Source organism: Xiphophorus couchianus, chromosome 23, assembly GCF_001444195.1.
Source record: "Xiphophorus couchianus chromosome 23, X_couchianus-1.0, whole genome shotgun sequence".
Lineage (NCBI taxonomy): Eukaryota > Metazoa > Chordata > Actinopteri > Cyprinodontiformes > Poeciliidae > Xiphophorus > Xiphophorus couchianus.
Window position 1 is genome coordinate 17,299,828 of NC_040250.1, and position 106,373 is coordinate 17,406,200.

Sequence of the window (106,373 nt, forward strand, 5' to 3'; positions counted from 1 at the left end):
TCGCTCCAAGTCGCTCATGGTGAGTTTTTTAACTTTTCTCCTGGCACCAAAATAATTTTGTTACAAATGAATAACGTGATAAAATGCTTAGATTACACGATTTCTCCATAAACTTTGATTGTATGGTATTTTAATTAAATTAGTATAATTTCATAGAAAAATATACACTTAATATAAAAACAGAAATGTTAGAAACTTGTAATATATGATTGACGTATGTGGAAGTGTTTCAGCTCAGGCTCAATAGCAAAATGTAAATTTGTTGATAGAAGTATAGAAATGTAACTGTTACTTTACAAAAACGCATAGATAATTTTTTCTATTTGTTTTTCGTTATTAAAAATTTAGCATAAAACTTTAAGTCAAAACAAAATGTTAAAGACAAGCCAAATAAACAATAACACTTCATATTTATTTGAGTTAGGACCCAGTTTTCAGATGGTAAATTTAGTTACCGTAATCATTTAGTTCATTTACTTGATTATTTTATTAAATCTTTGGAAAAATGTCTGAAAAATGTAATTATTATTATTAGCAGTAGTTTTTGGCAAACAATATCAAGTGAAACAAAAATTATCAATTTTACGGATCTCTGCAGCAAACAAAAGCTTGACAGAAACATTTTACCATGATCTCATGAATTGATGATCCTTGATATAAACTATTTACTCATCTTAATCTAATCATGAATGTAAAAAATTGGTAGGTTTGTCCTTTATGTATATTGGTAATGAGTTGAAGAGTCACTTTGTTAAACCAATGTGATTCTGTAATACAAAAACACACCCTGAATCTAAAAAACACACTGAACAAAAGTTTACAATTATTAATTTTCTCTTTAATACTTATAGTTGTGAAGGCATCACATTAAAATGTTATTTATTTTTGGCCTCTGTTTAAGAAAAATTGTGCTGATTGAAGTTATTGTTTTGTTTTTGTGTTTCAAACTCTGCTGTTTGATACGAAACACTTAAAGTCATAGTGAGGTGTGAGAAATGCACAGTGCTTTATATTTTAAATCTGTGAGTGGCTTAAGAATCCCTTCATTTCTGTGACCAAGATTAACAAAATCAATACACTACTTCTAATTCTTATTCTTGTTCTTGATTTTCCTTTAAACAGTGAAAACTTCTTGTGACGGCAGACAAAATGGAGCTCAGTGTTTTGGAGTTTTGGGAGGAGCAGTAGACGTTCAGCTGATGGACAACGTGTCAGAAATACCCAGATTCACTTGGGAAATGAATAACTCTAAGATACTATATGGGAGGAATAACAACGTTACTAGTAAAAAGGACGACAGAATTCTGTTTTTTCCCAGTAATGGATCAGTCAGGATCAATGACCTGAGAAAGACTGACAGTGATGAATATAAACTTGAAATGTTTGATGGAAATGGAAAAAGCACAGGATTTAAAACTCTGCAACTATTTGTTATAGGTAATCAAATATTTGTCTTTCAATTTTTTTTCAATGTTTTACTCTTTTAATTTTCATTTCACAACATAAATTAGAGACACATTTTACTTAAATAAAAATATCTTAGAACAGACTTAATTTTATATTCTGTACTTTCTCATTTTCAACCCAAATTTAAAAGGATAAATTTTCTCTAATTACTTTTCATGTGCTTCTCTCTCAGCTCCTGTGTCCTCTGTCCAGCTGGTCCCTGAGTGTTTATCTCAGGGACAGATGAAGGTGTCCTGTGTGTCTCAAGGTGACAGTCCTCATTACAGCTGGACTCTGGATGGACACAACCTGACAGACTGTGAGCTCTTCTCTAGAAATATTGAGACCAACATCATCGTTCTGAGACGAAACATCTCAGGACATCTGGTCTGCTCAGTCAGGAATCCAGTCAGTAATATCTCTAAAGGGATGAAATTAAGTGACTGTGGTGAGTGAGAAAAGATAAATAATTAGTTTTTTATTATGATCCATACATGATTTATAATTTTGTTTGCTTCTAGGCTTCATTTTCATTAACTGCACTTCCAATGGGACACAAATAGCTAAATGGGTGTATAAAGAAAATAACACTCTGTGTGTTGAACCAACAACAGTCCCTCCAAGAACTAAATATACTATTGTGGGTAAGAAGACACAGTCAAATACTTCTGCTAGAAGCCCTAGTGCCAATGATCAACCTTGGTACATTAGTAAGTGAAAATTAAACTTTGCTGTGGTAGATTCAATATAATCAATCCCTTTCTCCATTCCTGCCAATCAGCTTAAATCCCACATAGTATTGCTGACCTTAAAGACCCGTATTTGTCTTATTTTCTCATGTTTTCAAACAGGGCAGTTGCCTGTAATGGGTGGTGTATTAGCAGCACTCGTAATTGTCTTGATAGCCAGCATAGTCTTCGTCTGTGTTCACAAGGATAAGAAAAACACAAAAGGTAAATAACATAGCTTTCTCAATAACTAACTCAAAATGATACCTCATAAAGTCAGTAGGTTGACATTGTTTCTGTTCTTCCTACTTCTCTGCAGTGGAGAAGGAGAATGATGACCAGGAAATGACCTATGCTGACGTTAGGATTGTGAAAAAGCAGGGGAGAAGAGTGGACAAAAGTGAGGAGGCTGATGTGGAGTACGGCCAGGTCAAATTTTCAAAGAAACCAAGAACATCTCAGACTAATCCGACAATGGATGATACTGTGTATGCACAAGTACGAAGAGCCAGGTGATTTGTAATGTCTGACAGGCTTATTTTCACACACTTACAAAGACAACGATATGAAAGGCTGAGAGAGAGAGCGAGAGAGAGAGAGATGATTCCCCTCATCATGATGTGGGAAATGTAAAGTGAAAAAAGCTTTTATTGTATATAATTTCCTCCTGAAATTCAAGTTATGGCCCATTTATGGAGATTAATACAGCTGTTCCGCCTTCAGCTCAAACCATGGGCCATTCACTGCATGTCTATACATTCTCCCTATTCCTGTTTACTATGATGCTGAATAAAAGAAAATAGTGCCACAAAATTGTTTAAAATATCAAGTTTTACAGCCTAAGGTTTATTGTGCTACTTATTTTTTAGAAGTCCATTTATAAGTGCAGTTTTAACTTATTAAACGTGATTCTTGCTTCTTGATAACATAAAGTCAGCTTGGTGAGCAACACCAAATAGCACTGGAAAATATTTCTTTTAAATGTCTTTAATTTAAAAGTGTTCTTCCTAAATATTTATTGGACTTGAAAAGCTGAAATGCTGTTACAAAAAGCTGCATGTGATGTTTGTCAAATTAAAATATGTTTGATGAATATCAGTTTAGTGAGTGGAGTTTATACTTTCACCTGCTACTATAAAGCTGAAGTAATGCAACATATGCAATTATTTGTTGACATCAACCAAAATAATTACAAAAAACACTTCTGGATAAATTAATGATTAATATCATGTTTATAAATGATTTATTAATTGTTTTTAATCATAATTGATGTAAGCTAACCTCAGCTCAAATCAGTTGTGCATTTGCAGCTTGTTTGGGAGTTAGTTGATGTCAGCGTCAGAGAGTTTATCTCTGTGTGGCTCTAGAGCAGATAGAGAAACAAGAGAAACTTTATCTCTAGGGAGGTTTAAAGTAAACAAAAAAAAGTTTCCATGACACAAACATTCTAAGTTATCTCTAAGACAATTATAGTTTAAATTCTTGTATGGACTTAATGGTTTCTAGCTTTGGTCATATTGGGTGCACTGGGTTGTTCAAAATGTTCTTTTATGCACACTGGACCTCATAGGCAAATAAAGAATCACATTATATTTCAGCTATGTTGCCATGCACAGCAAACCAAACATAATTTATTTCATCTTATCAATTTAGTTTTGACTCCTGAACTTTTGTAATTTTCCCCATTTAGTTGTAATTTTCATGCAGTGAGATAAATGCAGTGGAAAACAGTCTTAAGCAAACACACACATGCACACACATAACAGAGGAACTGAAAATGTGGCGTTCTTTTAATATTCAGCCGTTTGAGGAAACAACATCTAACATCTTGTCAGATAACAGAGGGAAGGTTGCGTTTCAACGCCCTCAGGTTATCTTTTCTATATTTAGTCATGTGCCTGTGTGGTTTCCACCTTACCAAGTACCTATGTGAACAGAAGGCAAAGATTAAGTGTAGTAGCACTGACAGTCAGGCGCATAAATATTTGGAGAGACAAAGTTTTTTCATATTTAGTTTAGATAAATTACCACAAAGAACTTCAAATGAAAGTTCTTTGTGAGTCAAAGAGCATTTCTTACACAATCCCTTCATTTTAGGAGGTCAAAAGATATTGGACAACTTAAATAACTTAAAATAAAATGTCTACCTCTAATATTGTGTTGAAAATGTTTTGCTGCCAATGACACGTTGAAGTGCTGAATTTGTGGACATCAAGTTCCTCTGTTTTAATGCTCTCACAGGCGTTTACTTCAGCACCTTTCAGCTGCTGTTTCTTTGTGATTATTCTTGTTTGAAGTTTAGTCTTTAACAAGTGAAATGCAGGCTCAGTTGAGTTAAGATCAGGTGACTGACTTGGGAACTCAAGAGTATTCTACTCAAACTTCTGAGTTGCTTTGGATCATCTGGTTTTAAGCACACACTATATTTCTGAAATAAGAATTAATTCAGCTGCCTCTGTACTGGGTCACACCATCAATAAACACTATTGTTCCAGAAACACTCACAGTCATGCATGCCCAAATTTCCACAAATTTGCTCTTAACTGAAGAGTGACAGGAAGAAAGCTATTGTTGAACAAAATTCATGAAAATGTACTGGTTGTACTTTTCCTCACAGAGACACGGGGAAAATATCATCCAGTTAGATCAAAATTCAGCTGGTCTACATTCAAAATACTGCAGATGGAAAACAGCATCATGATGTGGGAAATGTGTTGCTTTAGCAGGGACATCGAAGTTGGTCAGAGATCACAGGAAGTTAGATTGAGCTAAATATGAGGCAATACATGAAGAAAATCTGTTAGGAGATCGAAAAGACATAAGCCTACTGAGACATAGCCATATGTGAGAATGGCCCAGACAAAGTCTAGACCTAAATCCAACTAAGGATCTGTGGTAAAACTTAAAAAGTTATGTTGACATTAGTTTTCATTCCAATCTGACTGAACTTGAGCTTTAATTACAAAGAACTTAGAAAACTTTCTATCCATGGCTGTTAAAAACAGACATTAAAGTGGCTGCATTGACTTTCAAACACAAACTGCAAGCACACACAACTAATTTCAGATTTCTATTTGCAGAAAAGTTTTATAAAGTCACCTTCCTCTTCACAAAAATCCCCTGCTTTATTTTGGTCTATATCACATAGAATTTAAATATGATACATTGAAGTATTATAAAACAGATTATCATTTTGAGTCCTTGAGGAAAAGAAAATATTCAACAAACTTTAATATACAATATTCATTTCTTAATATCATTTTTAGCAAATCTATGAACAAGCTGGAACTCAACCATATTCAAAGCTAATTTCTGAGATTATTGTTTTCTAAAACTATTATGAATGATACTAATATATGTGCTTATAACATTGAGCTTTTATTACATCTCAGAAAGTAAAAAAATAAATAATCAAAACAGGCAGGTATAAAAAGATTGTTCCACAGTTGTTGATTTTTAGTGATACTTTGATCTTTTGGTCAGATTTTACTTTAGAAGTTTGGCTTTCACTTTCTGTCTGTTTAATCAGCAACAGGATATGTTAAGTTTTATGGTTTGAGGTTAAAGGTTAACAATCATTCAGCTGACATACAGGGCCATAAAGTACATTTATGATCGAAGCCATTTGCATTCTCCTTAACTACAATCTAAGATCTCTTCATGCAGCTCAGTCAGTTCCTCTCTTTCCTCTTAAAACACAGAACCAGTTATTGGGGTTCTTTGAAAACAGCAAAATGTTAGACTTTCAAACAGCGACAATTAAACATTTAATTCCAATAAATGTCAAGAGATTATGATCGTCATGGCACGCTCATGTGATGTTGCCTTGCAATGCCAAAGTTAGCCCACTATAAAACAAAGTCCAGTGCCAATTTTTGGGCCTCAAGTAAGTCAGTTTTCCATTTGAAGATAAAAGTTAGTCTACAAATTGACCAAAGAAAGAAAAGGTTAACAAGATGTCATCTGATTAACTTCATGCTTGGTTTGGTGATAAATTTATATCATGGTGCCAGTATAACTTAACACTAAGCTTTGTACTAGACTTTATGCTGCATTATGCTGCTGGTACTTTTTTTTGCAAGTCTCAAACTTTATTTTACAGAAACGTCACATAAAAATGAGTCAAAGTCAAAGTCAGCTTCTGTGTTGTTCTACCATTTTGTTAGGACATAATAACTTATTTCTAGCCAACCGTATTAGCCTGGTCTATCCTAAAATGAAACATTTTGAGGTTAGTAATTTCAAACTTACAAAAAAGGTCCATATAGCATGCATGAAGGTAAGATTTGTATTTCCATAAATATAGCATGACTGTTGTCAGTGCATGACTCAACTTGACACTTGATCTTCCGCTTTTGCCACAACATAGACGACTCAAACTCAAGTGATACTTTCATGAAAGTATACTTTAATGCATTAGGTTTATTTGAGGCTTACGGCACATTATTTATTTTAAAAATTCAAATTTGTGGCACAGCTCAATGTCTGTGTTTAGAGCCACAATGACTGTCTGTCACATGGCATGTGGTTGAGCAGTCAGTCTGTCAGGATGTGGCTAAACTCTCATCTGAATTTCTCATTCCTTGAGCTAATGTTTTATACGCTACACCCTCGCTTCCTTAGAGCATTTGCTATGTTGGCTAAAAGGACTAAATATAAATGAATTATTAAATACAACAATTTTCACATCAATTCATCGCTGCTGTACTTCAAGCTAACATTATATGAAACTTAAAATGTTTGTTCACAGCTGCCGACTTTAACTTCTTTTTTCTTCTTTCTTTAAGTTCCCTTCTGCTCTGCTCTTTCGGTTTCCTATGAACCAAGCATTACTTCTCTAAAAGTCTAAGTTAGTTATTTTTGTACTTCAGTTGCATGCCCATGCATGCAAAAAAGCAGTAAGCAGTTTCCGTAAGTCTGATAAAAATTGACCACAAGGCACATTTTAATGCAGCATAAAGTTAACATTAGGCCAAGCTTAAACCAACTAACTTCATTATTTTTGTTCCTTCAAACAGAACATGTGAAAATGTTGTTTTAGTGCTTCTTGACTGAGAAGCACATACAGTGATGGAATGACATATTTTATAGTACAAAATTGCACTAATTTTGCTTTCTTGTCTCACTTAAATGTGTCAGATCACCAGCCAAAGATAACCAGATATATTAAAATGAGGAATACATTTGTCAAGGAAAAAAAAAAAGTTTTCAAATCATCAGAAAACCTATTGGTGGCAACAACTGTTACTGTAATACTTTCTTAAATGGTATGTAAATGTTGTGCAAGTTGTATGGGGGCATTCATAAAAAAAAAAATCACTTTTAAGTCAGCAGTTGTTAGATTTTTGTCTTAACAAAAACCTAACAACTTAAATTTATCCTCAGACACTTAATTATTTTTGAATTGTGGACTCTAATCTGATATAATGCAGTTTGGTCTACAGTGGCTAAGCTGTTGTTCCGTGTTTTTTTTTTTTTTTTGACAGTCTGGACGAGGCATTGTAGGCACTCACTGTGGTTTGATGGAGTCACAAAACTTTTAAAAAAAACTTTATACATGATACTACTTTCAGATATGATGAATGTCAATAACTTTATTTGTTTTAAATCTCCTCAGAGGTAAAACATATTGGGTCATGTTTCTCACATAAGGGCAGGCTGTTTTGCATAGTTTTTTTTTCCCCTTTACAAGTGAAAACATTATTTTAAAATAAATGAAATAAATGTTTATATTAACTCGTGTTCCCTTTGTCTGAATTAAAATGTGTTTGATTTTCCGGTAAGAAAAACAAATAAAAACCCAGCAGAAAATTGTAAGGGGGCAAATATTTTTTCACAGCATTTTAAAATTGACAATAGATAAGTGTTGATCTGACAATAGTCCATACTTGTACAAAATGTGAATGATTTTTAAGGTTTTACAGTGTAGCTTCACATTGTAAAAAATTTATTTGAGGCATCAGCGATATGAACGATTAATCACTCTGTGTTGAACTCATCAAAACAAAATACTATTTACATTCCAGACACGCTCGCTGTCTCAGATCAGGAATCCAGCTAGTACTCCTCTGTTTTTATGTCCGACAGCATGCTGGTGCTAGCGCCGGGGCTGGAGGTAACATGGGCCTCAGTGAGGGCACTGAGAACAGGTGGGGTGGGAGTCGTTGTGGAGGCTTGCTGGGAATGTTGCAGCTTCTTCCTGTTGATCTTTCTTTCTTTTGCACGTCTGTTTTGAAACCAGATCTTCACCTGATAAATGCAAACAGTAGAAGAAAACTTTACTTTATGTTGATAAAAATATCTCTTATAGAAGGCCGCAAATGCCATATGACAACACGTCCTGTTTTGCTTTCAGCTATGTTTCCACAATGCTATTTTGGTAGCATCACTTAGTCATCTCAAACTGTTACGCAGACAGTTTTCCATCGGTAATCATGTAAATTGTCACCTTACAAGCACCAACCTCGTCGTATTTTATTTGGATTTTTGGGACAGACCAACACAAAGTGGTGTATAATTGTCTAGTTTTATAAATGAATATCTCAGAAGTGTGGCAGCTGTGAGTCTGTTGACTAGGCCTGTCGCAATGAGCAATAAATTAATTAATCGCATGATGAATTAAAATAAGCTCAATAATTTCCATATGCATGATTTATCTTTTTTTTAAATTTTCTTTCTTTGTACCAAAATCTGGATGACCAAAGTCTTCAATCTGGTGCATTGTTCTCAACTAGCTCTTTTTTTGAAGGACAAGTTTGTTTACAGAGATTTGATAATTAATTCTATTTGTTGTTTCTATTGTTTTATTTATTTATTTTGATTATTTTAAATGTATTGTAGTTCCAGTTTTATATGTTCATTAGAATTTAAGCTGTACTGATCTTTGAAAATGTGTTCTTGCATTCTTATGCCATACCAATATATTGCTTGAAAATAGTTTCAAAACAATATTATCATATTAGAAGTAACGATCCAAGAGTAACTGTGACTATGTCATTCTAACACATAGTCTATGCCATCCAATTGTACCTCCGGATTGAAATTTAGGGTCGTTGTCCTGCTGAAAGGTGATCATCCATCCCAGTCCCAAGAGTTTGCAGCCTTTAAGATGTTCTTCCATTACTCCTTTATGTTTATTTTTCCATTAGATCCAGATTTGTTGACATTGTTGAAGAAAATCATCTCCACATCATGCTGTGTGGTCTGCACAGGATATTATCTTATCTGAACTTTTCAATGGTTTCATAACCTAACCTTTCTTTAAACTATATGGAAAAAAAGAAATAACTTATTTTTTGGATGGATGGATGGATTTCACTTTTGGGATTTGTTTCTAATTGAAAACTATTTACAGTATCGTTATCCTTTCACTTTAGGAATACACAGTACTCTTTGTTTCGCTGTCACATAAAATCCCAATAAAATACATTAACATCTGTCATGATGTGGCAAAATGTGGAGAAGTTCAAAGGATGTGAACACTTGTGTGAGTTTAACTCTGTGGTTAAAGCAGCTTACCCCACCCTGTTGACTTGTGGCTAAGTTTAGTAATGTTGAGTTTCCTAAGAATGACTTTGGGTTTTGCCAGTATTACACAAAGCTGTGGGTTCGGCTAAATAAATGAGCAGGCAGAAAGACACATTAATACGAGCTGCATTAAAAAGCAAGAGTGAGTTGTGCACTGTTATTGCTACTGATGCATTTGGCCGCAAAACACTCACAGTTTATGGGGATTTTCAAGCATTGGACATCTAAACATGGTTACAAATGTATCTGTATTCTAATGTACTCAGTTTTGTTGTGTTCTAGTTTCACATTTAACTGGAACAGAAAGAAAATACAAACAATTCAAAAATAAAGTTGCACCTTGTGTACTGTAATCTAGAATTACAATTTAATCTCCAACATTTAAATATTAGTGACAGCTACCTACCTATTTAAAAAACCTGAACATGGGGGCACTCTTGTCACTCTGTAGATTATTGCTTAATCATACTGTGCAAGAAATGAAGACTTGTGAAATAAGTCACAAGTTTTTGGGTGTTTTCACAGGCAGCCATTCATTCTGTCAAAATTTGAAACAGCTTCTTCTTTACTTGCACGACTAGAGATATTATTAGATAAGTTGTTAGGAATCCTGTCTGATATGTTTGTATCTTCCTGACAGGGCAAATTGATTGTTGCAAATCATGCATAATATTGTCATTTATTAGCAAATATCTTATTAATTGCACAAAAAAAAGCATGCTGCAAGAACTGTGTATACGGTTCTGTATCATTGTTGCCTTCAAAACTACAAATATACAAACTATTTTTGTACATTTTTGCAAAAATATTTACATACATATGTAGATCAATTTTTGTAGCCACGTTTACCACTTTGTTATAGATAATTTGGCACAGACAAGCTGAGATGACACAACTCTGTTACTATTAAAACTACAGTCTTAAAATACTGTATGTCTGAAAAAATATATAATTTAAAAGGCCTTTAATGACACCAAGTTGCAAAAACTGCCTAGATCTTAGTTTGTTCATTGTGTTTGGTTGTGATTTGCTGCTGTTTAATGTGTCACCTCCTTATCCGCACCTGTCTCTCGGAGAGTCCTAGAGCCATTGACAAGTCGGACTTCCTCCTCATGGTGATGTAGCGGGTGCTCTGAAACTCCTTCTCCAGCTCCAGCCGCTGGTGGTCTGTGTACACCACCCTGTACTTGTCCTTTGTCCGAGTCTTTCCAACTGAATAGCACAAAATTTTAGAAAAATATAGACACTGTTGAAAGCAAGAGAGATTAAAGTGAAAAGAAAAGTGTTTTAGTGATTTCTCAAAAATTACTTTTGATACTGTTTCTTGGTAGAGTTCTTTGGGATCCAGAGCTACTTTTTTTTGCAAGATCCTGCAAAGGTTTAGAGGGATATTCCTTACTGGGCTCCAAACTTACGTTAAGTATTCACTTGCATATTAAAATTATTTAACCAAAAACTGTTGTGCAACTGGACTTTTGTAAAAGTTTGCAAGAGAACACAAAGGTTTCCCGCATTTCTGTTGCTGCAAATATGGTTTGGTATTTAATTTTTCACACTTGTTCCATTCATCTGAACATCATGGTATTTGCATGATTCTCAAATGAACAAGAACCACTGAAAAAACAAGGATCTGTAAGAAATGGACAGACTTCTGTTATAACAGATTATATGTTTCTGGTCATGGATGCGTTGGCCACATGCTGCTGGTGAAGCTTCTTGCTGTTGGAGTCTTGCAGAAAAACTTTACAGAAACTTGCAAAAGTTTTGCATTGCCCCACTAAGGTGTTTCTCTTTCTACAACGTCCCTTGCAGGGTCATGAAGCTGTGTTAGCCATACTTGTAAAGCAACAGGAAACTATGTGTCAATGAGTCACACGTGGTGACAGAAGTGGCCAAACATGTCTGGAGCCAACTTTCAGGTCAGGCGCCACTTAAATCCTCATCAGTTCTATTAATCATGCTAATACTAACTAATGTAAAGACTCCTCTATGCGTCGCCGTGCTGCTTCTCCTTATCTCTGTGACTTCTGTTTGGATTGGTGTTTTCACAGGCAGCCATTCATTCACTCAAATGTTCACGTACTCAAGAGTTATTGATTAGAAAATTTTGAGCATGCGAGGGCATCGATTGAGGCAGATCCATGTACGCACCCACAAAGGGAGATAAAGGCAAAGTCTGAACGCTTGCTCGGTGGAAGTGTAGTTTGACTTCCTCTGCCATCCTGCGGGGTGATTTGTCAATGTGTTGGACACACCCAGTGGACAGAGAGGGTGGGGAGTGGTAGCTGTGCAGACTTCATGGCCCTTACTGTTAGCTTTGCACTGACACTTGAAAGCGTGCTGCCAGAAGGGACAGCCGAACAGTGTGATGAATGCATGTGTCCTCAGACTGACTTAACTCACAGTGGATAATGTTGCTGTCTGAGGAAATAAAAAGCATGCAGTTGCCTGTGCCCTCTGCTAAACTGTTGCTTCTTATGTTGCTGCACTGCGTAGTGACTGAAAAGTTTATCAAGATGATGCCTTTCCTGTTGTACTAATAGGCTGACATTTAAGGCGTCTGATAAGCTGCAAGATAACAGAACACATGTTTAAACTGCGTCAGATTGCGTGTATGTCAGAGAGAGAGGCAAGTGTTTCTTCAGAACGTGTTAATGTAGGAATATTAGACTATTAAAATAGAGATTGTTTCTCCTTTAATATCATGTTGAGAATGAATAAAGCTCTACCTGAAAAAGGCTGTCTGATGGGCTCAGGTGGTCTCCTCCTGGAGCTGAAGGGGTCCTGGGAGATGTAAGGGGTGAGAGACCCTCCTCCTCCAGCGGCTGAGGGGGCGATGTTGTATTCCGGGGAGATGTAGTTCGACTGCCCCGCGCTGGGGCTGGGGAAGCTGAATGGGTATTCCTCCCGTGGGGTGTAAACGGGGTTCCAGGTGGTCGTCGACGGGTCGGCGATCCCCGAAACGGCGTGGTGGTAGCCTGGAAAATCATAAGCAGGCGGAAGGTACTGGCTGTGCAGGGACAGCGTCTGAGCCGGGTGCCTCACCGGCTGGGAGTTGGGGTACATGCCGGAGTCCTCGCTCGACAGGAGGGGTCGGATCTCAGGTGAATCAGGCCTCCAGGCGCATGTTCGGCTGCTGTGTTTGTATCCAGCAGGCTTTAGTCCGGGGCTATAACTGAGCGGTGAGGATACACACCTTTATGGATTTACTGCCAAGGAGGTCAAAAGTATCGGAATGACGTCACGGTTTACCTGAGACTCACCTAAGTGTTCAGGCGACGCCAGGACAATGGTCATAACCTACCTGCCATGTCCCGTAAGATCCCTTAGATAAGGAGTATGTGAGGAAAAAACTCATGATTTTAACTGTGATTGTAAATCAAAGTGGATCAGATCAGGGTCAGGGGACGGAAAGCTTCATTTAATTCCTGTGCAGTTCACTTTCTTACACCCAAGGCCTTATTTTACACATTCAAACCAAGCATTTAAGAGGAATTATTGGAAATCTTTCCTTTTTCCTTATCCATCAAAATGTCCCCACAAATGAGTCATTCCATTTTTTCCTGGTTTTGTGAGGCGCTTTTAAAATCGGCACCCTTTTATTGAAAACACTTCACCCACACTGCATAATTACAGCTGACATGTTTATCAGAATATACACATACATCTTCTATGTCATCATGGCAAATTGGTTTAATCTAATTTATTCCTTTATTTTCTTTTGGTGCAACTGCACTCTTAAGGTTCCAAGACAGTTTCTAAATTAAGTTGCACTGTCTTGGAAAGGTAAAATTTAGGAGAAGTGAGGAAAAAAAGAGGAAGCCTGAAAATAAATTTGTCAGCACAGCATGTTGCAGACTGTTGAGGACATTTGTTACAAGGAATGGGAACGTTAAAAATGGTAGTTGTCAGGCCAGAGAGATCTTTGTAGGCAAATAAAACATAGATTTTATCGTTGTTATAGTTGTGTAACTATAAACTTCAAAAATATCTTTTCACATCACATAAAAGATGGCCAGCATTGGCTTGAATGTTATGTTTTTAGCAATGTTTAACTTTGCTTCCGGGTTCTTTCATTCAGCAGAGTAAGAAAGAAAAACCATATTTACAGATTGGTCCAAAAGGATTCACCCAGCAGGTAGATTTAGATTTAAGTGAATCCTTTAATTTTACAGACATGTTTCTACTGACTGAAAAAAGTATAAGAAGCTCTGCAATTCTAAGGAGCATTTGAGTGATGCTGATTATAATTTGTCTATTCATTACTGAAAAGAATATAAAAGAATTGACATGCCGTTTGTATCTTAAAACTGTCATGATGACACAGTCGTCCTCATGGACCCTCTGAATAACATTTATGTGTTTTCAGAGTGACAGATAAGGGGTTAAAATGTAAATAAATAATGATATTATCTTTATTGTTAATTCTTCTTTTACATTTTCCCTTCAGAATTTTATAAAATGTTGTGGTTTGTATTGTTGGATGACCAAATTTTTCAGGTGTGGAATGGTGCCATACTGAGGGACGTTTCATACTTGGATTGACAATCGAGATAAAGTAATTTTTGAATTACAGTGCTCCCTAGGAATGTGGTATGTGACTCCATTAAATCATATCTATCTGCAGGAGGCTCCTAATAGTTACTTTGGTTTATTAATGGAGGATCCCCTATGGAGGATCAGAACCAGAAAAAATGAAAGCAGGAAGTAATAAAAGGTTTTCAGTTCAAACTGCTAACATATGTGAGATGTCAGCATTCACTATCTCCTTAATCCATGAACATACTTTACCACATTACAAGACAAAGTCATCCACTACGGTTGAAATTGTTTATTTACAGTAATTAAAAGATCCACAATTGGTCTTTACCCAAAAGCAACCGCTGCTCTGAAATATCTGATTGTTTGTCCATAAATATGTTTTCTTTTCTTATCTTTCCATATTTGCACATTTATTACAGTAAAATACTGTGATTTAAAATATATATATATCATCACTACTGGAGAGAATTCAAAATGTGCAAAGATTAAATTATGGTATTTAGGGTGGATTCTACATACTATTGAATTTAATGGAATAAAATTATGCTAAAAATCTGTTTCCATTCAAATTAAAAGACTTAAGAGTCTTGATTTAGTAAAATACTTAAAAGACTTTACTTATTTACTTTTTTACTTTTTTAAAAGTAAAAAATTTGTCCTTTTTTACTTCTAGTAAGTAAAAAAGGACAAATTTTAATTAAAATTTGAATTTGTCATTCAATCCATGTCCTTCAAACTAGGCTATCTATAGGCCTCTTTGTCTCTATCCATTTCTGCCCTTATTTATAAATTCTTATTATTATATTTTTTCTGTCATTTTAATTACTTTATTATTATTTATTTATGTATTTTTTTGTTATATCTTGTCTATTTGTGTGGATGGGTGAGTCTATGTAGTGTTACTGTGTGTAGATACAGGAACTGGATCTCTGTTATCTGTCTCATGATTGGTATCTAAAAAAGACGGTGTGTTTAAGGGGGGTTTTAGAAACCAGCTTATGTTTCTTTTTCTCTGTTTACTATTTGTAATTACTATCTTTTCGTTGTCCTAATGACTAATCTGTGTCAAGCTGCTGAAATTCAATCAAGAAAGTTGGAATAAAAATATCCACCAGAGGGCAGCAAAAAGAAAGCAATAAATATCCAGGACCAGGTTGAGATGAATTATTTTTAGCAAGACCAAACAAACTTTTTTCATGCACTGCATATCACCTGCTGCTTTCTTTATATTTTTCTACATTCAGCTGCCATCATTCTACTCTGCAGAAAGCATTTCTTAATAGTTTATGCTTGGAGCCTACATACATTTGAATGTAGCAAACATTCATAAATGATTCATGGCATTTTCTTGGAGAAAACATTAATGTCCAATCTGTTAACAAGAACCGTTGTTATGTTAATGGAGGCGGTAATGCTGCTGACCCAAGCATTAAGTGCAATATAAACATCAAAAACATACCATCAAAAGCTGGAAATACATTAAAGGTTGGTGCCCAGAAAAACCAACTGTCCTGAAAATAGTTGAATGTGGTTTAACCTCTTAAAGAATACACTAAGGAATATGCTAATGCACACTGAGAAGTATATCAATTCTGACATTTTCTATCCTGAAACATCTGCTAAAATCGCAAGCTTTTAATATTCAGACTCCACCTAAATGGCTTCTGATGTTTCCTGTAAACGAAGAGCAGAGGTGGGTTGCAGGAACACTCTCTGCTTACTTAAATTAGTGTTTACTTCACGTTCATGGTCCATGTATAGAGGTTCTGTTTAAACAGTGTAGGTTGAGCATAGTTTTTCTCATTAAAGGTCACTGAGGGAGAACTAATGACAGACTTCTGTTCACTTCTGAGCTCACATGTGTGAGACAGAGATCTGCCGTCAGAGTCCTGGCTCTTAATTCTCCATAGTCTTCCTCTAAGTGGTGCTCTAACCCACAATCTGATTGAAACAATATTATGGACAGGGGTTTACAGTATGCAAACAGAGTAAGATATTTCAACACTCTGTCACAGTGGAATTAGTTTCTGGATTTCTGTTTGTTTTGTCAAACAGAGGTGGTTTCATCATGTATGTTACAACAAAGTTCCTAAAATACATTACATAAAAATTCAGGAAATTTGTGCTTGGTTGACTTTTTTTTTTCTTTGTTGTTATAACTTGTCTTGGTAATAAATCATATTCCATTGCAAACCTGTTTTTTTTTTTTACTTGATGTTAGATTTGTATCAAAAGTGCATTCATAGGTTAAATAGCAGCATTGAGTATGTGAGTTTCACCAATTAAAAACATCCATCCTTTCTGTCAATGCCAAATAGCTTTTGGCAGAGGGAACCTAATGCACACTACAGTTTTCAGATTTTTATTGGTAAACATTTTTGAAAACCATTTTTTCCTCTTCCTTCTATAATCCCAATTAAACGCAGTTCTCCATGTTGGCCATAAACTGAAATGCATGGTTATGTGACAAAAATGTGGAAATGTTTGAGTATAAATACTTTTCAAGGCCCTGTATGGAGTCTGACCAAGCATGTTTTCTGTTAACCATATGGCTGTAAAATACAGCATGAGATAAAATGTTGAGAAGAGCAGAGTGCAGGGAGAGGAAATACTTGCAATAACGACTTTGGACTAAGATTTATATTGTGTTTCTACTGCATGGGACACCTGCGAATACAATTAGTTTTTAGGCTCTAGTTTTAGTGCTACAGGCTTCGAACCCATTTTGACATTTGAAAACTTACAAGAAAGGTCTGATCATTTCAGATGTCTTAGAGTTAAAATTTGTGTAAAATGTCACATTTTCATTCCAGTATATGCTGATAACTTTAGAACCCTACACACGGAGACGCTGGGTGGCTCACTTAGTGGAGCGAACGGACCATGTGGCGAAGCCTGTGGTTCTCAATCCTGGTTCTCAGGGACCACTGCCCTGCATGTTTTAGGTGTTTCCCTTATGCTGCACACCTGACTTGAATAAGTGAGTGATTAACAAGCTTTTGCAGTACTAGAGGACATGCAAAAGAGATCATGCAGTCATTTGAATCAGGTGATCTACAACAGAGATAGTAGGGCAGTGAGGACGGGAACTGAGAAACACTGGGCTATGCTGTAGTCTTCTTCACAGTTTGATTCAAACAGACTGTCCAAAATAAGAAAAATGTAATGAGGGATGGGGAGATTATGTAAATGTAAATGTTACTCCCTCTTCAAAATCATACCTGGAGTGTTGCTTTAATTCTTTTATACATGTTTGAGAAATCATGGATTCTCACATGGTGGCCATTCGGGAGTGCTTAAACCCTGGCTCACACAAAAGTAACCCCCTATTTAATAATGAAGACTGTAAAATGAGCTTAATGACACAAAGGAAGAACAACAGGGAGAATGAATTCAGGTGGAGAGGTCTGTGTGGAGGCGGAGATGTGGACAGCAATGGTGGAGCAGAGGTGGATTTGTTGCAGGAACAGGTTTCATGGAGGGTGAGAAAGATGAGGTTGCCCAGCTATGGAAATTTGATCTAAAGGTTATTGTCTCGGAAGAAGGTAATGATGCGCGATAAAGAAGCACACTGAATAGTTTTGTCTTCATCACAAGCCTTAAATGACTGAAGCGTAGAAGAAGAAATAAGGTCAGTTCCGGTCCCACTGCGCCCTCCAGTGGAGACCTAGCGCTTCAGAAACGGAACAGAAACCGCAGAGAAGCAAACAGCAAGACTCCTGACAGAGAGTTTGGTTACAAAAGGGAGCATTAACTGAACTAAGTGCAGAATGTTAAAATGAAAGAAAAGCATCTTTAAAACTAAACATCTTCTTGGCCACAGATGTTTGTTCTGTTAGTAATAATATAAAACTAATGATTTAAATTTGGATACTTCAGTTAGAGAAGAAGATTTTGCAGATTACTGATAATAATCCTGCATACTGAAGCTGATTTATACATAGGTATTTTACTTGGAATTAAGCATTTTTAAACTACCATCCTGCTTATTTAACTAAGTAAAGAGTTGTTAAATAATGCATATCAGTTCTGCTAAAATAATTTCCCTGCTGGGATGAATAAAGTCATTCTTATTCTTCTAATGTCTAAACTAGAAGGACTGTAATGATCAGATTCCAGGAACTAGACACTAAAACTACAGTAAAACATTTACTAAATGTCAAGAAGCAAAATCTTAATTTTGTCACTCACATGCAGAAAGTGTTGTGTTTCATTTTTGTTTTCAGAATGTGTCCAGTTCTCATGTCTCATTTTCTGGTTTTAATTTCCATGTCATTGTTTGTTTACAATTTTTATCAGCATAAACTAAAATTGATGGGACTCCCGATGAAACAGTTTTCCATCCATCATTATCATCTATCTCCATCAGTCAGAGGATTTGTTACAGGTTCAGGCTTCAGCATGGGCACCTTGCAGCTCCTTCCTCCTTCCTCCCTTCATCCTGCCTGTTGCCTCTCAGAAACATCACCTAAACCTAAGTTTAACCAGATACCAAATAAACAGTAAACAGTCTTCGAGCTGATTTGTAGCATCAGATGGGCTGAGCAGTGAGAGGACACACCCTTTACCCAGTCAGATAGACTCAGCATTGTTTTGGCAGAATATTTGGAGGTCCAGCTTGTTACAGGCCGCACTCAGCACCACGGCCAAATATAGAGCAATAGATGAACCCTTTGTGTCTTCCCAACTGTACTCCATGGTAACTGCAGGCTAAAATTATATATAATAATGAAATTCAAATAAGTGACAGTTCTGCGTCCTGTTTGCAGGCTTCCTATAGATTTCTCATATGAAGATTCCACAATCAAACGCATTTTTTTGCAGCTCACTTTAAAATTGTAGATGCAAAATAAATAACGATGGATGGATGGATGGATGGATGAGCAATGACATCTTGAAATATAGGTGTTTTTTGCTAGACTTCTATCTTTTTTATCATACAGTTCGTCAAGTAGAAAATATGTGTTCCAAGCTGTAGCTCACCGGCTTTTTGTTTTAGTTATTTCAACTCTTACTTTATAATATCAAAGATATTCCAGAATTTGGCTGTAGCTCAGGGGCAGCTGTTTTAACAAGGTGTGTTAATTACACGAGTAAAATTAGATGGTGATCTGCCCTGTGTGGTGTTTCTCCCCTTCTATCAAATAACTGGAGTTCTCTAATTACATCTAACAGGGCTTTTAGATTTACCCTCACAATTAGAGGACAACATGTTACTGTCCAATTTAGCCCTGTTCCCTCCTCCCCTCACTCTGCCTGCTTGTTATAGGAAAGAAAGCCTTCATCAAGAGTGGGGTCCAAGCCCCCCCTGCCCTGGGAAAGGATGAAATTAGGAGGAGAGCCAATATTTAGGACGTGTTGTGAGCAAGAGAGGAGAGGATGAAAGAGTACGGAGAAAAAAACAAAAGAGTATGAGAGCAGAGCAAGGTGCTGAGATAGTTTATGTAATTAATGAAAGACAATTACTAAGACAAATAGTAAGAAGCTGAAATCAGGTTGTGTTTACTGGCTTCTACACCTCATCCTGGCTGTGTACTTATATAAACACTCTCCTGTTCCTGAGAAACTGACACAACTGTTTGTTTCCATGGTAGGGCACCGAGAGCTCTGCCAAATAACCTTTTTTTTTTCACTTCTTCTCTGCCCCAACCTCTCACTCTTCGTCCTCTTTCCTTTTCATTGTGTTTGTTGTTTTATGGCAGGGTTAGACGCAGTCCAGATCGGCCGTTGCCAGTAGAGACTGTCTCAGTTCACCTGCAGCAGGCTCGCCTCTCCATTCATAAACAAATCGCTCTGGCTCAGGGGACCTCCGAGCTGCTACCTAAGAACAACAAGCAGAACCTGATCTGTGTTTTTGAAGTTTTGTCTGCCTCTTCTTTCATTTTCGTAAAACTTGCCTCTGTTGCTTTTCTCTCTCTCCTCTCCTCCCACCTCTCCCTCTTCCTCTCTCGCTCTCTGCTCACTGAGGGCCGGACCACTAACTCCTCTGCTCTGCTCTCTGTGAGGCTGTCAGGGAGGGAGAGTGTGTCTTGCATGTCTCCAGTGGGAACCTTTTTCTCTTTTTTTCATACTTACACCACTCTTTCAAAGTGTTAGACTGTTTAGTGAGAGAGGAGAGAGAGAGAGAAAGAGAGAAAGACCCCCATGTTGCTGTGATTTGACTAAACAAACAGCCATTCTGAGAGCGGTACCTCCTCCCAACGGACTCCTGGGACAGCAGAGAGAAACCTCAGAACATCTGAGAGAACCGGACATTTGAAGCAGCGGACCCTGGAGGGACTACAGCTGGAGAACTCTTCTCTCAGGCTTTTTTTTTTCCTTTTTTTGGGAGGGGGGTCAGAGAGGGAAGACTCAACTGTGTCTGCAGGAGCGCTCTGAAGGTAAGATGTGTTTCTTATCGGTTGGTCAAGCCTGTATGGCAGATGTTGGCAGAACAAAGTTGTTCAGATGTGATTTCACAGATGTCTGACATGGAGAGAGCACACACCAGAGTTTCTTGACTTGAATCTAATCAGATTTAAAAGACCAAGGACAACTTCTTTACCCATTTTGTTGCGTGATACCTAATGTTTTTCTGTCTCTAATAGGGGGTGTCTGTTACCCGCATGCTTCAGTGTGTATACACAAGCATGAAAATATGAGCAACCTGTTCAAACATCAACATGTTGATGGGGTAGCATCTCAGCACACACACACACACACGCACACACACACACACACACACATCTCTTTGACAGGGTTTATCTTCTCGCTGAGAGAAAACGTTTGACAAGACACTCACAGACACACACATTGTGGGTTTTACAACCTGTTTGCATGCCCTCCACTTTGTGTTTCACTGCTAAAGAGCCTGTTTATACGACCCTCTTCAGTCACCCGAAGTGAACCAACAATCTTCCCACTAAACGCTGCTGAGAGAATCAATGTTCTCTGTATACCTCCTGGCTGTCCATCGAAATCAGACCCAGCATCCATCACTGTCTCCAGCATCCTCTTTAACTACAAATGCATTCCTTTCGCAGAGATGATACATACCGAGCTTTAATTGAACACAGCTTCACCCTTGCTTTAAGATCTCCTGTGAACCAATGAGCGGGCAATCTGTTGAACAATCTCATGGCATTTATCTGAGGAGAAGAGTTTTACTGCCAGGAATGAGTTCCCTTTGAGCATTTTCTGACTGAAAATACTTAGAAGTCTGATTTGTCCATTGATGTCAAGGCTAAAAATCTGTTGTGTGTCAGAACTTTAAAACTTTTCCAACTTCTCAATCAAATTCTTTATTGTTAGTTTAAATTTCAGCATGGTTAACCCACTATCAGAAGCATAATGAACTCTTTTAAGTGTCACCGTCACGGTTTTGTAGACATTTATTGTTTTAGCTCCCAGGGTTCTTTTTATTAAATACAAATGAATCCACGTTTCTTGTCTGAGAGACATCCTCTCAGTGCTGTGTCATCTCGATGTTACGAGGGTGATTCAGTGAGATTATTCAGAGATTCTAATGTGCTGCTGCTGTGTTAAAGTGAGCAGTTCTGTTGGAAATGCTGTTTCATGCTTTGAAAAAAAAGTTGCACAACAAACAGATTCAATAAAAACAAAATGATATTGTTTTGCAATTGGGTTGAGGCTGGATTCAAAAGTTTTTGAAAGGGTCGGGGAGTTAAAGGCATATCCATGCAAGAACTCCCTCAACAAACCTTACTGTACAAATATGTAAATATGACATCCTTTTAACCATTATTCATTTTTAGCTCTTGAATAAAAAGACAAAGACACTGCTTTCTGACATTTCTGCATGCTTTACAAACTATTTTTCATCCTTATAAATGTTTGGTTAATTGTGTGAAGTGAATTAATTAAATCGTTTGCCCAAAACTGTTCTGCCGACATATCGCCAACAAGGTGTAAGATGTAGGACTAAACCTGGGGTATTGACTTACCATTGATTCATGTCTAAATCAATACTGGATACTGGAACTGAGTCTGTAACTCAGTGGGGCATTATGGTGATGCTAGCTGTTTAACGGTCAAGACATGTGTTTCCTTCATGTCTTTTTCGTTTGAATGCCACGTGTTTTGCACCTGAACTTGTTGGTCTGATTAACAGGACATTCATCTTCTGGAAACAGATAATTGTCCTTTTTGAACTGAGTAGCTGTAATTAAGCATGTGATTTCAAAGAGCTTGTCCCACCTGTTATGTGAAGGAGTTTTTGATGTAGATTACAAACCATGTAGATGTCCCAGTCTGCTGTCCAAATCTGTTCTATAGAGAAATCTTTGGAAAACAGCATTTAAGTCGTGGATAAACCATTAGCAGTCAGAGACTGTAATGCCTGTTAGAACAACTTATTCCTCTGGCACATCTTTGTATCAGGTTTTTAAAAATGTTGTAAAGTTATACATCTCTCATGAAAAGCGGGGACTTTCCTTCCAGTGCGTCAAGTCAGTGGTATGCAGCACAGCTCCTCTGCTGGCCCTGATGCTGTACAGCACAGTCGGCCCCATTCCTCCCCTTGGCCTGGATCTAATCCTTAGTCATCAGCTGTTTCCTGGCTCTCCTGGCTTTCTGCATGCCATCCGCAATAAGAAAATGTGCTTCGCATTAGGACCATACAGAAAACATGTCCGCACTCTCTTAGGGCTCACATGTGTTCCGCAGTGTCGACATGTAAAGGTTTGAGCTCCACATAGAGTTTTTAAAACACATACTGATCCCATTCTGTCCTGCAGTGATTTATCCATCTCTCTGAGAGCCGAGCACACAGCTGCTGAACAGCCGGAGTATGAAAACCAAACCACTGTCGTGCTCTTCATATCTGGATGAAATACTGAGTTTGGACATCTTATCACATGCCGACTTATAGCTGACATCTTATCACATGCTTATCACTTCATTGATTGATGAGTGTACGTTTGCTGTGACTCAAAGCCTTGTGGTCAGTTGCACGACAGAGGCTATGATTCAACCTTCATATTTTTCAGCTGAGCAGTTGGTTCTCTGTAACCCTATCAAACGTTAAACTTGAATCACATAAGTGTAGTGAAGAGTGCTTTGGGTTGCAGCAATCTTGTACTGCCGCCTGTCCATCTGGCTTTTCCCCCTCCCCACCAACTCAGGGGGAGCTGACAGGCAGCTGCATTTCATCTACAGTCAGGAAGTTCAGCCAGACAAGCCTTTGAGGAAGCATTTATTTCACTGTATCTTCTTTTCCCTTCTTTTGCTATAACACTGTTGTTTTAGTAGAAATAGACACAAAATCCTTTGACCAAATGTTTACTTACAATGTATGAAATGAGGCATCATTTTCTCTTACTGCCTGACAAGAAATCATAAACATGTTTCCTGTTTTAGACATCACATATCTTTGGTGAATCCCAGAATTATAAGGAACATTTGTCCACAAATGTCAGATGGGATTGAATTAATCTGTTTTTGGAACTGCTGGCCTTTAAAGGCAACCTGCTGGTGACCCCTGGTTTATGGTCACTGTCCATGCAAAAGATCCATTTGTGTCTAAGCTTTAACGTTCTGCTTGATATCTTCAGATATTGCTTCAGAAGTTCCACATTTCTTCCTCAGAATGCCACCTGTCTTGTGCAGTGTAGCAGTTCTTCCTAGAGTGAGATGCCTACACAGCATGCAACTTCATGCAACATGAAACTACCATCCCATACTGGACAGTTGGGATGATATTCTTGGGCTTCATACTTGTTTTTTTGAGAATAATGTGCTCAAAAACTGAGATCTTTGTCCCTGAGAGCATTTTAAACTGTAACTTTTTAAAATCCAGTTTAGAATCACGGCTTCTTCCTTGGTGAGTGACATTTCAGCAGTTTTTAACAGGAATCAATACAGAAACAAATATCATACTCACTGTAAGGCACAACATTTTTAAGTTCTAAATGTTGTAACACATCATTACTAAAGGTAAAAAGATTAAATGTAGAAAGGTCTGTTAATAAAATGGAGTTAATATGCTACCTTAGATTGGGGAGAAGGACCACGCCTCAACTACTCCTTTAATTATGCAGCTGTCTATATAAACTTAATTCACCCCATGTTCCACGTCTGTTGTGTGCTTTTGAAACCTGCCCTCCCGCTCCCTTACGTCAGCATTCCACCTCCCTCTCTTCCATTTATCCCCTCCTTTTCCACTCATCCCCCTCTTTTTCCCCTCACCTTCACCCTCACCTTGTTCTCTGCTCCCATTAACTCCTCCTTCTTTCAGGCTCCATTTGGGGCAGCCCTAGCAAGGCATAGGAAAGGTCACTTCCTGAATATCTCCACACACTATGAGTCTGCTTCCAAGTTTCCATTCACATATCTCCTCTAATGACTCATCCCTTTCATGTATTCCTTAGGCCCTTCCTTCATTTTAACTTCATATCTTTGTGGTGTGGTCCTTGTTAGTGAAATAATTGTTTTAAATTATAATGAAAGTTGTGCCCTGCGACAGACTGGCGACCTGTCCAGGGTGTACCCCGCCTCTCGCCCGGAACGTAGCTGGAGATGGGCACCAGCAACCCTCCCGACCCCATTAGGGACAAGGGTGAACAGAAAATGGATGGATGGATGGATGGATGAAAGTTGGAATAATGTAACATATTTTCTTAGCATGAGTGACTGCTTTTAACTTTCAAATCTGGAGAACCTTTGATCATTCTACTTAAAAATAAAACATTGGTGTAGGTAGGGCCTCTTTTTTAGTAAAAATTCAGATTCACATGATGTTACATAGGTTAGTATGTGATGTGAGTACATGTGAGATGCCCCATAATAAATACCCATCTGTGACAGTCAGAGATGCACAAGACAGAAATCAGAAAAAGCAAAAGCAAGTTCTCTGAAGAAAACATCTGTTTCCTCTTATTGGTATTTGAGAAGAAACTAACAACTTTGTGTAGTTTTAACATCATGCAAACATCAAGTTTTTTCTAAATTCAGTGCATGAAGAACAAGACAGGAAGTATTGGTGTCCATCAGATTCTTTTCTTTCTCTGAAATCTTTTTGGGGATTTTCTGGCCAACAAAAACATATTGGAGTTAGTGATACAGAGCAATAGGGAAAGAGGACAAAGAAAAACAACCTAATGCTTTTATAAGACAAGCAGGTTCTGAACAGCATTAAACACAGATTGGGTTTTGTTGAGTTGTTTTACTTCCATACTTACTAAGAAATACAATAGAAAATCACAAACTTGAGATATTTTACCACAACATAAACAGAAATTATAACAATTACATGACCTATTTGAAATTTTCTTTTGCTTTTGAAACCAGCTCTCTCTTTTAAAGTATCTGAGTATGTAAGTGGAATTTAAAACCAGTTATTTCTAATTGTATTCAGCTGTTTCTGTTTCTTTGGTGGGTGTGGGTGCAGGGGGACTGCAAGTTGAGTAAGGGGACTTCACTTCTCATGAAGTTTAGGGGTCTTATTGTCTGGATATAATGAATAAAAAAACTAAACTCTGGGAAGAAGTTTGTACATTTTATGCCAAAAAATTCATACCCCGTGTGGTGTATAACATTTAATTTCTTACAATCACATTATTTAAATTGACCACTAAAGATACATTAATTCCACTCTAGTAGCAAACCCACATTTTAATGAATGAAAAAGAGGTAATTGAATTTATTTATTTTTTTAATCCCTTTATTCTTTCATTTAAGTTACTGAATGACTCAAATCTAGATCATTAAGCTGATATCTAAGAGCTACCACATCTGAAGATGCCATTCTGCAGCAGAAAGCCCTTAACATCCCCCCACTGCCACTACAAACAGCATTTACAACTCTGTTTGAAAGGGGAGCAAACCAAAATCAGCAGTTTCCTAAACATATGCTGCTTAGCCATGACTACAGAGTCACTTTGGCTTGTGAAATTGGACCTCACATGCTCTGTACCCAAACACTAAACCAAAAAGAAAATAGCATTATGAAAATGGAATAACAGTAGATTTTTTCCTTAAGTGCTGATAATGCAAACCTGACAGGGCCTCACTGCAGCGTCAGCCACTTAAGTTACAACATACAGGCAATTTTTGCGATGAACAGATCCTTTTAAAGTTCAATGTCCAGCTGTGTAACTTGGATCTAAATTGGGGTCAGTGCAACTCAGTCACAAATCTCCACCAACTATTTCCCGTCAGACTGATACTGTCAAAACAAACGAAGACCCCTTTTTGGCCTCATTCCTTCCCAAAAATATTTGAAACTTGGCAGAAAATGTCCCAAAGGGGCAGACTTTGGGGCACAGCTTGTGTATTTTGATTCTAAAATGATGGAAAAGCAACTACATACTGTACTCAGCAAAAGAAGAACAACTATGTTATTTTGGCTTGGATTGAACCCAAGGAGCGTTAACACCTGTGTCTTCATTTATTTTGGACTGGACTCTACAGTTAGTCAATATTTTGTTATTCTGGTTTCCCTTTTGTGTACGTTTTTCATGCATCATTACTATATTTGCATGTTTTCGACCACAGCAAGCAAATGTTTTTACCAGAAACACTACCTACCCAGCATCAGATTGTAGAAAAAACGTTGTTATCACCATACAGTTGGATGTGACTGTTGCTGCAGGCACATATCTCCCTGAGGCAACACTGGAGGCTAGAAATAAAGCTGACGCAAAAAAAGAACATTATATTTTTTATCCAAATGAAAATAAACCAATTTTAAACTGCGGCAATATATCAATGATCCAATCAGTGTCTGGTAAAATATTATGTTTTCTCATGTTGTACCCACAGTGTGTTTTACTGGCAGTTTTATGTGATAGACCAAAACAAAGTAGCACTTAACAGTGCAGTGGAAGGAAAATAACAGCTGGTTTTCAATATTTTTTCCAAATAAAACTGAAAAGTGTGGTGCGCATTTCGATTCAGCTCTCCTAACTAAATACTTTGTAGAACCATGTTTTGCTGCAGCAACAGCTGCAAGTGTTTTATTTTATGTCTGTATTCATTTAGCTCAAGCAACATGTACATCAATTTCTAATTCTTGCCACAGATTCTTAATTAGATTTAGGTCTGAGACTTTCAAAGTGCCGTTTTACAATATGAAAATACTTAAATGTAACCCCTTTTATTGCACCTCTGACTAATGTTTAGGATTGATGTCCTGCAGGAAGGTGAACCACATTTCCAAGTCTTTTTGGCTTCTGACAGCTTTTTTTTTTTTCAAGATTGTCTTGCATGTTTACCTCCATTCATCTCCCCGCCTATTTTGACCAGCTTCTCTGTCCCTTTTGAAGAAATGCATTCCCACAGCATGATGTTGCCACCACCATATTTCACCACAGAAGTGGCATGTGTGGAGTATTTTTTGTTTCCAACCACACATAACATTTTATGTGAGTTTTGTTCTCATCTGACCAAAGCCAGATGAGCTTTGGTCATCTGGCATGAAGTTGTTTGCTTGCTGTGACTTCTGCATGACTTTTGGCAATATCCAAAAAGTCATAGCTTTCTTTCAATGGCGACTTTTGTCTTGTCACTTTTCCATAAAGTCCACATTTGTGCAGCCCACCTAATTATTCACAATTGTGTTCATGTTTTTTTGTTGAAATTCCAGTATAATACCTCAAATGTTGTGGTTTAAATGTGACAAATATTCTACAGTTTGAGAAATATAAAAATATTAGCATGGGACTGTATGATGGGATCAATATTTCACAGTAAAGTTTTATCATTCACATGACACACAGATCCCCAAATCACTCCATGTTAATAAAGATGTTTGTGCAAAACCCAATGAGCATGTGATTCTCTATTATAACTTTATCACTATAGCATCTAGCCACGTCACTTTATCTATTTTTGGCATTTTGCAATGCAGGTGCCCTCATCGGGCTGAGAAGGTAGCAGCTTATTTCCTGAGATCAGCTCTCCTATGACAATGACTGAACTAGACTCGGCAGATGCTCACACAATGACCTCTGATGGCAAACTGGCAACAAAGAAACTGTAGGAAAATAAAGACTGCTTTAAATAACAAATCAAACTTGGGTGTGTGATCTGGTGTGAATACAAACCGTAGGTGCAGAATGCAAAATTATTCAGGAAGTTGAGTCAGTACTAGCTGAACATAAAACTGCACCAATAGAAGAGCTAGAAGGTGTCACAGTCCTGGGATGTTTGGGTTTTATCCGCGTTTGTATCTTGATTATTTCCTCATTATCTTTGGCAATTATGTTGCATTTAAGTGGTACTCGGAACTGGAAAATTCCGACTTCCCAGTTGGAAAAAAACAACTTTCAAAGTCACATTTCCCACTGGGAGACTGGGAGCAACTCCAACTACCAACAATTACGGCTCATAAGGCTGACTTTGTGTTTCAGTTTGGCCACTCTATTGAAAACGTGATTATTTTTGCAAGACACACAGCTAAGAGTGTCTCTGAAATTAGTGTTACATGTAGCGCCGTCAACTATCAACTAATCAAATTAAAAGTGGCGTTTGCTCATGGCAAATAAATTTTAAAATGATGTTTGTTAGAGATAACGCGAATACTGTATAAGGGTGTTGACATGTTGAAATTCTGATTTTTTAAAATTAAAAACGACTTGGTTGTGACGTCAAACCCAGCTCTGAGTTCTAACTGGAACATAGCATTATCTCATGTGTCTCTTCCCTTCTCTATAATTACTTCCACCTGTTGTTTTAGCCCTTTCTGTGAATGTACTCCTCACCTGTGTCATGATTCTTACATCAAACCCTGTTTCTAATCATGCTCTTTTGTGTGTTCCTAGTTCTCTGTACGTGTTTTTGGACTGCTTCATCACTTATTCTATTCTAATGTCTGCCTAATTGTCTGTTTCCCTTTGGGCCCTCCTCAAAATGACCATATCATGACCAAGAAATTACTGAAAAAAATAAACATCACTAAAACATCACACTGTTCCAACCTGTCTTACTTATCCCTGAACACAAATTGGGTTTACTAGACCACATTTTGTAAACTCTAAACTCTTGTATTCAATGAAAACAAACCTGTCATTCATATACACCATGTACAGTATTTGCAATCACCTCCACAATTATTTACACTCCTGTGAGGATATGTGCAACAGCCTTAAAATAAATTACATTTGTCTTATTTCCCTTACTGTGGTCCACTTTGCGGTATAAACCTAATGCTAAAACCCACTCAGGACAGTTTCACTTGTTGTAAACCTTTTAATTATTACTCTGATGGTAGATATGGGAGTGTTTAGATTGACCCCTACAGATACTGGACATTCACAAACCTTCTTTTAATGGCTACTTAAAATTGGTCTGTCCTTGACTTTATTTACGACAGGAAATCATGTCCACTAAAATTGTACTGTCCAAATATAAACAAAAACATTGCAAGTCAAGCTTGGTAGAGCATTTGATCAACCACAACCATCTCATTTAGAGACCAATCAACGTCATTATGTAAATGGCCTTTCACAGTTTTGTTGGGAAACAAAATATCTGGAAAAACAAATTGATTAATAAATTAATAGGCAGTTTAATCAATGTCAAAAGTAAAAAAAACTAGTACTCAGCATTTCTCCAGCTGAACTTTTCTCATTTTTTATTCTAACAATCTACCACTGCTGGAAAAAAAACAAACATTTAATTTGTGACTTTTTTTAGATACTTAATGCTAATAAATGGGATATTTCTTCATTGAAACAAAATATATAGCTGGTTTAATTGTGTGACTACTACTAAAATGTGTTATAAAAGGTTGGTTTCTTACAAGTTTGTGAAAAACGTTTTAGAAATTATTTTAAAAAATTAATAAATAAGAAATAAACATACCATGGAAAATGAATTAAGATGTGACACTCAAAAAGACGATGTTGTTTTAATATTCTTGCCTTTGATTAGTATCTTTAGGTGGGCAGAAGCCGGAGCTTGTATTAACGGCTTCAAATACTCAATATACAAATACATTGTGCTTTAATCGCCAGTTTTTTTCCACAAAATGAACTAAAGCAAATAACTTTTGTTTGGGAAAGGGACGTTCCATTGTTTTCTTTTAAATCTTTCAGCTGCTGCCTGAAAGGTTTTCTACTGCTTATATGGCACTTAATCTGACAGTTTGTTTGCAGCATAGTTTAGTTGTTCCCAGGCTAACACATTTTCAGTATTTATTGCAGTGCTGTTAATGTAAAGCTGTTTAAGTCCCGTTACACTTTGCAGACCCTGCAGCCTCTTGGGGTGGGAACAGTGCACTGCGGGTCTGCTGCTGAAGGACCAAAAGGTTTTCCTCTGGGGGGAGGATAGTCAGTCCAGGAGGAGAGATAAAAAAAGAGATTTGTTTTAACAAAGACTCTTGGTAATTTTTTTCCCACACAGCCGCTCGGCTCTCTCAAACTGTAGATACCCATGAATTAATTACAATGTTTTATCTTTATTAGATTTTATAGATGTATATCCCATGTATTTATACATGTAAATATGTCCAGATAGTATCAGTGTTTCTGATAAGGCAGTGTCAGATTCTGCAAGGTTTAATTGTTTTTCTTGGAAAGACATGACCCGCTAAATTGGAGATGTTTGTTTTGCAGATCTCAGCTTCCTGCTCACTTAAGCAGGGTAAACATTAGTGTCTGTGATCTCAGACTCTTTGTGCACTTTTTCTGCTGCCCCAATCTGCTCTGATTTTTTCTTTCCCATAAAGACTATTCCATATGTCTGCATGCTCTTTTTTCCACAGTCTGGTGGAGGGCACATTATTCCTTTTGTTGTTTCATTGGCTTGTCATGCTCTGTCATTTGTCGTTTCATGCATTTGATGGTACGCTTCACTTTGCTTTCTTTTGGTCTTCTTGTTTCTCCTGCCCTCTGATTGTGAGTCAAAATCTCTTCTGGTGCATTTTGTTATGTGAAGAAGTTTTGAGTTTCATCACTGTTGGTCTTCCACTCATTGTGGCGTCCTTATACTGTCTGTAAGTCTTTGGTTTGCGGTTTTGACGGATCACTGTGTCAGGGATGCATCACACCCACACAGGTCCTAGAAAATTCCCAGTGCCGGAAGTCAGATCCCTCCAGCTGCAGCCTGTGAGGAGTTTGCTTTTGCTTTTGTTATGGATCACACTGCCTCCCTCAACCCCACACCCCCTCTTCTTCCAAGTGCAAGCATTCCCCTCTTGGGATGCACTAATTCACACAATTGGCTGCAAATGCTCTTTGGACAAAGGTTCCCACCTTATCGAGCTCCGCTTTATCAGTGCCAGATGTTTAAGTAAAACATTGCAGCCTCACTATATATGTGTCTAATCCCAGGAGCAGGTTTAGCTGCATCCTGAGGCAGAGCGTGGGCCCTGGGCCTCCCGCTGAGGTCGACATCAGCGATCTTTTCTCGTTAGCTGGTGACTGGTGTAGAGAGTTTGTTTACGATAAACCGCCAAATTCCCAGCATCTGTGGGAAAATTCATGTGGAGGAATAGAAGTGTATCCCGTCTGGTGATTTCTGTGCCATCGCTGGAGTAAACACAGTTTGTTTTTCCTCAGACCTCCAAGATTACAGCGGGAACGTGGTGGCCCAATCCAAAGACCTAAATGACAACAATAAACATCTGGCTTGGAGACATGTTTTGCAGATACTTTACGAGATCTCATATTAAAATGATTTGACTTGACCCTGATTTATTTGTGGACACTGTGGACACTGTGGACATTCCTTACTGTAAATGACTCTGTTGTTGTGGCTCAGCCAGAAAGCATCCTTGAGGTTAAGAGATCAAACAGCTTTCAAGCATTTTTTTATAGAAGTCATGTCACGCTGCTTGACTTCTGTGCAGATTTTTCCCCCTGTTTATGTCATTAAGCTCCAAAATCTTTTTAAAATTGCTTCTCTGACTGGTTCTTTGAAAGTCTACAAAAGTCTGTACATTTAGGCTAAATATGGATTTTTTTTTCTCCACTATTTAATCTCAGATGCACAATACCTGGCTAAAGTACGAATTTTTCTTGAACATGTTCACATTTTGTCAAGCTGTAACCTCAATCTTCAATCAGTATTACATTAATTTTATTAAATAAACCCATGCAAAGCTGGTTGTCCAGTGATTGTGATACATGTTTCTAAATGATAAAACACAGCTTGCAGTGTGCTACAAACTCTGTAGGGGCCACAGCAAACAGGCCTTTTGCTCAACTCTGTTGAAAAACATTTGACCTCCATTCAAAACACTGTGCAAAAGAAAGCTAAAACTACACATCACCCTGAACGCACCATTCCCATGGTGGAAAGTGGTTGGGGTGTCATGCTGGGGAATGTGTTTCTTCACTAGGAACAAGGGAGCTGGTCAGAGTTGATGGGAAAATTGTTGGAGATAAAATCATTTAAATCCTCTGAGAAAGCACTGTTAAAGGCTCCAAAAAAGACTTAAGACTTTCACCTTCCAGCAGAATAACACCCCTAACCAAACAACCAGAGCTGCTGCGAACTGATTTAGATAAAAGCATAAAAGTTTCCTTCTACTATTAGGATCCTGGATCTTGGAGTGAAATCAAATCTAACCTAACCATGTTTCCATTTCAAGCTTAAAAAAGTGTGGGGGTTTCCTTTTTGTATTCTTACTAATCAGGCTAATTGTTGTTTGCAGTACAAGTTACTATGTTTCTTTGCATTTTGTCCCTTTAAATAATTTGGCAAGTGTCCTAAAGAAGGCTGTGTAAAACAGTCAATGTGAAAGATTTAATAAAAGCATTCAAATGTACAAAAGCCTCTTTACTACTGCAGAAACCTCTTTATTACATTAATTTTATTAAAATAATATAAAATATCTTATATACAGTATTGGATTTTTAATCCAGAGCTGGTGTGAAACCTCCAACTCTCTACTTGGAGTGCTGATTTCTGGAGGACTTTCTATCAAATTTTATCCAGTTGGTGGAAATGTGTTTTTTGTTTTTACTTATTTCTTTTAATGGTCTGATACAACAAATTGAAAAATGTTCAAACCTGGTCTTAGCTGAGACTGTTTATTCATCGTTTAGCTTTATTGTAAAAGGTTTGGTAACTTCTGGTTCAGATCAAATCATGCTCATGTGTCAGAATGGCCCAGTTAAAGTTCAGACATACATCCAGTTGTGAATCTGTGGCAAAATATTCATAATCAGAATTATGTGGTGCTTTGTGTTGCTCATAAAGTCACATCATAAAATAATTTTTTTAAATGTTGTGGATTGAATGAGACAAAATTAGAAAAGTCAATACTTTTGCACAGAACTGTACGAGCATGAACTCTAAAACTCAGACCATAAGAGTTTTGCTTATTTTGTCATTTTAAATATGATTTGTTATCCCTGACTATGCCAAGTAACACATGCCTTTGGCGTCACTTGGCTGTTGTCGTTCAAAGCCTTTGTCACTGACAGTGAGGTTAGGGGCTTTATTTTGAGCGCTGACGAATAGCTTCCTCACGGCACGGACACTCGCAGCTTGCTGCTGCTGGGCCCCCTGGGACAAAGTGACCCCTCCACTCTTGCCGTCATCACCAGTAGGGTCCCATGTGTATCGGTGGTCCTGGGAAAGTTTTAGATTAATGCTGTGGGAACATGAACTGTACACAGACATCAGTGACAAAAACAGAAAAAGGAGGGAAGGTCTCTGTGTGTGTGTATGTGTGCGTGTGTAGGTGTGTGTGTGTGTGCGTGTTTGCTGTAAGAGTACATCCATGTTGTAATCTAATGTATGTCCATATGCTGAGTATTTTTTGGTGCCAATGAGAATCTAGAAGTTTGTACATTTCTGCTCATTATCCATCCGCCTTTCCTTCACCTCATTTTATTAGAACCAGGAGGCGGGGGAGGAAATGGACCAGCCGTGTTTTTTGGAACTGCTCAAGAGCTTTGAGCTTTCTGCTTTGGGAACGGAAGTGCCAGAGGCTGTTAATTTAGGGAGACAAACTTGTATCTGGTTTGAGTAACAGACTGACTTTAGGCTTATTTCTGTGTGCCAAACTGTCAGGGAGATTTCAGCTGTTTTATACCTGAAAACATATCTATGAAAACCCCTGAAACACTTATCAATTAGACAGCTGAGTAAATGTCAAAACATGCTGTTTTTATATAACGAATAAAAATAGCACAAAATCTTAAAATAGAGGTAGTAAAATCTTTGTGTAACATAAAGCAAAAAAAAACAAAAAAACTAATTGAAAGATTTCACAATTTCTTTTCCCTCTTTCTCTTCCTCCTCCACCAACGCTCTTCCCAAGCCTCACTCTTCCGCCCCCTTTTTCTTTCCCACCCTCTTGCGTACAGGCCTGTGATCCATCCTTAACTGTTTCCAGACGTGTGCGTGCAGCCGGCCTTAACCCCCCTCCCAAACATAACAACAAACCACCCCTCCACACCCTCACCAGCTTTATCCTCTGGCCTTCTCAGCTGTGTGAAGTTACAAGGTCTTTAGCAGTAAAAATATCATTTCAGTTCATCTGGGATGCTGCTTTTGCATCAGTCTACAACATGATATCCCAAGCCAGTTCGCTTCTGTCGGATGCATATGTGAATGCCTTCATTTTCACTTTGGTTTACACCAAAACCAATTAATGGCTCAGCATGACCCCAGAATAACTTGGACATAGCATTGTTGCTATGTCCTATGTCCATATCTGCCTGCTGCAGATATGCACATACTGACCGGTTTGTGAGGGTGCAGAATGTTGGCGAACCAGGAACAAAAGGAGACGCACATTGTCGCTCTGTCCTGGTGCAGCGAGGCATCAAATACCTCCAGACTAGCTCAGGAGCCAAGAAAGAAAAAAACTTCGTGATGGATCACATGCTTTGTTTTATTTTGCCTTTAAGCTTTACAAGCGCAACAGAGTGTTCTCACAAACACTTGTCACTTAATTTGAGCTAGAGCAGCATATGTCAAGCCGCCATCATTTAAAAGTTGTTTTGTCACGCTTGTGAAGCTGTGTGTAATCATTAATGTAACCAAAACTGGGTTTTTTCTGTTACTTTGCTCAATTTGATGGATATTTGTTAAAGATTCTGATTACTTTCCAAAACAGGTCACTGCTCTTATGAAAACAATCAGCAACCTTAGATAAATCATGTTCTTTTTATTATTCAAGAATTAAGTGCAGGAGTTGATGTAGCCTTGGTAATCCCTCGTCTGAGAAATATAATATCTTCTTTGGAGTTGCCCAGCTTTGCTCTTTTACTTTGTACTTGCATAGCACATTATTAAATCCAGAGGATCCCAAAACACTTCACACTGCAATCAGTCATTCAGCAATTGTGGAACATGTACAATAACGTAATATAAATACACAAAAGCTTTTGGGGTAAAATGACTGTAAACATGTCAGGTGAACAGTTTGGACATCTAGAACATTTAGAACTTTTTCCACATGTTGTTCTTCTGTGATAAACAAACAGTAGAACAACAATTTTTTAAACAAAACTAAAATTTTACTATTACAACCAAGAGTTGAAAAGAGATGCAGTGATGGAAAAACGTGGATAAGATTACTATGTAAAGTCTTACATAATTTGTCTGAGGGTTGAAAAGCTGTCAAAAACATTTATCCCATCTAAGTTACATGGGATCACTAAATTCAGTTTTTAATTCCAACAAATGCAGAAAATCTGATCCACGCTCTTGTCTCAAGTCACCTTGTAAACAGTAAATGGTAATGCTTTCTTTACAACTCTCTCTCTCCCTATATATATTGAAAAAGACACTGTTGGAAGATTTCAGCTTATTCAAAACTGAGTAGTTAGGCTGCTTGACCAAACCAAAAAGAGAAGGCATCTGAGTCCAGTTTTAGTTGCTTTTTAACAACTGATACTATGGTGTTTTTCCAACATCATTTGCATTTTTAATGATACGCCAAAGCTTAGGAACCTTCTATTTATTCAAGTTATACAAGCTGTTCCATTAATTACTTAAAAAGTTTTTTTTTTTTTTTTTACCAAGAGTATTTTTGACTTATATTTTGTTAATTTTGTGCTTTATTTTTGCACATTTTAATACCATATACATTTATGGCTTTTCTCGTGTACAACACTTTGAGCGGCATGAATCATAAAGACTCACTTCATGATTGCACCATCTTTCTTTTTGCAGAATAGTGGGGTCACGAGGCAGCCACAATGAGGAGGCTGATAGCGTCTGTGCTCCACCTGATGGTCGCTTTAACGGGTTAGTGTTCAGTTTCACTTGACAAACAAGAAGTGAAAATGCATAAGAAGATTCTTCAGAAGTTTTTTCTTCCAGAAATGATAAATGAGATGTAAAAAACAGAAAATACTTATTGGTACTCTTTATAAAGTGTGAAAATATGCATTATTTATTCCAGCAACATAAACTTTCACTAAAATGTTGAAAAACACATCCTGCTTTCAGAGATAAATGTATTTTTTTTAACCAGCTCATCATTAATGCCCCATTTAATACCTGCAATCTTAATAGTTTTTTATATCGCTTCACAAGATAATAAAGAGGGATCTCTGCACATTCATCTTTGCACAGTTTATCTAGATCCTCCAAAGTCTTGAATTAGTTCATGTACTCTTGTCTCTCCAGACTATCCCTCAGATATTCTAGAATAAACAGGCCCGCAGATCCTCCACCATAGAAAACAGTGAACAAGATCATCTTTTTCACATCGGAAGGGTTAATATCAGTCTCATTTGATCATTTTGATTCTAGTAAGACAAACTCTATAGATATTATTGTGATGGCGGAACAGAAAATACATTTTCCAGCTAAAGAACAGGCAGCTGAGAGATGGGTGGCATTTAATTGTGGTTGTGAGGAATATTTTTTACCTCTTCTCCCAAACTCCTCACATGCTGGTAAGTTAAGTATGCATCCGTATCTAGCCTGGTTACAATGAGCAGAAGAATTAGGCCTTTTGGAAATACCATATACAGTATATACCTCAGAATAACAATAGCGAAAGATCCTGGAGAGTTTGATCAGTTTACAAAGCAAAACATTGACTTATACAATTTACTCAGTTACTCTTACTTTAAGGAAATTATTCAGTGTGCCAAAAAGTAGGGTGAAATTTGTTTATTAACCTATGACCTTTCCCCCAATTAATAAAGAACTGATAACACTTCAATTCTTCATGCAAAAGATAAATGATGCTTCTCTCACTTTGTATCCATCTGTGTTTGACACGTCGTCTTCATCCTCCCTCTCATCTGCTCCAGACCACTCACATCCTTCAACAGTCATAGATAGGACAGGATCTGACTTACATTGTTGATTTAACCTCTGAACTTCTTCTGCTATCTCTTTGACACCCCCCTCTTACATACTGACCTCATGTCTTGTTGCAAACTGCAGCTTTGGTGCATTTCTGCCCAGAAGTGCGCAGCCTGGAGATCACCCCTGATGACAAAGAGTTTGTCCTGGCTCAAGGCTCATCTCTCACCCTAATCTGCTCCGGCTCCAGCCACGCAAAGTGGGCGCTTAAGAGGGACGATTCAACTTACTACCTAAACCAGCTAGATGAGAACATGAAATCAAGATACAAAATCTTTGAACTCGATACTACGTCAGTTGCTCTGAACCTAACAAGTGTGAGTTGGGTGCATACTGGCGTGTATCAGTGCGTCGATGATATTTCTGACGAGATAAAGGAAGTGGCAGTGTTTGTCCCAGGTAGGGTGCGCCTCATTTCTCGTTAGCATGACCTCTTGCACTAACTCCGACTGTCAACTTACAAATCACCTCTCTCTTCAGATCCTGAAGTTTGGTTTGTAAAGAGCGCCCACGGCATGGTGACGAAGACCAGTGAAGAAAGCATCGTCCCTTGTGTGGCCACCAACCCAAACATCACTGTCATCCTGTATGAGTGGGACACCAACAGGCCCATCAAAGGGCATTATGTACCAAGTGAGGGGTACAGGGCGCAGCTGGAGGACAGAGCATATGTGTGCCATGGAGAGCTGAATGGGGAGGTCAAAGAGTCTCAGGAGTTTAACGTCATCAGTATTATAGGTTGGAGTGCAGCTCACAGCGCCACCCACTACCAGACACTCACTAACACTCGCATTTTTATTCAGTCCAAATCGAAAACTAAACTATTGAACTTAAAAGTCACAGAAGCAATGTGTTTTGTGTGTATTTGTTATGTTTTTTTAGGTAAAATTCTGTGTGGACAGTTTTACAAATCATTGATTGAAGATCATACCAACATTACAGCTGTTTTAATGATTTAAAAAAGCGCTGTCATTAATTATGTAGATGAATAGATCAGCTCTTGAAGGTCATTGTGTACTTTCTTTAAATAAGATTTTAAGAAACTAAACAGGAGCAGCCATATATCAAACACTGCCATAAATCATTAGATGAGAATATTGTGTTAAGATGCTCATTTTATCTGTTTTAATTTCTAATTATTAAAATTGTTTCACCAAATAATTTGGTGACTGAACCAATTTGCCATCATGCCTACTCTGCCCCGCAACCTCTCTTTCCGTCCTAGTGGCCGAAGACATCAACCCTTACATCAACAGTTCAAAGACGGTCCTGAAGCAGGGCGAGCCGCTGACTATAAACTGCACGGTGCACGGAGTGGAGCTGGTGGATTTTTCTTGGGATATTCCACACACTGCGGTGAGTAGGAGTGGAGCAGAACAAGCGCCTTTGTTCAAATCCCCCTTTGTGATTTCTCTCCGGCCTCATAACCAAGCCCAAATGGAAACAAGATGTAGCGACACACCTCAGTTTGGATTAAATATTGCTTTAAAAACATTCAATGTGTACTTGACCAAGTGATCATTTCTTCACACAACATTTTGTTGCTTGTTGGGAAACTCTATAGAGTTTTCAGTATTTGTTTCAGCTTTACCTAGCGAACCATTGTGTTTAAGGTTGAAGTGATTGTCTCATGCAGATGTGTGTTGTACAAGTCATCACCAACAGATTCCCTTTTGCTGTCATTGCTCACAAAAAAAACAACATATTTCAATCATATTTCTTTCTGGAAATGATTTTGCTGATTGTATTTGTACTTGAAAGTTAGATTCTCCAAGTTCTCAGTCAGAATGACAACAAATACCATTAGTGAATTCAGAATTCCTTAAAAAGTCAAAGATGTTTAATGAGCCCCGTGTTTAATGTCTAAAATGATTTCTGTGCATATTTCCAGTATAGAACATGATTGCTCAAAAGGCATTAGATGAGAGGAAATGAGAATGAAATGACAGTCTTGTTTTGTTTTGTTCCTCCCCTTTAAAGGTTGTTAAGGTTAAACCACAAACGTATTTCTCCCCGAAGATGCACTCCTGCCTGACCTTCCCTCGCACTACAGTGGAGAACAGCGGAAACTACGTGTGCCACGTCCAAGAAATGGTAGCGGGCGTCAAAGCTTCTTCAAGCGTCAACATCAACGTGCTTGGTTAGAAACACACACAAAATTCAAACAAACTGATCCTGAATAGATTATTATTGTGCCTCACTCACCACAAAAGGAATAGTTGTTATTATCAACACTGGGAGGTAAAGAGTAGAGATGACCTGTGTTTGAAAGAAGCAAAGAGCGTTTTTATTTATTTTTCATGGATTGGATCTGAAATAAACTTTTTGACAAAGTGGGCGATCCCGGAGCGATGCCCTATAAAACACACCTGCAAATCATAGCACACACCAGCTTTATATAGACTGTAGGTGGAAAAGTGTTTAACCAGGCATATAAAGTCACCTACTTACAACAGCAGATTGAAAGCCAGTAAAAACAAGGTTTCTCGTACTGCACAATTTATTCTAGACTTTGTCTCTTGACCATCACTGCATACGCTTGGGGTCTATGAATGCTTACTCCGTCTGCAGTGAGGCATAGAGTGTGTACAAAAGCTTTAAATAACTTGAACCTTCAGGTTCAATGGAGACAGAGGACCAGGACATATTTTAGTTTTAACGGAACACATTAATGGGAAAGAAGACCATGTCCTGACAGCAGCAGTTAGCAATGGACACCGATATTACCAGCTACTGTTTTTAGTAAAGAAACACAAACAGACCCAAATAGAAATAGACCCAACTTAACACAGCTAGCTCATTTGTTATTTTCTGTGGTTTTATTGCTCTGTTGGGATGAAAGACACCTCATAAGGAAGTCTGTTGCTGTCCCTATAGAGTTTTTCTGGTATGTAATACATTATAGTTAGGTGTCTCTGGCCAGAAACACATATACTTTAGCAGTACTTTAAGCCAAAAAATCCGAACAGAGCCAAAGGATTCAGCTGGTACACCTGGAATTTGATGAATACTAAAAACAGACTTGAGTGACTTTTGTCCATTATGACTCCTAATGAATATTTTCAGACTAGCTCTTGAAAAGTATGTATGTCCTTTGAATTTTACAAAAAACAATAGGGACACAAATATGTGGAATATTAATAAAATACATTTACGTTTCTAGTTGTAACATGACAAATAGTTTGACTAGTATGAATGATGAATAATTTAGTAGACAGATTGGCTTTAAAATCTTATTATTTCCATTTGCCCTGCTAACCAGAAAGGTTTGCACTATTATTATTTAAATATTTTTTCAGTAATACCTGTGAAGTATTTTTAACTTCTTTATACTTTGAGAGCCACTGACGCACACAAAGGACCAATATTAGCATGCAGAACTTTGCAAAAGTAAAGACTTGCAAATGAGTTCTTCTGAAAGGCAGCAATATGAGCTTTCTCCAAGGTGGACCTTGGTTCAAATCCCTGTGAAGGCTTTTTTGGGTGCAATTTGCATGTTATTTTAGGTATGAATAAAATTTGCATTTAGGTGTAAGTATCTGTATGCATAGTTATTTGCCTTATATTGATCCAGTGAACTGGTGACCTGCCATGAATATGCCTAGCAACCAATGGAGGTACTATTCCTCAGATGTTTATCATTCAGAAGATGAATTGACAAGCAAAATTTCTGATGGCTTTAATAGATTAAATTGATTTCTGCAGAATAATTCTGTTATTTAAGTTGTCATACTGTAGATCATTCACCCGCGGACCTGTTTTTCTATCAGAACACGGTTTTGTGGAGGTGAAACCTGCTCAGTGGCAAAACATTTCAGCCAAGCTTCAGGAGAACGTGGAGCTGAGAGTGGACATTGAGGCCTACCCTCCCCCTCAGGTTCGCTGGACCAAAGACGGGACCACCATCAGGGGAGACAAAGCTATCACAATCAGACAGGATCATGAAATAAGGTAGAACATCACCCTGAGTTTGCAGCTGTGCCATGTTCCTAGAAACACAAATTCAACAAAGCTGCAATATGAGGTGTTCAATATCCTGTTTGATTTAAGCAATCCACACATCTAGGTCCTGTCAGTCAGCACACAGTGAGACCTCCTCACTGAAATATAATACTCTCCAGAGGGAAGAACTTCATCTGTCAACACACAGGAACCATAAACACCAAATACCTGTCACAACTCCCTAATGCCTTTCAGACAAATGGCCCACAAGGAGCTGTGCTTTTCCCATTTTACACACTCTCAAATGAAGAAGTAATCTCAGTAATGTGTAAATCATATACTGCATTAAAGGATACAAAGCAACAATATTTTTTCTCCTCTCAATAATTAATGGAAAAATCTTTATTGGCAACACAATGAACAAACCTTTGCAGTTGTCTAAGTCTTTGAGGTTGAAAGGACTTCTTGCTATCAACCTAATCATTCGCTCCCTCTATGGATTCTCTTTCAGATTTAAGTCAGGATTCCTTGATTACTCTAAAATATTGATATTATTTTCAAAATACAAGTCTGGTTTCAACCTAAATTGTTAAATGTCAATGTAGTGGAGCTGGAATGCAAGCTTGGAGGCTGACATGAAGTCATGTAGTACAAATTCTCTCATACCTGCTATTCACTTTCAGTGCTATTAGTTACCAGTGAAGACCAGTGATGTGCTTTAAAATCCTCCATGTTCTGTTCATGCTTGTTTTGCCTCAGGTATGTGACCGTTCTCACACTGGTGAGGGTGAGGACTGAGCATAACGGCGTCTACACGGTCATCATTTCCAATGGAGACGACAGAAAGGAAATTATTTTTGACCTGGAAGTCCAAGGTGTGAAGATGCATTTGATACGTTTTTTTTTTTCTCACGAATAAAACCAACTATTTAAAAATTGTTTTAAAATAAGTTTTGCTGATACATAATGTCTGCTTCAATCTTTTCCGTGTAGTTCCTGCTCAGATTAAAGACCTGACCGACCACCATTTCCCAGGGATGAGAGACGTGGTGACCTGCGTCGCTGAAGGGTTTCCAGCTCCGATCATACAATGGTACAGCTGTGACGGCATGCTCAAGTGAGTCACTACACCTGTAATGCCACAGAACAAACACTAGAGGGCTGACCTTACACGGCTCACTTCAGAGCATCTGCTTTGATTTCAGCTCTTTGTTGATGCAGCTGGCGTGATTTCTGTGCTGTCCGGCTTTAGGTGTAGCAACAGGACAGCAGCATGGCAGCCGCTGAAGCCACAACCGGAGGTGGTGAGCATCCAAACCAATGTCAACAACAGCCGGGCGCGTAAAGTCAGCGTGGTGAGGAGCCAGGTGATCTTCCATAATCCTCAGCAGATCACAGTTCGCTGCGAGGCCTCCAACCAGCCCGGGGACGTCAGCACGAGGGACGTCAAACTTGTGTCCAGCAGTAGGTGTCCCTGGGAAATGTTATTTATTTATTTTAATTAAATTAACTAAATACATCGTAAAAAACTGAAATAAAACACAAGGCAATAGTAAATTACCAAAATGGCACCCTTGGTACCAACTTTTGTTAAAAGTTACCACTTTTTCTGCGCTGTCTCAAATGTTTCTGGTGCTTCTTTTTCTATTGCAGCGTGGTTCTCCAAGGTGGCAGTGCTGGCTGCTGTTCTGGCCTTAGTGGTCATTTTTATTTTGTCGATAATCATCCTCATCGCTGTATGGAGGAAGGTACGACATGCATGAATCCACTTATTCCAATCCAATTATTCCCAGTACACATTTCTCAAAGAGAATATAGTAAAGATTATAAAAGATATGTGAGATTTTCCTCCATCTTTGACTTTTCTCCCAGAAACCTCGCTATGAAATCAGATGGAAGGTGATAGAGTCTGTGAGCCAGGATGGACATGAGTACATTTATGTGGACCCCATCCATCTGCCCTATGACCTTGCCTGGGAGATGCCCAGAGAAAACCTGGTGCTGGGTGAGTCTTGCCTGCAGCGCTACATCTGCTTAAACACTGACGATGTACGGATGAATTAATTTTAATAATCATTAGACATGAGGGTACACCTCCGGTAAGTTGAGGTAATGCAAGGCATTATAACTGCAAGTGTCACAACATGAAAGTTAAATTGAGCTTTGTTTTTAAAGATGTTCAGCCTTGGTGGAGGTGTCATTTACACTTGGTGCCTTTTGAGAACTAAATGGGCTATTAAATGACTTTGTAAAGTAAACATATTTGTTTATTTTAAGGTTTCAGGCCTCATTAGCTTTCTTTATTCATTATCTTACCCAGAAAAGGGCTTGTGATATAAAAACTATATTAGTATCTAGGCACTCCAAACCTTTTTAGGCAGCAATTATCAGCTATTTTTTCAGCTTTTCTGAAAATATAAATAAAAAAATAAAATTTGTATGTCTTCAGAAAATAGTGGAGGGATTTTCTAAAATTTATTTTTTTTCTTATCTATAAAACAACAAAAAACAAAAGACTAATTGTTTTGTTAAAATGTTATGTACTCTTTTATGCATTTCAGACCCATTTCTAATGTAAAAAATAATCAAAATTATTATTTAAGATTGGATTAGATCCAAGTGAAGACAGCAAAAATGTAAAAACGCCTTTTAAATAATAACTTTGAACACCTACAAACTGTCATAGATTATTCATTTTATAATTGAACTAATTTATTAGAAACATCAATATAATTTAATGAAAGTGTAATATTCCTTCCCAATTTTATTGTTGATAGGTTTACTAAAAGGGGGTTTAAACAGATTTTTTTTGTTTGAAAAATCTGCTGTACTTATGTTTCCGTCTTCTGTGGTTGCAAAAAAAAATATTGCCATTCCCTTTTCTTGCTCTAAACAGACTGCTCTTATTCTTCCTGTAGCTCAAAGGAAGACAGACAGCTTAAACTGGAGGTGTCCCTCCAAGGCTTTAGTTTTGTTGGTGCTTTGGGTTGTCTGCATGCAGTCAGCTACAGCATACATAATGAAGCTTTTGAAACCTGTCTCACTGGCTTCAGTCCATCTTCACTCCTAAGCTGCTTTTTTAAAGTTTTCTTGTCGGATGCTTTCTCTAAAAGTTAGAAACCGCGCTGCTTAGCCGAAAACATCTGATCCCTTCTCAGTTAGACATCCACTTCCGATGAAAAGTCCTCTTTAATCGAACATAAACACTTTAAAATTCAATTTCCTTTAAAAATGAAAAGAGAGTTACTTGTCCTGAAATTATAATGAAGTGTTTTTTTTGTTCTTTTTTCCTTTTGGTCTGATGTGTGCTCCATTCACTCTGCGTCCCACTGAGCCCTTCTTTGTGTTTCAGGTTGCACGCTTGGATCAGGAGCATTTGGCAGGGTGGTCGAGGCAACTGCGTACGGTCTCACGCAATCCCACTCCAGCACAAAGGTGGCAGTGAAAATGCTGAAATGTAAGACACACAAAGTAAAAAAAACAAAAAAACAGTGCAGAACCATGTGCGTAGTTTGTGAGAGCAACAACAGGAGACCCCTGTGTGGCTGTCAGATAATGTGACACCAGCTCCATGTTCCTGTGAGCTCAGAGAGATCAGCAGGCCCGCTGAGCTTTAGTTTTGCTGCCAGACTCATTTAGGATTTAGCTCGCAGGTTTTTGAGGCTGTTTGGCAAAAACACAGCGACTACTGCTCTCTCTATGCTAGGTTCTCATATCTCACACTGTTCTACTTTTAAACATATTTTCGCTCCTGTTTCCTGTCTGCTCTCATTCAGCCACAGCCAGGAGGAGTGAGACTCAGGCCCTGATGTCCGAGCTGAAGATCATGAGTCACCTGGGACCTCACCTCAACATTGTTAACCTGCTCGGAGCCTGCACCAAACATGGTGACCTTTACTATGACAATAAAATAAATAAAATTATAACACTATATAAATAAACTAAAATTAAAATTAAATTATATAACACTGGTTGTTTTGTGAAGTCTATGTAGGTGTTTGATTATTCTTATTTGTAGAAAAATATAAAAACGATTATCATTTTGCTTCTGCTCAGAGTTGTGCTTTACTTTGTGTTGGTTCAAAATATTTAAGATGTATGTATTTTATTTTACTAAACACTGCATTACAAGAGCCTTTCTTTGTGTATTATGTCAACGCCTCTTTCTTTCTGCTTCTGCCTCTCAGGCCCTCTCTACCTGGTTACTGAGTACTGTCGCTATGGTGACCTAGTGGACTACCTGCATAGGAACAAGCACACCTTCCTGCAGTACTACGCTGAGAAGAACCAGGACAGCGGATGCATCATCTCCAGAGGAAGTACCCCTCTCAGCCAGAGAAAAGGGTGAGAGGAGCAGAGAAAATGCATTCAGAGCTGCACAGTCTCTACTTTATTATCCATAAAATTCTGTTGTTGCAAGTGATATAGCTCCAGATAGCTTGGGGACACCCCCTCTTATCTCGTGACTGGAATTGTTACAGATGTTACATGTGATGGGGTGGCTGCTAATTGTGTCACTTGACTGGTCTTCCCTTACCCCTCACACACACGTGTAATTTTTCCTTCCAGGTATGTGTCCTTCGGAAGTGAGAGCGATGGAGGATACATGGACATGAGCAAAGATGAGCCCTCCTTCTACGTGCCTATGCAGGAGCAGCTGGACACAATTAAATATGCAGACATCCAGCCGTCCCCGTATGAATCCCCCTACCAGCAGGACCTCTACCAGGAACAAGGTGTGACTGCAGCCTGTCCCGTAAATCATTTCATTAAATCTACTCTGGAGAGTAGTGGGGAAAATCTGTTTTCCAGTCACACAAAAGCATAACGAATTCTGGATTATGAGCACAAAGCAAAAAGAAAAATTTGATAAACAACTGTGACGGATATAAAGCAGAGTTATTCAGTAACCTCCGGTTGCTCGTCATAGTTGAGAAATTTCTTTATACATTAGACAATGCAGTTTATTTTGGACCAAGCGTACAAAGATTTAAACAATATAAGAAGCGCACGAGCGTCACATCACACAATCACAGCATCTCACTGAAGGTCAGCCATTATAACGCCTGAAACGAATCATCTCCTTTGGTCTCCCATTGATTGCTTCTCCCTGTTTCGTCCTTAAGGTGGGGGCAGACTGGATCTGGTGATCGGCGATTCTCCCACCCTCACCTACGACGATCTCCTAGGCTTCAGTTACCAGGTTGCAAAGGGAATGGACTTCCTGGCCTCAAAGAATGTAGGGTGTTAAACATAGTGTTTCAAATTAAATAGTACAAATAAGGTCTGAAACTTGATGTACTGACAGGTAAGGTTCTATTGACTCCCTGTGATGTTTCCACCACAGTGTGTCCATCGTGACCTGGCAGCCAGGAACGTATTGATCTGTGAGGGCAAGCTGGTGAAGATCTGTGACTTTGGCCTGGCCAGGGACATCATGCATGATTCCAACTACATCTCCAAAGGCAGCGTAAGAAGCAAATTAATCAGTTACAGTAAATTTTATTATTAGAGATCAGTTTTTTACTGGCCAAATGTTTTTTTTTTTAATTTAACACCTAATCTGCCAAGTCCCATTTTCTCACTAAGGATACACAGAGACTAATTTGTTGAAACATTTAGTGCTACAATATAACAAAAACTGACAAAAAAAAATATCCAACAGATTATGCTGATTTATAGTCTTAAAACATACAGAAGTTAATTTCTATTCATCATCTCATTTATGTGTATGTAATGTCTGTCAAAAACATTTCTTAACTAACAAGACATTTTTGCCTATCTTGTATTCCACTGCAAACCAAAACAACATTTTACTGTACTGAAACGTCATACAGTAAGCAGAAGGACTGTATAATACTGAGGAAAAACTACAAGCAAACTCTTCCTACCCCTGCTAATTTCATCATGTTTTAAAATGTTCTTTAATTTCTGAAAGCGTGTTTGTGTGCTTTTTCTTTTTTTTCTTTCTCATTTAGACATTCCTGCCCCTGAAGTGGATGGCACCGGAAAGCATTTTCCACAATTTGTACACCACCCTGAGCGACGTTTGGTCATATGGCATTCTTCTTTGGGAAATTTTCACTCTGGGTCAGTATGAATTTTGCATAACTATGCACACTCAGAATGTGCAAAGAAGAAAAGGATCTGTAACCATGTTTTTAGTTTTACCTGTCAGAGTTCTAGTCAGATCCAGAATTTTCCTGCTACATTAAACTGAGGCAAATCTCAAACCCTGCATCCGACTGTATGTACATAACTATCTGTCTGAAAACTCATATTGGGTCAAAATCTTATTAGTCACAGTCAAGCATTGAAATCAGCATTTCCTTGCTCAGGGTATTGTAGGTTTTGTTTAGTTTTCTTTCTTTTTTTTTTTTTTAACAATCTTTTGCTTGTTTGCTTGGTAAAAACATGCTCACAATCCGGCCTCTGTAAGTGCAAAAGAAAGATCCTCTGTTCTTTTATGTTTCAATATGGCTGCACTTTTGTGATCTGTTTTTTGTTGTCTTAAACGTTCCCTGCAGGAGGAACTCCTTACCCTGATTTGCCCATGAATGAAATCTTCTACAGTGCTTTGAAGAGAGGCTACAGGATGGCCAAGCCTGCTCACGCCTCTGACGAAGTGTGAGTTACGTTAACACTGTTCCTCCCAAAATTCCTCCTCTTCCTGACTTAAACCTTTTTTATGTTGCAGGTATGAGATCATGAAGAAGTGCTGGGATGAGAAATTTGAGAAGAGGCCCGAGTTTTCCCTCCTGGTGCACAATGTGGGAAACATGCTGATGGACAGCTATAAAAAGGTACATAATTTGTACTGGATTTTACTTCTTAAACTGTAGAGCAGGGCTGGTCAAGTCCAATCCTGAAGATCTACTATCCTGCAGCTTTTAGATGGATCCCTGCTGCTGCACACCTGCATTAAACAAATGGCTTATATTAGGTCTCTAAGAGCTAGGAAATGCTGATGAGGGAGTTCAGCCATTTGATTCAGGTGTGCTAGTGAATGGATGCATCCAAAAGTTGCAGGACGGTAGCTCTCGAGGGCTGGACTTAGGCACCCTGCTGTAAAGTCTTTATTAAAACATTCCATCAAATATTATCTGCAACTTAGTGGAGGGTAGCATTTAGTTCCATTTATCTGTTGCTAAGAGTTTTTCTATTCTTGTCTCAAGCTTTGATCAGGAACAAATATTTATGTGCATTCAGGAAATAACTATTTGATCTCATTCTCATTTTTGGTCAGCTATAAACAAATGAAAAGGCTCTCTTTTTATTGTAATGTGAAGAAAGAAAAATAACCACAAGTACAATGAAAATTGCACAAAGGTTAAAAATTGCCAGTCACTGAGTTAAATCCAATAATTTGATTTCTCTGCAAAATATGGCTTACCTTGCTAAAAGCGCTTTTCTTTCAAGGAGGTGCAGTGATATGCTTCCTGTAATTTGCTCACATCTAAGGACAGATTTAGATTGTATAGTATACATACAAGACAATATATAAAATATATACATGCAAATGATGGCTAAACCTTCTGGTGCGGGAAAAAATATACCAAAAGAAAGTTAAAACTGTTTTCTGCAAAGTCCTATCTTTGCAGTTCAATGTGATTTCAGACTGGGAATTCTGTAAAGGTGATTTTAATTATGATTTACCCACATTCTCCTTACTTTTTCATTCTTCTACTTCACTGCAGTGTCCAAACAATTTGTTTGAGCATTCACATCTCTGTCATGAAAAACTATACATTCAGCATGGTCATCAAGACCACTGGAATGCATAGCTTACAAGTGAGGCACTTGAAATATAATCTCCTGCCTAATACGGCTTTCAAACGGTTCCTTTCACACGACGATGATTGCGATTCGATATATTTTGCAGTTCTATTGCAGAACTTAACAAGATTTTACAACTGGTCATAAGATGTGACTCAGAGTGCAAATAGTACCTGCTGGTTTATTTTCTAAGCCAGTTGTTTTTATAAATTGCAGAAGAAGCAGGTAGACGAGGAAACACAACGCAGTGCCAGGCAGAAAACTAAAACCTGTGCAAACACTTTGCAGGTATAAGATGCATGTAAAGGAAATGAAAATCCATTTTTCTCTAAAGGAAGTCGGTTTGTTTAGTTTGTTTATCTGCAAACTAATAAATCCTATGAAGAGAATTAACTTTACATACCAGAGAATTAAACCACGATTAACACCTAATAGGAAGAAAACAAGGTTAACTAAAGAGAAACAGTCATGGACTGTGGAGTCATTTTGAGTGATGGAATCAAATGGATCTTATAATGGAGATTGCATGAAGAACATGAGCCTCTTTCCAATGTTTAAGTCATCTCTTTTTAACATCTTGTCTTGTCAACAGATTGTTTCAAGGAAAAGATGGACTCTAAATGACAGCCAGAAAACTGTTGGATTTCTGCATTTTTTTAATAGAAATAAAAAAAGACATTTCCATAATGAGACCTTGTCCTGTAAAGCTGTTCTGTTAACTCTTAGTGTGATAATGTATATTTTTTCACTAGTACCTCCAGATTGTTTAGCAGCATAACAGCATTCATAAACATGTGAAGGAAACTCATAAAATAAATCTGGCTGGAATGACTGGAAAGCATTAGTATTATTAAAAACCTCAATGTTGGCGAATGTTGAAGCTCCAGGTTTGCTTCTATATTCATAAGATAAATACATGAAAAATCTGAGGAGTGTTTTTCTGGATGCAAAATAACCCAAAATACTCAAATGCTAAATTAAACACCCCTTTTCACAAGAAAAATATTTAGGAGTCCCTAAGAAATGTAACTTGTGATAAACGGGTAACACTGTAAGAGTTACGTCATTTCAAAACGGCACCTGACATCAGATTGGTTTCCAAAAGACTCGAGTACCAACTTCATGTTGTATGTCTGTGTTTATGTGCGTAAACACACTGCACCAACCTCCTATTCATGCTACACTCCTCTGACTGACAATCTCTCCCCCCATTTTCAAACAGAGATACAACCAAGTGAATGAAAACTTCCTCAAGAGCGATCACCCTGCCGTGGCTCGCACCAAACCTCGGCTCTCCTCTCCATTTCCAATTGCCAACCCAGCCTTCGGCTCTCCCTCTCCAATCACTCAGTCCTTCCCGGGCCGCCACAGCCAGAGCCCGAGGCCTGGAGACGGCGGGCGAGAGGCAGACACACAGGAAGTCATCCCTTCATACAACGAGTACATCATTCCTCTCCCAGACCTAAAGCCTGACGACGTTTTCACTGAAGTGCCGTCGGAAAGCCCTGCGAGGTACGGACCCTCCTGCAGGAATCAAGCAGACTCAAAGAGAAATGACTGTGTGTTATGTTTTTTCCACCACACACCCACACATCCAGATGTTGAGCTCAGACAGTCGTTGTATTACGTAGGTGGATTTAGAGATGTGTTTTTATGGCTTATACAAACACGGAGCCAAGCAACGGCTTTATATGGCAAATTTTTAGCCACATGAATTTACAGTAGTTTGTAATTTCCCCTTTTAAATAGCTGTTTGTCATATTTCATTATGAATTTAAACAGGCAAACTTAAACAGAGATATTTAAACAAAGATGTAGGTCTGAATGTGTTTTCATTTTTTGATTATTTGAAATTTCTTTTGCTTATGAAAAAGCTCTTGAGGTCTGCCTTTAGTTCTGTGGTTTGGTTTCAGGTTGTTGGACCCCTCACGAAAATAAAACAGAAAAATGTTTGGTCAAGAGTCCCATTTATTTGAATATCTCCCAAATCACTTTGATCTGGCAGAATAAAGTAAAAGTTTAGACATAAAACATCCACATTATCTAAAAGGCTCAGCATATTATTATTATTATTAAAATTAACAAATATTTGTACTTGCTCCATAAGTAAAAATTATGTGCAAACACGACAACTATTTGTAACTAGAATTTGTGTTTACAGCATATAATATACATAAAGCTTACTGTTTAAAAGAGGAAGTAAAAAGATCGACCGAAGACAAGTTTCTGTTCTTATTGAGCTAAACTAAAATAATTATTGCAGTACAAACTGTATCTTTCTGTACAATTTAAATGAGTTTTTTTCTGCTCTCAGCTCTCTGGCTGTGGAGGAGAATGCTGACTCCACATCTCGGGACACGGCGGAAACTCTTCCGGAGGAAGACCGGGTGGAGAACACGAGTGAGAGGGACGCACTGCTGGGCTCCATGGGGACGCCTGAGGTAGAAGACAGTTTCCTGTAGCCCTGTGTGGGAAGGCCGAGGAAACCGAACCCCTTTCTGTAGACTCAGAAGAAACCCGACTAAAACTGAAATGTAGCAAAAACTGAGACTGAGAAACATTCTCTGTAGTTTCACTGAGCTCTCAAAAACTGCTTCCTCCTTTGAGAGTTTTTGTTTTCTATCTAAAGTTACAAATATGGTACAATGTTTCTCACTCTTCTGGGAGCTTGCCAGGAGAAGAATAAGGTCACATTCCTACACAATCAGTTTAACCAAAGTAGTGTTGATGTTTACTGTAGTTGCCAGTTCTGTCAGACACTTATAAAGCCTTAGGCGGTTCAGATTGTGCTTTATTATTTTAGTAACACTAACTGTTTGTCTTTTTGACTGACTTATCTGAGAGTATGTGACTTTTTTTTCTTTTTTTTTTTTTGGGAAGCGGGTTATATATATATATTTTTTAGCTTTCACAGAGAAAAGTAATGAGGACCAATCTAAAACAGAACATTGTCTCACAACAGTGATTAACACTAATTTGAAAACATGATATAGACACTTTATTATTAATTTACACTTTTATTTTTGCATTGTACTATTAGCAACCTTATTCGTGGTAGTATGTTTATAAAGTTTCATTTCAAGAATCAGAAATGCAGGTACGTTGGTGCACTGTTTGAAAATGATACGTTTCTATTATTCCTTTTAGTGGTATTCAGTGTATTTTTGTGCCTGAGTCTTTATTAACATCTGATGTTTTGTTTTTCATTGTTGTAGGCTTATGTCATAGTTTTTTTTATCGGGTTGCACTTTATTTAGAGAAAATGAGGATATTTGCATTAAAGTTACAGTACAGACCAAAAGTTTGGACACACTTTCTAATTGAATTCAATGAGAAGGTGTGTCCAAACTTTTGGTCTGTACTGTATGTTACTGAGTGAATGTTAGAAAGCTACAACATAGAGCCACATTAGACTGGGACTAATAGATTGATTCGAATCAAATCTAATATCTGTGAAAGCAGGGGAAACTCTCATACAGCATATCACTGCCTTAGCACAAGATGGCACACATGAGTGCCTTTTTATTGACTTTTTTTTCCCCCCATAGCTGTTACATAAAGGTTGCTTTAATGTACATTATATAAATTACTGTTAAAATGTCAAACTGATAAATCCTTTCAGTACATTTTCCACCTTTAATGTGAGAAATACTCCGAATCGATTATTTAACCAAAAAAAACAAGCAAATCCATTAATTGAAACAGATAAAAAGATTAAAATAAAAGTTTTAATAACCTGGTTGCACACATTTGTGCACACTTGGAAAATAAACTTCAGCACTCAGTCTCCATACATTTATTATAGCTTTTAGCTACTTTCAGTGTTCGTCAAAGAAGCAACAAATTGAGTATCACCATAAGAGCACCATGCCCACTGTGAAACATGGCGGTGGCAGCATTATGTGCTGGGGTTACAACTAATCTTATCTTAACTAACTTATTTTTAAGTTAGGTAAAATATTGAACAGTACTACGCACCAATAATTCAAGATAAATTTGGAATTTAATTGTTTTTAGCACGTGTCAGAATCTCAATAAGACTTGCTGTGCCAGAAGAAATTAAATATCTGGAATGATCTGTCGAGAGTTCAGAACTAAATTTAAGAGATTTTAGTTTGAAAGAGGGGAAATATTAAATTCGCAGTGTGTGATAATGGCAACAAAAGACTGTGTTGGAGTTAAATTAAAAGATGCTTGACCAAATTGATGCTTAATAGTGTGTACATCAATGCAACCAGGTTATCACTGATCTTTATTTTTTTATATTTTTCCTTCAATTTTAATTTGTTGGGATTTTTGGGTGAAATTAAGGAGAAATTGTCACATTAAAGGTGAGAAAAATGTATTTATCATGGTTACTTTATTGTGTCGTAAAAGCATCACATTTAGACTTTATGGGTAGACTTTATTTTATCCACTGTACCATGAAAGCCTAATGTGCACACATAAACATAATACTTTCTGTTGCTTTGGATGACTTTTGCTACATAGTGTATTTTATCTCAGTACTTAGCATATCCATTTAAAGAACACATCTTTATTTCTTGACAGTTTAAAAGCACACAATCACTATGTCACAAGCTATGGTACCAAAGCTCTTGTTAACTTTTACAAATGTATTTTTATATGTTTGTTTTTTTGTATGCTGTAAATGTGTCAATAAATCAATGATATCACTATATTTAAAAAAAAATTAATCTTCTTTTACTTATTTAGTAGTATATCTAGATAGCTCACAAATGTGAGACAAAATACTCAACAGAACAAATGTATTTTCACAGAAGAGTGAGGCTTTGATGTCTTTCTGATAGACCTTTAATTACATGAAGCTGCGTCTTTTCAGGACTGAAACCAGTCGAAACATGGATTTCATGTACTACATCATTTTATTTTGCATTGAAAGTACCCCTGGCTCTGTTTCTGTGCTCAGGTTCTACTCTTTCATGGAGAGTCATTGACAGACAGCTATATGGCCTCCATTAATTGGGTGTACACAATCAGTCAATGGCTCAATCGATTTTGGTCTTATATCTATCCATGCATTGTCTTTCACTTATCCAAGACTGGGTCACAGGGCAACGGATCCAGGAGGGAACCACATACTTCCGTCTTCCCACTGATGACTCCTGCTAATTATGGGGGATCCCAAGGCATTCCCAGGCTAGACGGGATACGTAGTTCCTAAGGTTAGATCTGGGTTTTCCCAGTGAAACATGCCCAGGTGCCACCCTGAATAGATGCCCCACACATCAACGTACTCCTTAGAGGTACTGTGGCTCTTCTTTGAGTTTCCCTCTGATAATAGAGATCCTCATACTATCTCTTGAGTCCAGCCACCCTCTTGAGGATGCTCATTTTAGCCACTTGCATCTGGAATCTCATCCTTTTGGTCATGATCCATGTCTCATGACCGTAAGACATGGATCTCTTTCGATCGAGAGCTTTATTTTGTAGCTCATCTGTTTCTTCACCACACAGTAGTAGCTGCATTACTTCAGACACAGTCCAATTTCCTCTGTCCATCTCACATCCTATAATCACTCGTGAACAACATACCAAAATACTTCAGCTCCTCTGCTTGAGGCAGAGACTGACCTTCAACCCAGAAGGATCAATCCAAGTTTTTCCAGCTAAGAAACATGGCCTCAGACTTAAAGGAGCTGACTCTCAACATGCTTAGCAGCAATCTGCTACAGGGTATGTTGGAGGTCATGGCCTGAAGAAGCCAACAGAACCACACCCATTATCTGTGAAAAGCAAAGATAACTTCCAGACACCCTCATCTCCAATTCTGAGCCTTGAAATTATTTCCATAAACAACACAAACAGAACTAGTGACAATAAGGGGCAGCACCAATGAATGCACTTGAATCAGGCTCCATTTTGTGCTGAGAATGCAGACATAGCTCTAGCTTTGAGCATACAAGGATTGGCTAACCCTTAAATGCCATCCAGATACCCCATATTCCCAAAGAACCTCTCATAAAATGTCTTAGGGCTCAAGGTTGTACCCTTTCTCCAGATCCTTAAAACACATGTAGACCAGAGAGGCAGACTCATATGACCCCCTCAGTAGTAGGCAATGGGGAGTCCAGGTGAACCACATTTGGAATCTTTTTTGCAGATCCAATTTCCAGTATCAAAACATTGTTGCCTGTCACAACCACAGCTACAGAACCTATTGATGGACACCAGCAATGATGGAAGGACTGAGGACTAAATAAACTTTTAGTCCTCAGGAGTCCTTGGGCACTCATGAAGCAATGGATAGTTATTTGATGGAGAGAAAGACCACAGTTTTCTGGTTGCTGAGGCAACACAGGTCTAAAAGGAATTTGGAAAGGCAACTGAGAAGGACTTTTAGTTGCCACTGAGCAAGACCTAGTACACGTTTGGATACTGGAGTTGGTACGAAGTGGGGGAATGCTGGTGATGGTTAAAATCCTCCCCAGGAAGGAAGCAGAAAGAGTACAAGTAGAAAGGGGCTGGAGGCTCTGGATGTCATGGCTGACTCACCTCTTCAGTACCGCATTATAGATTGTTTGGCATTCTTGGTTGTCTATTTGAGTTTATTGTTCGACAGTTCAGAATAGATTGGACTGAATATAATTTGTATAAATCCAACTATAAGATTAAATTGTGCTGGATATATTTGACTACAGTTTGGACTGAATTTGATTCAAGTTGAAAATAGCCTTCTGTAGATTCAACTTGCATTGAAATGGACGTTGTTGTGAATTAGCATCACGTAAATTTCATTGAATAGAATTTTCTACAGGATCATTTTCTAAATGTTTTAAGAGTCTGAAATCTGACCCAATCATATCTGCCCATTCACTACCAGGCAAAACAGCCTTGTATCCACTGTTTAGCACTGATACAGATGAAAAGTCCCACCTCTACAGCTGTCTTTACTGGGCCTCTCTCTATCAAATTTGAAATGCCTCATTAATTTGTCAAGCATGATAAGTTGAACCGCCTTCTCCTTGACACATGCACAGTTCCCTCCACCCTCCAGCCCTCACTCACTGATGTTTGCTGTGTGACTGTAAACAAGCAGAAAGGAGGAATAAGGGCACAGACAAAGGAAGAGGGAGGAAGGGACTCTTATGTCCGTGCTTGGATGCTGGGAACTTCCAAAACCCAGGGAACTTATTCCATCCCTCCTTCAAGCTGAAGACATCTAGAGGTGAGAATATTTCACATAAATTACCATTCAATAATGTCAAATTTAGCTTTTTCAATTTGCTAAGTTATAAAATGCTTTCTGAGTAACAAAGCTTCTCGGAGTGGTTAGAAAAGAGAAGTAAAAGAAGGGATGCAGTGATAATCTAACTTCCTAGACAGTTTTCTGAATTCTTCATCTTTCTCTTTGAATAAGTTAAATGTGGACTATTTAGCAGCCAGTGTCACTTTTTAACCAGCAGGTCTGGAGTTTGTCCATGATGCAATCCTATCTCACACTGTTGCTGGCGCTTGTGGCCTCTGCAGCTTCAGGTAAGACGGGACAAACGCTACTTTTTGCTGTCCTATTTCTGTTCCTGTCTGCTGAAGCTTTGGTGTGTATTCCACAATTTAAATTTGGCAATTTAAGTGGCACTGGTTTGATATTGCAGATTAATGCATGAAACTGTTATCCAGTTAGTCAAATCCAGATTGAACATGTTCATTTGCTCCACAACTTTATAAAATGCAAAATAATAGACTTTTCTATGAGAATCTTTTTTGCATTCGCTCGTGGTTTGTAGAAATTGTACACAATGCTGTGTCTAATGAGCAGAACAATTGACAAAAACATCATGAGTTGTTTGTGGGGCCATTCTTGACATTGTTTCTCTTTTTTTCCTGCTGCATTTCAACACAGCTTTGACTGGTATAAATGGTTATCACCCACCAGCTATTATTTTGCAGATTAAAGTATTTAAATTTGAACATGTGAAATCCTCTAATTTTGGTCTGATAGGGAGCTGAATGGATTAGCTTTGCTTGCTCTTGGATCACTTCATGAGATCTAATTGGGGTTATTTTCAGCTTGGATGAAAAGTTCACTCACTTAAACAAAAGGGATGGAGAGGCAGCTGTTTACAGACACGTAAAATAAGCACAGAACTGCTGATTGCCATGAAACAACATTTGAATCCCAGTTACTGTGAGAAATATTGTGGTGAATAGAGAAATGCTGAACTTGGAATCTCAGTTCTCCTTTGAGATTCATAACACAGCGTTCTAAAGGGAAACCTTTGTCACCATACTGAAAGCACGGACACTGAAAGAAAAATCCAGAATAGAAGTGACTTAGTCTTTCTAAAATGAGCCCTCTTTAGATTCATAATACTTGACTGTTGCTATCAACAAACTCCTTAATATTGAAGTGCAAGACATGCTTGTTCTTAAAGACAGAAATAATTAATTCAGCATGGTCTCTTCTAACACTTACTGGCTCACAATTCTCTAAATTTAGCTGTTAGGCTTTCATTTAATGTATGAATTCCTTAAATGTGCTTCTTGTGTTCTTTGCTTGTTGAAGACGTAGGCGTTTATACCAGGAACAGACCCTGAATCCATTCTATTTATTGGTTCCCAGACGATGTAAAACTGTGAATGAGCGAATGAGAATTTAGCAGAAAGGAGGTTAAATTCCAAGATAACTCTGTCTCATTGATCAGACGATGGAATGAACAAACTAAAAAAATGTTACTAAAGCTTGATTGAGTGATCTAAAGAAAAATATGTTATTTTGCTAAAACAGTGGAATGGAAGCCGATAATCAAAGTCAATTCCAAGGTGGTGACGGGCCCCGAGGTGGTGGTTAAGGCTGGGAGGCCTTTGGATCTGAGGTGTGAAGGCAACAGACCTGTAAACTGGCAACCCAGGCTGCCCAAACACAGGCGTTATGTATCCAGGGGCAACGGGAACGTCCGCATCTTCAAGGTGGAACGCTCCTCGGCAGAATTCACTGGAACGTACAAGTGCTTCTACACTGCTAATCCCAATTTCAATAATCTGACCTCCTCACTGCATGTGTATGTGAAAGGTGAGTGGGATCAGCTGAGAATTGTTGCATGATTGTGTTACAGTAGTTATTAAGGCTGATTACATGCATTTTGATCCCCATTTCAGACCTACAGCGAGTGTTTTGGACAAGCAGCACATCTCTGCGTGTGGTGATTAAGGAGGGTGAGAAGTTCCTACTGCCCTGCCTGCTGACAGACCCCTCAGCCACCGATCTGGGCCTCCGCATGGACAACGGCACCACTGTGCCACCCGGAATGAACTTCACTGTGGACAGGCATCGTGGCATCCTCATCCACAGCCTCCACCCGAGCTTCAACGCTGACTACGTCTGCACTGCCATGGTTAATGGGGCGGAACGGACCTCCAAGGCCTTTTCCATCAACGTCATTCAGAGTGAGATTACTTGGCCATGCAAAACTGATTGACTAAAACCTTCTAAATGCCAAGCACTAACAAATGTATTCTTCTTATTATTATTATTTTTTGCTGTAGAGCTTCGCTTCCCTCCATATGTCTTCTTGGAGACAGATGAATATGTACGGATAGTTGGGGAAGAAATTAAGATTCGCTGCACAACACACAATCCAAACTTCAACTACAACGTCACATGGAAATACATCACCAAATCGGTCAGTGGGAGGCGTCCTTGAAGTTTTGTCTGAAGCATTTATCTGGATTTTGGCTCAGATTTGTGTTTCTCATTTTAGAACCCAACAGTAGAAGAGACAGTTCGCTCAAATGGAGAAAATCGTCTAGACATCCAGAGCATCCTGACAATCTCTGCTGTGGACCATGCAGACACTGGAAACATCTCCTGCATTGGAACTAACGAAGCCGGAGTGAACAGTACAACTACATACCTGCTGGTTGTGGGTAAGAAACAAAACAGCTTCATCTCCTATGTTTCACCTTTATTATGCACAAAGTTGCTGATTTTCTGAACTTTCTTCAGATAAGCCCTACATCAGGCTGCTGCCCCAGCTATCACCAAAACTGACCCTCAAGGGTCTTTCTATTGTGGTGAAAGAGGGAGAAGACCTGGAGCTCAGCTTGCTCATTGAAGCCTACCCTCATATAACAGAGCATGGATGGCTGACTCCGACACCGCCCAACACATCTACACAGGAGCACAAGTTCATCCGATACAACAACAGGTGCAAAGCCTGGAGATAAAAGGAGCTTTGTCCAATTGCTAGATAGTACTGCAGAAGAGGAAATTGTACTGAAATGCTGTCAGTGCATTTTTGTGTAAATTTGACCAGGAACATGTAGGTCATCATGTCTCCACTCGGGTCAAAAAAACTTTTAAAGGGAAGAACAAAGTTCTGTTTTTAAAATGTGGACTTACGAAGGAGTGATACATAGGAACTGTCTGAATACAAACCGCAGAATTAGTCACTTCTTCTTACTCTAAAAGTGTTTCTGTTTTTCAGTTAAAATATCTTTTTATGTTGTTTTGTTTTTGTTCTGTGTTAGATACCTCGCAACTCTGCAGGTGAAGAGAATGAACATACAGGAGCAAGGACAATATACTTTCCATGCAAAGAGTGACTTGACCGATGCATCCATCTCATTTCAAGTCCAAATGTATCGTAAGTGACACAAATTAAAGTAAACTCTGTTTTTTTGTTTTTTTGATTGCAAAAATATGTCCTTGACTCCCTAACAGATCTTAAAGTCATTGAACCCTGCAAGTGACGCTGAATAATTTTGTTTTAAAAAGTACATTTAGGAGATCCTGCAAAGGTTTTAAAAATCAAAGGACTTGTGAGGTCCAATAAAAATGTCTAAAATTGCATAACAGCAGGCAACGGCAGCAATACCACTGGGAGGTGTAAACAGTGGAGCTGGCAGTGTGCAAAGACTATCTGCAAATGACAAGGAATATAAATCAATGTCATTGTATTTCTTGTCAGAATGATGTGGAGATCTCAGATAAGTTAAAATCCTACAAGAATTTGTGGAATATCACAAAATTATTGGAGGATCTTAAGAAAAATATCTAAGGATTTCCATCCATCCATCCATTTTCTAACACCCTTGTTCATAGTGGGGTCGGGAAGCTAAGGATTTGATTTTGCTAAATATTTTGTGAGATCTCACACTCGGGATCTTCCATCCTCCAAATGTCTATTCCCAATTTTCCTTTCAGGCCAGTCCATTACAGGAAAACATATAGACCTATGCATGTGCACACTCAGTCCAGAGGGCAGTTCAGAAAGACCAATTAACCTCACAGTCATGTTTGTTGATCATGGGATAAGACTGGTGTACTCTGAGAGAACTCATCCATGCACAGAGAGCACACTCAAAGGCAAGGCCAGGACTTGAACCCATGACACTTTGCTGCAAGGCAAAAGTGTCAACCAATGCACCATAGTGAAATGCCACGAACGTAACTCAAAAGCTTGGAAAACATTTATTACATCTCACTAAAGTAATTTAGGATCTAAGAAAACCCCTGCAAGAACTTTTAAATGTAACTTAGAATCTCACTAAACTACTTTGAATTTTTTATTGTCTCCACTATTCCTCTAAGGGTTCACTTTAAAGTCAATGTGTAAAACTGCAGTGTTTTTTTTTGTCTCTCCATTTAACTAATGCCAGAGAGACCTAATGCAGTGGTCAGATGGGAAAATATAACTACTTTGACTTGTACCTCGTTTGGCTATCCGGCTCCGAGGATCATCTGGTATCAGTGTCTGGGGATACGACCCACGTGAGTACAACCTGACAATAACTAATAAGTTGTCACTAAGTTTGTCCTAACATTATACATTGAGATTCTTCATGTTTCATTGTTTTCTCACTGTGGCTTAGGTGTAATGAAAATACATCAGGGTTGCAGCTGGCCATCCCTCTCCAGGCTCCCACAGTGGAAGTCCAGAGGGAAGAGTACGGAGCTGTGGAGGTGGAGAGTGTCCTCACGGTTGGACCGTCCAGCCAGAGGATGACGGTGGAGTGTGTAGCCTTCAACCTTGTTGGTGTGAGCAGAGACACACTTGCCATAGAAGTGTCTGGTGAGGATGTGACTTTTCTTCTAGATCTTACAGATTGCAATCACAGTTTCTCACTTTGTTTGTTTGTTCTCTAATCGGACAGACAAGCTCTTTACGACAACCCTGAGTGGAGCTGCAGGAATTCTAGCAATCCTCCTGGTGCTGTTGGCCATCCTGCTATACAAATACAAGCAGGTACATTGAAAGCTCCATATGGTGATTGGTTTTCATCCTGAATTATGGACTATGGGAAAGTTTACAGATTTAATTGAACTGAAGAGGTGTTTTCTGACTTTAATTTGCAGAAACCCCGCTACGAAATCCGTTGGAAGATCATAGAAGCAAGGGATGGCAACAATTACACTTTCATCGACCCCACACAGCTGCCATACAACGAGAAATGGGAGTTTCCAAGAGACAAGCTAAAACTAGGTTACCTAAGTGCCTATTTTTATTTGAACACATAATCATAAACGTTTATTTTTGATTAGATTTAACTCAATTCACTTGAAATAAGTGTATTGATAAATCAGCAAGTTAGAACAAATGTCTACATTGGGCCACTACAAAAAAGCAGCTCAACTGATTACATTGAGTCATTCACTTGAGTAAGCATATGGTGACAGTAGAGAGGAATGACTCCCTTTTAACAAGAACTTTCAGCAGAACCAGACTCAGAAAAAATAATCATCTGAAACACCCACATAACCTTTAGCAGTAGGATGGCTAAAAATAAAGATAGTTATTGGATCTTAATAAAAATGAATGATGTAGAACCATGAATAACACAGCAAGAAGGATTAGAAATGATCCGCCTGTGTGCTTTGTCGCTTAACAGGAAAGATTTTGGGTGCGGGTGCATTTGGAAAAGTTGTTGAAGCAACGGCTTACGGTCTGGGGAAGGAGGACAATGTCATGCGTGTGGCTGTGAAAATGTTAAAAGGTGAGATCTGCTTTATCAGAAACAGGATATTTTACTCCAAGTAAACCTCTATAAAGGTTAAATACCACAAAAAATTGTTTTTTATTTTATGGCCCGTACTGTTTGTCTGCAGCCAGCGCCCATTCAGATGAGAGGGAGGCTCTGATGTCTGAGCTGAAGATCCTAAGTCACCTGGGGCATCACAAACACATAGTCAATCTGCTTGGGGCCTGCACTTATGGAGGTCAGACGGCACAAACAAAATGCTTATGAAACTTTGTTGAATCCATGGAAAATCAAGTGTTACAAAGTAAATTGCATGAAAACCCTTTTAAACTGTGTTTCCTCTCCAGGACCAGTGCTTGTGATCACTGAGTACTGCAGCCTCGGTGACCTACTGAACTTCCTTCGCCAGAAAGCAGAAACTTTTGTAAACTTCGTCATGAATATTCCCGAGATCGACGAGAGCTCGAATGATTATAAAAACATTTGCATTCAGAAGCAGTTTGTCAGAAGGTTCGTCACCAAACACGGGACCTAATAGCATATAAAGAATTCAAAGAAAAACCCACTTATCCTGATAATTGATTCACAGTGACAGCGGGATCTCAAGCTTCGCCTCAAGCAGCTACTTGGAGATGAGACCCAGTCAGCTGCCAAATACAGAACAATCTCGAGGTACAAGCAGCTCCAGAGATTGGATCCAAACAATAGCATAAAGAGAACAACTCACTAAACATCACCTTTCTCTGATTCTCGTTCAGAATCGGACTGCGAGGAGACTGGTGACTGGCCACTGGACATTGACGACCTGCTGAGATTCTCCCTTCAAGTCGCGCAGGGCCTTGACTTTCTTGCTGCTAAAAATGTAAGAATATAGAAAATTTAGGAGACACTTCTGTAAAATATTAATAGGAGCAGCTTCGTTTCCCCTCCTGAACAGGGTCACAGACACTAGCGAAGGCGCTTCCACTGATGACAGTTCCACTTTAAAAGGAAGCCTGTGAAATTATTCACTGGGTGTTAAGAGTGGGAATTTCCCTCTTTGCATTTCTTATGTCCATTTACTGGTAATAGTTTGAAGCTTTTCATCGTACAATTGCTGCTATATTAAGGAACCACACTAAACTGATTGCTTTTTATGTTGCAAGACATTATAACAGGACACAAACTGTGTGGCTTTGTTTTTCTTCAGTGTATCCACAGAGACGTTGCTGCCAGGAACGTCCTCCTGACCAGCCGCAGAGAGGCAAAGATTTGTGACTTTGGCTTGGCCCGAGACATCATGAATGACTCCAACTATGTTGTGAAGGGCAACGTAAGTGCTAACTTTGACTAACCGTAACCCTACCTAATCTTGTCCCATGCAGTGAGTCTCACATTATGATAACGTTAAGCAAAAATGCAAAAGTCCGATGGTGCCACACCTTTCACCAAAATGCTCAAACAAAAATGTCTTTGCGTAATGTTGTCTAACACATTTATCCGGTTTTATTTTCATTTCAACACATTGAATCAAGAATGACTTTTGAGTACTTCCTGTCGGCATATTATACTTTATAGAGTTGATTTTGCAGTCCACAGCTTAGCAGACATACCAGTCTTGGCTAAATATTAGTTTTCACAAGATGACTGTTCATTTTTTATTTATTTATTTTTAAATACCTGATTTATTTCAGGACAGACAAAAACAATAGAAAGTAGTTTCATTCCAGGCAGCTTACCAGCAGTGTGAAGCAACTTGTAAAGAGTTCCTGAAAGACTTATAGTAAAAAAGTATCATATAAAATAACAGTAAATAGTAAATTTTATAAAATTTGAGTAAAAAAACAAGTACAATTAAGGTGACAACACTGAATTATGAATAAATGAGGCCAACCTTTCCTGGAAACATTAGTTGAGATGTACTAAACATTTATAAAAATGTCATTTATGATAACTAGCAGACTAAAGAAATTGCTGAAATAAGCTAATCTTAATTTTATCAAAGATCTTAGAGATATTTATTTAATATCTGGCTTTCCCAAAAGTTCTGTGGTGATCATTAATTAAAGTAGGATTAGCTCTTTTGAATAAGGTCCAGTAACTTACTATTTTTAGATTGGGTCAAAAAAAACTTCACTACAATTCTTGAGTTCCTAAATAAATTGTGCAAACTGAAATGTTAACAGATATTTTTAGCATTTAACATGTATTTAATTATATCACTAGACATTTATTATAACCCACAAGTGACTCAAAACCTTTTCTGTCTTACTAACATTAAATCAGACAAAACAGCTCCTGTGTGTTGGTGCTGTGTTGGTGCAGGAACCTTAGTTCTCGATCCGGCCATCACAGATTCGAGTCCTGGTCTGATGAGATTTGCCGCATGTCTTCTCCCCTCTCATTGCCCACTTCCTGTATGACCGCTCTCGAATAAAGGCCACTAGAGCTAATAAAGCCTTATAGAAGATCCCCTGTTAATGGTCACTCAGGATTACCAAATTATTTTTATTAAAAAAAAAAAAAAAATCTGAGATTTTTTTACTTTTATCCTCAGAAGTTACCATACATTTCCTTAGTGTTCAATAACTCTTTAAGTGTATGACTTGAGTCAAATGTTTTGCATGTTTGTTCACACGCTTCTTAAGATAGCTTTCTAGAAATTTGGCCCATTTTTTCTGACAGAACTGATGGAACAGAGTCAGATCTTTGACTTTGACTCCACGTGTTCATGTTTGTCATCATACACAAACATGTCTATGATGTCTGTTTTCAAGTTTCATCACATTTCATGTGTCTAAAAATTGAGGTGTTTGTTCCTGAGGACATTTATGAACTGTTTTCTAGTGTTCTGTGTGGCTTTTAGAATAATGCCTTCTTTATCACTGAGTGGGTTTTCAGCCCATGTGGATAATGACATTGGCTTTCGCCAGCATCTTCAAAGTGGCTTTTTATTTGTGGTTGATATTTACATTTCACTCCAAAACATGTTCATCTCTAGGACTCAGAACTTGTCTCCTTCCAGAATAGTATAAGGGCTATACATTCTCATGTTGTTTTAAAGTTTGCAAATTAATCTGAAACTTACAAAGTCACTACATTGTTACACCAATCTTTATAAACTGCTGAATTGGAAGAAAGTGACGCAATATCTCATTATTCTGGAATTTAGCAAATGAAAACAGCTGTATTTCTACATTATCTGAAATCAGACAAGTTTTGTCATGTCAGACAAAAAAAATGTGTTTGTGTCTTTACATATCTGTTTTCACTTGTAAGAGCCATTACTTTATTCATTCTGAGTTGTTTGATTTAACATATTGTTGTGTGTGTGTGAAGGCCCGCCTGCCTGTGAAGTGGATGGCCCCAGAGAGCATCTTTGACTGTGTCTACACTGTGCAGAGTGACGTCTGGTCCTACGGCATCCTCTTATGGGAGATCTTCTCTTTAGGTAGGAATAATCTCAGAGTTTACCTTGTATTCACCTTTCCAGTCATGATGCACCTGCAAACGCGGCAAACATTTTGGCTTTTCTTTCAGGCCAGAGTCCATATCCCAGCATGGCTGTGGACACCAGGTTCTACAAGATGGTGAAGCGCGGCTATCAGATGTCCCAGCCTGACTTTGCTCCACTAGAAATGTAAGCTCTTGCGCCTTGTCTGCAGGATTCTGCTTATAGAAACCGGCTCAGCCCCGCTTTTACAATTTCCAATGATAAAGCTCTGCTCAGCATTACCTCATTATCAGATGGGATTGAGTGGGGCATCAGGTGACTATCAGCAGGGTTTTTACAATTAACTCAGACATGATATTTGCCTCCCAGCACTCAGCTCATCGGTGCACGAGCAGTGATAATAGTATTTTGTTCCTGGCTTGCATGTAACTGATGAAATAACATGCAAGTGACTTTAAGATGATAAAATTAATATTGATGATTAATTCTAAGTCGAGTACACACAGACGAAGCAGCCAGCTGTGCAAATGTTTATCGCAGCCAAACAAAGAGGCTTTTTCTTTCCGTTCTGATGTCCTCGGGCCTTTCTCATATTTGAAATTACTGACACAGGAGATAGCCAGATGAAACACTTCCATTATGTCGGGTTTTACTTCACTCATTTTCAAATTCAGTGAGCTTAGACTGCAAAGTGAAGGAGTGAAAAACTAAAGGCTTTCTGCTCTGTGTCCCGGGGCTGGAGGGGCCGCAACATCTGTGTACACCAATTTAGCACCGTCGTCACACAAGTCGGAATCGCTGAGCTGTGGAAATGGAAGGGACTGAATCAGAGTAAGGGGCCTGATCATCTGTTGTCCTGTTGTGAGTCAGGCCTCGGTTCTGCCTGTTAGCCACATGATCGCAGTGCCAGGAAGCCGTGTAACTTGCTATTTCACAGCCTCAAAATGGGACTTGTGGGCCAGTGATTCTTATGAACAAGCCTCTCTTATTGAACTGCGTCACTACCTTCACTGGCCTCGCCGAGTGTTGCCTGAGTTGGTTTTATAGTTTAGCTTGTGCCACACTGAGACCCCTCTTTCTGTTCTGTTCCAGGTACGCCATCATGAAAATGTGCTGGAATCTGGAACCCACAAAGCGTCCAACCTTTAGCAAAATCAGACAAATGATAGAAAAGCTACTGGGGGGCCATCTCGAGGAGGAGCAGGTGAGTTAGTGTGATTCCAGGCAGGATTGATCAAATCTGTGAAACCATGTGACGCTCCAGACCAACCGTGTTTACTTTAACTTAATTTTCACAGAGGCAAAGGCGCTTGCTCTTTAGCCTAATTGATTACATTAGCGGTTCACAAATCTTTTTCATCAAGTATCACTTCACTATATACAAATGGTCCAAGTACCATCAAACTGTCATTTTAAACTAATAATATAACAGTAGTTAGACTGGGAATGTTCTTATTCATTTGTGCTATATGTTTGAAGAAAGTTTTGGAATTTTAAAAATGAAAAAAAGAACAAGGAGACCCAGAATCCCTAAAATGAAAGATAGTAGTTTGTTTCCTACCAACCCAAACCTCAAAAATTGCTGCTTGGCGTTTGAATTTCAGTGATACCTGGAGAAACAAGCAATTTATTTACATTCCGATCATTTGAGTCTCTCTAAATCTTTACATATGCACAATGTCCCCTTTACAAATTTCCTCTGTTTGTCCTTTAAAAAGAAACAAATCAATTAGGCTAAGGAGCAAACTTTTTCCTCTCTGTGAAAATGAAATTAAAGTAAACACATTTGGTCTGGAGCATCACATGGTTTTGTTTCCTTCACAGATTTTGCAACACTTGAACAATTCAATTCAACAACTAAAGTTTCTAGATAAAGTTTCAAATAAAATTTCAAAGATAAACAGAAAATACTAAATGTGTATTTAATGATGGTTTCATTCATTAAGAGCAAACAACCATCCAAACCAACCTTTGTGAAAATATAAGTTGTTAAATCATAAACTATCTATGCCCTGATCAGATCACTACTTTATCATTTATCTATTGTTTGGCAGCACACAGTAGGCTAATAATCTCAACAGGCACTGCATCCTTTTCTAAAGCTATAGGACTCCGAAACCTCTCCAATATGTCTTACTTAAACAATTAACAATGAAGCATGTGGTAAAACTATTTCCATAGCGATGTAAATCCCTGATAGCCTCTATGGCCACCATACACAATTAGTTATTAGATTTAAAAATGGATTATGTTTCTACATAGGTACAGTTGGTTTGGACAGTTTTCTTCCTTGAATAAGTACTATAATTTTGAAAATGTGTTTTGTATTTGCTCTGGTTATCTTTGATGTTTGAGATCAGTTTGATTGTCTGAACCCTTCAAATATCAAAGAAGTAAAATTGGAAGAAATCTGGCAGGTGCTCTTAAAATCTGCTCCACTGAAAGCATCTGCTGGAGGCACAGATCAATGTGCCTAAAGCGGTCATCTTTTAGGTTAGTTGGGTTTGTCCAGTTTGTCTCAGTACCACAAAAAGCAGATTAAGATCCACTGATTGTACTTTTGCATCATAGTTTGAGAACCAGAAGAGGAATTAAATTAGACTGGAGGATGTCACAATCTAAGAAAGGTCTCTGTCACAGACGAAACATGGAATCAGCAGAAGTATTTTAAATAAAATATGTTGCACCTATCAAACCATTAAATGCTTCCTTCCTCAGGTAATCTACCAGAATATGCAGCAGGAGGTCACAGAGGCTGATGCATATGACAAGCCTAAGTGCCATGATGGCCCCTGTGACCAGTCTTGTGACCACGAAGAAGAGGAGCAGCCTCTGATGAAGACAAACAACTATCAGTTTTGTTGAAAGAGTCCCAAACAATACATTTGTAAAGAAAATTATCACAGACCATTAAAAAAAATAATATAATGATAAAAAAATATATAAATTGCTGCAGCTCAAGGCTGAGTCTTTTTTTTTTTTGCGGCACTGCAGACTGTTACCCTCTCAGCTATTTTCTGCTCCGCTGTGCCTGTTCGCCAGACAGACGGCCGGCTGCAGCGAAGCATGTGACTCGCTTCTGTGCAGACCATGACTAGAAACTGCCAATTCTAACCTCGACTGCAGACACGAAGGGAGGAATCATGTCAACAAGCATCCAAGTTTCCAGAGCTGTTATTCTATTGAAAACATCGCCACTGGTGGACTGTTCATCAGTCTTTGTCTTACATAATATGTTTATTTTATCGGTTATCTGCTGTACATCGTCTTTATTACATTGTTTACTGTAGCAAGATGACAGTCTTGATTTTGTGGAGGTTGAAATCAGCAGGATCACTTCCTTTTATTGGTTTTATTGCCAGCACGTGCAATATGAGCTTGCGTGTACTGCATGTGCAATAATAACTGCAAACACTGGACTAAAACAGCTTGATTTATGATTTTCTCAAAGTTAGTCAATTTTTCTTCTCGCTCTTTAGGTAAAGGTGAAAAAATATGTCCTTTCCTAAGCTGTACGCGGCAAAGCAACTGAAATGACAAGGCAAAAGAAGGACCATGTTGTTTTCTCTGTGCCTCGGTCATGGCTTTTTCTTACGACACTTACAATGCTCGCCAGTGGTTAGTAACATGTGATTGTTCTGCTTCACTTTAATTAATTTAGCGGTGTTCAGCATAGTTTAGTAGCAGAGAGAATCTGTGGATCTATTCTGGGCCTTTCATGTCTGACAATGTGAACTTCTTGTTATCGTTTTTTTTATGTACATTTTGTACGTGACAACTGGATCTTGTCATTAGATGAATGTTTGGATAAAAAACGTTTCACTAATGTCTGTATGTAGCAGTCAGCCTACGCTGCCAACTGTGATGATTTTTAGAATGATTTATAAGCTATGTGAGCGATACAGACAGAAAATGTGTGCAATGTCAGGCATTTTGTACGTGTTTGCGTCTGAATGAGATGTTTCATACTGTATATATCTGAGACAAACTCAAGATATCTTTATTTTCACTAAAATGTTGTAGATTGTAGCACATCGGTATTTCAGTGTGTTTTTGTTTAAATCAGTGCAGATGCAGTTGTTGAAAAAAATCTTACCAATAAAAGTCCAGCTTCTACTTCAGTGTTGGTAAACCTCAGAAGAACTTTGCAGTTTGTGTTTTTGATTTCCTGTGCAAACAGAAACTGTGTGGCCTTTGTCTTCCTCTCTCCCCACTTCCTCTTTTCAGTTGGATTTGAGCCAATCTGAATTTCATCTGAAATGTTTCCCACAATAACACTGAATATTGCCAAACTCTGAAATTGTATTGATAGATGTATCTAAAAATCTAAATGATGTTCTAGGTTGTTTTTTTTTTTTTTTTACCATTTTCAGACTTTAAAGTACCAACCATTTGCTTATTTTGCTTTACCAGGGACTAACATTAACAAGTCACACATCATTTGCAGATTAATTTATTTTACTAAATGACTTATGACTTGTGTCCAAAACAAATATCTAAATAATTAAATTTTCCGTTTGCTGATGAGAGAAAAACAATTGACCTTGACTTCTATGTTGATTCTTGGTTGCACAGTTTCAAAATTGCACAAGTTAATCAATTCTAGTGAATACATATTTGAAGTTGTCAACCAGTTGCACGGAAGGACAATGCTTCCAGTCTTCCTGAAGTTGCTAGCTGTGTTGCTAATTTATCTCATAACAAGATATATATAGACACAAAGAGACCGAGAGAAATGCACCACGAGTCTGTAATTTTCTTCTTAAGTACACCTCGATCGTGAGGCAGAGAATGTAGAAAATAAAATCTGATAACATTGTATGATCTTTATCTAATAAATTAAATTTATTTAGTCACCAACCAACCAGAAAGGACTGTGGCTCTCACAAACCTGTCATGTTTAAGAATCCCTCCTAACCTTCCACTGATTACCTTTTATTAACCGCACCTGCTTGATGAGTTTTGATTGGGTACCGAACAATAGCCAGACAGATAGGTGAGAAGGCAACACTTGTTGCAATTATAAGAAACTGGAAGAAACTCAAGATGACTGACAATCTCCCTGGAAGTGGGACTTCATTTAAGATTTCATCTTATGGAACATCAACGCTCCTGAGAAAGCCTAGAACTACAAGGCAGGGCCTGGTCAGTGACCTGAAGATTTTTTGACATACAGGTGAACAAACATCAACAACCTTAGGCAGGTAAATGTATGTTTGCTCTGCTTTAATAAGCACCAAGCAGAAGATCTGAAAAAGTACACATAACTTTTGTTGTTTCTTAAAGGCCAATGGATTCATACATATTAAATCAATTCATACAGCAGCCCACATTAAATATATATTTTTCACAAAATAATATCATGCAAATTAAACACTACTCTCTGAGGTCCATTTTTACATTATAACCCCGTGGAAAAAAGCAGATACGCAATATAGCTATAAAAATCTGCTCACAAGGTTATAGAGAGGTAAGCCTGTAAAACACAAAGCAGAAATGTCTTGATATAAAAAAAGCTATAAATATGGCACATGAATAACGATGCAGAACAAGGTTTGCACTAGCTCAGTTTACATTCTTGTAGTCAGAAGGAGACCGATTAGTGGGACCACAGTATACTGTACCAACGTTTTTAAGTTATGGTTTCAAAGTTACGAATTTTCTCCATCATACAGTTTCTATAATTAAATGTCCTTTCACTGAGATGTCAGGGAAAAGACCAAAGAGTTTTCTCTGTTAACGATCAGCTGACTGAAAGAAAGCTACATCACTGTTCCTGCAATAAGTACAACAAATTCAGTTTATTATGAAATCATTTTTTAAAAACTGTCATGACATGGAAGATTAAGGACCATATACTGCGAAAAATGACAAATTTAGCATGTTTATATTTTCTGCTTGTATCAAAATAAATAATTGCTATGTCTATGCCTGCAAAACAACTGTGTAATATAAAATAAACTTTACATGTAATGACCAATATTACATGTAAATGCATTATTTTGGAAGCAGAAGAAATTGCTACTTTTATGTTTAAGACAAAAGCAGATCATGTTTTATATTTTTGTGTAAAGAAAAAGTGAAAGCAAAGCAGCTTTATCATATTATAGGAATCTATTATCAGTTGCTGTCAAAACGTGGGCCTGGGATTTGTCACCATATGAACTTATTCCATAAACATCTTGGCATGAAACCAAAACTACACTCATCATTTACAACTGACAATTTCATAAAAAGCATCAAAGCATCCATTTTTAAAGTCTTCAGCAGTATTATTATTTATGCTTGGAAAAAACATTGGAAAGCATTTCATATGCTTAAAAAACTTAATAAAACTCAATATATTAACAGTAATCTCTACAGTCTGTGACAGCTTTCACTTCTACAGATTTCAACTCACCCTTCAACATGTGACCAGCACCGTATCATATGTATTTTTTTATTCTGTCTCCTCCGTAATATAAATGTTATTTCTAGTCCTACACTGCTTCTGAAATCCTTGCCCCCAAGTCTCTTTTTATAGCATTATAAAGTCCAATCAAGATTTTATTTTTTAATTGCTTAGAACCATTAGTTGTTTCTCTCCTTCTTCCTCTGTCTGTGCATCTAATCTCGTACCTTCATCTTCGTCTGTGTTTATCTGTGCCACTCCGAGTCGGTATAGAGAGTCTCTGATGACCACCTCTCCAGGCTGACAAGCCTTCACAACCTGGTTGATCTGCTGGTTTACTATGTCTCTGCTGCTGAGGAAGTCTACAAGTCGGTTGTACAAGTAGTAATAAGCTGTGTTGTTGAAAATTATGGACTTTGTGTTCACATTGTCTTCTGGTTCTTTTAAACAGTCATTCTCTGGTATGTCGGTCTGCTCCTTTATACTTTCCTCTTTGTGATGCTCCTCTTTCTTTAAGTCCAGCTCTGTTAGCAGATTGATATACGGCTCCAGATCTCTGCAGCGGATCATGCAGTGGTGTTCCTGAGCGGGAGTGTCCCGCGCTGCTCCTGGAGGATAAACCAGCCAGCAAGAGGAGGATTTTGTGATGGGGTGAACCAGCTGGTTCTCTGCTACTAAGGAGAGGTCAGCGGTGTACGGCTGGTCCTGTAGCTCAGGGCACGTCACAAACTGAAACAGAAACTAAAGTTTGTCTGGGCAGAAACGTACTGAAAACATAAGAGTCACAGAATGCTATAAAAAAAAAAAAAAAAGTTTCATTTACTGGATTTATTCACTAGATTTAAATCAAATCTGCATCTAACTGAGCTGTGTATTCAATCAATACATAGATTATGCTTTTGTCTGTGTAGTTAGTGTAGAACATTAGTTAGTCTTTCTATCTTCTTTATTTGTATTCCTGTAAGTTTATTGACTTAATTGAATAAATGCCAATTGAATAAAGGCTTCTGAGCAGTAGACTTTCTGGAGACACTTACTTCTGGCTTTTCAAAGGGGTCAGAGAAGCAGCCCTGGTTTCTGCCCCACATCTGTGTTGCCAACTCTGGATACTGCAGATCAGTGCAAAGCGCCACTTGACGAGGACAGTCGCAAACGTAAACTGGAGGCCAGTAACGGGAGGAGAGGAGCAGATCGACGTGGTCTCGAGCCGTCTCTCCTCTCACCAAGTACTTAGAGGAACACACCACCTACAGGCGGGTTGAGCAAACAACATCTAGTGTTCTAAAACCATAACACACAACCAGAAATAATGTGAAAATCCTTATGCAATAATCAATACGTCAATTAATTGAATTGAATTAATTGAACTCTTTCTCCACTTTTAAATTGAATCAATAGCAAATTATTTCATCAAGGTCAGACTTTAAATGTAAAACCTATAAAGTTTAAATGTAAAACCTGTAAAGTTTTCACCGCTATGTCTGCATGTGAGCGAGTACACAACCATGACACAGTTGAAGAAAAGAGTTCTTACAACAACCTCTTTGGGAGTGATGATACACTAGTTTAGTTTATACACTAGATACTAAGAAGAGGAGATCAAGGAAATAACCTAAAAACAATGACTTTTTTCTTGCTATTAATGCCGATTTGTACCCGTTCTGTCCATAAAACAACTGTCCACACTGGAAAAAACAGCAGATGTCCTCTAACCATTGTTTCTTTAATACAAATGTTGCTATTTTTTGTTCTTCTACTCATGATCTCAAACTTTAGATTTATCTACTCTGAGTCTGGAAACACAAGGAGTATTACTGTCTTTGACAACTCCTCATGATGGTATTTTATGTGCACTAAAGGTGTTATTTCAAATATGGCAAATAATCTAAGAAATCTGCAACTTTTAGAAAAAGGTACCACAAAAATCTGTAATTTTAGGCCACAAAAATCACAAGAAACATAGCAAGTTCTGAATGGACTGATAGTTGGATGGAGGAACTAATGAAGCAGTTAATGTGTCATGGATGGATGGACACAATGATTATCCAGAAGTAGAAGATACTTCCAGACTGCTTATGGATCATGTGCATACAATGGATTGTATTGGAGGCTTAAAATGTCACACAGTTATGATGGCTGCAGTACGAATTGATTGATTTAATTTATGTCTGGGAACATGATAACATTTATGGGCTTGTTTTAATCAGAGCCATTTTGAGTTTCACTGAAACTAATTTAGTGGCTGAACAGCGAAGGGAAAAATACAACAACGATGGCAACTGAATTTATCATCTTAGCAGTCTATTGTCAGAACCTAAATTCACTCAAGCTGACCTGCCCTATTTAGCTCATCCCAACATGACATCCAGCATTTATTACAGAGAGGGGATTTGTAATAAAAATAAATAAATGGAAACAGAACAGAAGGTATAGGAGGGGCAGGGTACAAGTTGAACACAAAAATATGCAAAAAATGTACAAATAAGAGAACCAATGTTTCACCTTGTGGGGGCACACCTTGGACAGCTTGCCTGCAGTGAGATGGGGGGGTGGCTGTGGAGCCGTGGGAGGGCCACTGTGAACATGTGTGTACAGGTTGACCAGGGAGGCCAGAAGCTCGTTCTAGCAGTGAGACACAGAAAACATGACTTACTGAAACAAGAACACTCATTTTAAGAATAATTAAAGAGCCAAATTACAAATGAACATATGAAGAGGAGATTTAACCCAGACAACCTAAAGGCGCAGGTTTTGGGTGAAAGATATTTTTTATTTAGAGAGAAATTGATTGGTGTGCATTAAATGCAACAGTAAACGTTATAGTTTTTCTATTGTTTGAAATAATATTACTGTACTACTCTGATTTCACTGTGTATTATTGAAGGGTGTTAAAGTAAAGACACACTGAATATAAATGCATATATTTGTAAAATAATTGTTATTCTCCTTCTAATTCAGAAGTACTACATTGTTTTGGTCTATCAGATAAAATCCCGCTAAAAACTCTGAAGGAAAATATGAAACAGTTCAAAGGGTGTAAACGGTTTTGTTCAAACAGTACAGTAAACTCTGGTAAAAGGTTCTCTTTGTTGTGGCTCACTTGTTTCCTTCCCAGACAAACACACACCTTAGTGGAGCCAGGGGTGAGGCCCACCCCACAGCTATCCAGTATGGTTCTCAACTCATCCTCACTGTGATCTTCGACCCTGTCGAGTCTGAGCTGACCGTCATGGATGAGACGAACCAAAGCTGACGGATCTCCTGAAAACATCAGAAAATTTTCTGATAGCCAACAAACCAACCCACTGAAAGAAAGGTCCCATCAGCATAAACACATGATCCATTTTCTTAATCTATAAATAAAGCAAATAGCTATTGCGATATTAACACATTTGTTTATTTCTCAAGTCTGAGGCTGTTATAAGTGTAACCAACATAATTCAGCATGTGTGTGTACCTGCAGGCTGTTGTATTTGTGGCATTAGCTTGTCCTTCTCTGTGTTGATGACAGTGGGGCTCCTCATCAAAGGTGGTGCAAAAGGAGCAATAATGGAAGCATCCACCCGTGTGATGGGGATGTCTGCAGGGAAAGCCGCTTGCTCGATCGCTTCCCCCTCCATGGTCAGCCAGAAGTCATCCACATGAACTTCGTCTGAGACTGAACACTCCGGCCAGGTAAACTGCAGAGTAAAAAGGCGCATGATCTTCCTGAATCTGCTGAAAAATTATAGGTATGTTACAGATTACATAAACAGTCTGTCACCTCCACATTCTTCAGCTCCAGTACGTCGTTTCTGTGTCTTTGTGCAATCTCAACTTTTGGGGCAACACCACAAATGCCACAGATCATGTCGTTGTAATCCCGCACCGTCAGACACTCAAAGGCCCAGTAGCCGCTCAGGAAAAGCTCCTGAACTTGAGATGATTCCTCTGGAGTAAGACTATGGACTAATGTAAGAGCAAACACATCAAAAGGCTGATCAAAAAAAATCTACTGTTGAATAAATGCATGAAGAGGTAAACTGGAATTTACTTGGATGATTCTGGATTTGGTCAAACACAGATTGAGCAGCTAGAGATGGTGTCTGGCCCAGTTTGATGTTGGCTCTGATCTTCAGAAATAAGTCAAGACTTACAAGAAGTCGATTCCCAACGTTGAACAAACCTGAACAAACCAGTAAGCAAATTATTAGACAGAAATGATTAACTATTCTAACACAGTATTACAGGTTATGTTGGGTTCCTGTATGAACACAGCATGTGGCTCACTCTCCATGGATGCCATGAAATAGGAAACAAGCTAAATATGCTGAGATACAGAAAGAGAGACCTTCAGCTAATACAATATCCATTTAATCATGTGAGTTGAGAGAAACTCTGCAAGGCGAATTAAAAGCTCCTCTCAGGTTGTCCTGTTGGCAGGGATCCTCAGATAATGATTGAGTTTTGAAGGAATTTACGTAAGGTGCTTCTTAGAAACTCTAATTCATAAGAATGAGACAACTAGAATCACATTTCAGAGAAAAAAATAACTAAAAACAGAAACATCTGTTTCTTAGACATAAAAATTTTATTTTCTGTCAAACAACATAAAGAAGCATTGTTATTTATTATACACTGATCTGCTCCTAAAACTAAAAAAAAAAACAAAGCTGAAATGGGGATAATAGCTAAATGGAGAAGCTGCATAAGATTGCTAAAATTAGAAAAGGTAAATTAACATGCAAATCCTTTATTCTGTAATAATCACCAGACTATTAAACATGATAAAGATTTTAGTAACACACTCACTCTGAATGAACCTGAGAAAAAAATGATAGAAAAACTAATTATACTACGGTTATCCAGTTAGTTTGTGAAACAGATTATGTTGTGCTGTAGCGCCCTCTTGAGGCCAATTGGTAAAACAGTGTGAATGAGAAACATTCACCACTGGTCCAGAGTTTAACCCAGGTTAGCCCTATTCTAACAGCTGATTACACAAAAAGTACATTTTAAAACAGTTTTTTCCTCGAAATTAAAATAAATAATGCTCAGAATTATACAAATTTGCTTTACTGCAACAGCTGAGTGTTTGTGGTTACCTGGATGCAGATCTGCAAAGCTGTGCAGGGCCAAACATCGAAGGTTGGGACACACTTTGAGCTGCAGAGACGCCGTCTGCATCAGAGTCTCGGTGAGCAACCAGCAGTCCTCCTGCCCGGCAACAGTACTACAAGGTCCAATCATAACCATGTACACAAGTTTACATTAAATCTCAGAAATCAACATGAGGCAAGGTTGCAAAAATGATGAGGCAAAACGAGGGAAAAGTCATCATCTATGGCCTTACCCCCGCCCTCCTTTCAACAGATGGTAGCTACACAGGCCACAGTGTGTAGCTGCTGATTCATAAAACTGAGGCCACCCAGTCTCCAACAGTGTCTCAGTCTCAGCATCACTTCCTTCACCATTCTTAACCAAGACTATTTTAACATTGTTCAGCTCCTGGATGAGGCTCAATGTTTCCTGCAGCTCTGTGTCACTCTCAGGTATCTGCAGGGTGCTGCGGATTAGCTGCAAAGTGCTCTGGCGCTGGACGTCCCTCTGAGCAGGACTCAGGTCCTGATGGGGATCTAGCAAAGTCTCAGACTGAGGAAGGAAACAGAAAGTTAGTGAGAGGATTTCATGCACACAGCAGTCAGCATCATCAAACCGCGTTTGCATATAAATAATTTGATTAGTGCTGTGAAATTGGCTGATTTGCACTTGACCAAACCTGATTATTGATCGGTTACTCATAGACAGAACTCTTTGGTGTGGAAGTTGTTATTGAGGGAAAGAAGAGGCAACACCTTATAGCATCAAAATGTGATGAACAATAAAAAGGTCAATAACTAAGTCATAAAAAATGTAAAATGTGTGAAAGCCCTAAAGAGAAAAAATCAGTTATCCGTCATAGGTCTACTGAAGCAGTTGTCACTGAGCCGTCGTTGTGCTGAGCTCCATTTCAACTACACCTTACAAATAATCTGGATGTTGTGTTTCTCCTACCTTTGGAGGTTTGGTATTCTTTCTGGTCAGCTCGGTGCCACATTTTGGACACACAGCAGGTTTGTGGCGGTTCTTATACATGTAGTCACAGGCCGGGTTCTTACAGCGGCCTCTGCCTCGTGCTGTGGATAGCCCCAAATCCTGAAACACGCAAAAAAAATAAATCTGTCACACAAACAGAAAAGAAACCACAGAGAAACAAATTTTCCATAAAAAGCACAAGGTTTACTTACAAAACAGGAAACCGTGTGTCTGAAAGGCACTAGGGACAAAACATTCACACCTGTGTCAGGAGTGGAAGTCACATGTTTACTTCTGTCTGCTGAGACGGAGGAATCCTGCAGAAGGGGATGCAGTGAGTGAAGAAACTTGACCTCATCACTGTCACTCTGTGTTTTCAGAATTGATGGGTGTGTTTTCACCTGGATGGTTGTTGTTGTTGGGACGGTCTGGCCAAGCTGCTTTAAAGTGCTGGGTTTAAGACCTGACAGAATCTCTTGAGGCACTGTGGCTACAAGTACAACCACGTCAGATGAACACCTAATACATCTAGAAATTACATTTCTTCTTCATGCATTTCAAATGTGTTGTGAACACATTCACAGCACCAAGTGGTGAATGTACCTGCTGCTGTATGGTTGCTTTTAGAGACACCTTGAGGTTTTTCTTTCTCTGGTGTAACAGTTAAGATCTGAATCACAGTGCTGCCTGTGAATCAACCCAAACACAATCAAATATGTTGACCCAGTTAAGAACAGCTTATTACCTGACGTATATGCCACGGGAAGTTTGTCCAGTGTTACCTGGGTTACAGACGGCAGGAAGGATGGGTCTCACAGGCCTCTTCTGAACAACAGCACAGCTCTTCACTGGTTTCTGATGCGTGCTTTTAGTATTCGCTTTTGTTTGTTTACTTTAAAAGGAAAAAAATAAAGAGTGCAGTCAGATATTCATTAAAAAAAAAAACATGAAGGGCGTGCCGTGGTGGCATAGGGGTTAGCGCGACCCATATTTGGAGGCCTTGAGTCCTTGACGCGGCCGTCGCGGGTTCGACTCCCGGACCCGACGACATTTGCCGCATGTCTTCCCCCCTCTCCTTCCCCGTTTCCTGTCAGCCTACTATCATTTAAGGGACACTAGAGCCCACAAAAGACCCCTGGAGGGTTAAAAAAAAACAAACAAACATGAAAAGACCAATGGATTACACTGACAAAATTCTTCTAAGATAGAAAAAAACAATAGCTTTTTTTTCACTAAATTCCTTTAAACAACCAGAAATATGTAGATATTCAAGTTCAAATGAAACAACAATTTTCTAAAGATTTTGAACAACTAATAATAAAGATGTTTGAAGGTTCTATATGTATTCTAAATTATCCTAGGGTCAGCTTGTTTATATGTAATATGTAACATGGTCAACTTGATCCTGGACAAAGTTTTATGTCACCTCCTCTTTCCATTCTGCACCAGTAAAGAAACATGTACATAACCATGTCATTAAGCCACTGTGCATTTTTTCCTCTTTACAGTTAAATATCATTATGAATTATAGCCATAGAAAGTCACAGTTATGCCCAAATCTCATCTGTAATTTAATCAAATTCTAAGACTCTGCAATACACATTATTTTCCTTTATTTGAGTTCTGCTCTTATTATGAGAGACAATGACACCTGAGCCAATCAGAATAACTAGGCATTCTCCTAATAGTAGTCACATAACTGTATTTCTTTACAGATAACTGTGAACAGAATATTAAACATTTCCCTCACCTCTATCTTTCTTTCGCAACGTCTGTAATATTCTCCTCAAGTTTTGTGATTTCAGATGCAAGAATTTATATCAGTTTTGAGGACAGCAGAAATCCCAGAAATCATTTATTATAACTATTGTTATTTTGTAAGTCTAATTTTATAACTAAAAACACTACATTAAAAATCACAAAGATACCAAACTGTGGAAAAGTAAAATGACCAACACCTTGATAAGACACTTGACTATGACGTGTACCATATTTGAGGCAGAGGTGTGGTGCTGCTGCCCTCTGGTGGTGCTGCAGCTGATAGTGCAGGTTGTTTTCTGTTGCTCCGATGAGCTTGTCCTTCCTTGTTATCGCCACCAGACTTTGTTTCACTGGTGTCTGCAGAAACATGCAGTGCAGCCTGACAGCTTTCGTTACTCTTGTTGTCAGTTGTTAGCTTGGAAGCACCAGCTTTATCTTGTGTCCTTTTAGCCTAGAAGAAACACAAATGCAGTCAAAACCAACTGAGTCAACTGAATCAGAGCTGTAAAGAATACTTTCTATCAAATATTGCCTGCTAAAAGCAACTCAACCTTTACAGCAGGTATCCATTTTCCTCCCAAGTGGCTCCCACACTCAGGACAGGTAGGTGGTTTGTGTCGAGTGACGTAAACAAAAGAACAGCCAGGATTTAGACACCTCCCCCGACCTCTCCTTGTGTATGTCTTTACAGACTGCAGTAAAGAAGAAATAACTCACTTTTTTTTTCAAAATTTATTTTAGAATAAATTCTGCAAAAAAATAATATGCCTTTTTACCATTTTATATGAAGGTTTGGGAATCTGGTTTGATTTGGCCCCTACAGAAATCATCATGACTGGCTGCAGGGAACTAATGCCTGCCAAAGGATGAGGCTCCAGTTGATTCTTGAATGAAGGATAATTGGGAGAAACACTTACTGAAATAAACTGCTTTGCTGAAACATTTTATTTAAACATTAAATTCCTGTCATAAATCATTTACGCACAGATCTCACCTGGGAGGGCACAATGGTCACCATCTGCGTAGCTTCTCGTTGCACCATTTGCACTGCTACTCCACTGGCTTTTGTTTTCAGTGATACATCATTCAGCATCTCATCAACAGAACCCTGTGAGCCCTGGATGTCTGTGGAAGTCAGGGTTTTGGATGAAGACCATGGCGAAGTTCTTTGGGGAGTCACATAAGAAGGCACCACTGTTTCCTCTGCTGTATCACTGGGAACAGTGGGAGGTTCTGAAATTTCCATCTCAGTGGCCAAGTCAACAGGTGCTACCTTGGACTTGGGGACCCTGAGGGCGACCGAGCACAAGCTTCCTTCAGCTGAAAAATCAATCGATTCGATGCACACTTCTGACTGAGAGCCTACAGCTTGATAGTTGGAGGAGGCGCTGTTGGGCACCAGGAAGCAGTTGGCTCTGGGGAGAATTTTGCGGAAGCCCGGCAGGTGTTTACTGGAGCTTTGAGATGTCTGAGGAAAACAAAATTCACAAGTAAGGAAATTGTTAAAGGCTTCGGAAAGCACACCAGAGAAAAAGATGAGGAAAAATCAGTTTAGTCTCATTCATTCAGCCGGTAGCAAACTTAAGATATATATCAAGACAAAACTTGTGAATCTTGTGAATTTAGGGAAAGTGGCTATACTAAATACTTGACAAAACTTGACAAACCAGAAAGAACTACCTCAAAATACTCTCCCTAGTGTCTGCTTAATTCTAAGAACTTAATTCAAAGACAACTGGAATGTAGTGTCTCTTGGTTTGTCAAAAACTACAAAAGTTTTTCAAAGACTTTCAAGATATATTTCTAGAAGAAATATGAAAACAAAGAAATCTGCCCTTCTTTAAGGACTTGTGGAGGGAGACTAGGAGATTAGGGGATTGCTACATGATTTTCTTTAATAAAACAAATTATCAAGACATATTTTGTTCAAAGCCATCCTTAGAAGAAACCACAGAATATCTACTGGATATAGTTAAGGATTCTGGCTTGGGAGCTTGTATTCGGAACTATTTGTGACTTTATCAACAGTGACAAATAAAAAAGGGGGGGAAACAGTTCCAGGTAAAGGAAGATGAATGCACCGTCCTTTGTTGTTGGCAGCCTGATGCTGAAAACAACATGTTCTACTTCAGACTTCATAGTGTGTTTTTTGTCAGAAGTACATCTTACAATTGTGGTGGTTTCAAGTTGTGTTTTGTCTCACATAAAGCATTCAATGCAATCAATGTTCTTCTTAGGCCTCTAATGAGCCATCATTTGATCCAGGTGCATTAAACCAGGGAGAGAACTAAAACATGCAGGATGCCGGCCCTCGAGGACCGAGTTTGGACACCCCTGCATTAAGCCTTTCCATCAATGATGAAAACATTTCCAGCTTCTCTAGTGTTATTATTTAAATTTTATTGTGTTTCCTTGTGCACAACGGCAATAATCTGATTACCCATGCTATTTAGAATATTCTAAGAATGTGGAAACATTCATAGATAGTATAATACATATATAATGCTGGGGCTTTTGTGAAAACATCCACAGAGACATGTCTTTGTACCACAAGAGCATCTAAAAGTTTGTCAGATTAATGATTCAGTAAAATGGTGGATGGGTGATAACTCACAAAGACTGAACACTGATATTGAATCAAACGGTGGATAAAGAAAAAGTATAATTTAAAGTGGTTTTGACAATTACACAGCAGGTTATTGCAAATTATTCTTTCACATGTTGCCGTTCACATTAAAAGAAGACCCTCAATTTATGTGTATGTCTATAAATTCTCAGTCCTGAAAGTTCCACAAGACTAAATTAGTTTATGATCCACGACTTTGCTAATATGTCTAACTTACTGTGTCTATCCCCTCCTTTTCCAACTTGGCTCTCTCCAGATAGTAGCTCTTTTCAGCTACACTCAGTCTCCTCCAGCTCTCACTGATTCGTTTGTTGACTTCAGACTGAGGCAGATTTGGGGTTCCGAGTTGCATAACCTGGTGAACATCGAAGTAGTAGAGCAGGTAGGCAGATCTGGGACAGATGATAAATCACATATACAAATTAATACATCAAAAGAATTACTCCAGGTCCATAAAAAGACAGTTCAAGTTATCCACATTACATTACCGGGGCTTCTTGGGTCTTTCGTGACTGTTTTCATCAGTCTTGCCCCGCTTCTTTTTGGGGGACGTCATCTCCACTTGGCTGTACACATTTTCAACTTCTTCAGTTACTTTCACAACCTCTAACACCTCCACATTGTCCATGTCTTCCATGGATCAAGGACACTGCTAATAAAACGCATGGATTTAGTTTACCAAACCTTCAAATAGATGCTTTATTTGCAGGATGAGTGTGCAACTTTACCTCCCTCTACCGACAATTACAATTAACACTAGAATAATGAAACTACAGCTTAAATGCTTAAACATTCAGAATGCATGTTGGTCTGTTTATGCAACGTTACAGTGCATTTGCCACGCATTTGCTTGCAAAAAGGAAAGAAATGATGCAGAACAAATAAGCTCAGAATCATAATTGCGACGAAACACTGAACTTAGCTCTGCAGAAAAAAAGTATCGCCAACTAAACTACACTGAAAAAAACGTGCATGTGAAACTCACTGGTTTAATGGCGTGTGTTCATACTGCCTGCACGCCTAGTCAACTATCCAATGAAATGCCGTCTTGTTGAAGCCTTACCTACTATCTGCCGACCTTTAAGAAACTGTTCCAAGCATCTACTGGGAGAAGCCTGTCATTGCATAAATGGTGAGGAACACCTCTATGTTCATTTTTATGCTTTAGCAAAGATTTACCACGTATAAACGACTGCAAAAGCTAAATAGTCCTAGCTGACAAAACGACTGGCGAGAAGAAACATGGCGATTTGTTGCTATGGGCTTCGTCCAATCAGATTTCGCGATAGATATGTCCGATCCAATCACGTAAGACGTTTTTAACACGTGAAATTGACTCTTGCGTCCCGAATATCGTTGTCATTGCAGTCACATGGAGGCGCTGTTTCCAAAGACTAATTCAGTCGTAATTTCTGAGCCTGTGCAAAACATTATGACGTTTTTTAAAGCAAATCTTCTCATTACTACTATTAATTGTAATGTTAATCCTGCTTTAATTAATAGCTATATATATATATATAAAGCAGGATTAACTTTACTATTAATTACAATTAATAGTAATAATGAGAAGATTTGCTTTTGCTAAAGGAGTTTTTGCTAACAGAGCCTTTTTTTGGCAGTCTTTTTAAAAAAATTATTATTATTAATGAGCATCTTTGTTTACAAGTACAAAGAAAAGCAAAAAACAGAACACAATATATTATAAACTTTGCCAGGGGTGTAGCTTTCAACAGTAAATACATTGGTATGAAAAACAAAAAGAATAGAAAGAAGATATGACAAATTAAAAATATTCAGAGATCTACAAAATTCATATGTGTTTACAGCTTATTTGTTCATACTCTTGGAAATAGTGGATAAATAGAGTTTGATTTCCCTAACCAAAACTGTAAAAAAAAAAAACAAAGGGTGACGATGATGAAAATTTACATTTGTGAATATGAAATTTGCCAAATATAATTAGATTGATTGCCAGTCTTTTGTCTGCATTAGTATTCTTAGCATGAAAGCCAAAAACAATATGCTCATACCTCAGAGAACATTTAGTATCAATATTACAATTTATAAAGTTATTTCACTCTTTCCAAAATGTTCTTGTGATACGACAATTCCAGAATAAATGACTAATTGTTTCTGGATACTCTTTGCAGAACTTACCGTTGGGGTCTATTGTTTTAATACAGTATATTCCATTATGTATTGATTAATAGGATAAATTCAATGTAACAGTTTAAAAGAGACATTTTTAATTTTGTTGTTTATGAAAAGTTTCTGATGATGAGTCCACACCTTTTCCCACAGTGAATCAGGGACAGAATTCTTCCAATAGAAAACAGATGAAGGTACAGAAATAATATCTTGTTGAAACAGGGTACGAATAGTTCTGTTATTCTTACAAGTAGAAGGAAAACACGCTTTACCAACGGTGGTGTCATTTACATTTAACAAGGCCTTACATTCATCAACAACATTATTTCTAAAGAGTTCACAGCTGCCATATCCTGCTTTTATCCGTTCCTCTATTTTACCAATCTCCTGTCCAGCAGGTGGCGCTAATGCAACTTCTGCGTCTGTTCCAGAAGAAGTAGACTGACCGAAAAAATGGCGGATGACAAGGTGAGTGAGATGTGTCTGGCTTCTAAATTATAAATAATATTTTTGCTGCTCATGACAGCAATAGTTAGAGGAGCAAAAAAATATGGTGTCCCACAGAAAATGTTAGTTCTGTGTTACAATCATTTGGGAAGCTCTCAGCGAGGGGAGAGAAAGGAGCCGACCCTGAGAACATGCAAAAAAAACCTTCAGAGAAACTTATGTATGTATGTGATGATGACCCAAACTGCCGCTAGTGTGCTTTTACTGTACATCACGGTCTGTTAAAATCACATGCGTATTGTGGATTCAGTATGGTTTGTGTATGTTTCTTTTTAAAAAAAATATATCTCACATGAGCTGTGTTTATTTCAGGATCCTCTGAGACAGTTAAAGGATCTAACTCGGCTTAAAAATCAGCTGGAGGCGATTCAGAGGAGAGTGGAGACCGAGGTATCCGCAGAATTTCCCCAGGTGAGCTTTTATAGGTCGAGTGGGCACATGCCACTGAAATAGGGCATTTTCGTCCACTTTTACATATTCTTCTGTAAGATATATTTCTGAAACTTATCAGTGCCTCAAAAGATTAATTGCATATATTTCTAAACTAAGAGCGGCACAAACAGGCTGGAGATTCGTGATTGATTTCCGATCTCTAGTTTTGTTCAAACTGATCTAAACTGTTTTTGATTTCTTGTTAGTTGAGTAAAACAATTAAACAGTGTGTAAAACATTGCCATAGCCTGCCAGTTATTTATACTAGGTTCATAAGTGAACTACCTAACTTCTGCAAGACAAAGTTTTACAGGGACTGTTTTCTAGCTGTAGAAAATACAACTTACCTTGAAGCGACACTTTATGTACTTTTAAATCATCTCCCTGAAACTCAAAATAGTTTTAGTCATACAGTCTAAACGTTGATACTTTCTTTTCCTTACTATCAACTTCGACATCATTGTTTCTGATTTAGTTCTGTGCATGCACAGCTTTAAAATAGTTTGGATATTTGAGGTTCAGACTGTCCTGTCACTTGTTAGGCTGTGAATAATTATCTGATTCAAAGTTGATGTCCTAGTGCAGTGGTTCTCAAACTTTTTTCAGTGATGTACCCCCTTAAAAATATATTTTTAGTCAAGTACCCCCTGACACGGGCAAAACATTTTTGGAATTAAAAAGAGGTACAGTGCTGTAAAATCACTGTCTGATTTATTAAAGCCAAACAACCTATATCAGTGAACCTGACAAATACATCCATATTGCAAACATTGCATGGTTAAACAAAAAAGAAAAACAGAAGACGGTGACCACCAGGAAGGTATAAAACCAGTCAAACCGTTTTATTTTAAAGGATATTGAAACTAAATACTGAATATAAAATTCAGTGCATGAACACACATTTATATTTTATCGAACTTTTTACAAAATAATTTTTCCCAAGACTTATTATGAGGAGCCTACTGATTTTTTAAAGATATTTTGAAAAGCTTCACGTACCCCCTGCAGTACCTCCACGTACCCCCAGGGGTACACGTACCCCCATTTGAGAACCACTGTCCTAGTGTATCTCTAATAGAGTTGGGTAGCATAGCAAAATTTGTAATAGTAGCACTACAGCTCCTATGAAAAGTATTTACCTCTTAGAATGTTTTTCCTTTTTTATTGCTTTACTGCAAAATAGTCATAATCCACCAAATTTGGATTTGTTTTTGAAAGAAAAAAAAAACTTTTAATGTCAAAGTAAAATCAACTAAAGTTGTTGCCCTGTTTGACAAGCTGTTGGCCTGCCACCAGAGTCTTTTGATTAATACAAATTCACAGCAATATCCTTCTAGTACTGGTAAGGGAACCATTTACTGGTAACAACTTCACTGAAACTTACTGAAAAAAATCTGAGCTGCACCTTTTAATAACTACTCCATTCAGCTGGGACAACATTAACCCTTTCTTTAGCGTCTAAATTGAAGGTAATTTAAAGCAAATGAGCTGTATGATGGCAACTTAAAGCTGGCTTGAAAATATGACATTTTAAAACGTTTTGTACCATATCACTTTGGTAACTGGAACATGCTAACAAATTTTAATGACTGTCTTTGCGTCTTTTTTCCTTCTGTAGGGAAGCACGGTGTTTGGATCACCCTTCCTGAAGGGCTTTTTGGTCGGCTATGTGGTGGCAAAGCTTCGCTCCTCGGCCTTCCTGGGAGTGCTGCTGGGAACTGCCACTGGCATTTACGCAGCCCAGAGCTATCAGGTGCCTAACATTGAAAGGACCGTTAAAGATTACATGAGCACAATGAAAAAGGGACCAAAGTAAATTGGGCTGACGTTCACTAAATGAGGAAGTGCTCTTGGAGGTACTGGTCCACAGCAGACTGGAGTTGAACTTTTCTGAGTAAGGAGGATTATGGATGCATTCTTTTGACTGGAATTCCACTTGGGACCTAAAGAGAGAAACTTTATTCGTTTTTACTTTTGCTTTGGGTTCAGTTTAATCCTGCTTTAATTTCTACTGTCCACTGTTAACACATTGCACCTGCATGACGTTGTGCCTACAAGGTTTAGGGCTTAATTAAAGCAGCTATATTTATATTAAGGCCTTTGGATTTTAATATGGAAAACAGGCAGAAACTTTCCCCACCTCATGTACACCACAACTTTACTGGTCTGTTCAAAATAATCACAATTTAGTCTTAGAATGTGTTGGAAATAATAGTTAAAGAAAACTGATTGAATTGTTTTATTTTTTTTGCACTGAAGTTATCCTCTGTACTTGTTGAAGCTGGTGTTTGTTTTGTGTCATTTAGAATGATTGTAATTAAGAACGTGGGGTCTCAAACCCCGGTCAGGACTAAGAGACAGCGGGCGAACAGGATCAAGTGGGGCTTCCTGTTGGGCCTGATGGTGTTTATCTATGGTTCTCATGCGCCGCTTATCACTCTCACCAAAGTAGACGGTCAAGTCCCATTCAACGCCGCCTCCTGCGTCCTCATGATTGAGCTGGCCAAGCTGCTCATCTCCCTGCTGAGCCTCGTTTTCACAGGCTCCACATCGATACCGCGGTCTCCCCCACGTCTCATTGCCCCTTACGCGATCCCTGCTGTGCTGTACACCTTAAACAACAACCTGGTTGTCATCATGCAGGCCTACATGGACCCAAGCTCATTTCAAATACTCTCTAATCTGAAAATAGCTTCGACCGCTCTGCTGTACTCCGCCTGTCTGGGGAAGAGGCTGCGGTCTAAGCAGTGGTTCGCCCTGGGGCTCCTCATGGCTGCGGGGGGCTTCCACAGCTACAGCAGCCTGGATCTACAAGGCCCTGAGACGATTGATGTCGATGAAGGTCCCAGGCTACACATCACTGCTTGGGGACTTTTCCTTGTGCTGGTTTACGCCGGTGTGTCTGGGCTGGCAGCAGTTTACACAGAGAGGGTGCTGAAGAGCCAAAGGTTGCCCCTCAGCGTACAGAACCTCTACCTCTATATGTTTGGAGTGGCAATCAACGGGGTGTCCTCTCTCTCCTCCATAGGAAGTGACCAAGAGTTTCTGGAGGGCTACTCGGGGGTGGTGTGGGCTATCATCGCAGGACAGGCAGCAAATGGACTTCTGATGTCTGTGGTGCTCAAACACGGTAGCGGCATCACCAGACTGTTTGTCATTTCCTGCTCCATGCTGGTTAATGCAGTGCTATCCTGGGCCATCTTAGGCTTACAGCTCACTGCTTTGTTTCCTCTACCTTGTACTCTGATTGGCTTGGCAGCTTACCTTTATTACGGATAGCAGAGGGTTCATTGGAGACCTGCGTGTTTGGCTTCAGAGGAGCTTCAACAAAGGCTGCCAATTGTCCTTCACGTTTGAGATTATTTTACTGGTACTGTGCAATTTAAAAGTATCCATTTCTCTCGAACACATTTTATCAAGTGAGTGGAAAATGATGTAATGTTATTATACACATAAAATATGAAAGGTAGGACTTTTGTTGGGGCAGCTGCAGCTCTTTTGGGGTTATCAAGCAGTGCTACATCTAGAAACACTTTTACTCTTCTCTAGTTGAAACTCACTCAGATCAGAAGCAGAGCTTGCCACAAATTAGGTCTGGACATTGTTATACATAGGTTTGAGATTTTAGTCCAGCTGGGAACCTCCTCTTCAGTCTCAGGTATTGTAAAGCCTCTGACAGGCCTGGTATGTTATCTAATTCCATTTCATTTTCACAAAAACTCTTAACCATCATCCCTGCTCCTACTAAAGCATCACCAACAGTGTGGGTTACCATGAGGATCTTGTTTTAAAGCTGATGTGCAATCATGGTGTTTGGCAAATAATCTTATTTAACCAAAGCACCTTAAACATGTTTGCTCTCTCTCCCAAGTGGCTTATGTTATACTTCGTATAACTTTATTTCAACAATGACTCCTTCTGAAACTCTCTTGTAAAATGGCCTGATTTGCAAAGTGCATGACAAATCCTTTTAATAGGTTGTTGCACCTGAGCTATGGATCCCTATAGCTCCTCCAGAGTTACAATGGGATTCTAGACTGCTTTTCTGATCAAAGTTCTGCTCCATCAGACTTCCAAAACTTTAATCTTCACACCGAGGTTGGTCCATTGCTTAAAATCCTAACAAAATACAGACATTGAAGCTGATGTGTGAAAAAATGTGGAGCATCTTAAGGGATATAAGCACTTTTGCTGGGCATTGTCTGGTTTGTGTTTTATTTAGCCTTTATGTTATCTGCCTTCTAAAACTGAACTCCTTTAGTCCTTTACTTTATTTACTGCAGATGCAGACGTGTTATCACTTATACATTTGAGAAGTGTCTCAAAGAACAAGCTGGCAAAATGAATCAAATGTTGGGTTTTGTTTGCTACACAGTTACATTGTTGCAGAGACATGCTGCGAGGATCCATAATCATAAACCAAATCATCTTTAAAGCACAACATCAGGGATAAAATGTTACATGTTGCGTTTATGACCAATAAAGTTTCTGAATCATTTACCAACACGCGTTTTCAGTATGAGACTCATTGATGCTGGTTTATCAGGTCAGTCACAGGATCTCCTCGCACAGCAAGAGCGTCTTTAATCTCCCCCAGTGCTGCAGAGTCAGAAAAACATGAGAACACTGTGAAGAGTCTTTCCAGTTATGTGACCGGCTGCTGGGAAACACTGACCTTTTTGAAGTTCCTTGTTTTCAGCTTGCAGCTGCTGATTCTGAGCCGACAGGTAGATGGCATCCTGCACAGCTTCCAGCAGCACACTCCTATATCTTCCCTCTGAAATCTTCCTCTGCTCCTCACTAACTTGACGAAACGCCCTGAACACCTGCAGAGCAGGAATACTGATAACGAGCATGTTTGGGTGACGCCATTAAATGTGTGTTGGGTCAATTGGATTCTTGACTGTAAAACTATATCGTTACTAGGCACTACAAAAGCCTACAAACATTGGGGTTAGCTTATGCTTGTTTATTTTTTGGATTTGAATACAAATGATCTACTCAGCTATGACAGTAATAAACTATATTCACAATAAAGAGAAATGACAACCAGATATGCTTTGGTCAGCTCATAATGGGGCCTTCAACTGAATAAATACAGTACAGTAAGGGCAAAATTGCAAGAGTTTGAGCCTATTATAGACAATAACGGCTAAGATTAGGTTTAGTAACATGCACCCAAGATTCTCTTAAGTTAATGAGGAGACTAGTAGTAGTAGAAACCATAACATATTCACAATCAGTTTATCTTGATATGCATGTCTGAACTTTCTTAAAGAAAAGCCGTAAGAAAATAATTCAAAGGTAGAATTTACAAAATTCTAACTAAGAATTTAGTTAGAATCCTTTTTCCTCAGGATGCACCTCAGGATGCACATCCTGAGGAAAAAGAGTTCAATGTTACTCTGCATTGTAACAACTCGGTGTATTTCTTTCCCCTAAACTATGCACTCGCTGCTCTCTCAACCTAAGATGTTGTTTTTTGTGCTCTCTTTTTTTTTTTTTTTTTATGCAAATCTTTTTCCAAACCAAGAAACTATATTTTGCGTGGATTTAAAGCCAATTAATTCCCACCTGTAGGCTCTCTTCCCTCAAACAATGCAGCTCCGTTTGGTGTCTGTGATGCTGATCCTGAAGGTCGCTTTCTGCCTGCTGGCCCTCGGCACGAAGCGCCTCTATTTGCATCACCAGGACCTGCCTCTCTTTGCTCAGCACCAGCAGCTCCCTCTGAGGGCTTTCTGTCTGATGGAGCAATGAATAAAAACAGTGGTTAAAATGAAAAAAAAAAAAAAAGTTCAAGGAAATACCAGAGTTAATATGGAAGTGCAGCCATTTCTGCCCACCATAAATTCAGCCTTGCACTTATTCAAACTGACTCAGCACTCTCGGCTGAGATAGATCACAAACAGAATGTTAAACAACAGGGTATCTCATTATCTCACCGGCGGCTGCTCCTGCGCCAAGTCTCTCTCCATCTTCGCCACCTCCTCCTGAATTAATCTTGTGTGATCCTCCTTAAGTTGCCTCCTCCGCTCCTGCGCTTCATTGTATTCCAACTGAGACTAATCATTAAAATGGCAAAATTAACGTCTTAGTGTGTGTTGCCCACTAATCCAAGCATAAATCTTGTTTAGATGTTGAAAAGACTGGACTAAGCTTTGTAAATGTGTTGTCAAACCAGCGGTCGGGTACGTAAAGCTTTCTGCAAAGAGTTACCCTAGGAGGCAATAATTACAGCACTTTCTAAAAAATTCTCAGTGGATTTCTAACAAGATCCTGCTGAAGGGGGTTTTCACAAAGCTTTGAGGAGGGATATTACTTACAGGAGTGGCGAGGATGACATTTGGGAGGCTTAAGAGTTTCTCAAGTGGAGAAAATAGTGTTGGAAAGGAAATGAGTAAATGAAACAATGAAGATTTGCTCAGGGTTAATGTTTGAAGTTGAGCTCATAGGGATTTTCTCCCATCTCTCCCTTAATGCTCTTATCAAAGAATTAAGCTGTTTATGGGGAAACATATTAACTAAAATGTGAAAGTTTGGGGCATTAAGAACTATTTTCAGGAGAGGCCTCAGTCAGGTAGGGGCGAAGACACTCCTGGTAAAAGAAGAAAATAAGTAACCAGGCTAGAGTGACAGCCACAAAGTTATCTATGCCGTCACAGTGAAACAGTGTTGAGCATTGATCACTATAGGCGTCTTAAAACCAGACTAAACGATTTATGAGTCGATCTCACCTTTTTGAGTAGGACCCGAAAAAGATCCCTTCCTCTAAAATTAGGCTATGCGACAAAGTCGCATATGGAAGGTTTTCTTAATGATACACCATGTAAAAAGTTTGTCAGACCAGATTGAAAGAACCCTTACACCGGAAAAAGATCATTTTGTCAGAACTATACTGGTACTCCATTATGGTAAAGCTGATGATGTCATGCTGCGAGGTAGCCTACTCACAAGGACATCTGTTTTACTAAGACTCCAGGAAAATATGTCACCATTTTATGCTTCTTAATGTTAGTAATACCTGTAATATGTAGGTTTTAGTTTTTAAAGCTTGATGCTATATAGACTAGGCACAAACTCAGACAGAAAAGTTAGTGAGGTTGTAAATTCTTACAAATTATTGTGGCAAAAGTGCATACATTTTCTCAGCAGAAACCTTTGAGTAACAACAGCAAAAATGTGTTATATTTTTCTGAAAGAAATCAAGAATAGATCAAAAATAGTCATTGAAAATGTTGTGTTTAAGTGACCAAAACATTAATAATTGTAAATGGCAAATTTCTGGTTTTCCGTTCATGTTTCTAGCTTTAAAATAAATGGCTCAATCCATCTAAACTGGAAATAGAAATTGAGTACCTGAGCTTGATCAGTGGACAACATAAACAATGTAAAATTTGAGACAATGTACATTACTTGTTGACAGAATTGGGACTTTTCTGAAACATTCCCATTCTTCAGTGTTTCCTCTCTCAGAGCTTCCTTCAGCTGTTGGATTCTGGTTACCCTCTCCTGGACCTTTTCTGCGCTGCCTTTACCTTCTGGAAATACCAGAGACACACAAAATACTCAATCGCGAATATCTTTATCAATTATGCTGTGACATTTATCCTGTTACCTCTGATGTGTTCCTCCATTTCTTGTCTCAACTTTTCCTGCAGATATTTAGCTGTTTCTGTACTTCCTTTCTCTTTCATGAGACAAACTACAGAAAGTTGTTGGCTGCTGATTGATGATTTCTGTCACGTTAAAAAGCAAATGTTAACCTGCATAGTTTGAATTTAGCTACGTTATATTATGGCCGACAACCACCAGACCTTAACTTTGGCTTTTATTCTCTCTGACTCCTCTCTCCTCTTCTCCCACGACTGATGTTTCACTATCTATTTTCGAGATGGCAGAATAAATTTTTATTGCACTGAAATGCTGCTGTATTGAATGCTGTAGCTTTGATTTTGTTTTATTTACCTTCAGATTCTGAGTCAGCTGAGCTAACTTGTAAATGCTCTGTACCTCACTCTCCCCTAGCAGTACCACATTTTGTAGCTCCGTGATCCTTTCACGAAGCTCTTGCTCAATTGTCCTCGGATTCCAGCAAACAGAAGTGGGTTTAGTAACTAATCCCCTCACTTTCTGAGCCAAATGTAAAGCAGATTGAGTTTCATCATCAAGGAAACCTGAGAAGAAGTAATACCCAGAGTCAGATTTAATTCAACCACCTCCCACTTATATATTCCTTTCACTTACCTTGAGGGTTGATGCAGTAGATGAGAAATGTCCTGTTGGTTCCTGTAAGTGCATCTTTAAGCAATTCATGAAGGAGGCTGTCGCTGACTACAGGATCAGAGTTTAGTGTCTGGTCTAGGACCTTCAACAGCGGGATGACTCTGGAAAAAAAATGCTCATATTAGCAAATCTGATGTGAAAATAAGGAGCAGCAAGTTGGAATTTTTTGTTGCCAATTTGTCATCACCATGTTAATGACTGCACACAGAAATCCCTACCGCAGACAAATCGTTGTCCATTCAAACTTTGGCTGAAGAGAATACATCTTAGTTTTATTGTTCTTTGTATGTTTGAACAGAAATGTGTGTCAGTATTTCAAGTAAATATAGAACAGAGTAGATGGAGTTACAATTGTGTTTTGTCTTTATTCATGAGAAAGTATTCCTGCTCAGTGTTTTATTGCATTCAGTTGTGTTTTGTTCCTAAAGCAAGCCCTAGATATAGCTATTGAAACCATTCGTTTTGTCTATACTGTATTTATTTCTATATAAAGAGCTCCTGATCCAGTGTTTCTGTGCATTTACTGTTTATAGCCAATAAACAGCTTGTTTTCCTTTTGAAATACCCTTGAGCTTAGCAATGTCTCATTCCTCGATGCTGCTATTGACTGAATTTTTGCTACCTCAAATTCTGTGTGGTCTGTTTTTCTTTTACATAGAGACAGTTTTCTTGTTCAGGAATTTTTCTCTTCTAGTCAGAGACCAACTCTGTCATTAACTCCCCCTCTCTTTGTTTACCTTCCCCATAAAAATACTCTTGTTCCCACAAACCCTCAACATGGCAGATGGCTGCTTATTCTGAAGACTTTCATCCCTGTGCTGGTTATTTTGAAAATAAACATATGATGAAGTTTAAGAAGAGGTGTGATTGTCAGAGACGATGACATATTGTCGCTGCAGGAACATGACAGGCCTTATGGGAGAAACAAGCCAGGAGGGTTTTCTTACAAGAAAGCTCATGCTGTTAACACATTGTCTTGATTTATGTCACTTACTTCGTTGTCATTTTATGTAAATACACACTCTGCTCTTGGACAGATGGCAATGAGCCACTGAATATATATAATAAATCTAAGAAATCTTGGAGAAATTAATTCAGTAAGACTGAAAGCTGCAGTTTCAATCAAAAGGGTTATTAATTTTGGGGAGAACTCAAGCATAAAATTATGTACATGATTTTCAGTACATTATCTTCTTAGTTTAGACTAAATGTTTAATATATCTCAGATTAAATTTACAATAGAAATTATGGTAACACTTTATTAGACGGGTTGTGAATAAAAGGTGTATTAAAGGTGTAAATCATGACACCTTTAATACAAAGTTGACATTATTCAAAATGTCTTTGTTATGACAACTTGACATTAGCCAAGAAATCATGATCTGACATGAATTTGTTATAAAAGTATTACTGATTAAACTTTAAAAATTATATAGCTTTATGTTATTAAAGCTAAAGTTTAATTAGTAATACTTTTATAACAAATTCATGTCAGATCATGATTTCTTGGTTAATGTCAAGTTGTCATAACAAAGACATTTTAAATAATGTCAACTTTGTATTAAAAGTGTCATGATTTACTGAATGACACTTTATGACAACAGTCATAAATATTCATAAAGACTTACTCATGTTCATGGCATGTGTTATGTCATGTTTATGACAGGTGTTATGTCATGTTTATGACAGGTGTTATGACAGCCTTACTCATAACCCTTCAAATAAAGTGTTACCGAAATGATACATTATATAAGAGATGCAGTTTAGCAGCATAAATTGGATTGCAATGTAGAGATATTAAAGTACCAATTGCGGCAAATATTAGTGTGCCACATGTATTCTGGACAGGTTGTTACAGTTTGGTGAGCATTGGTAGGTAAATATTTGATCAGCCACTCAGACTCATGTAACTGATAGGCTGGGATTGTGTGTCACCGACCCTCTGAGGTTAGTCCTGCTGGCTCCTCCTGCCAGGCTGAACAGCTGCAGTTTGCTGCGGCAGACATCCGACTCTTCCTGCTCTGGATGGAGTTTCCACTCAGCTGTCACTGAGAACAGGGAACTGCATCTGAGGAAAACATGTGACACGGACAACAAGCACGTTTATTTATTCAGATGTCTTGGAGAGAAAGCAAGTTCGCTCACTGAGACTGTTTGACAATTCAGGAAATCAAGTAAATGCAAGATGCTTGGTTCTATCCTCTGTGTTTAAGTCTTTTGGAGCGCATTGATGAAATATGACCTACCGGCTGGAAACGCTTCCTCCGATGGTTTTCATTGTCTCCCTGCAGGCTTTAAAAACATCACAGGCTTCCTCTGCTGAACATACACACACCTCAGATAAACCTTCTACAACACTGAGAAACAAAACAGAGATAGATATGTGGTTTATGTGTCAGCCACACAGGCATTAGTTGTTTTTTTAAACTTGCATCCTTTTATATTCTTGGGCTTTATATATTTTGTAGATATGATTATTTAGGGAGCACTTTATTATTTCTTTGCCTCTATTTTGTTTAATAATCGGTAAAGGAATCTCTCACTTGTGCATTTGTACGTCTGATGTCAGATGTTAAACTACTTTAAGATTTGTTAAAGAGCAGAACATTTATATGTTAAAGCCTCAGATAAAAGGATTTTTAAAATCATGGTTGTACCCCAGTATATAGCGTAATTAAAAAAAATAAAATAAATAAATAGTGGTTGCTATTTATAGCAGCCACTAATTTGATAATGCTTTGCTTTCATCAGGCCAAAATTTCTTGCAATCTTTTAAAGTGGTGATGATCGATTTTTCTCCACACTTTCTGACTGTCTTTTTATTTTTTGCTTTTTCATGTCACCTGACCATGACTACATTGTGCAGTGGGTTCAAAAAGTGTCCCTTAATATAAAAAGATAAATCTGCCTGAGGCAGTGAGAAAGCTTTCCACAGTTTTAAGTCTGGGACAACAAATGCTCTACCAGATGCAGGTAAACGCATCTGGCACATTGACCTGAGACAAACAGTCCAAATAGGTACAGCAAGTCAGGCAGGTGAAAAGCAGCATAACTACTGAGAGAATGTAAAAGTGATTAAAAATTTTTTTAAAGCTATTTGTAAAAGGAATTCAAAATTAGAAAAATGTGTTCTTGTTTGCGAGAGGTGATTAAAGCATGCGTTAGCTTCTCAAGGTTGCCGTTTGACAATATAGTACTGATTTCTATAATCTGTTTAGACTGTGGAAAAAAACCTGGATTTTTCTGATTTTGTTCTTACAAAACTATTACACATGTGAATAAGGTTGTTGGCAAACTTCTGTTAATTATCGAAAAAAGCCACAATGGTCACTGAAAGAACTTGAAACTGACAAAAGAAATGATTAATGAAAATGTGATGCAATTTAACCAATGAAAATCGGACATTGATTTTGAAATGAGGGTTAACAGAATATAAACAGACCTGGACAAAATGATATAAGATTTTGTTATGCAACTATTTGAGTAAGGAACTGCAATCAAGCGATTCCTTTGATTATCAAACAGACTGCTGCACCTGCCACAGGTGCTTTGACTAATTCTTTGTGAACAAACTTCTCCACTTGTCTCAGGTTGGAAGGATGTCGCCACATTGTCTGGAGAACGGCTTAAAAAGGGTAGAATTTATTAAATTGGTTCTTTAATATATTTTTTTTATTAAAGAACTGTATCCTATGTTCAATAGGATTTAGATCAGGACTTATAGAATTCCAGTTCAGAATAGTTCGATGTTTTGCGCTTAACCATAATTGGGTGTATATCTTTACGATGAGAGTCAAGTTTCACATCTAAAAATGATTTTCTCATGTGGGAACAGGAAGTTAAGAGAGTTAAAAGGTGATCTTGTTGGCGTCTTTATGTCTACACAGCAAAACCTTTTTCTTATTCTCACTAGAATTTTGGACATTTTGTGCCATCCATCTCCTAAAATCAACAAAAGGACTTCAGGACAGAACGCTCTCCAGTGTGCTTCAGTGGGAAATAAAGATGACAATCAATGCACTATGACAAAAAGGGTGTAAAATGAAACCCCACGGGACTCCCCCATGGGAGGTCAGAAGAAAAAGAGATAAAATCACTGATGGACACAAAACATTTTATTCCAGATCTGCCAGATCTGTTGATCAAGGCAGCTTTAAATAATACCAAGAAGGTTTGGCCACTGGGAAACTAAATATTAGGTTATCTTTTCAAAATCCAAATTAATGTAAATACATAATAGTAATATACCTTCCGAGTACAGGATGGATTACGAGCTGCAAAGTTTCTTTATTGAGGCTGAGGAGATCCACTGCGCTCCCGTCTGGGTAAAACTGTCAGAGAAACAATATTCCAAGTCATGTTACGTCTAAGCTGCTTTGGGGTTCTACCTTTCAACACAAGGACAGACCTGAAGAAATGATACAGAGGTGAAGGACTCTGCTTTTTTCTCTGATGTGCAACTAAACAGCCTTGTCAGGAGCTAAAGCAAAGTCAGAGTCTCAAAATCCGGTCAAAGCAAAAACGGAACATCCTGTAATGCATAGAGTAAAGATTTTATTGTCCACCTGTCTGAGGATACTTTTGTCCGTCACGTCTCCAACCATCTCCATGGGAGTTCCACACATCAGCAGTGCTACGTTATAGCCATTCGATATGGACTCGGTCAGAGGCTGCAGGAGCTCAGAGTGAAGACTCTGCATGTTTCGGTTCAGATTGTTAGTTTCTAAGATTTAAAATATTTAATAGCAAACAAAAAGTGTATGAAAACAGTTTAGAAAGTGTTTTACCTCTACACAGTCGGCTGTTACAACCTGATCAAATGTGAAGGTCTTTGGTTCCTAAAAAACACGTCTGATTTGTGGCACCTTCTAGAGAACATCTTAAATATTGTGTCGCAGGAATAGGTTTACCTCATTCGTAGCAGATTTGTGGCTAATTTCACATCCCTCAACTGCTAAAGCTGCACCGTCTTTATGTTCTGTGAGTCCAAGAACACGTGAACCTTCTTCAACTCAGCACTCAAAATCAGATAAATGCACATATTAAAGTGGTTTATTTACCTGGGCTTGTCGTGAGTACAACTCCCACTCTCACTGTCTCTACTCCCCCACACATCTAACAGTGGATGGAGATGAGTAACAATTCAGCCAATACGTCATACAGTCTTTACTCATCTTAAATATCTCTGTGCCTCTAAAAAAAGTATGCAATATATTAAAGTACTGTATTAAATATATACTTACAGGTGTGTTTATGACTTCTGTGGCCATCCTGAACGTGTGGCTTTGCACAGCCACTTTCTGACCTGGATTTTATTACAGCAGGGTGAATTATTAATGAGACAGAATCTACTTTCACTGGCTTAAATCATGGGACTGCAGTTTCAAAAGATAAATTTTTTAAGGGCACTATGAATTTTGAGATGGGCAGGAATCTGTTATTTATATATATATATATATATATATATATATAGTAATTAATTTCTTGAAAAGAAAAATTATTTCATTATTTATATTTATTTATAGCAGAAGTCCGATAAGTACACAGTTATGCACACAATTATCCATACTCTGGCAGACATAGATTGAAAGTAGTCTTTTAATTTTACAGATCAGGTTTCTTCTGACTAGAAGCAATATTAATATTTACTTGAATCTAATATCCAAATTGTGAAGGTTGCTAAACAGTTGGAGGCCCTCCAACCTCAAATCAGCTCATCATCAAAGATGAATCATCACAATACCAGAGAAAACCTGCAAAAAAAATTGGTTTAACTATTTTAAAAATGGTATGTTTGATCTAATGCTAAAAGTGATTTTTCTATTGATTATTAAGAAGGTCTAAATTATTTTAGCCATTTTTATTAGTGAAAACAGATAATTTGTTCTGATACTCTTTTCACCTTATTTCATTATTTTTAGAGACATGTACCTGTATGTTTTGTTTCATATGAGAATTAAACTTCTTGGATGAATGGAAAATGCTTTATAAATATATAAAATATGTTAGTCCTGAATACATTTGATCTTAACCACATGATATAACCCAAAGTCTTTTGGCAAACCTTCCACAGACTTACTTACTATGTCCACAAACCTGATGGGTTTTCACTAATAAGTGCAGCTTTCAGCATAGGGAGCATCCAAGCTGTTGTAGTGTTTAAATCTCTAAATCCTATAAATGTTGTTATTAGACAAGAATTTCTTCTTGTCTAATCTTTATTTTAATGCTCTGTGTGCAGCAGGGTGGAAAACTTTGAGATTTTGAAATATCAATGCTTGTTTTGAGTTAAATATATAAGATACACTAAGAGAGAGAGAAATATTTTCTGGGTTGGTACATCATGAATAAGTGAAACACTGTAAGGATTTGGACAGTAGTATCTAGGTGTGACTGACTTTCAGCAGATACTTTCCTTAATATGCAACATCTTTTGATAAGAACAGTTTGGTGTTTCGATTTTAAGAATTGCTTTCACTTAAACATTGAATCAGAGAGAATATTATACCTTCATCTTTTGTGTCGGAAGAAAAACATGAAATAAAAATGAATTAAAACACACAATAAATTAGTTCTTAGATACACTGACAAAAAAACAAACTGATTTAACAGTTTCTAGTCATTTTATTTTTAAATTTGAGTAAAATCTTGTTAACATTGATTTCTAATTAAAATATTTAAATAGGATTTGTTACAAAAAGTAATTAATGATGTTAGAATGTATTTATTATTGAACTTTACATTTACAGTCTAGTATGCATGTGTACAATTTATTACTTGTAGCGGCTGGAATTTAATTCCTCACAATATTCATTTTTAAAATGTAGGGTTGGGAAGGAGTGGGAGTTTTAATGAGCCACAAACTCCTGCCTGAAGTCAAATCAAAGGTCGGTGCTAACAGTCACAAATTGTCCTGTTCATACGCTTACATTATTTTTGGACAATCCTGAAAATGGTCTTTATGTGCGAATTAAGTATCAAGAAGACCAAAACGAATGCAGTTTAATTTCTATATTTTCTAACACAGACAAGGACTGAGCTTATTTGCTTTTAAACTAAAGTTGACTAAAATATCAGAATTCCTTCAGCCTTTAGTCATTGCAAAACATGTCCACTCATTAGGGAAACAAAGCTGTTTTCTGTGTTATTTTCTCTTTAGTTTCTCTTGCATCTGTCTGTTGACTCTGGGGCTCCTCTCCACACAATAGGCCACTTAAGCATGCAGTGAGAACATTGTCTCTCAACTCCAAAAGAATTTTTAAGCACTGCTCAAGACGTCAGTAAAAATCACTACAATTGAGGACAAAGAACTTGTTTGGAGGTGAAATGTGAGCATTCATTCAGTAGCTGAACAGTCTTCTTTTAGCAGACAGCAGAGGAAGCTCCGGCACAGGAAACGGTTTCATTTGCACATTCATAGAAATGGTGGTTGGTGAAGCTTTCATTTAAATTATGGCTAAATTTAGATATGAAACCTAGGCGTAAATTCAAACTGGAAGACTCTATTCATCTCACCTGCTCAGCCAAACATCTCACCATGCGCCTCGATTCCAACCTATCTGTGATGGTCTCCTCCTCCAATCACTAAGCGTCGTTCCCTTGATAAGGTCCAGCTGTTCATCTGCTTCCGCTCTTTGGCTGAGCTTCAACCTTCCTCCACCCCCCCGCCGCCTTCAGCCCATGGCTTCTTCAACATCCATCCAGTCTTCACCATCCTCTCCACCACCAGTGTTGGAGAGGATGGTGAAGGGCCCAAGCTGGGGAAAGACGTCTGTAATCTTCATACACAGCGGCTCATTCTCTCTGACAGCGGTTACCAGCGCAATGTCTTCCTCCTGAGTCCGAGCGCCAAACACTTCCATTTGTCAATTAAACTTTCTAATACCACTCTCTTTCTCTGTGTGAGTCTTTCCAGGTTGAAATGCAGATTTAATGGATAGATGTTTGTTGCATAATGTCAGTTGAACAGAACACAGAATCCAGGAGGTAACAATGCAATTGCAATTAATCACTAATATGTTTATTCAGGCCTTATTTCATTAATACCTTTAACAGCTGTCTGATCTAAAGACATTGGGACAAATAATGTGATTGTTTTAGAGGAAAATCTTTATTGCCACTTCTTATACATTTAAAAGAAAAAAACAAACACTTCATGTTTCCACTCTTTAAAGGGCAGGTTCACCAAAATTACGAGAACTAAACATTTTTGCGGTTGAAAAACCATAATTTGACTCAGTGTTAGGCAGGTGAAACTGGAACTATAAATCAAATATGTTCTTTTTTTATTTTATTTGGGTGAACCAACCATTTAACCATTCATCTCAAACAAATACATAACATTTCACAGGATTTGACAAATTGTATGCTATGTAAATCAAGACACCCAAGAAAAAGATATTAAAAGCATTAATGTAACAGGCCTCTTCTGATTTTATTCCAAGCAGATAGTAAAATGTATAGCATGAAGTGATTACGTGAAAATGAAGCTCGTTTTGAAGTTAAACTGCTCTGATTCGGAAAATAGCGTCCAATTTAAAATAACCAGTTTCACGAGTCTGCAAAGATAGTAATAGCAAGAAGAAATGCTTTGCTTCCGGCATTCTCTTAATTTGCTTTTCCCTCTGAAAGACAAAAAATACACAGTTTATCACAACCAGACATTCTTGCAAAACGTTAGGGTGACTAGATAAAACAACTTCATCAAAGCACCGCACCGTCTTCAAGGAAGGTCTTCTGCATCATCCTTGGTGCGACCATCATGCGACGAAATCCGGCACCTACATTTAGTTAATGAAAAGAAGAGGTAATCAATATGTCATCTTTCGAAATTACTACATATGAATCTGACCTTTGATCTGAGTTTGCTACCTCTTTGACAGTCTGGGCGGCCGCGCATGGTGGTGCCCTGGATGGGGTTGCCAGACTGATCCACACACCAGCAGAAGCCGGTAGCGTGCCAGCACTGCATGGGCTTGTAGTGGCCCTGCTCGTCACACTGGGGCTTGTATGCGCCAATCTTTCCCACTCCAGGTGTGGCCTCCATCTGGCATTTGCTCTTGATCGTAGAGGCTGTCGAAACAACGAAAAAAAAAAAGATTAAACACTGTGCGTCAAATGGATGTTTGAGTAGATACTGCATGCAAAAAAGCTGCAGTAACCTGGCTGAGGGGTGGGGCCTGCAGGCTCCTGCTGGGCCATCTGGAAGATCAGCCAGTAACGCATCCAGGATTCGAAGCTCTGCAGAGGACAACACATCCAAAATGCATGATGAAACGTTTGTTTAATTTAAATAACCACAATTTTTGGGAGGGTTTCCCCATTGGCAAGCAGGAAGAGTCACCTTCCACTCGCTGTCATTGAACTGCTGCTTCAGGCTCCTCAGGTTGGCCAGGAAGGTCTCGTTGAACTGTGGCAGGCTGATGTCCTGCTCAAAACAGACACGCGCTTAAAAATACACCTAAAACAGTGAGAGGAACCACAAGATTCTGAGTGCAACGTACCTTCATCATATCCATGACTTGCTTCTCCACACTGACTATGGCGATGTCCTCCACCTTCTGTGGGGAATAAGGGTCCGTGTTTAAAACTCAAGTATCTAATAACTGTATTTTCTGTCACATTTAGATGGGTTTTTTTCTGAAATGTTAGCGTGAACTCACAGTCAAGGGTGTCTTGGAAGATGTGTCGTCTTCAGTGAAGTCCAACTGCAGAGGCAGGCTGTTCATGGGCATGGCCATCCTGGCTGGGGCAACACCTGAGGAACAGCCAAGACAAAACCATTCCAGTTAGAGCAAAGATAATAAATACTTCTTAAATAAAATCAGTTTAATGGAACCGGTTTGACCACATGTAGTAGGCTAAAGGGCTCAAATTGTAAAAACTTGTGATGATCTGTTCTTATCTAATTTAAGAATAGATAAGAAACACGGTTGTTCTCGTATGTCTGTCAGGAGAGTTATAGAGACATTTTAAGGGTTTGGGACTCCAATGAACCACATTGAGAGTCATAAATAAGGGAAACATAGAACAGTGGTCTCAGGAGTGGTCAGCCTATCAAACCTTCTTTAAGAAGGCATTAAAAACTCCAGGGGGGGGGGGTCACAAAAAAAACAACACAATCTTAAGTACTACAGACCTAACATTGAAATCAGAAGATAAATATGAATAAAATGATAATTATCCATGAAGAGAAAGGCTTTGCAGCCAGGAATCAAACTGTTGGTTACTGGCCCTGTTTTTATTAGTCTTCCTATTAACTACAAACAAATGAGTTTTACCTAGAATGGCTGAAAAAAGTATTAGTATAACGTCAAATATGAAATGACTTGGCTTACAGCGCAGTTGGTTTTTCCCCTTCATGAATCATCACGCCAATTTTATTTGTGCCACATTAAAAATAAATAAATAAATAAAACCGCTTTTCCAAATAAAGTTCTCACTTCCCTTTTCAGCTATTTACTCCTCACTCTGTCTGATTATAAGAAATCTCACATAGTCATTTCCTACCTTGAGGTATGCGAATCATCTGTTTGCTCATCCTCTCAGAGTTCTTCTGCAGGCTGTGGATCTGCTGCTTATGGTCAAGCACCATATATGCGGTGAAGACCTGGCTGGCCAGCAGCAGGCATGCCAGCGTGGTCAGGCCAGCGATCGTAATGGCACGGCTGTTGGATCCACTGCAAAAAAAAAATCAAATATTGATCATTAAAAGAGGATCACACCATGACAGAAAAATTAAAAACAGGAAACAAATAAAGAAAAAACACACAGCGTATTTTAACCGCCCACATAAAAAATAATAAAGTGACTCAAAGGGATTTCCAAAAGAGTGCTCTGACTGCTGGGGAGATGAGAAGACACTTTCACAAAGGATGTATTAGAACTTTGGACCGTCCAGAATACATAGAAAAAACCCATTGCATGAGTCAGCCAAACTTTTTTTCTTTTTTTTTTTTTTTTATGTGACTGTAGCTTTTTCTTTGTTAATTTTAACTTTAGGAGAGAAATGTATATCAAATGTAAATAAATAAATAAAATACAAGCAAAGCAACTTTAAGTAAAGCTAAAAAATTAAAAAGCCTGTTTAAAAATGAAATAAACAAATAACCCAAACAGAAACTTTTAGTTAGTTCTGTGATTTGCCTCTATTACTCTCCTACTTGTTTAGATTATGGGTATTTTTAATGGTTTAATTTATACATTTGTTTATACATTATTCAGTTTTACTACTCTATTATAAAAAAGTATTGTTTATTGAAGAGCACCTTCTCAATCTAAGTAATAAATAAATAAATAATAAACAGTAAAACCATTACTATTACCAATATAGTGGATTATATACAATAAAAACAAAAATGAACAAAAGAAAAATGAAAACGTAGGGTCTCCGTTCAGTTCGTCTTTTTTCACGGTCCGCCAATAGCAGGTAACCATCAGCAGTTACTAGGCAGATTTCCTTCTCTGGTCCAACACGGAAGTATATGTAAGCATTTTCGAAGGTCTACCTCAGATGGATAGGAGTTGTTTTTTTATTAAATATTCATAACATTTATTTAACTTGACAATGATTATATTTTAAATGTTCGATAATCCCTTTTAATATATAAAAATACATTAATAGTGAAAAAAGAGAGTCTTGCCAATCCGAGTGACAGCGTCACTAGTTACTTGGTAGAACTCAGATCTCGAGAGGCCGTTTCGCATATAGAAAAATCTTTCAGTAAAGATCATTTTTGGAGCTAAAATGATCTAAAATATTGCAAAGATTTTTAAAACATACAGATTTTCCAGGATATGTCAACAGAGCTATAGGGACTTCTTTGTTTTTAAAAGCTGAAAAGTAAATCAGAAACCTACACTTTATATTTAGTACAATATAAACTCCGTTAAATTAAGGGAAATATGTTGTATCTCTTGTATGCAACCCTCTAAATGAAAAGGAAATGTGCAGACTGGGGTCTTCATTGTTATATTATACAATGAATCCTCCCAATTTAGAGAAATGAACAAATACCCCTTTCAACTTAACAACAATATTAATTAATTTAAACAAAATTAAAAATGTTGTGTTGCAAATAAAAATGAATGCATGATTCAGTTCCTCTCACCCTCTGGGCCCTGCATTGTTAACCAGGACTTCGTGGCTGCCAGAAACACTTCCTCTGGACAGGGGGGCATCTTCTTGATTGTCGGCCATCCTCTCTGGGAATATGTCTGCTCTCCTTCAGAGAATCAATCTGAAGAATTATCCAAGAACTCTAAAGTATAAATTGCCCTCAGAATGAGGAAGAAGGACTAAATAAGTTCCAGTGAAGGTAAGAAACCACTGTTGATAAAAACAAACTAAAATAAAAAAACTTGTGGGATGGATCAGTGGGGTGAGCTCTGATTGGTCGTTCAACATCATCACCAGTTGATAGAGGCAGATATCAGTGAGAGGACGGTGGTTTTGACTTAAGATCTAGAGCTTTCTATTACTTCTCATTCCATGTTGTGGTTTTAGAGTTTTTAGCTTTATAGAATAGCTTAGTATTGTGAATGCCACTTGAATAGTGGAGAAATTATGAAATTGGTGAAGTTTCTATGATGTACTTTTATTTAGTCATACAT

At 38.2% G+C, this 106,373-nt stretch overlaps 9 protein-coding genes across 19 annotated transcripts in view; 5 read left to right on the forward strand and 4 right to left on the reverse strand.

The window, feature by feature from the left end:
• Positions 1 to 3,269, forward strand: part of LOC114139196 (T-cell surface antigen CD2) — a 13,499-nt gene extending 10,230 nt beyond the window's left edge. For 2 of the 6 annotated variants that reach the window (XM_028008959.1, XM_028008960.1), the window contains 4 exons: positions 1,640 to 1,894; positions 1,968 to 2,156; positions 2,298 to 2,399; positions 2,494 to 3,269. In XM_028008959.1, the coding sequence (XP_027864760.1) occupies positions 1,640 to 1,894; positions 1,968 to 2,156; positions 2,298 to 2,399; positions 2,494 to 2,690 (743 nt within the window). In that variant the 3' untranslated portion in view covers positions 2,691 to 3,269. Of the gene's footprint in view, positions 20 to 1,119; positions 1,438 to 1,639; positions 1,895 to 1,967; positions 2,157 to 2,297; positions 2,400 to 2,493 lie in introns of all 6 variants that reach the window. The other 4 variants (XM_028008963.1, XM_028008962.1, XM_028008961.1 and 1 more) reach the window with 4 other exon arrangements.
• Positions 3,270 to 7,642: 4,373 nt separating this feature from the next.
• cdx1a (caudal type homeobox 1a) lies at positions 7,643 to 12,893 on the reverse strand. Its single transcript, XM_028008967.1, has 3 exons — positions 12,431 to 12,893; positions 10,765 to 10,913; positions 7,643 to 8,423 (listed from the first exon to the last, which is right to left on the reverse strand). The coding sequence occupies exons 1-3, from the start codon at positions 12,765 to 12,767 to the stop codon at positions 8,232 to 8,234; spliced, it is 678 nt and encodes a 225-aa protein (XP_027864768.1). The 5' UTR covers positions 12,768 to 12,893; the 3' UTR covers positions 7,643 to 8,231.
• A 7,335-nt stretch (positions 12,894 to 20,228) lies between these two features.
• pdgfrb (platelet-derived growth factor receptor, beta polypeptide) lies at positions 20,229 to 52,380 on the forward strand. Its single transcript, XM_028009452.1, has 23 exons — positions 20,229 to 20,623; positions 36,318 to 36,392; positions 37,548 to 37,865; positions 37,947 to 38,204; positions 38,692 to 38,822; positions 39,447 to 39,606; positions 41,237 to 41,417; positions 42,168 to 42,283; positions 42,402 to 42,525; positions 42,661 to 42,872; positions 43,062 to 43,156; positions 43,281 to 43,413; positions 44,761 to 44,865; positions 45,185 to 45,295; positions 45,596 to 45,752; positions 45,978 to 46,144; positions 46,535 to 46,647; positions 46,756 to 46,878; positions 47,387 to 47,498; positions 47,936 to 48,035; positions 48,106 to 48,211; positions 50,407 to 50,696; positions 51,499 to 52,380. Exons 2-23 carry the CDS (start codon positions 36,344 to 36,346, stop codon positions 51,644 to 51,646), a joined length of 3,309 nt encoding a protein of 1,102 aa, XP_027865253.1. The 5' UTR covers positions 20,229 to 20,623; positions 36,318 to 36,343; the 3' UTR covers positions 51,647 to 52,380.
• Positions 52,381 to 56,209: 3,829 nt separating this feature from the next.
• On the forward strand, positions 56,210 to 68,456 carry csf1ra (colony stimulating factor 1 receptor, a). 2 transcript variants are annotated; one of them, XM_028009454.1, is made up of 22 exons: positions 56,210 to 56,373; positions 56,609 to 56,681; positions 57,934 to 58,218; positions 58,305 to 58,592; positions 58,692 to 58,828; positions 58,907 to 59,072; positions 59,152 to 59,353; positions 59,676 to 59,791; positions 60,807 to 60,918; positions 61,020 to 61,219; positions 61,302 to 61,393; positions 61,504 to 61,630; positions 62,037 to 62,141; positions 62,254 to 62,364; positions 62,474 to 62,636; positions 62,716 to 62,798; positions 62,885 to 62,988; positions 63,316 to 63,438; positions 65,445 to 65,556; positions 65,646 to 65,745; positions 66,652 to 66,763; positions 68,278 to 68,456. In XM_028009454.1, exons 2-22 carry the CDS (start codon positions 56,627 to 56,629, stop codon positions 68,422 to 68,424), a joined length of 2,940 nt encoding a protein of 979 aa, XP_027865255.1. In that variant the 5' UTR covers positions 56,210 to 56,373; positions 56,609 to 56,626; the 3' UTR covers positions 68,425 to 68,456. The 2 variants fall into 2 exon arrangements, with proteins under 2 accessions (XP_027865255.1, XP_027865254.1); XM_028009453.1 differs by having other exon boundaries at positions 56,612 to 56,681.
• Positions 68,457 to 68,577: 121 nt separating this feature from the next.
• Positions 68,578 to 83,645, reverse strand: hmgxb3 (HMG box domain containing 3). 5 transcript variants are annotated; one of them, XM_028009451.1, is made up of 21 exons: positions 83,455 to 83,644; positions 82,880 to 83,043; positions 82,609 to 82,783; positions 80,751 to 81,233; positions 80,542 to 80,649; positions 80,317 to 80,457; positions 79,993 to 80,216; positions 78,787 to 78,896; positions 78,608 to 78,691; positions 78,406 to 78,494; positions 78,217 to 78,321; positions 77,984 to 78,124; positions 77,283 to 77,581; positions 77,035 to 77,162; positions 75,984 to 76,115; positions 75,714 to 75,898; positions 75,408 to 75,630; positions 75,078 to 75,211; positions 74,453 to 74,572; positions 72,988 to 73,197; positions 68,578 to 72,679 (listed from the first exon to the last, which is right to left on the reverse strand). In XM_028009451.1, exons 2-21 carry the CDS (start codon positions 83,026 to 83,028, stop codon positions 72,113 to 72,115), a joined length of 3,807 nt encoding a protein of 1,268 aa, XP_027865252.1. In that variant the 5' UTR covers positions 83,029 to 83,043; positions 83,455 to 83,644; the 3' UTR covers positions 68,578 to 72,112. The 5 variants fall into 5 exon arrangements, with proteins under 5 accessions (XP_027865252.1, XP_027865249.1, XP_027865248.1 ...); XM_028009448.1 differs by having other exon boundaries at positions 78,217 to 78,494; positions 80,760 to 81,233; positions 83,377 to 83,645; XM_028009447.1 differs by having other exon boundaries at positions 78,217 to 78,494; positions 80,760 to 81,233; positions 82,880 to 83,040.
• A 1,258-nt stretch (positions 83,646 to 84,903) lies between these two features.
• LOC114139482 (SLC35A4 upstream open reading frame protein-like) lies at positions 84,904 to 87,707 on the forward strand. The gene is made up of 3 exons (XM_028009457.1): positions 84,904 to 85,007; positions 85,359 to 85,457; positions 87,097 to 87,707. The coding sequence occupies exons 1-3, from the start codon at positions 84,993 to 84,995 to the stop codon at positions 87,292 to 87,294; spliced, it is 312 nt and encodes a 103-aa protein (XP_027865258.1). The 5' UTR covers positions 84,904 to 84,992; the 3' UTR covers positions 87,295 to 87,707.
• Positions 87,708 to 87,760: 53 nt separating this feature from the next.
• Positions 87,761 to 89,978, forward strand: LOC114139480 (probable UDP-sugar transporter protein SLC35A4). Its single transcript, XM_028009455.1, has one exon. The coding sequence runs from the start codon at positions 87,786 to 87,788 to the stop codon at positions 88,755 to 88,757; it is 972 nt and encodes a 323-aa protein (XP_027865256.1). The 5' UTR covers positions 87,761 to 87,785; the 3' UTR covers positions 88,758 to 89,978.
• On the reverse strand, positions 89,298 to 93,314 carry LOC114139481 (trichohyalin). The gene is made up of 6 exons (XM_028009456.1): positions 93,094 to 93,314; positions 92,892 to 93,016; positions 91,421 to 91,540; positions 91,053 to 91,220; positions 90,154 to 90,304; positions 89,298 to 90,077 (listed from the first exon to the last, which is right to left on the reverse strand). Exons 1-6 carry the CDS (start codon positions 93,170 to 93,172, stop codon positions 90,004 to 90,006), a joined length of 717 nt encoding a protein of 238 aa, XP_027865257.1. The 5' UTR covers positions 93,173 to 93,314; the 3' UTR covers positions 89,298 to 90,003.
• Positions 93,315 to 101,847: 8,533 nt separating this feature from the next.
• cd74a (CD74 molecule, major histocompatibility complex, class II invariant chain a) lies at positions 101,848 to 106,115 on the reverse strand. Its single transcript, XM_028009087.1, has 9 exons — positions 105,872 to 106,115; positions 104,271 to 104,440; positions 103,424 to 103,518; positions 103,265 to 103,321; positions 103,105 to 103,188; positions 102,923 to 103,001; positions 102,633 to 102,833; positions 102,479 to 102,541; positions 101,848 to 102,385 (listed from the first exon to the last, which is right to left on the reverse strand). The coding sequence occupies exons 1-9, from the start codon at positions 105,958 to 105,960 to the stop codon at positions 102,369 to 102,371; spliced, it is 855 nt and encodes a 284-aa protein (XP_027864888.1). The 5' UTR covers positions 105,961 to 106,115; the 3' UTR covers positions 101,848 to 102,368.
• Positions 106,116 to 106,373: the final 258 nt, after the last annotated feature.

Excerpts from the sequence above, each read along its gene's own strand:
- cdx1a (XM_028008967.1), bottom strand. The coding sequence starts at position 12,767 with ATGTACCCCAACTCCCAGCCGGTGAGGCACCCGGCTCAGACGCTGTCC. Across the intron at positions 10,914-12,430 it reads CATCAGACAGCCTTTTTCAG|TTGGAAAGACTCGGACAAAG; the intron begins GTAGAGCTTTAT and ends TGTGCTATTCAG. Across the intron at positions 8,424-10,764 it reads TAGGACTCTCCGAGAGACAG|GTGAAGATCTGGTTTCAAAA; the intron begins GTGCGGATAAGG and ends TGCATTTATCAG.
- pdgfrb (XM_028009452.1), top strand. The coding sequence starts at position 36,344 with ATGAGGAGGCTGATAGCGTCTGTGCTCCACCTGATGGTCGCTTTAACG. Across the intron at positions 39,607-41,236 it reads CGTCAACATCAACGTGCTTG|AACACGGTTTTGTGGAGGTG; the intron begins GTTAGAAACACA and ends TTTTTCTATCAG. Across the intron at positions 43,414-44,760 it reads CAGAGAAAACCTGGTGCTGG|GTTGCACGCTTGGATCAGGA; the intron begins GTGAGTCTTGCC and ends TTTGTGTTTCAG.
- csf1ra (XM_028009454.1), top strand. The coding sequence starts at position 56,627 with ATGATGCAATCCTATCTCACACTGTTGCTGGCGCTTGTGGCCTCTGCA. Across the intron at positions 62,799-62,884 it reads AAATACAGAACAATCTCGAG|AATCGGACTGCGAGGAGACT; the intron begins GTACAAGCAGCT and ends ATTCTCGTTCAG. Across the intron at positions 65,746-66,651 it reads GACTTTGCTCCACTAGAAAT|GTACGCCATCATGAAAATGT; the intron begins GTAAGCTCTTGC and ends GTTCTGTTCCAG.
- hmgxb3 (XM_028009448.1), bottom strand. The coding sequence starts at position 83,028 with ATGGAAGACATGGACAATGTGGAGGTGTTAGAGGTTGTGAAAGTAACT. Across the intron at positions 81,234-82,608 it reads AAAAGGAGGGGATAGACACA|ACATCTCAAAGCTCCAGTAA; the intron begins GTAAGTTAGACA and ends TGTTTTCCTCAG. Across the intron at positions 80,217-80,316 it reads AATGGATACCTGCTGTAAAG|GCTAAAAGGACACAAGATAA; the intron begins GTTGAGTTGCTT and ends TGTTTCTTCTAG.
- LOC114139482 (XM_028009457.1), top strand. Across the intron at positions 85,458-87,096 it reads TATCCGCAGAATTTCCCCAG|GGAAGCACGGTGTTTGGATC; the intron begins GTGAGCTTTTAT and ends TTCCTTCTGTAG.
- LOC114139480 (XM_028009455.1), top strand. The coding sequence starts at position 87,786 with ATGATTGTAATTAAGAACGTGGGGTCTCAAACCCCGGTCAGGACTAAG.
- LOC114139481 (XM_028009456.1), bottom strand. The coding sequence starts at position 93,172 with ATGAAAGAGAAAGGAAGTACAGAAACAGCTAAATATCTGCAGGAAAAG. Across the intron at positions 91,221-91,420 it reads TGGCGCAGGAGCAGCCGCCG|ACAGAAAGCCCTCAGAGGGA; the intron begins GTGAGATAATGA and ends TTGCTCCATCAG. Across the intron at positions 90,078-90,153 it reads AAACAAGGAACTTCAAAAAG|CACTGGGGGAGATTAAAGAC; the intron begins GTCAGTGTTTCC and ends CTGACTCTGCAG.
- cd74a (XM_028009087.1), bottom strand. The coding sequence starts at position 105,960 with ATGGCCGACAATCAAGAAGATGCCCCCCTGTCCAGAGGAAGTGTTTCT. Across the intron at positions 104,441-105,871 it reads AACAATGCAGGGCCCAGAGG|TGGATCCAACAGCCGTGCCA; the intron begins GTGAGAGGAACT and ends TTTTTTTTGCAG. Across the intron at positions 102,542-102,632 it reads CCGCCCAGACTGTCAAAGAG|GTGCCGGATTTCGTCGCATG; the intron begins GTAGCAAACTCA and ends AACTAAATGTAG.